The sequence below is a fragment of the Acinonyx jubatus genome, chromosome B2 (genome assembly GCF_027475565.1).
Source record: "Acinonyx jubatus isolate Ajub_Pintada_27869175 chromosome B2, VMU_Ajub_asm_v1.0, whole genome shotgun sequence".
Lineage (NCBI taxonomy): Eukaryota > Metazoa > Chordata > Mammalia > Carnivora > Felidae > Acinonyx > Acinonyx jubatus.
In genome coordinates this window covers 116,882,041-117,022,826 of record NC_069385.1, presented here as the reverse complement: position 1 = coordinate 117,022,826, position 140,786 = coordinate 116,882,041, and the positions used below count along the sequence as shown (strand labels likewise).

At 52.0% G+C, this 140,786-nt stretch overlaps 3 protein-coding genes and 1 non-coding gene across 6 annotated transcripts; 2 read left to right on the top strand and 2 right to left on the bottom strand.

Annotated features, from left to right (window-relative positions):
- Positions 1-17,120: 17,120 nt before the first annotated feature.
- Positions 17,121-24,048, bottom strand: RPS10 (ribosomal protein S10). Its single transcript, XM_015073490.3, has 6 exons — positions 23,899-24,048; positions 22,953-23,102; positions 22,558-22,729; positions 20,351-20,428; positions 17,972-18,027; positions 17,121-17,212 (listed from the first exon to the last, which is right to left on the bottom strand). The coding sequence occupies exons 2-6, from the start codon at positions 23,100-23,102 to the stop codon at positions 17,171-17,173; spliced, it is 498 nt and encodes a 165-aa protein (XP_014928976.1). The 5' UTR covers positions 23,899-24,048; the 3' UTR covers positions 17,121-17,170.
- Positions 24,049-43,205: 19,157 nt separating this feature from the next.
- TRNAE-CUC (transfer RNA glutamic acid (anticodon CUC)) lies at positions 43,206-43,278 on the top strand. The gene has a single exon. It is a non-coding gene; the product is annotated as a tRNA-Glu (tRNA).
- Positions 43,279-49,171: 5,893 nt separating this feature from the next.
- On the top strand, positions 49,172-101,892 carry PACSIN1 (protein kinase C and casein kinase substrate in neurons 1). 3 transcript variants are annotated; one of them, XM_027057953.2, is made up of 10 exons: positions 49,172-49,362; positions 93,543-93,671; positions 94,611-94,767; positions 95,945-96,180; positions 96,574-96,729; positions 96,822-96,997; positions 97,392-97,512; positions 97,611-97,738; positions 98,339-98,526; positions 99,065-101,892. In XM_027057953.2, the coding sequence occupies exons 2-10, from the start codon at positions 93,609-93,611 to the stop codon at positions 99,172-99,174; spliced, it is 1,335 nt and encodes a 444-aa protein (XP_026913754.1). In that variant the 5' UTR covers positions 49,172-49,362; positions 93,543-93,608; the 3' UTR covers positions 99,175-101,892. The 3 variants fall into 3 exon arrangements, with proteins under 3 accessions (XP_026913754.1, XP_026913755.1, XP_053078894.1); XM_027057954.2 differs by lacking the exon at positions 49,172-49,362 and adding an exon at positions 84,376-84,578; XM_053222919.1 differs by lacking the exon at positions 49,172-49,362 and adding an exon at positions 84,860-84,938.
- Positions 101,893-104,888: 2,996 nt separating this feature from the next.
- On the bottom strand, positions 104,889-123,368 carry SPDEF (SAM pointed domain containing ETS transcription factor). The gene is made up of 6 exons (XM_027057952.2): positions 122,938-123,368; positions 111,630-112,094; positions 109,346-109,543; positions 108,268-108,315; positions 108,029-108,175; positions 104,889-105,565 (listed from the first exon to the last, which is right to left on the bottom strand). The coding sequence occupies exons 1-6, from the start codon at positions 123,362-123,364 to the stop codon at positions 105,387-105,389; spliced, it is 1,464 nt and encodes a 487-aa protein (XP_026913753.2). The 5' UTR covers positions 123,365-123,368; the 3' UTR covers positions 104,889-105,386.
- Between the last annotated feature and the right edge of the window lie 17,418 nt (positions 123,369-140,786).

Below are 140,786 nucleotides of genomic sequence, written 5' to 3'. Positions count from 1 at the left end.
AGAGAGAATCTCACACAGGCTCTATGCTCAGCACAGAGCCCGACATGGGGCTTGAGGCTTGATCCCACCACCCTGGGATCATGACCTGATCCAAAATCAAGAGTCAGTCACTTAACTGACTGAGACACACGGACACCCTGCAAAACCATATCTTAAAAATAAAATATTGCAAAACACTATCACCACCAGGATATTGATATTGATACAGTTAAGATATAGAGTATTTCTATCACCATAAGGATTTCTCTCTTGCTCTTTATAGTCACACCTACTTCCCTCCAACCCAATATCCTTCTTAACCCCTGGCAACCATTGGTACATACTGCATTTCTACAATTTTGTTATTTCGTAAATGTTATATACAGGGAATTATACAATATGTAACCTTTTGGGATTGGCTTTTTTCACTCAACATAATTCTCTGGAGATCATCCATATTGTTTCCTATTTCAATAGTTTATTCCTCTTTATTGCTTAGTAACTAACATTCCATGGTATGGATACACCAGAATTTTTATCTAACCTGTCATTCATTGAAGGACATCTAGACTGTTACCAGTTTGGGGCTACTGGAAATGAACATTTCTAGTACATTTCTATAAACATTTATGTACAGGTTTTTTTTTTTAATGTTTATTTGTTTATTTTTGAGATAGAGAGAGGGAGGGACAGAGAGCGAAGGGAGAGAGAATACCAAGCAGGCTCTACACTGCCAGCACAGAGCCCTATGCAGGGCTCCATTCCATGAACTGTGAGATCGTGACCTGAGACGAAATCAAGAGTCGGACGCTGCAGTGACTGAGCCACCCAGGTGCCCCAAAAGATTAATTTCTTGAATGTTCAATTTTATTTTTTTCCAGCTTTGTGGGAAGTATCATTTTAAAAGCTTTTAAAGTTTAATTTTTTTTAATTGGGCAAAAGGTTTAACAGATACTTCATTTTAAAAAAGATGTAAGGAATGGCCAATAAGCACCTTAAAGTATTCAGGGGCACCTGAGTGGTTCAGTTAAGCGTCTGACCTCAGCTCAGGTCATGATCTCGGGTTTCATGAGTTTGAGCACAGCATCAGGCTTTGCTGAGAGCTCAGAGCCTGTAGCCTGCTTCAGATTCTGTGTCTCCCTCTCTTCTGCTCCTCCCCCAGCAAAAAATAAACATTTAAAAAAAAATTCTTTTAAGTGTTCAACATCATTAGTTGTCAGGGAAGTGCAAAGGAAAACCACATGAAATATACCAGCATGGCTAAATTTTGAAATAGTTAAATGAAAAAGACTGACAACATATGTTGTTGGGAGAATGTAGAGCAACTGCAACTCTTATCCATGGTTGGTGGAAACGTAAAATGGTACAACCACTTGTGAAAACTGCATGACAGTTTCTCAAAAAGTGAGAAATATACCTACCACATGACCCAACAATTCCATGTCTAGGTATTTACCCAAGGGAATTGAAAATATATAGTCACCGAAAATTTGTAAAAGAATGTCCATAAAGCCAGGGGCACCTGGGTGGCTCAGTCGGTTAAGCATCCACCTTCAGCTTGTGAGTTCAAGCACCGACTTCTTGCGGTTTGTGAGTTTGAGCCCTGCATCAGGCTCTGTGCTGACAGCTCAGAGCCTGGAGCCTGCTTCAGATTTCTGTGTCTCCTCCTCTCTCTGCCCCTCCCATGTTCATGCTCTGTCTCTCTCTCTCAATAATAATAAATAAACGTTAAAAAAAATCTATATAAAAAAAAAGTTAGCGACATCCCAGAAGGATGTTGGCAACCATCAATAGAAGGGTGGGTAAACAAATCAAGGTGTAACTATACGATAGAATATTATTCATCCACAAACAGGAATGCATTATTGATAGATACATCAACATTGACGAATCTCAGAAACAGTAAACATAAGCCTCCTACAAAAGAGTCCTACTGTATAATTCCATTATAGGAAGTCCTAGAACGGGGAGGACTAATCTAAGGTGAGGAAAAAAAACAAACAAAAGAGAACAATGGTTGCTTTGTGGGTATGGATGATGGGGATTAACTGGGAAGAAGAATGAGGGAACTTTCTAGAATGATGGTAAAATTCTATTTCTTAGAGGTTTGGGTTACACAAGTCCTGTTTTCACAACCCAGTGAACATATTCTTAGGATTTGTGTTTTTCACCTGTGGAAATAGTATTGAGCTATAACTAATAATATCCATGCTGAAACATTTAGGAGATATAGCACTTTTTTTTTTAATGTTTATTTATTTACTTTTGAGAGAGAGACAGAGCACAAGCGAGGGAAGGACAGAGAGAGAGAGAGGGAGACACAGAATCTGGAGCAAGCTCCAGGCTCTAAGCTGTCAGCACAGAGCCGGATGTGGGGCTCAAACCCATAAACCGCGAAATTATGACCTGAGCTGAAGTCAGATGCTTAACTGACTGAGCCACACAGGCGATATGGGGACAAAGTACTACTATCTGCAGTTTATTTGGAAATGAATTTTAAAAATAAGATGTAAACAGGGCACCTGGGTGGCTCAGTTGGCTAAGTTGACTCTTGATGTGAGTTAAGTGACTCTTGATCTCAGCTCAGGTCTTAATCTCAGGGTCATGAGTTCAGGCCCCACACTGAGATCCACACTGGGCATGGAGCCAACTTAAAAAAAAAGAAAAAGAAAGAATGAAAAAGAAGATGTATTAATGGATGGATATATGGATGAACAGATGGAAGGATAGCAATAAGTGAGAAAACATAGTAAAATGTTAATGGTAGAATGTAGGTAGTGGGAATATAAATATTCAATAATGGATTTTACAGTATGTGGCTAGATTTTCATAAAATGTTGGTTAAAAATGGACCTCGACCTCTATGCCACTCCATACACAAAAATTTATTTGAGGTCATAGATGTAAACATAAAACCAAGACTCTCAATACTTCTAGAAGAAAGTATAGGAGAATATTTTCATGACCTCAAAGCAGGCAAAAATTTCTTAGAGGCCACAAAAAGCACAATCCATAAAAGGAAAAACTTGATTAATTAGTTATAGCCTGCTCACCAAAAGACACCATTAAGAAAACGAACGGACCAGCCTGGAAAACACATTTGTAATACGTATATGTGTGACAGATGATTGGTATCCAAAATATGTTTTTAAATTTATGCAAATTGGGGCACCTGGATGTATCAGTTGGTTAAGTGTCTGACTTCAGCTCAGGTCATGATCTCATGGTTTGTGAGTTCGAGCCCCGAGTCAGGCTCTGCACAAACAGTGTGGACCCTGCCTGGGACTCTCTCCCTCTCTCTCTGCCCCTCCCCTGCTCGCTCGCTCACTCGCTCTCTCTCTCTCTCTCTAAGTAAATAAACTTAAATGGAAAATACAATTAAACAGATGCTTCCCAAAATAAGACATAAAAATGTCCAGCAAGCACATAAAAAAAGTGCTTAAGACCATTAGTTATCAGGTAACCATCAACAAAACTACAATGAGATACAAGTTCACACTCAAATAGGTAAAATAAAGATGACTCATAACAGCAAATATTGACTAGCTAGCATATGGAATGACTGAGACTCTCAAATAATTGTTGTATAGTGGTTGTACAATGAAACTGAGGAAGTATTTAGAACATTCTTGTTAAGTTAAAAACATGCCTAGTCCTAGATATTTTATCCAACAGAAGTGAAAACAAATTTACACACACACACACACACACACACACACACACAAATTTGTACAGGAATGTTTGTGCCAGTCCTATTCTTAATAGCCTCAAAATGGAAGTAGCCCAAACATACATCACTAGGAGAGTGAATAAATAGCGGCATATTCATTCAATGGAATACCACTCAATAATAAAATAAAATGAGCTAGGGAGGAGGAGGAACAGGATAATGGAGTACTGAGCTCATGTCCTCCCACAGACAGGACCAAAGCTGCAGCTACATGTAGAGCAACTCTTTCTGAGAATGACCTGTAGACTAGCAGAACAGCTCTTCCACAGCTAGGGATATAAAGAAAAAGCCACATCGAAAGGCAGGAGGGGCAGAGATGTGGTCTAGTCAGGACCCACAGCCTGGGCACAGGGACCCACAAACAGGAGGGATATCACCAATGCAGAGGTCCTCCCTGAGGAGCAAGGAGTTCAAGCCCCACGTGAGGCAGCACTGCCCTGGAGACCTGCACCAGAAAGAGCCCACATAATATCTGGCTCAGGAAATCAGCAGGGCTTAATTCTGGAAGAGCAGGGGGCCTTAGGAAACCAAGACTCTGCCCTTAAAGGGTACTTGCACAAACTTAATCATTGTGAACCTAGCAGTTTGAAAAGTGCCTGGGCCGTATGAGAAGGAAACTTATTGACTAATTTTAGGGCATGCGCCAGAGGGGCAAGGATCGGTAGGAACTTTCTCTGGGAATGGAAGCACTGGCAGGCACCATTTTTCTTACTCTCTTTCTACCTAGCTGGATTGGCACTGGTAGGCACAATTTCTCTATCTACCTTGCTAGTACCTCTCACCCTGCTAGGTATTCCACAGCCTCAGGTGGGACTGGCTTCCCTGGGAAGTAGGGGGCCAGTCCCACCCACCAGCTCACTCCAGCACCAGCATCCAGGCATCACAGCCAGCCGATGGGGGGCCAGCCTCATGAGCCAGAGCACCTGGTTCTGGTGACCAGGACGGACTGCACTTCTGAGCCCCACAGGATGCCTTCTACATAAGGCCACTCCTTCAAGACCAAGAGACATAGCTGATTGGCCTAATACATAGACACAAACACAGAGAGTCATGCAAAATGGAGAGACAGAGGACTATGCTCCAAACAAAAGAACAAGACAAAACTTCAGAAAAAGAACTAAATGAAAAGATGAACAATCTACCTGATAGAGTTCAAACTAATGGTCATAAATGCTCGCCAAACTCAGGAGAGAAGTAGATGAACAGTGAGAACTTCAACGAAGAGACAGAAAATATAAAAAAACTAGTCAGTCAGAGAAAGACAAACATCATATGACTCCACTCATGTGTGGAATTTAAGATACAAAACAAATGAACATAAGGGAAGGGAAGCAAAAAAAATATAGAAACAGGGAGGGGGACAAAGCACAAGAGACTCTTAAATACAGAGAACAAACTAAGGGTTACTGGAGGGTTGTGGGTGGTGGAATGGGCTAAATGGGTAAGGGGCATTAAGCGGGACACTTGGGATGAGCACTGAGTGTTATACATAGGGGATGAATCACTGGAATCTAGTCCTGAAATCATTATTGCATTATATGCTAACTTGGATGTAAACTAAAAAAATAATTTAAATAAATAAATAAGAAAAAAAAGAAAATATAAAAAAGAACCATTCAGAGCTGAAGCATACAATAACTGAACTGAAATATACACTGGGGCGGGGCACCTGGGTGGCTCAGTTGGTTGGGTGTTCGACTCTTGATTTTGGCTTGGGTCATGGTCTCGTGGTTCATGGGTTCGTGCCATGCATCAGACTCTGTGCTGACAGTGTAGAACCTCCTTGGGATTCTCTCTCTCCCTCTCTGCCCCTCCCTCAATCTCTCTCTCTCTTTCTGTCTCAAAATAAATAAACTTCAAAAAAAGTTATAAAAAGAAAAAGATACTGGAGGGAATCAACAGAAGATTAGAGGGTGCAGAAGAATGGATCTGGAGACAGGGTAGCAGTAATCACGCAAGCTGAAGAGCGAAAGGAAGCAAGAATTCTACTTTACTGTTTTAAATGTTTATTTTTGAGGGGCGCCTGGGTGGTGCAGTCGGTTAAGCGTCCGACTTCAGCCAGGTCATGATCTCACGGTCTGTGAGTTCGAGCCCCGCGTCAGGCTCTGGGCTGATGGCTCAGAGCCTGGAGCCTGTTTCCGATTCTGTGTCTCCCTCTCTCTCTGCCCCTCCTCCGTTCATGCTCTGTCTCTCTCTGTCCCAAAAATAAATAAACATTGAAAAAAAAATTAAAAAATTAAAAAAATAATAATAAATAAATAAAATAAATGTTTATTTTTGAGAGAGAGAGAATGCAAGCAAGGGGAGGAGCATAGAGAGAGGGAGATGGAGGATCCAAAGCAGGCTCTGCACTGACATCAGGTAACCTGATGTGGGGCTTGAAGTCATGAACCGTGAGATCATGACCTGAGCCGAAGTTGGACACTTAACCGACTGAACCACCCAGGTGCCCCAAGAAAAAAGAATTTTAAAACATGAGGATATTTATTGTAAGGGACCTCTGGGACAACAAACATCAAGTGCGCTGACATCGGCATTATGGGGATCCTAGAGAAGATAGAGGGAAATGGGCAGAAATAGGTAAAGGGAATTAAGAGGTACAGACTTCCAATTTTATTTTTTTAATTTAATTTTATAATCGTTATTTTTTTTAGGGTTTTATTTTTAAGTAATCTCTACATCCAACATGGGGCTTGAATTTACAACCCTGAGAACAAGAGTTGCACGCTCTACTGACTGAGCCAGCCAAGCACCCCCAGACTTCCAATTTTAAAATGAGTCATGGGGATGTAAGGTACAGCATAAGAAATACAGTCAATCATATTGTAACAATTTTGTATGGTGACATATGGTAACTAGACTAGGGGCGCCTGGGTGGCTCCATCAGTTAAGCATCCAACTGTTGATTTCGGCTCAGGTCATGATCTCATTTTCATGGGTTCGAGCCTTGTGTTGAGCTCTGCTCTGGCCACATGGAGACTTTTTGGGATCCTTTCTCTCCTTCTCTCTCTGCCCCTCCCCTGTTCATGCTCTCTCTCTCTCAAAATAAATAAACCTTAAAAAATAAAAAATATATATTACATAATTCCACTTATATAAAATCTATATAAAGAGGTGCTTGGGTGGCTCAGTTGGTTGAGCACCAGATTCTTGATTATGGCTCAGGTTATGATCCCAGGGTCATGGGATGAAGCCCCACGTCGAGTTCCAATTTCTCTCTCTCTCTCAAATTTAAAAAATATTAAAATATCACAAAAATGGGAATAAATTTAACAAAAGACCTTGCACTACAAATTACAAAATTTTGTAGAGAGTGAAGAAGATCTAAATAAATGGAGAGAGATGTCACGCGAGTGGATTGAGAGACTTGATTGACATGGTTAAGGAGTCACCTCTCCCCAACCTGATCTATGTATTCAAAGCAATCCCAATCAAAATCATGGAGAGCTAATCGGTTTGTTTTTTTTTTTTTAGAAATTGACAAACTGATTCTAAAATTTACATATAAATGTAAAACGTCAGTAGCCAATACAATCTTGAAAAAGAAAAATGCTGGGGGACTTATCTGACTAACAGTCTAAAGCCAATAGTAGTCAAGGCTGTGATTTTGGTCTTAGGAAAAACATGAAATTATACAGAATAGAGTCCAGAAATCGATCCACCCTTATACAATCAACTGACTTCAATGAAAAGGAAAAAATTTCAACTAACAGTGCTGGAACAACTGGATAGATGCATAAAAAAAATAAAGAGCCTTGATTCCTACCTGACACTATACACAATAACTCAAGATGGATAATAAACCTATAAACCTAAAGTAAAATTTAAAACCATAAAACTTTTAGAAGAAATCATTAGAGAATATTTTCAGGGCCTGAGGTTAAGCAAAGATTTCTGAGTAGGACCCAGAAAGTAATGACAATAAAAGAAAAATATGATAAATTAGACTTCATCAAAATTTTAAAATTCTGTTCATCAGAAAATGGATAGCCATGGGGCGCCTGGCTGGCTCAGTCGGTTGAGCATCTGACTTCAGCTCAGGTCATGATCTCGAGGTTTGTGGGTTCGGGCTCTACGTCGGGCTCTGTGCTGACAGCTCGGAGCCTGGAGCCTGCTTCGGATTCTATGTCTCCTTCTCTCTCTGTCCCTCCCCCACTTGTACTCTGTCTCTCTCTATCAAAAATAAATAAACGTAAAAAATAAAAATTAAAAAAAATAAAAATGGGCAAAATAGTGGAATAGATACAAAGAAAAATATATAAATGGCCAACAAGCCCCAGAAAAAGTGGTTGACATAATTGGTAATCAACAAAGTGCAAATTAAAACTACCAATGAGAAGCCACTACATCTATTTTGAATTTGCATAATCATGCAAATTCTTTATAATTTCTCACTTTATACACCTCTATTAGAGGGGCTAAAATTAAAAAGACTGGCAGTATCAAATGTTGAGTTAATGGGAACTCTCCTACATTGCTAGTGAGAATACAAAATAGTACAAACACTTTGGAGGGCTGTTTGGCAGTGTCTCATAAAGCTAAATATATATCTACCTAGTAACAAGGCAATCCCACTCCTGGGTGTATTTACCCAGTGTGGTAGGCAGAATCACGGCCCCCCGAAGAGGTCCACATCCTAATCCCCAGAACCTGTGAATACATTGCCTTACACGGGAATAGAGATTTTGCAGAGGTTAAGTTAAGGATGTCAAGTTGGGGATATTATCGTATATTATCTGGGTGGGCCCAATACAGGTCCTTACAGGGGAAAGAGGGAGACAGGAGATTCAGAGTCAGAGATGTGGTGATGAGAGTAGAGAGCATAGAGAGAGATTTAAAGAGGCTACTCAACTGGCTTTAAGATAGAGGAAGGGGCCACAGTATGCAGGTGGCTTTTAGAAGCTGATGAGGCAAGAGAACAGACTCTCCTTAAAGCTGCCAGAGAAAATGCAGTTCTGCTGACCCATTTTGGACTTCTGACCACTGGAACTGCAAGACAATTTTATATTGATTTGTGGCCACTAAGCTTGTGATCATTTGTTCAGCAGCAAATTAAGAAACTAATACACCTAGCAAGAATGAAAACATGTTCATAAAAAAACTTTACAAAATGTTCACAGCAGCTTTATGCGTAACAACCAAACAACACGTGTCCATGGGACAGTGAAATGTTCTGGATCTGACAGGGGTGTCAGTGCCACCCAGCCAAAGACCAAGAACACACTTGTAGTTGAACAAAGTTGGGTTTTTTGCTTGTTGCAATGAGGGAGAAATACATACCATTGAAAACCATGGGGTGTCTCTGGAAGAAGATATTAAGAATGATTTATTACAGGGGTGCCTGGGATGGCTCAGTCCATTAAGCATCTGACTTCGGCTCAGGTCATCATCTCACAGTTCATGAGTTCGAGCCCATGTCGGGCTCTGTGCTGACAGTTTGGAGCCTGGAGCCTGCTTCAGATTCTGTGTCTCCCTCTCTCCCTGCTCCTTCCCCGCTTGTGCGCACGCTCTCTCTCTCTCAAAAATAAATAATATATATATATATTTTTTAAAAAGGATGTTTTGTAGGATTTGGGTTTGTGCTGGGTGATTTGGGGGGAGGTTTTAAGGAAGTAGGGCTTTGCTCTGGATCAGATGCTTTCAGGAAGCAGGATGATTCTGTGATTGGGTATCTTCAAAAACCTTACCTAGAAGGAGGCTGGAATGAACACAGCTAATGTGATAACTGGTAGAGAAGCAGTAGTCACTCCTGTTAGCTGGGAGAGAGGATCTTTGGTATTTCAGTGGTTTTCACAGTGAACTTGTTTTTGTCTGTCTTTAGATAAGATCATAAAATAGTCTTGATTTTTTTGTCTACTTTATCAGAGTCACAAAGCGACCTTGTCTGATGTTGTTGTTTGATGATGCTATTGATATCCAAGAGAATGACATGACCTCACTATGAATGCCAGGCCAACTTTAAACATACCAAGACCCAGCTGTAAGGGTGAGGCCAGTTCCTGGATGTCAGGGGCTGGTTTTCTCTTTCTCAGGGGTGTGAGTTACATGGTTATAGCTATTCGTCAAAAGGATGGAGTTAAGATTGGTTTATTTCAATTTTTACCCACAAATGTCTGCATTAAAAAAAAAAAACAACTCACCATGACTGGGTGCTTGGCCTGGCTGGCCTAGTCGGTAGAGCACGCAACTCTTGATCTCAGGGTGATGAGTTCAAGGCCCAAGTTGGACGTAAAGCTTACTTAAAAAAAAAAAAATCAAGATGACTACACAAAGGGTAGAACATCCACTCAATGGAATAGTACTCAACAATAAAAAGGAATCAACTATGGATACATGCAACCTCATGGGTGAATCTCAAAACATTACACGGAGCAAAAGAAAGAAGACATTAGATAAATGGTTGCATTTGTTTATGTAATATTCCAGAAAACTCAAAATTATAGAGACCAAAACAGCAGTTGCCAAGGTGTTGACCACAACGGGTCAGCATGGGGGATCTTTTTAAGGTGATAGAAACGTTCCATTGCTTCTCTATAGCAGTGTGGTCACTGTGCAGAGCTAAATTCAGTCTACTATTTCCTGCAGGGGTTCGACTCCTTGCCACGTGGCCACCATTTCTGGTCACTCCTCTCTCTCTGCCCTCTACTTCCGTCATCGCATCTCTGTCTCTGACTCTCCTGCCTCCCTCTTTCCTTATAAGGATCCTTGTGATTGTACTGTGGCCACTCAGATGATACAGGATAATACAACTGTATAGGATACACAACTATCCCTGTTTATCAAAACTCAGAACTGTACCCGTATAAAGGATGGATTTTATTGCATGTAAATGATACCTCAATAAGCCTGACTGTAAAAAAACAACTGTGTTACGGCTGAGAAGGCCTGGGTGTGGGGATGGATATAACACAGGAGGCAGAATGTTGAAGCTCAGTGGTGGGTATATGGTGGTTTATTATACTCATATGTTTACGTAGGTTTGGAATATTCCATAATAAAAAGTTGTTGCTGTTAATTTTGATGGAAGGGGAAATTATGCGATGGAGGCAAAGATATCACAGAAGTCAGTTGACTATTCATCCCCCAAGACACTTTTTGCACATTAATGAACTGATGCCCCTAGATTCTCGAACTGACTTCCTGCTTTTCATGCACTTAAATAAGCTAGAGCTTATTTACTTGGACATTTTTTTTTGCTGGTACTCCTCAAAAATGTTTAATGCCATTTGATTCTGAGCTTTCACAATTTTTCGCCCTGTTTTAAGATCTCCTTATTCCCTCGGCTTGGGTATCCTCTGCCATTTAATATTTATTTATTTTTAAAGATGCCCTTTTCCTCACAATGGCCTCTTTGATATGTCAGTAAACCATTCAGGGCTTATTTTTCAAGTGGCTGTTCTTTTGGAGTTGTGCCATGCATTTATCACAGGCTTCCAATAAAGCACTTTTAAAAAGAAATAGGCTCCAGGCTTTCTATGGGCTGTAACTTTTTAAACAATTCCTTTCATTTCTCCCCCTTAATGCCCTCCTTCTGTCCTAGTTTCCCTTTCTAAAACTGAGCAATCAAATGATGGAGCTCCCCCCTCCCTCTCCCGTTAGCAGGCTGAATGTGTATTGTGGTCACTATTGACCGAGTGGTTTACCCATGACCACTCAGTGCCCCAGTGTGGTCACTGTGTAGACCCAGATTCAGTCTACTCTTTCCTGCAGCAGGTGGTTAAGTATTTGCCAACCAGCCAGCACTCCTGGAAGCATCAGTCCTCACCTTTCTATTGTTAATTGGCTCTCTATCATCTACAGGACAAAATCCAAACCCTTGATAGCTATAAGAATGGCTAAAATAAAGACTGAACAGACCAAGTACTACTGATGAAGATGAAAAGCCACTGAAACTCATACACTGTTGATGGGAAATCCACTTTGGAAAAGTCTCGCAGGCCCTCAAAATGTTAATCATAGAGTTACCATATGACCCAGCAACTCCATTCCTAATTAGATACCCAAGAGAACTGAAAATACATGTCCACACAAAACTTGTACATGAATGTTCGTAGCACTGTTAGTCATAATAGCCAAAAAGTGGAAACTGCTCAAATGCCCACCAACAGGTGAACGGATTAAAAATGTGTGTCTGGAGAGTTCGGGTGGCTCAGTTGGTTGAGTGTCTGACTTTGGCTCAGGTCATGATCTCAACGGTTCATGGGTTGGAGCCTCACATCAGGCTTTGCACTGACAGCGCAGAGCCTGCTTTGGCTTCTTTGTCTCCCTCTCTCTGCCTCTGCCCTGCTCGCATGTGTGCTCTCTCTCAAAAATAAACAAACATTTAAAGAACGTGTGGCATATCCACACAAGGGAATGCACACAGCAGTAAGTACTGATGCAAGCAACAACACTGATGAATGTCAAAACGATGATGCTAAGCAAAAGAACCCAGACTATACAAGAATGCATACTGTAAAATGCCATTTTTATAAACCTCTAGAAAATGCAAACTTCCCTATAGGACAGAAAGCAGATCACCGTTTACCTGGAGATGAGGGTGGGGTAGGGTGAGGGATTACAAACTAACAGAAGGAAACTCTTAAGAGTGATTATCTTGATTTCTTGGGCATATACGTATGTAAAAATTTATTGGATTGTATGTCCAAATATATGCCCTTTATCAAATGTCAATTATACCTCATTAGAGCTGAAAAAGAAAAGAATTGGAAATAAGGCAAGTCCTAGACCTGGCCAAGGAAGCCCCAGCCTTCTCCAATGCTCAATGGGACACCACTTGGGTCAGCCACCATTATTGCCTCATACTGTCTTAGTCCAAACTGTAAGATTCAGTTCAGATGGTCATGGGGACCCACTGGTCACAGAAGACCCACTAGCCTTCCCCTGAATAGTGTTTGCTTCCCTCCTCCCTGCAGGCTACCAATTAAACTCTTGCCATTGCCACCAGGCCATTTACTATTTAGTATTTATTTCTAGGTCTGCCTTCTCTAATTCCGGCAGAACCTCTGTAGTAAGGCTGTATTTCAGCTACTTTCATATTCCTAATTTAGGCTTGCAGAGATTTTTGTTTTTAACTTTACAAGTGTTCTTTGCACATAAGGAGACAGAGTCTCAGAGACAACTCTTTAGGGACATCATTCAGGCAGCTAACAACTACAAAGGAGCTACTGCGTGTGAGGCCCTGGGCTGGGCCCCTGGAGCAAGGCTCAGTGTCAGAGAGGAAATGAACAAATGTTCAAGCAGTTGCAACACAGCCTAAGTGAGAGATGATGCGGGCACTAACAAGAAGACACCAAACTGGATGTTGAAGTAGGGGTGGGTTCTGTCAGGAAAAGCTTCTTGGAGGTGGTATTTAATCTGACCAATGAAGAATGAATGAGAGTCCTGAGTGGGGTGGGGTGGGAGAGTTTCCCTGTAAATGGACCACTGCATGCTAAGAAAGAGAGCAAGCTAGTTTAGCTGGATGCTGAAATTTGGAGGCTTGATTTGGTAGGCAGGTGAAGTTGTGATGGATCCGTCAGGCCATGTGAGGAGTTTGGCATTTGTTTAGATTCTAGAAGACTCTGGAAGGCAACATAGAGCTTTTTAAAGATTTTAAGCTGGGGAATATCTCGTTCACATTTGTGTTTCCAAAAAATAACCTTGGTAGGGCAAAGCTAGGGGCAGGGGACCTCTTGGGAAGGGACTGCAGTGGCTCTGGGGAAGTTATTGGCAGCCTGAGGCACAGGCAAGGAGGGAAAGTTGAAGCAGGAGGACCTGTTACACTTCCACTCTCAGCCCAGTAACCTACTTGCCCGTAGACCACCGGCTTCCTTCCATAGCATCCTAAGACCAAGTTCTTGTCCTGAAAGCCTAGCCAAAAAAAGCCATCTCTCCCCAAAGTCGCTGATACTTCCTCTGGGAGCCAAGAGTGCTTCACACTCCTTGGAAATAGGCAAACCTTGTCCCAAGACTGATCAAACCAAGATCTCCCTCACCTGTGGGCTTTGATACAATTGTCCTAATTAGTGCTTTCAGCAAGACTTTCTCCCATCTTTCTCCAAGGTCTAAGAAGTAACAGGGCTGATAAATCCATTCTAAGGGTTCAGCATTAAAGCAGCAGCAGGAGCCCATGACCCCTCATTACTGTGGGGCTGCTACTGGCTGCTACCTTGGAGGAGTCTGGGCATTAAGCGGGCCTTGGCTTCTGGATGGCGGGCTTGGGATGGGGGAACTCCTAGCCATGATGGACTCATGCTGCCCTACTGGAGGCCCATCCATCCATGTAAGGAGTGTTCCAGCGGGTCCTCATGTCTTCAGGATACATCCTTCTCAACATCTTTGTCTCCCAGCACCTAACATAGGTATACGGTAGATCTAGTTAGGACTTTATTTTTTTTTTAATTTTTTTTTCAACGTTTTTTATTTATTTTTGGGACAGAGAGAGACAGAGCATGAACGGGGGAGGGGCAGAGAGAGAGGGAGACACAGAATCAGAAACAGGCTCCAGGCTCTGAGCCATCAGCCCAGAGCCCGACGCAGGGCTCGGACTCACGGACCACGAGATCGTGACCTGGCTGAAGTCGGACGCTTAACCGACCGCGCCACCCAGGCGCCCCTCTAGTTAGGACTTTAAAAGCATCACAGAGACTTAAAGCTGCTGTTGGCACTACCACAGGGGAACTATGCTTCAGGGAGAGATGGTTTGTGTATCAGGAAGTTTGTGTTAAATTGGAAAATGTCTCTTCAGCCGCATTTCCAAAATCCCTTACAAATCCTTTGGAACCTTTGTTGGTGGCAGTAGTGGCGGTGGGGCTTAGCTGGTGAGCTTTGGGGCTAGTGGGCAGATGTGAGGCCATGATGGAAACTGACCCCAAAACTGTTCTAAAGCTTTCACCCACTGATAGATATGGCCATGGAGGCCTCTCCCTGCATGCCCCCCCTTTTTAATGTTTTTATTTTTGGGAGAGAAAGAGAGAGCACCCTCGAGCGAGAGGGTGAGGGGCAGAGAGAGGGAGATACAGAATCCAAAGCAGGCTCCAGACTCTGAGCTGTCAGCAGAGCCCAAGGCAGGGCTTGAACCCATGAGCCCAAGTTGGATGCTTAACTGACTGAGCCACCCAGGCATCCCTCTCCCTGTCCCTTGTAACCAGCCACCCCAGATGACCTTCCTAGGCACCTGTAATAATCAACATCCATTTTTACCCCAAAACCCTCAAGTTTTTATAGGGCCTGTTTTTCATAACCTGACACCGACATCTTTATTTTCCAGTAAATCCTCAAGATGCCCCGACTGTTCTGACCCTTCCCCTGATCCACAAGCCCACCTGTGTGTCACTTCAGCTGACATTCATCCATCCTGCCCTGCACTTAGCTCTGGACATAAACATTTACCTCTTATGTAGTATTTGGCATAGGGACTTCTTTCAAAAAGTAAGCTCAATGCCCAACATGGGGCTTGAACCCAAGACCCTGAGAGCCAGCTGGGTGGCCTGCATATGGACTTTTAAGGCTTAGCTTTGGTTTTGTTTTCCTACTTAGACTGTGAAGTTCTCGAAGGCAAATCTTGAGGCTTCTGTTTCCCAGAGCACTTAACACCGATCCCTGAACAGCTAATCAATGATTATTGGCCGGCAGTAGCCAATCTACCAGGGGAGGGGGAGGGCGCTGGCCGGCAGCAAAAGAGCTGCCTCCAACAGCTTGTTTTTATCCACGGGCTGACTCTACTTTGTAGAATCTTTGGGTTTTCCCAGAGTCCATGGGTGATCTTGGAGAACACATCCTAGGACTAATTGAAATCATGAGGGAGAGGGTTGGCAAGGAGCCCCAGCTGAAAAAGTAACATTTAAGGGCCAGAAAATCACCAGGGCTATAATGGAAACCCATCTGCTTGCTTGCTGGCTTGGGTGGGAAACAGAAAGGCCGGGAGCTACTAACATTTCACAGTGGAATCCAGGTTAAACAATCACAAGGCGTGTGAACACGGGCAAACCACTTGACATCACTTGAGCCAGCAGAAAAATTGGATAAAAAGCAATCTTTGGCTAGGCAGCCAAGGCCGCACTGAAACAGCTTCCCCAAACACCACCTCTTTCTGCCAAGGCAAGCTTCTACTCATTGGTGCTTCAGAATACAAAGCTCATCTCCCAAAACTAAATGTTAAGTGCACATTGGGAGTTGCTGTCGGCTGCCACCTTGTGGTCCAAATTACAACTGCCTATCAAGACTGAAATAGATGGCTACCAGCACAAAACCACTCCAGGAATTTTAAATGTTTACATCTCTTTAAAAAGTTCCTTTCTCTGGAGAGAGAATCCCAAGCAGGCTCTGCACCATCAGCACCCACGGAGAGATCATGACCCGAGCCGAAATCAAGAGTTGGACACTTAATTGAGCCACCCAGGCACACCCTTTCAGGATTTCAAGGTTACAAATCTCACTTGGCTAATTACTGTCCAAATCCACACAATGCTTGGCCTGTAGTAGCTCATAAATACGACTCCCAAGTGTCCACACCCCCTCAAGGTCCACTATTAGTTACCAGTTCTGCTGACTGAAAAACCTTACCTCGGTGGGTGGGCACGTCCAGAGTTGCTAGTTGGCCCAGAGCTGCTGCCTCAAACACTTGGGACTCTGTGCCGTGTGCTCACTGCAACCGTCGTCAGTTGTGGTTCCACCTGCAAGCCAAGCCGGCATCTCACCCAGCAAACCTGTCTGCAGTATCGTCCCCTTTCACAGGTTGCACCTTCACGGCCCCTGCCCAACACCGAGCCGGCCGTATTGCAGTGCAGGGCCAGACATGGTCCCCAAAAAGCCCTCTTGGTACCAAGATGGCACTTGGCCCTGTTGGAGAACATTGCCGTTCTTATCCATTTACTCATGTCATATGCAGGGTCACCACTTTCAAAGGCTCTAAAAGACTGGACAAGTGTTTCCTCCTTGAAGGAGCCCTGCAAGAGCAAGAGCTCCAACTGCGGTTATTCTGATTACGTAAAGACCAAAAACTCCCAGGGGTCTTCATATTGCTGGCAGTCTCTTTCAGAGGATTTTGTGCAATCTTGACGCAGTTTTCTCCTGATTTGTGTAAGCCCTAAGCTTCGAGAAGGTTGAGATTCGTTAATTCCAGGGCTAACAAAACAGCTACCTTCCTGCCACACAGAGTAGCACCAGCATGGCCCCGTCTAATGAAGATGCTAACTTTCCAAATACCCCCCCAGTATGGTAACCACGCTGGATGGGACTCACCAGGGGAGCACGTGCTGCAACAGACGGCCCGTGTCTCAGCCAAGTACTGCAGCTCTAACATCACAAGTGATGCCACCCTGGATGAAGACAACTCTTTAGACCTATACTGTCTTGTCCCATTTACACTCTGATCCTTATATCATTCCTGTTCAGCCCACAGAATGCAAACCAAACAGGACACACAAGGTTAACTTTTTTCTGGCTACAGATTTATTCAACACAAAACAATCTCCAACTTTACTGAGGTGGCTGACCACGTCCACGACCAAATCCGCCTCTCTGCAAGAGAAAACATATGACATCAATATTAGCAAGATGCCAGACAGGCCTCATTATCCAATGTAAGGGCTCAAGACTTCAAGCTGTATCTCCCAGCCCTGCTCTTTACTAGCTACAAGACCACCTCCTAGGCCTGTTGCCACATTTGTAAAATGGGAATATGGGGACCCATTCAAGAGTGTGCTCCAATCAGACACACACAGAAGCACCCCCAGCACGGGACAGCTGTGGCCTCAACAGTGATATGCCAGCACCTGCCCCGAGCACTTTACCTAGATCAATTAATCTCACAAGTACTCGCGACAGCTAAGACCATCACCTCTATTTTAAGGATGAGGAAACAGGCATGGAGGGAATGTGCCCAATATCACACCACCAAAAGGAAGATGAAGGACCTGATTCCACACCATCTTGGTCCTAGAGCCCAATATCTCCAGTTTGTAGTTCTTAACTGTAAGTTTTAGTTCACAAAACTACTTACGGCAGTTAGAATTATGATCCTCATCAATGAAGAAATCACTATGCTCTATGTCGTATTGATTTGGGGTCTTAAGGTTTCAGTAACTTACATATTTATAGAAGTTTGTATGCTGTATCTTAATGTAAAAACCTGGTTCATATTTCTCTGGGAGGGGGGCTCACTGCAACAAGGGGTGGGACCCACGACACTACACCGTATCCCCAGAACTTGCAGACACCCAGGGCAGAGGCCAGAACAATGACTGCCTATCTACGGAGAGCAAACAGGGGGATACTCACAAACTGGAATTCAGTTGCTGACCCAGCCCCAGCCTCAGCTTTCTTGTCGGCACCAGCTGGAACAAGAAACATCACTTTAGAACCATCAGATGAGGTGATCTACTACAGACCAAGGGAAGCCATTTCAACAATTGTACACCATGAAGTGCAGGTAAATTATACCCAATGGTGAATCACTTCTGCCCCGTCCCTCTCCTGTGGCAGCTTTCCTTATGTCATCCTTCAGAACTCACAGTCCAAACTACCGCCTCCTCCAGGAAGGCTGCCCAGACCACCAAGTCTGAATTATGTGCCCTTCATATAGGCCCCCACTTCCCATCAAGTTACTTACATGCTTCAGATCAGCACCTAGCTTACAGACACAGCGCAATAAAGAAGGAAGAGATAAAGAACATAAAGGCTCACAGAAGGAAAAAGTAACTTCATTATGACCACGGTAAAGAACAAAGATGAAAAGATCCGGTGCTGCCCTGTCCTGTGTGGCAGCCACTGGTCCAAACTGAGGTGTGTGCAGGATACATCAGACTTAAAGACTTGAGAGAGTGCAAAACAATGTTTATACAGATTACATGTTAAAATAGCACCGTATTTTATTTTTCTTAAAATTTTAGTTTGAGAGAAAGAGAGAATCTCAAGGAGGTGCCATGCTGTTGGCACAGAGCCCAATGCAGGTCTCAATCTCATGAACCATGAGATCATTTACATGAGCCAAAACCAAGAGTCAGATGCTTAACTGACTGAGCCACCCAGGTGCCCCTAAAATAACATTTTTAAAAATACTGGATTTGGAGTACGTGGCTGGCTCAATCAGTAGGGCACACAACTCAATCTCAGGGTTGTAGGTCGGAGCCCCACGTCGGATATAGAGCTTAAAAAATAAACAAATAAAATCTTGCTTTTCTCCCCTCACTCCCCCCCCCCGCCTTTGACAAGCAAGCTATCATGTTCCCAGCGCTGTACTTTTGTTCATGTTGCTCTCACCCGAAATGCTCATTCCCACTCAAAATGGGGCTCAGGCCCAACCTCACATCCTCTGGAGAACTACTCCACTTCCCCATGTGATGTGACTTTTTAAAATATTTTTTTAATGCTTATTTATTTTTGAGACAAAGAGAGACACAGCATGAATGGGGGAGGGTCAGAGAGAGAGAGAGAGAGAGAGAGAGAGAGAGAGAGAGGGAGACACAGAACCTGAAGCAGGCTCCAGGCTCTGAGCCATCAGCACAGAGACCAACACGGGGCTCGAACTCCTGGACCACAAGATCACGACCTGAGCGGAAGTCAGAAGCTCAACCGACTGAGCCACCCAGGTGCCCGGTGATGTGACATCTAATAAGAGCAACCATTAACTTTCTCTGAACTAGGGGCTGGAGAAATTCTTTCTTACTATCCAGTAACAAATTCAGATCAGGTGCTCATGTCTATTTCTTTTATGAAGAATCAGGAACCAGGACACGAATCAGGAACCAGGACACGAAGCAAGTATGTGTGGAAGAAGCTGACAAAAATTCCTTTATAACCTGCTTTCGTATTACAATTAACTGCTTCTTAACAAAGATAAGGACCCTTTAAGTGGCCCACAAAGCTATGAGACCTACACCTTCATGACTCTCCTGTCTTCTGTGGTTTAGACAAGCCAGACCAGGTGCCTTAATGCTCACCCCACAGGGAGCTACTGGCTGACTCCCCATACCTCCTTTAGACGTTTGCTTAAATCTCGCTTCTGTGACTGAAAACCCTATTGAAAACTGCACCATCCCCCTGCTTTATTTTTTCCCTGAAGCATCCACACCAGAGGCAGACTATATACTCATTTTTGCTTACCAGTCTCCTACTACTAAAATGCAATTTCAGTGAGAAAGACCCTTTATCTGTTACGTACGCTACTGTCTCTCCAGCTCCTACAACAGTGCCCGGTACGTCACAGAAATATATATATATTGGTTGAATGAACAAACACTTGTTATTCCAAGACAATGCAAACACCTATTTAAAGACAAGGTTTTGAACCATTTTTGCAATAAGAAGAAAAAGACAATTTGAATGGGCCCTGCCCGCAAGCAGCTTACGACACAGGAACACAACCACCAACTAACAAAAGCACGTTGCTTTCTTGAAAGTTTTCAGTTTTGCTCTACTTAAGGTCTTCAATAAAGTCTTCTGTGTCCCCAGTGAAAAGGCCTTTTCTCCTAATCCCATCTATCCAATCCCCGCACAAGGCAAGAAACATAAAAGACTCCAGCTAAAGATGACCTGAAGATTGAAACCAAGAATCTTTCCCGGTCACCTTGGCATTTTCGAGGGCTGAGCCCCAGCCAAGGTGACGGAGAATCCAGAGATTCCACCCCAATACCCCGATACAGATGATGCATTACTCACGGGGCACAGCGCTTCGTCTGTAGGTGTCTCTGTCAGCTTCCCCTCGTGTGAGTCTTGCAGGCCGCTCTCCCTCCAGACCTAGACAAATGAAACCACACTGTGAACATAGAGCAATGTGGGAACTCTGTTGCCTCCAGGCCAAGAAAAGTGAAATTGCTCTCCTGTTCTCACTGGCAACTTAGTTACGATGAGTTCAAGGGGACAGAACTGACACAGAACTACTGGCCAGAAGTTTTGTCATCACTGACACTGGCTCCTCAAATGTGATGGAGAAAACTCACAATTAAAATGCCACCCATCTGCAAAAGTACTGCTTTCTTCTACTGCACTTCTCAACACAGATACACATCTTCAAATACTTGGCAAATTAAGCAATCCGACCATTTCTACAAATCTCTGAAGAGCCAAAATTTTGAACTTGACCCATCTCTGAAGTGGAAAATCTCCTGTGCAAATGGGAAAGGAGGTGCTGAAAGCCCCACCTCCAACAGTCAGCATATAAATATACAGGCCACCAAGAACCCTTTAGTCCCTGGGCTGTGGGATATATGTTAAGGCAGCTTAACTTATTTCAGAGTTTCTTTATTGTGAGAGAGTGAGAGAGACAGACAGAGAATAAATATGAGTGAATATTCCAAGCAGGCTCTGCACCAGCAGCACAGAGCCCAATGCAGGGTGTGAACTCACCAACTGGGAGATCATGACCTTAGTAGAAACCAAGAGTCAGATGCTTAACTGAGCCACCCAGATGCCCCTAGGCAGATTTAAAAGGTACTTTTAAAACATTCTCCAAAACACTAGAAGTTAATCTCATTCTCTCTACCCAGCACCCTAGAACTTTACCTAGAATCCATGATTAGAATATAGACTATAATTGATCTGAAACACATCTGAACTGCAGGGATCTACCCAAACACAATTTCCTTTCATAAACTAAGAGTACAGTACAGTAAATACAGAGGCACCTCTAACCTCCACATTGTTCCAAAGGTCAACTGTATTTTTTTTTTTTAAGTATAGGAAGTAAGACCGAACCTGTAGTGAGTGGCTAAAATGCATGCCAGGTCTCATTTATGCCAACTAAATCAGAATCTGTGGGGGCACAGACTGTTCTTCCCCCCGCCGGGGATTCCAAGATACAGCAGAGAACCTTTGCTCTACTGATACATAATCCCACGTAACCACCAGAATCCCCTAGGGAGCATTCACAAAAAATAGATTCCGAGTGCTAAGAAGTCTCTCGCCAGGGGAACCTGGACAGTGTGGTGATTATCTGGTTTTAGGACACTGCACCTCATTACCCAAACCCACAAACTGCTTCTCCCACAAAATTCCTATGACAAGTTCTTCCATAACCTAAGGAAAGAAAACCATAACCTTGACAAAACCCAACTGTGAGCCAGCAGTGATCCCCAGCCAGAAGGTAATTCACCACCCTTCTCACAAGCACATCCTTTCACACTATGATTAGGAGTTTGAGTTTTGATTATTTTAACATTTTTTTAAACATTTATTTATTTTTGAGACCGAGAGAGACAGAGCATGAACGGGGGAGGGGCAGAGAGAGAGGGAGACAGAATCGGAAGCTGGCTCCAGGATCCGAGTCATCAGCCCAGAGCCCGATGCGGGGCTCGAACTCACGGACAGCGAAATCGTGACCTGAGCCGAAGTCGGACGCTCAACCGACTGAGCCACCCAGGCGCCCCAGTTTTGATTATTTTAAATCAAATCAACCAGAGCCCAACGTGGGGCTCAAACTCTGAACAGTGAGATCGTGACCTAGGCCGAAGTCGGATGCTTAACCGACGGAGCCACCCAGGCACCCCTTGATTATTTTTGCTCCCTTTGCCAAGAGACTGTAAATAAACTCTCCGTTTCTTTCACATGTGGTAAACAGCTTTGTTCTGGACTTTTGGAGACCGGCACAATCTCTGTCCTGGAAAAGTTATTCCATGCTCTACCACATGTGCCTGGCCACAGACTATATTCTGTTTAATGGCATCACCTGGAATGGCCTGAAGACCTGGCATGATTGCAGTTCAATTACGAGTCCCACGCCAGGGGACAAAGGTTCCAGGACTTGGCCCACGGTCCAGCTGACACCAATGGTGTATTATAAGAGCCCTTTTGCTCCCCACCGTTTCACATATACCCTTCCTCTGAGAGAGAGAGCAACTTCAGAGCAGGCCTTCATGTGGGCAACATACCTTTGGGCCGCGGCCTGCCGGTCTCAGGACGGCTGCGACGCAGAGTGGCAGGCACGATCTCAGGGGGCAGGTGGAGGTAATCACGAAGATACTGGATACCCTCGTTGGTAAGGTACCAATAGAAATGTCTCCAGGCAAACTGTTCCTTTACGTAGCCTCGTGATTTGAGAGACTGTAAAACAGAAAACTGTCAAGATGCAACTAGAGACCCGAATCTAGAAACTTGGTGCAAAAGGAAGCTAAATTACGTAGACAAGCTTTCAGGATGTATCTACCTCAGCGCCCTTCAAGGCGGCAAGCAGCTCTGGCTGTCCTGACCTCTCCTTGGAATCTGCCTCCAACATTTAGTGGAAAATCCCTCCATCTGCACCCCACTCCAGCAGCCCCCAGGCTACCTGCATGGCTTTCATGACGTGAAGATTGGGCACATTCTTGTCTGCCAGCTCAGGGTGTTTAGGCATGTGGACATCCTTCTTGGCCACCATCACTCCCTCCTTGAAAAGGAGTTCATAAATGGCAATTCGGTTCTTCTTGGGCATCAACATCTGGAAGGAAGTGATCCATCAAGAGCATTTCTGGGCAAAATAGCCAGGGTCCGGCAACAAAGTTCATGACCCCAAACCGATCACACAAAATTATCGTCCAGTGGGTTGAAATCTCAAACCACGCACTTGAAAATATGCAGGAAAGAGAAGTTCAAACTCCTCAAAACTGACACCCGCCAGTTACCCTCCTCCACCTGCTAAAAACGCTCGAGGAAGAAGGTGCCGTGACGTTTGGGCAAAACAGATGTGGGGTGGCCCTTCGCGCCAGACTTCATTCTCACACTCACGGAAGCATAATGGGGGGCGCAAACCCTGTACTCTCGGCAGTATTTGGGGGGATTTGGGGAACTGTACCTAGCGCGGAACGGCGAGGCATGCTTTCAGGGACGCAGGACCCCAAACCGAAGGGCCAAGGCCTTCCCTTCCCTCCCTCATCTCTTACCACTCTTCCACTAGAGCTGCAAGGCCAGGCAAGGAGGGAGCCCGGAGGAAAGAATTCAGGATCGAAACAAAAACGGGCAAGAGGAGCACGGTGTCCTCAAACTCGCCATTAGGGTCGCCGCGACACAAGGGCTTCCATCCCCCCCTCCTCAGCCTCCGCAAACGGGACGCCAATCTTCTTTCAGCGCCCCACCACCCGCCAAAGAGCGCCCGCGGCCCCTCTCACGACTCAGAAATAGACGCGCGGGAAGCAGGAGAGTGGCCCCTCCGCCCCGACTGCGGGGCGGAGCGGCGACTACGACAACTGGATGGCCAGGATGGAGGCCGATGGAACCCGCACCACGGAGAAACTCACCTCTGCAGCTACTACGTCCGGGACCGGGGCCGAAAAGAAGGGGCATGCGCGGCGCGGCGTCTCTTCCGGGCTGACGTGCCCCGCCCCCTGCGAGGACCCGCGGGCTGCCTGGGGTGGCCTCGGCGGTGCCTGAGGGACTGGTCGGCTCTTTGCGGCTCGGAACCTCGACCGCCTGGGGGACTCCACGCACGTGAGAGCCGACGCCGGAGCTTGTGAGCCTGCGTGTTTTGTCGGAAAATGATCCCTTTTATGCTTGCGCAGTCCCTTCAGAAACACCCTAATTCTTTATTTCCCACCGATAATTTAACTTCTTATTGTGGAAGTAATACATGTTTTTTGAGCAGGTAGAGAACATATAGGCGAAACAATAACAATAATATAAGAATAAATACAGAATCCCATGAGCTAAAGGTAATGACTATTGACATTTTGGTATGTATGCTTCTACACTCAAACGCACCCAAGCAGGTATGTAGATAGATAGATAGATAGCAACAATGGGATGTCTTGTATGTACATTATGTAAGATATGGTGGTGACCTGTGTTTTTCTGCTTACCACACATCATGAATCTCTTTTCATGTAATTGAGGGGAGTCCACTGGTGGATAGTTGAGTCAACACTGTGGGTTTTTTATTGTTTTCTTTTTTCTTTTTTTTCTTTTTGAGAGAGAAGAGGGCCCAAGGGAACGAGGGGCAGAGAGAGAATCCCACGAGGGGCAGAGAGAGAAGTGGGGTTCGCCCGGAGCTCGTGTTTTACCCGAAGGGGGACTCGTGCTCATCTGAAGTGGGGCTGCAGCTCCCCTGATGCGGGCCTCAAACTCATGAACTGTGAGATCATGACCTCAGCGGGAAGTAAGATGCTTAACAACTGAGCCACCCAGGTGCCTAGGGATTTTCTTTTTCTTTTTTTTTTTAAGTTTATCTATTTATTTTGAGATAGAAAGAGCAACTTGGGGAGGGGCAGAGAGAGAGAGGGGACAGAGGATCCGAAGCAGGCCCTGTGCTGACAGCAGAGAGCCCAACGCGCGACCTGAACTCATGAGCTGTGAGATCATGACCTGAGCGGATGTCAACCCAGCGTTTAACCAACTGAGCCACCCAGATACCCCTGGATATGTATTTTTAAAATCCTTCACTGTTATAAGTAACAATACCACACACATATTTGCACCATTGTCCAGTATTTTCTTTAGGATAAATTCCTGGAAGTATAATTGTTGAGCAATAAAGCACACATTTTTTTAAAATTTTTATTTTTTGACATTTATTTTTGAGAGAGAGAGTGTGAGTGGGGGAGGAGCAGAGAGAGAGAGAGGGAGACACAGACTCCAAAACAGGCTCCTGGCTCTGAGCTGTCAGCACAGAACCTGAAGCAGGGCTGGAACTTGGGACCTGTGAGATCATGACCTAGGCCAAAGTCGGATGTTTAGCTGCCTGAGTCACCCAGGTGCCCCTAAGGCACACGTTTTTAAAAAACTGTTTATTTACTTTTTTATTTGACAGAGAGCGGGGGAGGGAAGAGAAAGAGGGAGAGAGAGAATCCCAAGCTAATAGCACAGAGCCTAGAGGGTGTCCATCTCACAAACCATGAGATCATGACCTGAGCTGAAATCAAGAGTGCAATGGTTAACTGACTGAACCACCCACACACACCAACAAAGCACATTCTACATTTTTGACACATTCTACACTGACTTTCAGGAAGGCATTATCAATTTCATTCTAGCCAGCAGTTATTAGCAAGACTCACTTCCCCATTAACCCTGCTGGGATTGGGTAATATTGTTACTCATTTTTGTCAGTTTGATAGATGCTCTTTTAATTTATTTTTATTGATTACTTCTGTGGTTAAACAGTTTTCTTTTTAGGCGTTTGTGTTCCTTCTTTTATGAATTGTTCGTTTCCATGATCAGTTTTCCTATTGAAAACTTTTTTTTTCTATTGGTTTGAAATCACTCTTTACGTATGAAAGCTATTAATCATTTATCACATACTTTTTCAAGAATTTCCCCATTTTTTCATTTGTCTTGATTTTCATGGTATTTGGAAGTAGAAGTTTCACGTTTCTTTATATCCAAATCTTTATGGTTTTCAGACTTTGGTACAATGCTTAAAACATCACTCAACATCTCACGATTATATAAATATTCATCTAGTTTCTTCAAGTATTTCTGTGGTCTTATTACCTAAAAAATATTTGTCACTTTTTCAAGATGGAAAAAATTTTGGAGATTGGTCGCACAACAATGTGAATTACTTAATGTTACTGAACTGTATACCTAAAAATGGGTAAGATAGTGAATATTCTGTTATGTATATTTTACCACAATTTGAAAAATAAGTATTCATAACATGTTTACAGAAATTTTTTATTTTGGGGTCACCTGGGTAGCTCAGTTGAGTAAGCATCAGACTTTGGTTCAGGTCATGATCTCACGGCTTGTGAGTTCGAGCCCTATGTTGGGCTCTGTGCTGACAGCTCAAGAGCCTCGAGCCTGCTTCAGACTCTGTGTCTCCTTCTCTCTTGGCCCCTCCCCTGCTCCTGCTCTGTATCTTTCTCTTTCTCAAACAGAAATAAACATTTGAAAAAATAAAAAAGAATTTTTTAAAATTTTTGTTTATTTTTTCAAATGTTTATTTTTGAGAGCACGAGCGGGGGAGGGGTAGAAAGAGAGGAGGACAGAGGATGCAAAGCAGGGCTCTGTACTGACAGCAGAGAGCCTGATGTGGGGCTCAAACTCACCAGCCATGAGATCATGACCTGAGCCAAAGTTGGACGCTTTACCGACTGAGCCACCCAGGTGCCTCTGAAATTTAAAATTTCATTAAAAAAAGAATAAACAATAGATTTGACACACTTGAAGAACAGACAATAGATTTCACACATTTCCATGAAATGGAAGATGGAAGTGAAAAAAATTGACAATGTAGTTCAGAGAATAAAAGAGATGGAATATTTGAAAGAAAGGATAAGAAGTATGACGGATAGAGTGAGAAAATCTATCAAGTGAAGTCTCATAATAGAGTATGTAAGAAGGAAACACTGTCAGAATATTTTCCAGAATTATTGGAAAACAACACACTTCAGATTCCCTGAGCTCATCGAATCCCAAGGTGGATTACCTAAGAACATATCCATGCCCACAAACAAACAAACAAAAAACCCCAAAACATAAAAAATTTATACATCCATGCCTAAACATATAATGAAATTGCAGCGCATCAAAAACAAAGAGAAGATCTTAAAAGCTGGAAAAGACGAGGAGGACTGCTCTCTTCCCAGAGCAGCAATAGAATGCCCTCTGCTGAAATGGAGTCTCCCAGGTCACCTCCCTTGTAATGGCTAGAGTGATCCCTCTATTATATCAGACCATATCATTCCCCTGCGTAAAACCCTCCAATAACTCCCTAGTTCACTTGCAAAAATACTCAGTCTTTTTTGTGACTTAACTGTTTGTGTTTAGATCTGTTATTCTGCAATGTTTTCTGATGTAAAATTTTTAACTTCAAAGGGTCAGCTGCTATCTCAACATCATTTCCTCCGTAAGCTACGCTTCTATTTCTCTGAAATCCCGCTGAATTGTTTATGGGAGATGAATTCAGTTTCAGGTTTTGTTGCATTTGTGCCTATGAGACGCACTGGTGAAATACCAGTCTCATTTTCTTTTAAAAATTGTTTAAAGTTTTTATTTTAATTCCCGTTAGTTAACATGCAATATTATATTAGTTTCAGTTGTGGTTTCAGTAGAGTGGTTCGACACCAGTATAATTTTAGATAAAAAGCTCAGAATTTGTTCTGTGGGTTAGAGTTGGGTTAGATTAGGTAAGGGAGTCATCTAAGACCTTGTAAGTATCTGAGATCATCTAGAGAGGGTGTGGGTGAGGAAGGACCTCACAGAACTTCTCAGCTCACCTGGGAATACCTGTGGATGGTATTCCTGTAGGTGTCTCCTTCCCTGGGTAGATCCCTTCTGATGGGCAAGGACCATGCTTTTCTCTCTGTGTCCTCTCCAGCAGTGAACACAAAGTCTCACACATTAGGTATACTTAATAAATGTTTCCAGGGGCGCCTGGGTGGCTCAGTCCGTTAGGTGTCTGACTTCAGCTCAGGTCGTGATCTCACGGTTTGTGGGTTCTAGCCCGTGTGGGCTCTGTGCTGTCAGCCCAGAGTCTGGAACCTGCTCTTGATTCCGTGTCTCCCTCTCTTTCTGCCCCTCCCCTGCTCATGCTCTGTCTCTCTCTCTCTCTCTCAAAAATAAATAAACATTAAAAATTTTTTTTAAATAAATGTTTCCAGAATAAACAGCAACCTCATGGGGAAGGAGGACGGATAATAATACCCTCTGACTTTATAGAAGACTTCTCTGATGACAGTATATCCTTGAATTCACTGAATTCCATGCATCAGTTAGGCACTGAGCGCCTGGTGCTGGGCCAGGTGGTGGTGGGGCAAGAGTCGGGGCAAGAACACACATGGATCCCATGCCAAGCAACAAACACGTCCATTATGTGCTGGAAGCTATGAAGAAAATGATCAGGGTGTGGTGACAGAAAGCAATGGGGAGTAAGGAGGTTAACACCTATGGAGGAGTCGAGCTTGGGTTGAGAACAGGCTAGGGGAGCAGTTCCTACGACAGGTTCTACTGCAGAAGAGCACTTGAGTTGAAAGGCAGCCAGCCTGGCTGGGACGGACAAGGCACAAGTGGCCTCAGGAAGGAAGTAGGATTTTATTCAAAGGGCAGTGAAAAGCAACAGCTTTCAAGAAGAGCGACAGGGGGCTCTTGGTGGGCTCAGTCGGGAGGGCATGTGACTCTCAGGGTTATAAGTTCAAGCTCCACGTTGGGTCTAGAGATTACTTAGAAATAAAACGTAAAAAAAAAAAAAAAAGGAAAGAAAAAAAGTAGTGACAGGATCAGATGTATGTTTTAAGAAGATTAACTTTTATAAAGATCAACACCACTTTTACCACTGCCATGCTATACTGTGCATAAGGTGTAATTATGTCACCTACCACATGTTAAAGGTTCAGAAACCACAAAGAACCAAAAGCCCAAAACTGAGGCTTAGAGAAACAGATGCTTCTTTCTAGGTTACAAGACGTAAGAAGTGATGGAAGTGGAGTCTGACTGCAGAGCCCCAAGCCTTCCCTGTTGCCTTAGGCTGTCCCTCTGCAATGGGGTCTTTCTACTGGGGTCAAGGTCAGGGCCAGGGAGCCAGAGCCCAGGACTTAGCACAGTGAGAGGAGGGACTCTGGCTCTCCTGGGGTTTGGTCTCACCCCTGCTGCCCATCAGAATAGCTTGGGAGGCTTTTAAAAATCCATTCACCCAGTCCATACCCCAGACCAATTTAGTCAACTGCTCTGGGGGTGGAGCCGAGGCATCAGTATTTTATTTTGTCATTTTTCTTGATGTGTAATATACATGCGGTAAAGTGCACACATCTTAAGACTACAACTCAATGTGTCGTTATGTGCGTGTACGTGACTCCATGTTAACTACCATCCAGATCAAGAGATGGAGTATGTGGGGCACCAGGGTGGTTCCGTTGGTTAAACGTCCAACTCTTGGTTTCAGCTCAGGTCATGAATTCGTTCGTGAGTTTGAGCCCTGAGTCGGGCTCCGCACTGACAGTGTGGAGCCTGCTTGGGATTTTCTCTCTTACCCTCTCTCTCTGCCCCTCCCCTGCTTGTGCTCTCTCTCTTTCTCTCTCAAAAATAAATAAATAAACTTAAAAAAAATAAAGAGAGAGAATGGGGTATGACCAAAACCCTAGTCTTGGTCTCCATCGATGCCCCACCCCAATTCCCACATACACACCATTCTGACTGATGGCACCACAGATGTGTCTGTTTGGGTCTGGCTACACGCCCCCCCCCCCCCCCCCCCGCCCCGCCACCGCCCAACTCCCAGTCACTAGGTCTGTGAGGATCCGTGTCACAGGTATGGGCAGTCTGTTGCTTTTTGTTGCTGAGTGACATTCCATTGTATAGATAGATCACAATTTGTTTATCTATTTACCAGTTGATGGACATCTAAGTTGTAGCCAGTGTTTGGCCACTATACATAAAGCTGCTGAGGGGCGCCCGGGTGGCTTAGTAGGTTGAGTGCCCAATTCTTGATTTCGGCTCAGGTCGTGATCCCAGGGTCGTGGGATTGAGCCCTGCGTCGGGTTCTGTGCTGGACGTGGAGCCTACTTGGGATTCTTTCTCTCTCCCTCTCCCTGCCCCTCCCCCGGTCTCTCTCTCTCTCTCTCTCTCAAAGAAAAAAAGTAACAAAGCTGCTGAGAATGAATGGTCTTACACACGTCTTCTGGTGGACCTGGGTGCTGAGTAGCAGCGGTTTCTAAAGCAGCAAACCTTGAGAACCACTGACTTTGAGGAATCTATAAACTCCTTTTGCTATTGCACAAGATGAAAGTCAGGGTCGGGGTCCCTGGAGCCCCTGGGAGCTCCAGGTTTGAAATGAGGTAACTGTGGCTTGGAAAGATTTTTTTGGTTGCAGTTCCTTTCCTTTTGAGGTTCCGGAGCCGTTAGTAGAATCTGTGTCACGGCAGGAATGGAGGGAGACCTGGGGAGCAGTGCCCCCTATGGCCCGCAGGGTGGCCTCTATTTCTGAGCCTCTGGGAACCCGGTGCACACGCTCTTTCATGGTCCAAGTAAGGTGATGCACTGGCTGTAACAGTAGTGAATCACGTGTCACCAACAGACACCTTGGGCCTCACCGGTTCCCTGCATCTCCCTTCGCCACATCTAGAATAGCTTTCTAATCCTGTAGCCTGTTACCTCCTCCCACTTCTGAAGAAACCTCCTCAAAAGAGCCATCTGTGCTGCGAATTTTCATTTATAGCTCCCACAGCATATGTGAGTTTGTGATATGTAGGTAGATGGCTGCAGATACATTCCCGGACACACACACACACACACACACGCACACACGCACACACGCACACGCATGCATACATGAGTTACCCACATCTGGCGCCATGGGGCTGATGGTAGGATTTCTCCTCTAAATGGAGCCTGAACATGCCTTCCACATGTGCCTTATGGACAACCTCTCCCTCAGGGACTGTCATCTCTTTGTATGTCACTGGGGCAGTTCCTCTGACCTCACCTGCATAGAGCAGCCATGATTAGTTCCCCAAATTATTTGATAATGATCAGTGTTGAGACAAAAACGGTAGACAGAGTTCAGGAATGCCACATTTTTTCTTTAGATTTTTTTTAAACATTTATTCATTTATGAGACACAGAGAGCACGAGCAGGGAAGGGGCAGAGAGAGAGGGAGACACAGAATCTGAAGCAGGCTCCAGGCTCTGAGCTGTCAGCACAGAGCCCAACGTGGGGCTCGAACCCAAGAGCTGCAAGATCATGACCTGAGCCAAAGTTGGATGCTTAACCGACTGAGCCACCCAGGCGCCCCAGGAATGCCACATTTTTATAGTCTGTTGGGTCCGTTGCCTTGAGTCCCTGCTCTTGTTGCTGCTGCAGAGATGATCCACATTGCTGTCAAGGTCTGGTTCATCCACTGTCACCTGTAAACCTCTGAGCATTTCTCATATTCCCGTGTTTTCCTTTAAACTGCCTAATTATAGCTTTGAGTACCCGTTTATGGCAGGAAAAACTGATGCTTCGGAAGCTTTGGAATGTCAGCTCCACAAGGGCACGGATTTCTGCCAGCAGTGCTCACAGCTGGTGAGCTGCTGCCCCAGCAGCCTGGACAGTGCCTGGCACACAGGAGGGGCTCAGTAAAGATTTCTTAATAAACGAAGCTTGTGGTGCATTTTGGTTTTGGAATTCCTAACTCAATATCCTCTTCCTACTGAACTTCCTTCCTCGGCTCAGTCCAGTAGGACGAGCAAGGTAGCCACGCTCCTCTCTGGAGTTTCCTCTCCCCGCCCCCACTGGAGCCTGTCTTTCCCTCTACCCGGTCTGCTGCAAATCTCGGCTCTGCCACTGTCACTGTGGGGCCTTGGGCAGATCGCTTCGCCTCTCTGTGCCTCAGTTACCTCATCTCCTTTGTGGAAATAACAGTCGTACCAACCTTGTGGGGTTGTGGGAAGGATTATAAGAGTTCACACAAGTGATGCATTTGGAGCAGTGCCTCGCACACGGCGTGCACTCAAGACGTTAATTATTTAGTATTTTAAATTTTTCATATTTATTTTTTACTATTCCATTATAAAATAAAACCATACAGGAAACCACAGAAAATAAAGGTACAGTTTCACGAATTTTTAAAAAAAGATGATTTATTTATTTTGAGAGAGAGAGAGAATCTCAAGCAGGCCTGCTGCTGTCAGTGTGGAGCCTGGTGTGGGGCTCAAACTCACAAACCCTAAGATCGTGACTTGAGCTCAAACCAAGTGTCAGACGCTTAACCGACTAAGCCATCCAGGCTCCCCTAGTTTCATGAATTTTTGTAAGGCAAATGCTCCTGTAACCACCATCCATGTCAAGAACTAGAACTTTGCTGTGCACCCCCCCATCCAGAAGCCCCTCCTTACCTCATCCCGAGTACGGCCCCTGGCTCCCTCCAACAGTGTCCACCAGCCTGGCTCATAGTATTCACTTCCAGGGAGCATTATCACCTATGTGTCCATCTCTAGATGCTGTAGTTCAGTGCCCAGTTTAAAAATGAACTTAATGGAGGTATAATTTATACCCAAGAATGTTCACCAATTTTAAGTGTGCAGTTGGATGAGTTTTGACAAATATATAGTCATATAACCATCAATCATGATAGAAGAACATTTCCATCACCCGAAAAATTCCCTTGTGCCCCTTTACACTCCTCCCTCCTTCCCACTCCCCGGTCCAGGCAACTACTGATCTGCTTTGTCACAATAGATTAAATTTCCCTTTTCTAAAATTTTGAAACAAAAATAAACTTTTATATACATGAAATCATATATGGTATATTCTTTTTTGCAAATGGCTTCTTTCACTCAACATAATGGTTTTAAATTTTATTCACGTGGCGGGGGGCGTCTGGGTGGCTCAGTCGGTTGAGCATCTGACTTTGGCTTAGATCATGATCTCACAGCTCATAGGTTCGAGCCCCACGTCGGGCTCTGTGCTGGCAGCTCGGGGCCTGGAGCCTGCTTCAGAGTCTGTGTCTCCCTCACTCTCTGCCCCTCCCCCACTTGCACTCTATCTGTCTCTCAAAAATAAATAAAACAGTAAAAAAATTATTCACCTTGTAGACTGTATCAATATTTTCTTCCTTATTGTTGCTGTGTAATATTCCACTGAACAAATATATTGAATGTGTTTATGCACTCCATTTTGATGGGCACCATCAAAACACCATCAAAAACATCAATTTTTCTCTGACTAAAGCTTCTGTGAACATGAGTGTGCAGGTTTTGGTACAGACATATGCTTTTCATTCCCTTGGGTAAATACCCAGGAGTGGGATTGCTAGGTTGCATAAGAAGTGTGTGTTAAAATCTGCATGAAATTGTCAGATTATTCTCCAAAGTGGAGAACATTCTCATCAGCAACGTATGAGAATTCTAGTTACTTTGCATCGCTGCTAGCATTTAGAATCATCAGAGTTCTTTTTAAATCCGTTGGTTTGTTTCTTTCTGTGTTTTTTTAACCCGTTCTATGGTATGTAGGGTATATAGTGGTATCTCACGATAGTTCTAATTTGCATTTCCCTAATGACCAATCATGTTAAGTATCTTTTCATTGGCGTATTGACCATTCATCCGTCTTTTTCTTTTCCCTCCCAGCTTTACTGAGGTATGATTGACAAACAATCATTGCCTATGTTTAAGGTGGACACCTGGTGTTTTGATAGCTTCTTTTCTGAAAGGGCTTTTTATCTTTTGCCCATGAACATTTCCTTAAATTGTGGTAAAACGCACATAACTCACCATCATAACCATTTTCAAGCGTGTGATCAGTCTTTTGCCTGTTTCTAAGCCTGGATTGTTTTTTCCTCCTATTATTGAATTGTAGGAGTTATTTATATAATTTGGATACCAGTCCTTTTTGCAGATATATGTGCTGTGAATGTTTTCTCCTATTCTGTGGCTTGTCTTTTCATTTTCTTAACAGTGTCTTTTGAAGACCAGAAGTTTTAAATTAATTAATTAATTATTAATAGACTACGTTATTAATTTTTTAACAACCGTGCTTTTTGTGTCCTAGCTAAGAAATCTTCGTCTACCTGAAGTGCACAAGGATTGCCTCCTATGTTTTCTTTTAGAAGTTTTGTCGTTTTTACCTTTTACACTCACATCTGTGATCGATTTCAAATTCAATTTTGCGTGTGTGTGAGGATTGAGATTCTTTTTGTTTCCAACGGCCATCTAGTTCTCCCAGTGTATTTGTTGAACAGACCATTCTTTCCACGTTGAATAGCTTTGGCATCTTTGTCAAAAATCAACAGACCATAAATTTCTGGATCTGCTTCTGGATTCTCTTTTCTCTTCTACTGCTCCCTAGGGCTGTCCTGACACCGGCATGACACTTCCTGGATGCCATTGCTTTGCAGAAGTCTTGAAATCAGGTAGTGTAAGTTTTCTAACTTCTTTCCTTCTTTCTTTCTTTCTTTCCTTTTCTTTATTATTATTAAAATTTTTTTATTTATTATTTTTGAGAGAAAGAGAGAAAGCACATGATTAGGGAAGGGGCAGAATGAGAGAGAGAGGATCTGAAGTGGGCTCTGTGCTGACAGCTTTTTGCTGACAGCAAAAAGCCTGACATGGGGCTCTAACGCATGAACCGTGAGATCGTGACCTGAGCCGAAGCCGAATGCTTAACCGGCTGAGCCACCCAGGCGCCCCACTTTGTTCTTTTTTTTAAAAAAAAAAATTTGTTTTGGTTTTCTCATTAAAAAAATGTTTTTGATAAGCATCATAAGGACAAGGAAAGACTTATAGATTCAAGGAGATTAAGGAAAAATAACAACTAAATGCAGTGTGGGGTCCCGGATCAGATCATGGAAACAAAAAGGGACATTAGTAAAAAAATTCATGAAATTAAAGTCAGGTCTGTAGTTTAACTAGTGTTGTACCTGTGTTACCTCCCTACTCTTGGCGACACAGAATAACACTAAGAGAAGCCAGGTGGAGGGTATAAGACAACTCTGGGTACCATGTTTTCAACTTTTGTCTAGGTCTACAATTAGTCCAGAATAAAAAGGTTTTTTGGGGTGCCTGGATGCTCAGTTGGTTGGGTGTCTGACTCCAACTCAGGTCATGATCTCCAGGTTCATGGGTTCGAGCCCTGCGTTGGGCTCTGTGCTGAAGCTCGGAGCCTGGAGCGTGCTTCGGATTCTGTACTTCTGTCTCTCTCTCTCTGCCCCTCCCCTGCTCATGCTCTGTCTCTTTGTCAAAAATAAATTTTAAAAAACCTTAAAAAAAAGATGGAGTCTTATATAACAAAACATAGTCATGGTAGTGACATCCTATCACTTTGCCATATTCTCTTGGGTAGGAGCAAGCCATAGGTCATGCTTGTACTCAAGAGGAAGGGATTATACAGGGACATGACTCACTTGGGGTCACTGAGGCTATGTTGGCCACACTCTTCACCCATTTTTTTTTTTTTCTTAGCGGTGAATTTGTTGAAGTCCTGGGTTGTTACTGTAGAGTTTCCCAGTCTAGATTTTCTGATCGATGCACAGTGCAATTCAACATGTCCCTCTGTCTCCTGTGTTTATGGCAAATCGGCAGCTGGACCCAGAGGATTGATCAGACTCAGGTCAGACTCCTTTGCCAACATTTAGGTGGTGGTGGGATACTCCCTCAGGAGGCGCATGATGTCTGGCTCTCTCTCTTTTTGTGATGTTAGCAGCCATTAGTGCTCAATGCCTATATCAGTTAATTCACAGGCTGTAGCAAAATGATGATGTTCAATTTCTATGATTTCATTTATTGGTTCAATACTTTTATAAAGAGATGCTTCCCCTTATCTGTTACCTGGCTACCCAGTGACATAGTTCATCTTGGGAAGGCAGGATAAATGCTTGGGTCATTTCTTTTATTTACCAATTCCGAAGACAATGAATTGGTTCCCTATCAAGGAGGCCAATTATTGTGGGGGTGGGGGGCACTCCACTTGTATTCCCAGAGCCATGGCCACTCAGTGATTTTGTGTGCCAACCCTGTAAAGGAAAAAAACCCAACCCCTCTTTGGCGTAAACTTTCAAGAGAAGTGGAGACGCACGTTTTTGGGGTTTCGCAAACTGGCTGGCGATGTGCAAGGAAGGTCAGGTCATTCTGAGAATCAGGGCATGGTCCATTATTTTATTTTATTTTACTTTATTTAAAAAAATTTTTTTTACATTTTATTTATTTTTGAGAGAGAGAGAAACAGAGAGAGAAAGAGAGAGAGAGCGCGCGCGTGCGCGGGCGCGCGCGCGCGCGCGCGCACAAGTGGGGGAGGGGCAGAGAGAAAGGGAGACACAGAATCTGAAGCAGGCTCTAGGCTCCAAGCTGTCAGCACAGAGCCTGGTGCAGGGCTCGAACCCACGAATCGTGAGATCATGACCTGAGCCGAAGTCAGTTGCTTAACTGACTGAGCCACCCAGGCTCCCCCCAATTATTTTTTAATAGCATTGTGAACCCATGGATTTAAGCATATTTGATTGATTTGAATCCATGGCATTTCTTATCCTCATTAGAGCTCACAGGATCCAGTGGGAACCTCTTCAGACTGGCTCTGAGTCCTTTTGACGACACGATCCTCTTAGTCTTTGGAGCCTCTGGCTAGTTGGTGCATCAAGGCTCATCACGTACCTTGCACTTCCTACCTTTCTGCTCCAGCCTTGAAGCCAGGCAGTTCTACCATTTTCTTGGGAAATGATATTTCAAGACCACAATCTGGGCTTCCGGGAAGCTCATTGCTGTTGGGTTGATCACTGCATCTAGCCTTTTTGGTGGACAGACTAGGTGATCTATGTGCTTCCTTGTGAGCTCAGCTGGTATGGAGAAGAAACGAGGTGCTGGAGCCAAGCGGCAAGTAAACTCGTAACTGGCACATCCACTTTGTGTCTGGCCCTTCTCCCTCCATTTCTGTCATCCCTGTCCCGCAACTCAGTTTTACTCCATGACCAGCAGTTTCTCCTCAGTGTGAGATAAATCCCGCCCAGATTCAAGGAGAGGGACACAGACTCCACCTCCGGAAGGGAGCAGCAGGTGCACGCAGAGGGTGATGGATGGGGCCATCTTTGGAATCCCAGTCTGACCCAGAGCCCAAGCAAGCACCATCCCCAGCCCTTGGGAAACTTGCCTGGGGCTAACAGAAGCCTGAACCTGTCACTGTCACTAAGGGGTAACCCAAGGAGGGAGGAATGGATGGCTTCCGGCCTCCAGTTCCAGAAGGGAATCCTGCTGTTCCAACTCCACCGTCCTCCACCCTTTCCACCCAGTTGGGAGTTTCTACCTGGGGCTCTGGGGAGCACCAGGATGGGTGGACCCTCCTCCTGGGGGCCAGCATGGTGAAAAGGGAAGGAAAATTAGCCCTCATCTTCCTCCCCGCCCCTGGCACTCACAGGCCCCCTGAAGGCTGGCAGGACATATGGCCCTGCCGGTGGAAGTCAAGGCGGGAGCCCTGCCAGGGAGGGCCAGATGGAGCAGGAGGAAGGCACAAACCAGCTGGCCTGGCCGGTGCCATAAATAACACTGCGGGCGTGGTGGTCGCCCTGCAGGCCCATTTCACCGGCCTTGGAGTATCCTGGAGGCACCCCCTCCCTCGCCTCTGGCCTGAAATGACAAACTGAGCAGCCTGACCCCAAAGCTCCTTGCAGCCTGCAGGGCGAGGCCAGATGAAGGGGAAGGCAGATAATTTGACGTATCAGGGCCACTCCAAAAGTCATCATTTTGTTCCTGCCTTGCTGCCCCTCCCTGTGTGGGACGGAGCCACCTGGCTGAGTGTGGAGACGAGTTACCTCCCGGAGCCCCGGCATTCTGATGGATGAAATGGCCGGTCATGTTCCCCTCTGATGCCTCAGCTTTTGTTCTGGGGCTGGGTGGGAGGGCTGGCAAGGCTGATGCCATATGGTGGGTCCACTTCCTCAACAATAGAAGTGGGTTTTTGCAAATTGGGAGCAGGCGCTGAGCCGTGTTCCAGCTGCCTTCTGCGCCTGGCTTTTCCCCTCAAGGTGACGATTTGACTTTCTGCCTCCAGTCAAATTCCACAGACTGAACCTTTCATCCTTAAGAGTCAGAAACAGGGAGTGGTACCTTCCAGAATTCCCCAAATCCCTTTGCTGTCGGGCTCCCGGTGAGCTACGGTGTCAGGAGGACCCGAGGGGACAAAGATGAGCCAGGCTGGGTGTGGAGCCCCTACCAGCTGTGGAGGCTCTGAGCGTCCCTGCTACTGTCATCTCCTGGTGCCTGTTGTCCCCCTGTGCTTGATGTCCTTGGGTTTTTTTGAACTGGGAAACATCTTAGCGCTCAGATTCTCAGAGTGTAGCCCTGGTCCCATGTGGGAGTCACCTGGGGAGCTTTAGAAAATGTCAGGTTCCGGGGCACCTGGGTGGCTCAGTCGGTTGGGCGTCCAACTTCAGCTCAGGTCACGATCTCGCGGTCCGTGAGTTCGAGCCCCGCGTCGGGCTCTGGGCTGATGGCTCAGAGCCTGGAGCCTGCTTCCGATTCTGTGTCTCCCTCTCTCTCTGCCCCTCCCCCGTTCATGCTCTGTCTCTCTCTGTCTCAAAAATAAATAAACGTTAAAAAAAATAAAAAAAAAAAGAAAATGTCAGGTTCCAAGTAAAAATGCAGCTAAATATCACTTCATAGACATTAGCATGGCAACGATCAAAAACCCAGAAGACACCAAGTGCTGGTGGGGATGTGGAGAGGTTGAAATCCTGCATGCTATTGGTGGGGATGGAAGATGGTGTGACCACTGTGGAAAATAATATGGAGGTTCCTCAAAAAATTAAAAGTAGAATTGCTATATGGTTTGGCAATCCCATTTCCTGGTATGTAACCAGAAGAACTGAAAGCAGTCTCCAAGAGATATTTGCACATGTCATGTTCATCGCAGCCATCGTTCCCAGTAGCCAAGAGGCAGAAGTAACCCAAATGTCCACGGCTCAATGAACAGGTGGAGAAAATGTGGCGTCTACACGCGAGGCAATATTACGTGGCCTTAAAAAAGAAACAAATCCTGTCCTATGCTACAACGTGGATGAAACTCAAGGACATTATGCCCAACAAAATAAGCCAGTCACAGAAGGACAAATTCTTTATGATCGCACTGATATGAAGTTCCTCAAGTAGTCAAAATTATAGAAACAGAAAATAGGTGGTTGCCAAGGGCTAGGGGAGGGAGAAGGGGAAATTAGTGTTTAATGGCTATAGAGTTTTGTAAGATGAAAAAGTTCCAGATATCTATGGTGCAGTAATTTAAATACTCTTAACACTGGTGAACCATGCACTTAAAAAGTTCAGATGGAGGGGCTCCTGGGTAGCTCATTCGGTTGAGTGTCCGGCTCTTGATTTTGGCTCAGGTCATGATTTCATAGTTCGTGGGTTCAAGCCCCGAATCGGGCTCCACGCAGACAGAAAGGAGCCTTCCTGGAATTCTCTTTGTCTTCCCCTCCCCTGCTCATGCACTCTCTTTCTCAAAATAAATAAATAAACTGTAAAAAAAAAAAAAAAAGGTTTAACAAAATAGTTAAGTTGGAAAAATATTTTTTTGGAAAACAAATTTTTAAGTTTTATTTTTTAATTTTTAAAATTCATTTATTTATTTTGAGAGAGAGAGAAAGCTCACGTCAGGGAAGGGCAGAGTGAGAGGGAGAGAGACAGAATCCCAAGCAGGCTCCACACTGTCAGCACAGATCCTGATGTGGGGCTTGATCTCATGAACCGTGAAATCATGACCTGAGCTGAAGTTGGATGCTTAACCAATTGAGCCACTCAGGAGTCCCTTGGAAAAAATTTTTCAAGATTTTGGTTTTTTTTTGTTTTATTTTATTTTATTTTATTTCATTTTATTTTATTTTATGCCTTTATAAAAAATGTTTATTTATTTATTTTGAGAGAGAGAGAGTGCATGAGAATAAATGGGGGAGGGGCAGAGAGAGATGGAGAGAGAGAATCCGGAGCAGGTTCCATGCTCAGTGCAGAGCCCAATGCAAGGCTCGATCTCAAAACCATAAGATCATGACCTGAGCCGAGGTCAAGAGTTGGATGCTTAACCGACTGAGCCACCCAGGTGCCCCAGGACCAATTATTTTTGAGTAATTAAAAAAAAAATCCCATGTGATTTATTTTTTTAATATTTATGTATTTATTTTTGAGAGAGAGAGAGAGAGAGAGAGCTCGTGCATGTACAAGCAGGGGAGGGGCAGGGAGAGAGAAAGAGAGGGAGAGAGAGAGAGAGAGGGAGAGAATCCTGAGCAGGCTCCGCGCTGTCAGCACAGAGCCTGAAGCGGGGCTCCATGTCACGAACCATGTGATCATGACCTGAGTCAAAATCAAGAATTGGACACTTAACAGACTGAGTCACCCAGACGCCCCTTCCATGTGATTTATTGACTTTTTTTAATGGAAGGAAAGTACACACCAGGTGTTACTATCTAAAGCTCCTATGTTTGTGAATTTTCTTTGTGCTCCTATTTTTACCAAGTATAATTTCCCTGATCAGATTTTGCAGATGTGAATTTTGTGAAGAAGTTTTGATTCTGGGGTAGCTGGGTGGCTCAGTCAGGTAAGCATCTGCCTCTTGATTTCAGCTCAGGTCATGATCTCACGGTTGTTGAGTTTGAGCCCCAAGTCAGGCTCTGCGCTCACAGTGCAGAGCCTGCTTGGGATTCTCTCTCTTACGAAAATAAGTAAGTAAATTAAAAAAAAAAAAGAAGTTTCGATTCTTTGAGTCATTTTCATGTTGTTTTGATGACTTTTCGGGAACTTTCATTGATCTTCCTTATTAAAGATTATCCTTGTTAAAGATTATCTAACTCTCAGGTCCTATTATTCTCCATAGTACCATCACTCACCTGACGTGACTGTGTATTTGTTTATCTGCTTATTGTCTCTCTTCCCACTGGGCTGGGAGCCCCAGGAGGGCAAGGATTTTGCCTCACTTGTTCATGGCTGTATTCCCAGCGCCCAGAATAGTGCCTGGGACACAGTAGGCCCTCCATACTTGGAATGAATGAAGAAACGAAGTATGGTTTGGATAGAATGCTGCCGGTCTGTATTTGTTTCTCAGTGAGTCCGTGAGTGAAACCACGCGGAACCTTATCAGACGGAGAGGCAGAGAGTAAGAGAGAAACAATGCGGGACTGAGAAGGGTCCGGGGCCCAGATGATGGGGCCAAGCCATCCCACTCCACACTGAGGGTGAGCCAAGTTCCAAGGAGCTCCCAATTTTGCCAGGGAGACAGATACCCGACAGAGTAGCCTGTGCCCCACTGTGTGATTGAGCGGTGCTATGAAGTGGTGACACGTGGCTTAGGGGCAGCAGGGCACATTGTCAGCACAACCGGAAATGGTGCTGCTGGCGCCTCCCAGGCCATCAGGGCAAAAGGAGAGATCCAGACAGACAAGGAGGTGGAGCTGTGACAGCACTCAAGCTGAGCTTCGAGCTTCGAGCTTCTGATGGCTGTCGTCGCTGGAGGCTGTCACCGAGGAGCCGTCCAGGGTCTCTGCCTCTCTCCCTCCACTCTGCCAATCGAACACTACGGTGCAACAGTGTCGCAGCCAAGAACTGGGCGGCAAGAAGAGCAGGCTCACCGTAGGGCTTCCATTCTGGTTATCCACTGCTGGATGACAAACCAGGCCAAAGCTCAGTGGCTTCAAACAAAAATGTGTTACGTGGTCTCCTGACTCTGTGGGTTGACTCAGCTCAGCTGGGTGGTTTTCTCACTCCCGATCTCTGGTGTGTCTGCAGTCAGACTGCTGCCCGGGGCTGGAGTCTTCTGAAGGCCTGACTGGTCTGGAAGCCCAGGACTGCTTTCTCTCTCAAGGCTGCTTGTTGGTGCTGGTTGGTGCCGGCTGTCAGCCAGAGCAGTGACGGGTAGCAGGGAGCCGAAGATGCAGGTTGGTTCAGGGCTACACTGGGAGCTAACAGAGCCTCGCTCCTGCCACGTTGCGTTGGTCCACATAGTCCCTGGGCACCTGGATTGAAGGCTGGTGGAGAAATAGACCCCACCTCTTCCCGGGGAAACATGCAGGAGGGCATATGGGTGGGAGTCATTGTGGGGCCATCTTTGGGAAGTGCGCTCTGTCACAGCTTCAGAATGCATTGGGGTGCGGTTCTGCCCAGATCGGCAGGGCACTCTCGACTCTTAAAGGGCTTGCATCCCACGTCCATCACGATCCCTGCGGGGGACGGGGACTGGCAGTGCGCAGGAGGCGGTATCACAGTGGGCGGCCAGGCCGCCTGGGTCCACATCCAAGTGCCACTGCTTCCTTCCTTCCTTCGCCTCTCTAAGCCTCAGTTTCCTCATCCGCAAAATGGGATAATAAGGATGCCTCCCTGGTAGCTTCATTCTGACAAGAGAGGTATTGGCTGTGGGGCTCTTGTGAGCGGTGGGCAAGCCCATGTGAGCGGTGATTATGATTATTGCCCCCTCCCCCGACTGTATTTGTTTCTATCTCAGGGCGCCTGGGTGGCTCACTCCATTAAGTGTCTGACTCTTGGTTTCAGCTCAGGTCATGATCGCATGGTTTCGTGGGTTCAAGCCCCGTGTCGGGCTCAGCATTGCTGGTGCAGAGCCTGCTTGGGACTCCCCCTCTCTCCCTCTCTCGCTGCCCTTTCCCTGCTCATGCTCTCTCTCTCTCTCTCTCTGTCTCTCTCTCCCTCTGTCAAAATGAATAAACTTTAAAATATGTGATTTAATTTTTTGAATTAAGTTAAATGCTTAAATAGTTCACACATCGAGAGGAATATGAGGGTCCACAAAGCAGAGTCTTCCTGCCTGGTATCCAGCCACCTTCTTTTCTTCCCAGGAAGAAGACTGGGAAGACTCATTCCAGGTCTTGTGTCCTGCCAGAAATACCCTCTGCATTTACAAGCAAACGTGGGTATATATTCTTCCACCACCACTTAAAAATACACGCACACACACACACACACACACACACACAGTGGTAGTGACTATACTCACAGCCTTGTACCTTTTTTCCCTTAAAGTAGATATTTGGTGATTGTTTTGTATCAGAACATCAAGAGCTGCCTTGTTCAATTTTTTTAAGTGGTTTCCTCACCCAACGTGGGGCTCAAACCCACAACCCTGAGATCAAGAGTCACATGTTACACCAACTGACCCGGCCAGGTGCCCCAGCCCCACTTTTTTTTTATCAGTTGCATCATATTCCATTGCTCGAGGGGTGCCTGGCTGGCTCAGTTGGTAGAGCATGCGACTCTCCATCTCGGGGTCGTGGGTTCAAGCCTCACGTTGGACTCTGTGCTGGCCTGAAGCCTACGTAAGATAAAATAAAATCGTTTTCCTTTATTTAAATGCTTATTTATTTTTGAGAGAGCGTGAGAGAGAGACAGAGCATGAGCAGGGGAGGGTCAGAGAGAGAGACACACACACACAGAATCTGAAGCAGGCTCCAGGCTCCAAGCTGTCAGCACAGAGCCCGACGCAGGGCTCGAACTCACAGACCACGAGATCATGACCTGAGCCGAAGTCGGACGCTCAACCGACTGAGCCACTCAAGCGCCCCAAATAGCTTTCCTTTAAAAAGGAACAATACTCCATTGCTTGGCTATGCCATGGCGTTTCCAATACATCCCATGTGGAGGGGCACTTGGGTGGTTTGCAGTCTGCCGCTCTAACACACTATGCTGGGATCCATACCCATTGTGTTGGTGAGGAAACTGAGGTTTGAGAGGCCACCTGGAGAGTTGGTGGCAGAACCGGGATCAGATTCCAGTCCCCTGGCTCTACATCCCATGAAGGTATTTTCATCTTGGCTTGGGCTTCCTGGCTCTGGAATGGGGCGGGGGGGCGACCAGCATGAAAGGGGACAAGTGGCAGGAGGGTGGGGGTGGCGAGCAGACAAATATACCAGTGTCATTTTTTTTTTTCTCTTCCTCGGCCTAACACTGGCTGCATGATGAAGGAGAACCAGTTGGAAGGAAGACCCCAGACCCTCAGCCTGGAAAGCAGCAAAGCAGAGACCATGGGCTGAAGGGGGTGTTTTGCAGCAGCGAGCCTCATGGCAAAGCCTTTGCATAAACCTTGGTTTTCCTTCTGGCAGGGTTTGCTTTGGAAGCCAAAACACAGTCCAGGGTTGGGAAGGAACGCAGCCCTATCATTCAGGAGACCTGCGATCAAGACTCAGGCCTGCCACTGACCCATGAAATCCTTGGGCAAGTCTCTGGGCCTGGAAGGTGGGAGTTAGACCCAATGGGGCTTCTCCAATCATAAGATACAGGTTCTGGAGCCACCAGGATTAGGTTCCAATGCCAACTCAATCAAGGCTCCCTTGACAAATCTCATTTCCTCATTAAAAATAGTAAGAGTCAAGGGGCGCCTGGGTGGCTCAGTTGGTTAAGTGTCTGACTTTGCTCAGGTCACAGTCTCACAGTTCGTGAGTTCAAGCCCTGCATTGGGCTCTGCTGTCAGCACAGAGTTGGATCCAAAACCTCTGTCCCCCTCTCTCTCTGCCTCTCCCCCTCCCCCTCAAAAATAAATAAACACTTAAAAAATAGTAGGAGTCAAAGTAGTACCAGATGTGGTAAGAGTCAAAGGAGATAATGTATACAAAAGCCCTTAGAAAACGAAAAAATCAACACACCATATACATTCCTCTTCCCTAGGTATTAATTTTGAGGCTGATATTACAAATGGTGAACTCTGCCCATTACCGCATCTTCAATATCAGAGTATTAGTGAACCACGTCTCTCTGTTGTTCAGGACACGAATTAAACACCAAAGCCACAACGCAAAATCTTTATTGGGTGTTGTTGAACTTGATACCCAGCATCCAATTAGGTAACCTGCCAGCATTTAAGGTACAATGCCACTAGGTGGCGATGGTGTCCAGGCCACTGTCGTGCGTTCCAGAGCAGAAACCCTATGGACCATATCAAAGATCTCCTTTTTTATGCTTTGAGGCCTCATGGAAAGACCTGGCGAAACCTCAGTTTCCTTATCTGTAAAATGGGGATAATAGTACTAAATGAGATGTAAAATCCTCCTGTGCACAATAAGACCCTCAGAAAGTGTTTGCTCCTTTCCTAGCTAAATGATTAAAAGCCTGGCTTTTGGAACCGGATTGCCTGGGTTTGAATTTCAGCTTTGTTGCTTACCAACTGTGTGACCTTGGGCAAGTTACCTAACCTCTCTGGGCCTTCGTTTCCACGTCTGTAGTAATCGAACCTATCCTCATAGTTAATGTGTGTAAAGTGCTTGGAAAGTGCCTGGTCTAAGAAAAGCGCTCTGACTTTGCCATTGTCTGTGTATGTCCTAGGGTGAGCCCTCTCTCATGCATAGTCTGGGTCCCAACTCTGGGCACCTCCCAAGATTGAGTGTCTTGTCAAGACAATAGGTCTTCGGGACATTTTTAACCCCCCTGGCATGAGTCAGGAGCAGAGAAAGCTACAATTCCAAGACTCCTGACACTTTGGTCTCCAGATTCAGGGCACAGCTGGCAACAGCCTCTGTCCACCCAGCAGGTGATGGAAACCAATTTGCAAGTGCGAAGCCAGCTGGTGGGAAGATAAGGAGAGGGCAGAAGGGGCTGTGAGGCTGTGTTTACAGTACTTTTGTCCCTTGGGGGTGTCTTGCTCACCTCTGTGCGTGCTGTTGGGAGGCAGCTCAAAAAATAAAACACCATGGGCTCCTGGGCCAATGGCTTTCCGGCTCTGTCCTGCCCCACCTCCGTGCAGGTTTGCGGGGGAGGTAGAGGAATCTGGTGACGACAGCACCTGACCAAAAGTCAGGAGATCTGTTTTTAGCCCAGCTCTGTCACCGATGTGCTGTGTGACCTTGACGAGTCACTTTTCCTCTCTGGGCTTCAGAGTCCTGCTCTGTCAAAATTGGGACACACTTCCTGCCCTTCCCTTCCAACCAGAGATGTGGGGAGTATAGAGAAACTCTTCAAAACTTCACCTCCTCCTTGAAGCCTTCCATATTGGATGGAACAAAAAGGGAATCCAAATCTTTCCCATCTCCCCTCCACCGTTCCCAGGCTAACCATGTGATGTTGATCACTAATATATTGTTCGCTCATTGGTGGATTCCACAGGCTTGTTCAGTGCCGGTCTGAACATGTCCTTTTTGTCTTGTCTGCATTGGAAACTCATCCGGGGAGGGCTGTGCCTGCCTCCTTGCTCTGTGTGGCATGCAGAGTCTAGCACAGGAGGCTAGCATGACCGAGGCATGGCTTGGGGCTCTCAGTGGGGGAAGGGTCCCATTGAATCCCTGTATCTGGAACTTAATGGGACTGAGAACAGTGAATTGTTGGGGAAACAAGAGATGTGAAAAGTGCCTTGAAGAGTGAAACAGATAAATATTATTCTCTGGATGGGGCACAGAACAATAAGGGGGGAGAGAGATGGGAGTGGTCAGCTCTGATAAGCATAAGTTTTACAATCAGAAAATCGAGAAGGAAGCTAGTTCAATTTTAAGAAGCATGGAAATTCTGTGTCAATTTCCAAAATAAAATGTTATTTTGTTTACACATGGACCAGTGTGTGTGTGTTTTCCACTCCAATTTTTTTTTTCCCCCAGGGCTTGGGCTGCTAGGGTCTCAATTCTAGGCTGGGCATATCTCAACTTCAAGGGGAGTAAGCCCAGCCTGTCAGCCTCTTCACTTCCCTACTGTTCTCTCCATCATCTGCCCCCTCAGGTCTAACCCTCTATTCTCCTTCCCACAGCTGCCCTAACTGGTTTCAGCTTCTGTCAACCTCCAGCCCCCTAGCCCTTCTTCCCCTCTGCATTATGACCCCATCCCCTGGGAATACCCATACCCTTCCCACTCTTACCATCCTCCACCAAATGCCTGGCTGCCAAGGGACACCGAGCGCCTTTTATCCGTCAGTGTCCCATGCTCTGGATTTTACTACCTTTTTAAAACATACCAGTCCTGGGCTCCATTCCATCTACATCAAAGCAGGCTAATGTAGGGAGGGGCTAGTATTGTAGTCTATCCATCCCAGACTGTATTTTAAGAGCTCTTGGGGAATTAGCCTCCTCACATTAAGAAAATTCTAACAGGAACGTCACAGCACCATGGTAGACCAAAAGGGGAGAGATTTGGGGGTACATGTAGTTAATGGTAATAATAGTCACGATTTATTTCACACCTGTTATGTTCCAGGCACTAAACTAGGTGCCTGACATCCTTTGTCTAATTCCAACAACCCTGTGAAGCAAGTGTAATTATCGTGATAATAAAAACAAGAAAAGTCTCTGAGTACTTATGTGCTAAGCAATTCATCTTTATTGTCTTGTGTAACATTCACAGGACCTGTGAGGCAGGTGTTGCCGTGTCCATTTTCCAAACAAGGGAACCAAGGCATAGATCGATTAAGTAAGTCGTCACACAGCTTATTAAGATAAGGAAGTTAAACCTCAGAGGGGTTAAGTAATATGTCCTTTTTTAGCCAGCAAACGAGCAATTGAGTGGAGTCCATGATTTCTCCTCTACATGCTCAACACATCTCCTCCTGGCAATGGGAAATTCCAGGTTGATGGGAGGGCAACTGGAACCAGGAACTGCTAGGGTGTGGAAGATGGTGGGATTTCATCAGCTCCAGACATGAACGTATTCCTTACATGGAGGGTGTCCATTATGCTCTGGGACCCCAGCCCAGCCATCTGCCAAATGTCTCCTGGCTTTGCTGGCCTGTCTCAATAATCCTTTGCTGCCTCTTGCCCCATCTGGCTCATCAGAATCCCAGCACACTCATCGGGATACTGCCTCCTTCAGGAAGCCTTCCTGGATGACCCTAAACCAGAGCCCTTTGACCTTCTCTGGGACGTTGTGCACTCATGTGGCTATCCTCTTCATCCTTGGGGTAGGTACTGTCATCTGGCCCCCCTAACTAGGTGTTGACTTCCTCCAGGCTCTAACACCTAACAGGAAATCAGTACTCAGAGAATTCTCATTGAACAAATGCTGCACGTGGGCATTCCCCCTGGTCACTAGGGTCATGAATTTCATTCGGTGCCTCTGGTGACGGAGGATGGGAGAGGGATGGCAGGAAGCATGTGTGATCAGCCCAGGTACACACAATAGGGAGTGGTGAGGTCTGTGGCTAAGGAGAGTTTGCAGGACCACCTGAGGGGCTTACAATCAAATTCAGCCACCCCAGTTCCCCATAAATGCCTAGTACCTAATCACCCTGTGAACACTCCCATTATCTTCCCCTTTCCCTAGCTTTATTTTCCTACTTTGTGCATACAATCTTAAAACATATTCTTTATACTATTTATTATACTCAGCATTTTCCCCTCACACATGCTCTGCCTGAGGGTAGAGATTTGGTCTGTTTTGCACTCTACCGGAGGGAGCCCAGCCCCGGTGGTGCCTTGCACAAGATAGGCTCTCAACAGATCGGTGTTGAATAAATCATCAGCCCCTTGCATCTATCCACAGTGAAGAGAGCTGCCCCAGTCTCCCTGCAGTGTCCACGCTCCCCGAAACATTCCCGGTTCAGGGCAAGAAGAGCGAGGGGTCAAGGCAAAGCCGGTGGGGGTTACAACAACCCTCCCCCCCCCACCCCAGCCCCAAGGAGATGGCCTAGGGTCTATCTTGGGGACAGCAGGTCCAACAGGAACTAGGGCACGAGGTTTAATGCCTGCCCCATGGGGTCAACGGGGGCACTTCTGGGCGAAGGTGATGTGGGGGCGGGGGAGGATGGGATGGGGGAGGAGGGGCCGTCCCTCCAGAGCGCGCTCGCGCACACACACACACACACACACACTCACTCTCACCATACACGCACCCGCTCGTACCAGAACACGTAGGATTAGGAAAGGCCAGAAACCGACAGACGGACGGTCAGGGCCGGAAGAATGTCCCAGAAGGTGTGGAAAGGGCAATGAGAGGAGGGGAGCGACGCCCCCGGCTCCGGAGAGCCGTTGCAGGGGGGCTGGGGAGGGGGGACGAGGGGCGGGCGGGCGCCCGCCGGGAGCAGCCCCTGGAGGCGGGCGCCGGCCGGGGACCTGGGGGAGCGGATCCCCCCTGCGCGGGCGCCTGCTAAGCCGGGAGCTGCCTCCTCGGCACCTGCGCAGGCACCGCGCCGCCCTGCGCCGAGCTGCCATTGGCTCGCTAAAAATGCCTCTCTAATCTGCGCCCATCTGTGCACGCCTCCTCCTTCCTCCCCCCCGCCTCCTCGGCTCTGACCTTCCTCCTTCCCGCAGCCCCGGCGCGGTCCGGAGAGACGCGGTGGCGGCGGCGGTGGCGGCGGCGGCGGCGGCGGCGCAGCCTCCTCTTCCCCCGGGAAGTCGTCCGGGCTTGAGGCCGGCCCCAGACGCCCCGCTCTGCCCCGTGGCGCCGCCGATGGTGCCGGGCCCTCCTGCGCCCAGGTAGGGGGTCTGGCCCTGGGAGAGAGGGTGCGGAGGGAGGGGGCCAGTTAGGGATGCGGGTCTGCGGTGGGCGCAGAGGCTGATACCTCGGGGATTGGGCACTGGAGAGAGGTGGGAGCGCGCCGGGGCTGCCTTGCAGGCACCGGGGCTCGCGGGCATCACCCAGGCAATGCCAGGATGCCCCTGCGCCCGGCCCCTTGGGAAAGGCAGCTAGCAGCGGAGGCCTTTACCCTGGGGAAAACGCAGGAAATAGGTTCCTGGGGAAGCTGGGACCCAGGCCCGGGGGTTCCGAGTCTCTGGCCTGGGGCGGTGTGGTCCCAGCAGGGCGGGTGGGCTTATGCCAGCTTGGTGCGTAAGCTATTTATGGATCAGAGTGGGCTGGGAGAAACACAGCAGTTGATGCGCCCTATGCCGTGTCTGGTTTACAATTAAAGACATTTTCTTCTGTCTCTCTACCCCTTCCCTCATAGCTGGGATGGGAGTGGGGAGGAGAGAAGGAGGTGATGCTAAGTAGTCTGCAAATACAGCAGAAGCCATGGTCTTTCTGACACTGCTCTCCTCCCTATCCCCCAGGCCACTTGCTGCCGGTTGGAACCCTCTCCCTCTTATTTTTGCCTTAGGAGGGCAGGAAAAGATTAAAGAGTCATCAGGGTGTGAGGGGCACAGTGGCAAACCCTAGAGCTTGGCCAGACCCAGCTTCAAGCCCCGGCTGCCCCCTACCCCCACAGCCCAGCTCTGCACCCCACGTGCAGTGACACATGTGGCCGCTTTTCTCTGGGCACAACCATAAATAACCTACATTGCCCTGGCTCTGGCACAGCCGGGGTGCAAACAGAACCGTCAATGATTTTGGAAGTTCTATGCCTTCCAAAGGCCCACCTGACCTTCCCATCACATGCAAATCACCACTCACAAACCACCCCCTCCAGGAAGCTTCGTGATACCCCAGGTGAGATCCTTGCCTCCTGCCCTGCATTCTTCAACCTAGTCTGCCTTGTGGTTTAGTTCTTTATGTCTTGTCTGTCACCCTCTGGACCAGAGGTGACTTCAGGGTAGGAATCTGTTCCATTCACTTCTGCCATTGACCCTGAACCTGACCAGGGCCTGGCACCGAGTAAATGTTTGTAGAATGAGTGAATGAATGAATTTGGACTATGGGAAGTAGCTGGCAACCTGAAGCTGGGGAGTGAGCCTCCTCTGGGGCTTTCCTTCCATCCCCCAGGACTAAGAGCCACCAAAATCAGACAGTCCCATTTAGGCCCTTTCTGGTCCTGCGGCTGATGGATAGTGATGACATTTGGAGATAAACGTCACAGTCCCGATGGCTTCAGAGGGTCTTTTTGGGCCCCTGGTTTGAGTGCCCTGGTCTAATCTAGGCTTGGTGGAAGGCCTGGTAGAAGTCTGGCTTCCCTCAGGCCCCTGGGTTGGCATTTTCTTCCTGGGGTGCTCAGCTCAGACCAGAGGTCTCTGTCTCTGTCTCTGTCTCAGCCTTTGGGAAAGTTCTGGTCAGCTTCAGGGAGTTTGGGAAGTCCCAAGCCAGGCCATCTTCAGCTTCTGGGGTCCTCGTGGCGAGCTCAGAGAAAATCTCCTGATTCCATCGTGTGGAGGAAGAAACCCAGGCCAGAAGAAGAGGCCAGGGGTTCTGAGGTCTATGACGGGTATGGACATGTGCAGAGTTTCTTTCTGGCCCTTGTTGCTCCTTTGACAGCCAAGACATCTGCAAGATGTTCTTGTCCTGGACTTGCAGAGGGGGAGACTGAGGCCCAGAGAAGGTCAGCAGCAGAGCCAGGGATGGCACTTAGTTCCTGGCTCCAAGTCCAGTGCTCTCTCCACTGGGCTCCAGGGAGCTGGGGTGAGGCCCCAGGCGCAGGTCAGAGTGTGATTGTTCTAGAACCCCAAGGATCCCCCTCCCTGGCTGTCTTGGCTCCTAGTAATGGAGAGGGTAAGGAAGCATGGAGGGGTGCTTCAGGGGTAGGGAGAGGCAAGGGGGGGATGTGTTAGTGCCTGGAAGGGGTTGGCCCTGGGGGGGGGGGGGTCTCGAGAAGAGGGTGCAGTAATAACAGTAGAAACTACCAGCACACAGCATTCGTCTTGTGCCAGGTCCTATTCCAACTATTAACTCATTCAATCCTCACAAAAGCCCAATGAAGTAGGGACGCTATTATCCCCATTTTACAAAAGGGGAGACTGAGGCACAGAGAAGTGATCTGTCCAAGGTCACACAGTCTGAAAGTGGAGGAGCTCGGATTTGAACTTTGGCTCCAGAGTCCATGCTCTTAACCTGTATTCTCTATTGCAAGAGCAAGAGGGCTGTGAAGCTGGCTGCTGGGGGCTTGCTGTCTCCACGGAGATGCAGGTTTCAGGTCCTCAGTGACTAAAGTTCAGGCGCTGTGGGTGGGAGGTGCAAGATTAAGTGTGACTGGGGGTTGCGGCTGCTGAGAATACTAACCAATCTCAAGGAGCAGGAGGGTCACCTTTGTAGGATGCAGAGCTGACCCTGCTCTGCATCCTGCAAATGGACAAAGGGCAATCTCCTAAAACTGGCACCGTTGCCCTCCCCAAGCCTGTGTTTCCTCTTTCTTTTCACCCTCCCTCTGCCCTCCAGCTGCTCTGAACTGCTCTCAGTTCCTCAAATAAGTCATGCTTCTCTCACCTGCAGGCCTGTGCACAGGCTGTCCCCCCCCCCCCCCCACTAGAACACTCTCCCTCCTCCTCCCTACACATTTCTTCTCACCCTGGGGTGGCTGAGACTTCTGTTCCTCCCAGAAGTTTCTCTACCTGGGCCTGCTGCTCAGCGCCCCCCTCCCCCATAGCACCCTCCGGGGCATTTGTTTGTTGCCCCGCCTTCTCCCACCCCAAAGGCCTTGAAGTCCAAGGGCAGGGTCTGTGTCCTGTTCCCAGTGTCCCCAGTGCCTGGCACCGGATAGCCCTAGCTCCCTTAGGGAATGAGTGAATGTGGCCCCTCATGTCACCAACCTCGGGACACATACAGCATTTTTCTTCTCCCCCACAGGAGTTGTTGGAAACCAGTCATAAATTTGCATATAGCCCCACAGGAGGGATAAGCTGCTGGTAGAAAGCCTTCACTGGAGAGGTGAAAGGGCCTGTGGACCTGGTGGGACAGGGGAGAGCACTTGGGGTGGGGGCGTTCACCCATTTGGGGGAAGCCTCCCCCGGGGAAACAGGATGAGGGGGCAGGTTGGGGGGGTGGGGAAGGAGTGGGTGTGCCAGGTGGAGGAGGGGTGCTTGATTTGGTTTTACATTTTTCTTAAATTAAAAAAAAAAAAAAGCTTTTATTTTCTTATTCCCAAAATAATATGTGTTTATTGTGGAAAATGTAGAATGTACTGGAAAGCCAAGCAAACTCCATCAGCCAGCATCAGACCCACTTGATGTAGGCACTTTGTGGCTGGTTTCCAGCCAGGGGGGGCAGCAGACTGGGGCAGGGGTGGGGGGAGATGGGGACTGAGGACAGGCCGGGTAGAAAGTGAGGGGGATCAGTGTGTAGGTGGGGGGGGGGGGGGAGGGGTGTCCCTGAGCCTTGCCCGTGGACACCAGGGAAGGAAGCAGGCAGGATGGGGTGGAGGGAGAAGCAGAGCTCCGATGCAGGCGGCCACGGACAACCTCAGGGACCCACCATGAGCTCTGGAGCTAGAGCGGCCCTTTCGAGCAGAACTTGATGGTCAGGCAGCTAGACCTCAACACCCATCAGGCTCTGGGTGGGGCCCTGGGCTTGCCCTTAGGCGGGTGGTTCTGCAGCAGCGGCAATGAGGGGCTGCTAGCCAAGGGTCATGTGCTGGCATCACCTACCCCCCCCCCCCTCCGGCAGCTGGGACCAGAGACAGAGCTTACCACCAGAAAGGACGGGTGGGAAGGAATCCACAAGGGGAGAAGACCAGCAGGAACCTGGCTCTGAGGGGGTGGAACTCTAACGGCCAGGGAGGTTGGTGGGGCCATCTGGGAGGGGGGAGGGAGAGGCGGGGAGTGTGCCCGTGGGCGTGGCGGAGGGGTGCCTCCCTAGACCTCTTGGGTGGCAGGGCCAGTGGGCTGCCTGATGGCTGGGAGGGCAGAGGAGGCCTCGGGTACTCTTTAAAAATCACTTGATATTGGGGCGCTTGGGTGGCTCAGTCAGTTTGCCGCAACTCTTGATTTCAGCTCAGGTCATGATCTCACAGTTCACGAGCCCCCTGCCGGGCTCTGTGCTGACAGGGTCCTGCTTGGGATTCCGTCTCTCTCTGCCTCTCCCCTGCTCTCCCCAAGTAAATAAACATTAAAAAAATAAAATAAATAAAGTTTAAAAATCACTTCATGTTAAAATGCTGGGGGCAGGGGGTGCTGCGGTAGGCTTACTGGATAAAGTAAATCCAGGATGCCCAGTTACATTTGACCTTCAGAGAAACCACAAATTTGTTTAGTACAAGCGTGCCCTAAATATTGCGTGGAATGCACTCGCACTAGGAATTTTATTTGTTGTTTATCTGGAAGTAAATTTAAGTAGGTGTCTTGCATTTTTAGTTGCTACATCTGGCTACCCTATAGAGGGAATGGAGAGGGGTAAAGAGAAAGAGAGGTGAAGTGTGGGGGGGGTCCTAATTTTCTCTTCTTTTGTACTGTGGACGGGCTCAATCGCTACTGGTTTGAAGCTGACGGTTAAAAAGAAATTAAAGTATCCCTCTTTTCGAAATCAACGAGACGGTTTCGAATTTTGTGTCCGCAAACTGTTTGTTTACTGCCGAGAGAATAACTCCTCATTTGTGGAGTTTGGTTCTCTGGTGCCGCTCAGAAATACCGGCCGTGCTCTCATTTATTCAGGAGGCACAAAAGGAGATTCGATGATCAAGGGTGGCGTCACTATAATAATGTTAATGCATTCGAGAAATCAAAGTCCTCATCATAATAAAGCTCTTAGGTGGCAGAGAGTGTGGGAAACCGGAAGTCTCACCTCAGCGGGGGAGGATAGGTGGGCCATAGTAATCAAAGCTTTGATCTGGCAGTTTCTCCCCCAGGTGCCCTCGTAGTGGGGTGCAAAGACAGCTGGGTGGAGACGGTCAGTGTGGCAGAGCCACATCAGGAGGGCCGGTGGTGTAGTTAGGACCTCTCCGGCCCGTGTGATTTTAGGCAGCTGTTCAGTTCTTCCATTTGGTCAGTGAGTCTCCACTGAGTGCCTCCCGGGTGCCAGCCACTGTTTTAGAGGCTTGGAGATCTGACCAGAAAGAACAGATGGTCAGCAGGTATGGCAGGTTGAGGCAAGTGACTTTGTAGAATAGCATATTTAGTATGAGTCCGTTAAAAAATATATATACATGTGTACCTCTGTGTCCACACTGCATAGAAATGTCTGGAAGGCTGTGTACCCCGTCGTTATCAGAGCTTACCTCTGGGGGCAGGTATTAGGAGGCTCAGTGCCAAGCAAGATGGGGAATGTTTCCTTTTCGTTTCAGCCATGCCGTGCTGTTTGCCTTTTCTGACAGCAAATGTCATTACTCATAAAAACATAATTAAAATTATACTTGATGATATCTGGGGTTTTTCTTAGAAATCGTAAAAAATGAGCGTTTGAATTGCTTTCCCCTTAGTTTGACGGCGTTTGTGTCGGATGCTGCCACTTGGGTTTAAATTTTTGTTTGTGGCTGGTTTTGAACTGGGCCCCTCATGGGACCAGTTTCTCCTGGCCTCCTGGGACCCCTCTTTCTCCTTTCCTTCCTTGCCTTCCTGGGGTGGATGCAACCTGGTGGGATGGGCAAGGGGCTAAGGGAAGTCTGGGTGTCAGGAAGGCAGAAGCATTGCAGAAGCCAAGTCTCCATGAAAGTGGTGTTGGGCACCCACCGTGTGCGTGGTACTGAGGTCTCCTGCGGGGGAGACGAAGGAGGGAGGCACTGGACAGCAGTGCCAGGGGGCCCAAGGGGGCCTGAGGTCCACTGACATGTGCCAGGCACTATTTTCTTCATCGTATTTTTTAACTCATTTAGTTTCCTTAGTAACCTTACAAGGTTATACCCATTTTACAGATGTGGAAACTGAAGTTAAGTGACTCGCCTGAGGTCACACTGCGAGTAAGTGGCTGAGGCAGGATTCACACCCATGCGGTCTGGATCTAGAGGCTCCGCTCTTGACCTCTACGCCATGGCACCTGTCGTTAGGGAGTGAAGAGGAGGCATGCTCCCGAAGACCATGGAAGGTCTTCTGCGGGAGGTAGATCCGGAAGGAAAAAGCTGGTAGATTCGTAGAGGTGGAAGGTGCCTTCCAGGCAAAGTGACAGTAGGGACAAAGGTGCATAGGCTGGAGAGGTGGGCTGTAGGGGGCTCTGGGGAGGAAGTCAGTGTAAGAACCTGAGGGAGGAAGTGGGAAATGAGGCTGGTGGGGAATATGCCAAATATTTGAAGCCATTGGCCTCATTGGACTTTCTGGGACAGGTGGCCCAGAGCCCCTCAGCTCCCTTCTGTCCCACCTGGGCCCTCCCAGGGCCACCCACCCTGCCCTTGGCCTGCCTCAGTCCAACCTTGACCAACCACTGGAGAAGAGAGACAGCTGAGGGAGGGCAGGAGCATGGGCTGGGGGCAGGGGCGAGGGGGGGAGCGACAGGGTGAGGTCCTGGCCCTTATACTGACTCATGCAGGGGCCTTGGGCCATTCAACACCTTGCCTTGGGACTCAGTTTCCTCTTCTGTTCTTTACATTTTGAACTTTTTATTATGGGAAAATATAAACATTTACAAAAGTAGAAAGAATAGTATCCCGAACCACCATGTACCCGTTGCTCAGCTACAACTCCTATCAATTGATGGCCAGTCTTGTTTCGTTTCTGCCCCCTATTCTCCTTTTCCCCTAGTAATTCAAACTGGGTGGGATCACTCCAAGGCATCAGTTCATTACAAATATACCAAGATGTATCTCTAAGTGATAAAGACTTTTCCCAACATAAGCACAGTACCATTATTATACCTAAGAAGAAACTTTCCTTTCCTTTATGTTGTCACATATCCATTGAGTATTCATGTTCCCAGTTATTGCAGACCTTTCTTTCTTTCTTTCTTCCTTCCTTCCTTCCTTTCTTTCTTTCTTTCTTTCTTTCTTTTTTCTTTTTATGGCTTACTTGACTCAAGATCCAAATAAGATTTACATATTGTTATTGGTTGATGTGTTAGTCTCTTTTTTTCCCTTTAAAAAAATGTTTATTTATTGTTTAGAGAGACAGTTGGGGAGGGGCAGAGAGAGAACGAGAGAGAGAGAATCTCAAGCAGGTTCTGCACTGTGAACACAGAGCCCAATGCAGGGCTCAAACTCACGAACCGTGAGATCATGACCTGAGCCGAAATCAAGAGTCAGACGCTTGGCCGGCTGGGCCATCCAGGCACCCCTGTCTCAGTCTCTTTTAGTCCATAGGTTCCCTCTCCATCTTTTCCTTCATCCTTGGCAATTTATCTGTAGGAGAAACCAGGTTATTTGTCCCCTGGAATTTCCCGCAGCCGGATTTTGTTGGTTGTATCTCCGTGGTGTGGATTAACATGTTCTTCTGTCCCCTCTGTAAATTGGGTAGTTGGATTCATCTGTCTTCTGACTCCCCTTCACGCTCTGTTCAGTAAGCCCTCCTGACTCTACCTTCATGACGCCCAGAGTCTGACCACTTCTCACCATGTTGTCCATTGCCACCCTCCCTTCTGAACCGCCACTGTGGCTTTCCTGGATTATTGCAGCAGCCTCTGCCTGGTCTCCCTTGCCTCTCTCCTTGCCCTAGCAGCCAAAGAGACCCTTTCAAAACCTCAGTCAGATCATGTCCCTCCTCTGCTCAAAACTTCAATGACTCCCTCGTATTTGGAATAAAACCCAAAGTCCTATAAAAAGTCCTATAACAGTCTACAAGGCCCTGCATGGCTTGCTGCTCACTACTGCTGACCTCATCTCATGCCACTCACTCCTACCTCACTGGGCTCCCCGCCGGTTTTGGATGTATCAGATATCCTCCTGCCTCAGGGCCTTTGCACTGCTGTTCCCTGTGCCTGGCTGCAGAGGTCAGCATGGCTTCTGATGTTTCACATCTCTGCCCTCGTCACCTCCTCAGAGAGGCCTTCCCAGAGCATCTCACCTAAAGTAGCTGCCATTATTCTCCACCCTCTGCCCCCTGCTTTCGTTTCCTTCATAGCACTTACCCGTCCCTGATGTTACGATGTTGTTGGTTTCCTGTCTGTCTCCCCTGCCTCCCTGGGAGCTCGTGAGGGCAGGGCAGCATGACTGCCCGCAGAGCAGACCTCCTCTTCCCCTTACATGATTCTTGGTCAGCTCCTCTCTTTTCAGCATTTCCTGGAAAATAAAACAATGCTTCAGGGTTTACAAAATACTTCCTGTCCTAGGTCAGATGCGGGAAGCATAGGGAAGCATAATCGGAGACAGGGATTCCCGGGCAAGTGATTTATTGCAGGCAGCTCACAGAAGGGTGGGAGGGAGCCTGCAGAGTGCTCGAGAGGGGTGCAGCAAGTGCCAGGGGTGGGGTCGTCCTGCCTTGAGGCAAGCAAGGAGCCAGGCCACTGTGTACCCCCTTACCGGGCAGTCATTGGCTGCTCCCCGGGGAGGGCATGACCTCTTGGGCATCTCGGGTGAGGAGGCGGCTCACCCAGAAGCCTCGGCCAACTCTCCGAAGGGGGACAGCGGTCTAGGGCATCGTGCACACCTCCTCCGTTTTCATACCCATTTGCTGCTCCCCGTCCGGCCATCAGCTGTGAGGGAGGGATCTATTAGTGGCCATTATTCCTGTTTGATAGATGAGGAAGTCGAGGTCCTGGGGGTGAGATCGTGGAATGACTTGCCTGGGATGGCACAGCCAAGAAGGGACAGACCTGGGATTGGAGCTCAGATTCTTCCAGGGGACCCTCTGACTGGCTGGTTAACGTCTTAGTGGCTGCTGGTTCCTAGTTGTCCTCTCACACTTCCGTTCAGCCAGCAGGTATCCAGTACCGTGTGCCCTACTGAACCGGCTGCTGGCCATTCAGTGACGAGAACCCCCTCTCCTGTTGTCCGCACCCTGCTGACCCCCGAGGAGCCCTGAGCCCCAGCCTCTGCAATGACAACATGGACAACACGCGGTGCCCGTTGAGCACTTCCTGTGTGCTGGGCACTGTGCTAGGCTCTTTGTGTGCATTCACACACCGCAGGGTCACAGCACCCATTTCAGATGGGCAAGCTGAGGCTGCAGAGGGGCCTCAGGCTTCGGGCCAGGGTCCCTAGCGAATGCGTGATAGAGCTGGGACTCCAACAGGGTCTGAACGCAACTCTCACTCCCACCTCCCCTCCCCCAGCTCCACCCACAGCGGGATATCTGGTGTCACCTCTATCAGGAGCTCCATCGGACACCAGGCTGTTCCCCTTGCCTGCTCCCCAAGTGTTGGGTGACCAGCTGCCATCTCACCTGCCCCACTTGGCTGGGCCCCAGACGGGCACTTCTGAGGGGAGGTCTCCCCGACCCTACAGGGCCTAGGGTTCCTCCATCTGCCCTGCATTGCCTCCCAGCCCCTTTGTCACCGTCCTGACTGGCCGGGTGGGCCCTTGGGCCAGTCCCAGCTGGCCTGGGCATTGAGGGCCCCTCCCCCTCATACCAGCTGGCCTGGTAAGCTGCAAAGCTGGCTTGGCCTGGGTGCCCCTGGACAGGACTGGGAGTGGGGCGACAAATCACAGCAGGCTTCTTTACGCCTTACCACCCCCCCACACAGGGTCAAGGCGAGCCCAATAGGGAGAAACTGAGGCAATGCCTGAGGGATGTTAAGGGTGGAGAGCCCCCCACGCTGCCTTGGTGATGTGGGTCTGTGAGGCAGTAGGATGGCGTGGGTGCCCCAACCTGCATCAGCTCCAGATCCTTGAGACCCCTGCTCCCCCTAGGACCCTTTTTCTACCCCATCCCCAAGCCGCTCTGAAACATTGTTCAGCTGAGCTGGGCACTGGAGGCCAGGCTCTGTCCCAAGCCTCAGGCCTAGAGGCTCCCTCCCGGGGCTGCGCCAAGGAGAGGCCTGTGGCCCCCTTGGCAGAGCTCCAGGCATATTTGTGCAAATTCTGGACATGAAATAGCATGCAAAGCACATGCAAATTAGCCTGTCACCCAGTTGGTGTAGCCAGTGGAGCCGTTTCTCTGCTCCTAGTGTGGCCTGCATGGCTGGAGAGCTATGGTCTGCAGGCAGGTGAGGTGCCCCCCACAGCAGCTGGAGGGGTGCAGGGGAGGTGAGAGCCCCCAGAGCCATGGCCACCCCACCTTTACTGCAAGTTAACGTCTGATTTCTGTCACATTTTCCTCCTCACCAGATGGTGATTTTCTAATTTGATCATTTTGTTTGCATAAGCTAGACTTCTGTAAAGAACTTTGCCTCTTCGTTTATTTCGTTCTTCTGAAATATAGTGTGTTTAGCAGGATAAAGGCTTGATTCTTTCCCTTTGTTGATCAGTTATAAAGTCAACGAGTTCGTGTTCTGGCAACCTCCAAAGGAGACCAGTGAGTATTTTTCCCATTTTAAAATATAAAAGTGTATAAAACAGGTTATACATTTTAACAGATCAGTACAAAGCCGGGGCGCCTGGGTGGCTCAGTTGGTTGACTGTTTGACTTTGGCTCAGGTCATGATCTCATGGTTCGTGAGTTCGAGCCCCGCGTTGGGCTCTGGGCTGACAGCTCAGAACCTGGAGCCTGCTTTAGATTCTGTGTCTCCCTCTCTCTCTGCTCCTCCCCTGCTCACACGCTGTCTCTCTCTCTCTCAAAAATAAATAAAGATTAAAAAAAAATTAATACAAACCCAACATCCTTGTCACTACCATGTAGGTCAAAAAAATTGCTACAGTTCTAAGAGACCCCCCCCCCCTCGCACCCTTGTCCCCCACTGGGCCCCTCTCCCAGAGGGACCACCGTTCTAAATAGTTAGTGTTACTAGCTGCTTGGTTTTTGTTTTTACCATGTAAGTATGCATCCAAAACCAAATAGTTAGGTCTCTCTTTGAATTTTAATTAACGGAGGGGCATCTGGATGGCTCAGTTGGTTAAGTGTTCAACTCTTGATTTTGGCTCAGGTCATGATCTCACGGTTCGTGAGTTCAAGCCCTGCATCGGGTTATCTGCTGTCAGCGGGAAGTGCACTTTGGATCTTCTGTCTCCCTCTCTCTCTGCCCCTCCCCCACTTGTATTCTGTCCCCAAAATAAATAAACGCTAAAAAATTAAAAATAACAAAAGTGAATTTTAATTAACGGAATTATTATTCTTTCATGGCTGTTTTTTTTCAATTAGCATTTTCTTTTTACCATGCATCTAGAGTGTTCTTTGTAGTAGTAATTATTTCATTTTTCTTTGTTGTATAGTGTTCCAATATGTGAACAGACCGTGATTTAATTCTCCAGGCTAGTGCTTACACGCATCCGGGTTGTTTCTGATATGTGGCTATGGTGAAAAATGCCACTCGGAGCATTCTTCTTTTTTTTTTTTTTCTTTTTTTAATGTTTGTTCACTCTTGAAAAAGAGAGAGAGAGAGTGCAAGCAGGGAAGGGGCAGAAAGAGAGGAAGACACAGAAAGAGAGGAAGACACAGTCTCAGCATAATGCCTAAGTTATCCCATCTTCGGCCAGTGGGATGCCTCTGGCATCCTTTTCACACAAAACACACTGTGTTTAGAAGTTTCCTTGCTTTCTGGAATGAAGATGTTCTAGTCTCTGCAGAGCTGCAATCAGCCATTTCTTTGAAGAGCTGTGGGGTATAGATACATATTTTTTAAATTGAGATATAATTCCATATCTATACAATTTTATCCCTTTTAAAATGTATAATCCGGTGGCTTTTAGCACATTCACAAAGTTGTGCCACGTCACCACTATCTAATTCCAGAACATTTCCATCACTCCAGAAAGGAACCCCATACCCTCGAGCCAATTACTCCTCAGTTCCCCTCCCTCAAGCTCCTGGCAGCCACCAGTCTCCTCCCTGTCCCTATAAACTTAATTTTCCTGGATATCCAGTAAGTGGACTCCTTTTTTTAAAAATATTTTTATTTATTTTTTGAGAAAGCAGAGTATTAGTGGGGGAGGGGCAGAGAGAGAGGGACAGAGGATCCAAAGCAGGCTCTGCGTTGACAGGCTGACAGAGCCCCCAGAACTCACAAACTGTGAGATCATGACCTGTGCCAAAGTCAGACGCTCAGCCAACTGAGCCACCCGGGCGCCCCTGGTAAGTAGACTGCTACAAGACTTTTCTGATTGGCTGCTTTCATGTAGCGTAATGTGGTTCAGGGTCACCGGCGTCATAGTACAGAGCTGCTTCATTCCTTCTTATGACTGAATAATATTCCATCGCGTGGATACACACGTTTTATTGATAAATTAACGGGCTTTAATCCATCAATCCATTGATGCATTAATGGACATTTGAGTTGTAATGGCTTTTGGTTGTAATGGACTTTTGGTTGTAATGAGTAATGCTTCTGTGAGCATTTACGTATAAGTTTTTGTGTGGACATATACTTTCGTTTTTCTTGGATATGTACCCGGGGTCACACGATAAATCGACCTTTAAGTTTTTGAGGAAACTACCAAGCTGTTTCTCAGACTGTGCTGATTTACGTTTCCACCAGCAGTGTGTGAAAGTTCCAGTTCCTCCTCATCCTCACCAGTGCTTTTTATCATCCGTCTTTTTGGTCATGGCCACCCTAGCGGGTGTGAAGTGACATCTTATTGAGGTCTCGATGGGCATTTTCCTAATGATTATTGATGTTGAGCATCTTTTCATGTGCTCATTGGCCTTTTGTATATCTTCTTTGGGGAGATGTCTTCCCATATCCTTTCCCATTTTGCCATTGGGTACTTTGTTTTTTCATTGATGAGTTTTAGAGTTCTTGATACATTCTAGATACTAGACGCGTAGCAGATATATGATTTGCCAACATGTTTTTCCCATTTCTGTGAGTTGTCTTTCCTCTGCGGGTCCATTTAATGAGGAATGGCCATTAGAGTCTCAGTCTGGGTGTTAGAGGCTTTATGCTTTATGAATTCTAGAAACCCACCAAAGAACCCACCCATAGCCTCAGAAGCTTTGGGCAGTAGGGCCTTGGGCTATAAGGACCAGCCTTACCCGATCCCTTCATTTCTCAGGGATACTGAGAGGCAGAGAGGGGAGGTGGCTGCCTGGGGGCCCCCAGCTGCTGTGCAGCTGTGGGGCACCAGAGTCAGGTCCCCAGTTCAGTTCCCATTACTGCTCTTGGAGTCCCTGCCCGGCCACATCCCCCAAACCTCCCAGCCTCAAGCATTCCCTTTACTTCAGTGCCCCCCAGCTCTGCTTTATTGCTCTCAACCTCTCTTCCTTCCAGGAGAAGCTTGTCCTCCTGGGATGAGCTCCTGTGGCCCCAGGGGGTGGGAGGTTGCATTGTACAATGCATTGGATGCATTGTCAGTGGTCAAATTTGGGAAAAACCAGGTACACCCGAGGTAAAGAGTCTCCTTTACGCAGGACTCATCCGTGCCTTTAACCTACTATTTTTTTTTTTAATGTTTGTTTATTTTTGAAGGAGAGAGAGACAGAGTGTGGATGGGGGAAGGGCAGAGACAGAGGGAGACACAGAATCTGAAACAAGCTCCAGGCTCTGAGCTGTCAGCACAGAGCCTAACACAGGGCTGGAACCCACGAACCATGAAATCATGACCTGAGCCGAAGTCAGACGCTTAACTGGCTGAGCCACCCAGCCGCCCCAACCTATTGTTGTTTATTTTGAATGTCACTTGTCAAAACTTAGAAGTAACCAAGATGTCCTATAAGAGGTGAATGTGGAAATAAGCTGGTATGCCCAGACAATGGAATATTAATCAGGACTCAAAAGAAATGAGCTATCAAGCCCATGAAAGACATGGAGGAACCTGAGAGACATTAATAAGTGAGAGAAGCCAGTCAGAAAAGGCTACATACTTTAGGACTCCAATTATATGACATTCTGGAAAAGAATGTCACAGAGACCACAGAGCTCACAGAGACCATAAAAAGACAATGATTGGTTGCCAAGGCTTTGGGGAAAGGGAGGGAGGGTGAGAGGGGTGGATGGGTGAATGAATAGGTGACTTTCAGGGCAATGACACGATTCTGTCGTGGTGGGCACACGTCATTATACGTTTGTCAACATCTCTAGAATGTACAATGCCAAGCGTGAATGCTCGTGTAATCTATGGACCATGCTTGGTATTGATGTGTCAGTGTTGGTCCATTGATTTAGCAAATGTGGCACATTGATGGGATGTTGATGGCACGGGAAACTGGAGGCAGGGGTAAGTGGGGTATGTGGGAATCCTCTGTATTTTCTACTCAGTTTTGCTGTGAACCTAAAACTGTTCTAAAAAGAAAGTCTGTTAATTAAGAAAGTAACATCGGGGAGTGATGAGTGTTACAAAGGAAAAATAAAACGGAAGTAAGGGGCCAGGGAGTGACAGGGCTGGGCTGGCGTTTTAGATGGGTTGGAGGTTGGAGACATGAATTAGAGGCCTGACAAGGCAGGGAAGTGGGCCTGTGGACACACTAGGGGAAGAGCATCCCAGCACGGGGGAGTGGCACATTCAAAGGCCCTGGGGCAGGAAAGAGCCTGATGTGTGTGAGGGACACAGAAAAGACAAAGTGCCTGGAGGGGAGAAGGGGCCGGGGGAGTGGCCGGGGGGTGAGGGTCAGCAAACAGGTTGGGGTCCTGCACGTTCCACCTGCAGGCGGGGCAAGCCCTGGGATCTTTCTCAGGGAGACGGCGGGTCACTGGAGGGCTTCAGCAGGGGTGTGACATGTCAAAGTTAGATTTGTGATGTAAAAGGAGAAGCATCTGGCAAACAGATGGTAGGGAGCAGAGGTGGAAGGGGGACCTGTGAGGGGGCCACACGGTCCTGCAGGCAAGAGGTGATGGTGCTGACACACCGTCTGTGGCAGAGGGGGCGCTGAGTGGCTGGGTTCTGAATATGTTTTGAAGGGAGAGGCAGTGGGATGTGGGGGTGAGACGAGGAGAGGAATCTACATCGTTGGTTTGAGCATTTGGGTGAACAGTGGTGTCATTTTCTGGGATGGAGATGGCCAGGCTTGGAGCTGGTCCCAGAGCAATCAATAGTTCCATTGGGGTGGTGCCTGTGGCTCAGGCCGCTGAGCGTCTGACTCTTGATTTTGGCTCAGGTCATGGTCGTAGGGTCCCTGGGATCAAGCCCTGAGCCCTCCTGCTCAGCATGGAGCCTGATTGGGATTCTCCCTCTCTCTCTCTCTCTCTCTGTCTCTGTCTCTCCCCCTCTGCTGCCTTCCCTGCTTGTGCATGCTCTCTCTCTAAAAAAAAAAAATTAAAAAAAAAAAAGTTTCGTTGGGGACAGGTCAACCTGTTAGATATCCAAATAGCATGTTGAGGAGGTGGCTGAATATATGAGACGAGTTCAGTGGCAGAGTTGGGGCTAGAAATATAAGAGGGGGACATTTAAAGCCACGGGCCTGGAAGAGATCACTTGGAGAATGGGTGCACCCAAGGAAGAGAAGAGGCCGCAGGGCTGAGTCCTGGGTGTGAGGGCACATAGAAGTCGGAGAGCCAAGGAAAGATCGAAGTAGGGGTGTGATGTCAGAAGCAGGAAGGCCACAGATGTGAGGGCTCATGGGGTGGCAGTCACGTGGCTGTGGGAGGGGGTTTGGGAGGGGCTGGGGCTCTGGCACTGTGGGAGCCATTGATGGCCAGTGAGGGCCAGAGCCTGACTGGAGGGTTGGGGAAGGAGTGGCAAAGGGGCGTCCAGACGGCCTTCCCAGGAGCGCCCTCTGTGACCCAAAGGAGCAGGCTCACAGGGCAGACACTGAGGATGGTGTGCAGCTCTGGGGGGACCTTTTTTTGTTTTATTGTTTTATCTTTTTGTAACTTTTTTTAATGTTGCATTTATTTTTGAGAGAGAGAGACAGAGCACAGGCGGGGGAGGGATAAAGAGAGAGGGTGGCACAGAATCCGAAGCAGGCTCCAGGCTCTGAGCTGTCAGCATAGAGCCTGACGCGGGGCTCGAACCCATGAACCATTGAGATCATGACCTGAGCCGAAGTCAGACGCTCAACTGACTGAGCCACCCAGGTGCCCCCCCCTTTTTTTTAAATGAGAGAAACAGCACTTGTTCCCCCCTTTATGGGAGAGATTCTGTATGGAGGGAAACCCCGAGCCCACAGTAGAGGGGGATCATTGCAGCTGGAGAGCCAGGAGGGCAGGGGCTGGTGCCCGGTGCGAGGGAGGCAGAGCCTGGGCTGGGTGGGGGCCGAGCGAGTGCGGGGGTGCTGCCTGCAGACTGCTCGCTCCCATTTCCTCCCAACGACAGCACAGGCGTCAGCTGGGAGTGAGGAAGCGGCAGGTGTTATGAAACATTGGTCTCCGTGGCGGTTCTCACAGCCGCTGTGTGAAGTAGGTGCCACCATCCCCGCTTTTGCAGAAAATGAGAAATGAGAACGCGGGCCCAAGGGTGACTTGAGATTTGAGTGGGGCTGGTGGATTCCAAGGGCCTTCCTCCAGGGGTGGACACCGGGATGTGAGTCTACACCCTGCTCTTCCAGCCTTGTGGCCTGTACGGCCCTTCACCTGCAGTGTGGACAGCAGGGCCCAGACGGGGGAGGTGACCGCCCCAAGGTCATACGGAGTGACACTGGGTGGGAATGCATTTGTCATCTGGCCTCCATATGTTCCCCCTGAACAGGGGGCCATGGTGACTGTTTGGGTCCCTGGGACCTATATCTATCTGGACCCTGTATCTAACAGCCCTTGGAAGGCCTGGGTGTTCCTCCTTCTCCACAGCTGCTTAGCTGAATAAATGACTCTGTAAGTCCCTCTGGGGAGGGATTGGTAAAATTCGCACCACATACATTTGGTCTGGGGTTACCGGGCCCGTCCTCCTGGGGACCTGGTCTCTGCTTCCGTCACTTGGATCCGAAACCTTGCTCGGGTCTGGAAATTGGGCAGAGGATCACGACTTCTGTTGATCGTCGGGCCTTGGTTTCTTTTGATTGTATAGAAGGGGCAGCGTCCTTGTTGGCTGCCCGGGCGGCCTGGCCCTGGGGCCACCATGAGCCACTTCCAAAGCTCTCCGGGCCAGACTGTCCCGGCTGCCGCTCTGACCTTGCTGGCGGTTGTGGTGACCTCACCCGCCTCACTGTTGACGACCCCGCACTGCCCCCTGGCCTTTTATCTGGGGATCCTATCATCTCATCGCTGTCGGGGCGCCTAGTCCCGTAACAACAGCTGTAGTCGGGTCTCCAGAGGACACTCAGCCCTGAGCTTGTCAGGCTGCCGGGACCCCTCCCAGCACTGCTTTTCCTTATGGCCTTGGCAAAGCGAGGGTCCGTCTGTCCTGCAGGAGGTAGACATCTGGTGGTTTTCTGGCCTGACTGGCATGTCCACCGAACGTGCCCACTCGCCTCAGGCTTTGGGCCCCTCTTCCGCCCTCTGACACGGCTGCCCGGCCTTTCTGATTCTCAACACCGTGGCCGTTGCCTTCTCCCCGTAACCCTTATATGTGGGATTCGCTCTCCCTTATCCAGCCCCGTGGCCCACCTCACCCCTTGATCCAGCCCTCAGATGGCACCCCGCGTGCTCTCCTGGCTTCCTCCCAGGCATGGTGGCTCCGTCCCGCAGCCGGGCTGAGGTGTGCCTTCTCCAGTCACTGGTCTGGTGGCCAGGGGGTTTGGGGGCAGATCTGAGGGGGGATCCGCAGCGTGGTCCTCAACGTGAAGGCCCTGAGGGCTCACGTCCAAGTCCTGCTGTTTCCCAAGCCAGGCCTGACCTTGGTGCCACAGACTCATCGGGGGCTGAGAATTCAACCTTCTCTGACATTCTGCTCCCCTTATAATTAAGCTGTATCTCTATTCCTCAGCTAGTCCCTCCCCTCCAGCTGCGGGAGAGAATTTATATGCAGCTAAGGAGGCCCTCGGCTTTCACCCTGGGCCTTGAATTAGTGATTACTCGCTCTCAGCTCTTCGCTTTCTCCAGGGCACGAGAGCCCCCAGGAACAGCTGCCCCGTTCCGTGGGCTTTATAATGAATTACTGCTCCCCCAGCCTCTCACACTCCAGAGGTATTGCCCTGGCAGCGTGCTCCCTTCCACTGCCAGCCCGGGCAACTGTGAGCAGCTTCATTGCTGCCAGCTCTCTGCCTGCCCAGCCCTGGTCCTCACTGCCAGCCACCGGTGGGGACACAGCTCCCCACCCCCGCGTTCAGGGGCTGCTTCCTAGAACCACGTTGGCACCCACTGGCCAGGTTGGGGTTCTGGGGAAACAGACTAAAATGATCTGTGGACGGTCATTGGGAGGTGTTCTCAGGAACACCCCTGGTAAGAGGGACATGGGACTGGGCAGAGAGGGAGAGGCTGAACTCAGGCCTCCCTTGATCCCCGGGGGGGTGGGGGCGGGATGGGGGGGCTCTGAGGCTGTGGTGGCACATCACAGGTGTCCTGCATTCAGGCGAGGGATCCAGGCCTGGTGGCAACCAGTTCGTCATTGGGTGTGAGTGCCCGCCGGGAAGGGTCTGTAGGTGGAGGGCAGTTCTTGGGGAGGGACTGAGAGTTCAGCAATAAATACTCCCCCCAGCGGGGGAGGAGACCTTTGTCCTGAAGCAGGGCTCTGGGCAGGGTAGCACCATTTATTTAGTCTTTCCACTGTTGATGGATATGGGGTGGTTTGGGGCTAATGCGAGTACCACCCCCATGGGTATTCACGCACATGTCTTTGGTGGCCGCCTGCGCTCATCACTGTTGCCTGGGTACCCAAAAGCGGAAGCGTTGGTCTGAGGCACGTGATGTGGTGAACTGTGGAGGGCACTGGCAAACAGTTTCCCAAAGTGGCCGTTTTCGACCCCCACCAGCTGCATTTGCCAGTTCTGGTTGCTCTGCGTCCTTGTCAACACTTGATATTGTCTGTCCTTTAATTTTAGCCATTGTGGTGGTCCAGACAGCACGGATTCTTTTTTCTTTTCTTTTAAAAATTTTTTTAACATTTTTATTTATTTTTGAGACAGAGAGAGACAGAACATGAATGGGGGAGGGGCAGAGAGAGAAGGAGACACAGAATCCGAAGCAGGCTCCAGGCTCTGAGCCGTCAGCCCAGAGCCCGACGTGGGGCTCGAACTCACGGACCGTGAGATCGTGACCTGAGCTGAAGTTGGATGCTTAACCGACTGAGCCACCCAGGCGCCCCTGTTTTTTCTTTTCTAAAGATTGTTTTTTTAAACTTCTATTTATTTATGTATGTATGTATGTATGTATGTATGTATGTATGTTATTTTTTAAATAGAGACTAATAGTTTTTTTTTTTCATATTTATTTATTTTTGAGACAGAGCACAAGCAGGGGAGGGGGCAGAGAGAGGGAGACACAGAATCCGAAGCAGGCTCCAGGCTCTGAGCTGTCAGTACAGAGCCCGATGTGGGGCTCGAACTCATGAAACATGAGATCGTGACCTGAGCCAAAGTCAGACGCTCAACCGACTGAGCCACCCAGGTGCCCCTTTATTTATTTTTTTAATTTACATGCAAGTTAGTTAGCATATAGTGCAACAATGATTTCAGGAGTAGATTCCTTAGTGCCCCTTACCCATTTAGCCCATCCCCCCTCCCACAACCCCTCTAATAACCCTGTTTGTTCTCCGTATTTAAGAGTCTCTTATGTTTTTGTCCCCCTCCCTGTTTTTATATTATTTTTTCTTCCTTTCCCTTATGTTCACCTGTTTTGTACCTTAAATTCCTCATATCAGTGAAGTCATGATATTTGTCTTTCCCTGACTAATTTCACTTAGCATAATACCCTCCAGTTCCATCCACGTAGTTGCAAATGGCAAGATTTCATTCTTCATTGCCGAGTAATACTCCATTGTATATATATACCACATCTTCTTTATCCATTCGTCCATTGATGGACATTTGGGCTCTTTCCATACTTTGGCTATTATTGATAGTGCTGCTATAAACATTGGGGTGCATGTGTCCCTTCGAAACAGCACACCTGTATCCCGTGGATAAATGCCTAGTGGTGCAATTGCTGGGTCGTAGGGTAGTTCTATTTTTAGTTTTTTGAGGAACCTCCATACTGTTTTCCAGAGTGGCTGCATCAGTTTGCATTCCCATCTAAAGATTATTTTTAAATGTTTGTTTATTTTTGAGAGAGAGAGACAGAGCACAAGCAAGGGAGGGGCAGAGAGAGAGAGATACAGAATCTGAAGCAGGCTCCAGGCTCTGCACTGTCAACACTGAGCCCGTCGCGGGGCTTGAACTCACAAACGGTGAGATCATGACCTGAGCCGAAGTCAGACACGTAACTGACTGAGCCACCAGGTGCCCCCGGACAGCACTGATTCTTATGTGCAGTCAGGGTGGGAGGCCGCTGCTCCCTGGCAGGTAGGTGGATGTGAGATTTGGGGAGCCTTGGACCACCCCCACCTGACTGTACCTGGTATCCATTCCCTTCTTCAAATCCTGGCAGACGCATTAAAACATTATCAGAAAATAAATGACATCCTCATGAGACTTTGGTTGGTCCAATTTCTTGTAGCCTGAGATCAGCTTTCACCATTTTGGGTGATGGAAAGGAAACAGGTAAGCCGGGCTTATGTGGGGTCTCCTGAGGACACCAGGACGCAGCAACGGTGACTCACTCTGTTTAGCGTTTCACAGTTTCCCAAATGCCTTTTCATCCGAGCTCCTTTGGGCCTCACCACAGCCCTCCAGTTAGTGGCAAAGTGAGCCATGAACCCAGCGATGGATCCCAAGTCAAGGACCCCAACTTAACTTCTGCATCTTATTGGCCTATTCCCACCCCCCTTCCTTTAGACAGCAGCTCAGAGCCAGCTCATTAGTGGGGTTTAACCCCTTCTGCCCAGTTCTGCATTCCCCCTGCTTGTTTTATGAGGTCCTCCTGCCTGTTGCCCATTAATGTTCTCTTAGAAGCAGGTAATTCCCAAGGGTCTCCGGGGCTAAGTGCTAATTGGACCAGAGCTTCTCCAACCTTGATGTGCTCTGGAGTCTCCTGGGAAATTTGTTAAAAGATTCAGGGTCAGGAGGTCTGATGGGCCCAAGATTCTGCATTTCTCACAAACTCTCAGGTGATGCCAGTGCTTCTGGCCCGTGGACCACACTTTGAGCTGTGAGAAGTTAGACCCCGCCCCAGCTGTGGGCTGTGTAGAACGGTCTTTATGACGTGCCTGGCATCCCCCATGGAGCTCAGGCAGACACTGGTTAGTTACTGCCTGGAACCTGGCCTGAGCATCAGTTACTACAAGTTCAAGCCTCTCTCTGGTTTTCCCGTTGTGAGACACACTCATCAAGCCATTTGGCTCATTTCAAAGCCTGTTACTCTTCATACGTCTCTGGGGAACATCTCTGTCTCCTCCCTCTTCCTGCTCTCTTCTCTTTCCTCAACACTCCTAATTCCCATCCTCCTCTTGCCCCAAATGGGCAGAATCTCAGCTAGACATTCGGCAGAAAGCTGGCTGAGTAAACTTATTTATACTAAAGTGTGAATGACTCACATCTCTTCCCTTAACTCTTCCAGGGGTTAGTTAGACGTGAAAGAGAAGGAGCTGTTGGTTGTTAGAAAAGTTGACAGTGAGGGAAAGAACAGAAGATACTCAGGAATTCTTTCCTGCACCCCCTAACATTTCCCAAGCTTGGGATTATTATTGAAATCATATGAGGGAACTTTAAAAACTAAAACAAGCCAGGAACACTTGGGTTTTACCCCAGATTAATAGACTCCAGAATCTCCAGAGTGGAAACCAGTAATGTGCATTTTCTTTGAAAGAGATCTCATTACCCATCCAGGTTTAGAAACGACTTCCCTAAATTATACCATGGGTGCAACTCGTGATTCCATTTCTCCTCTGTTTCTAGAGGAGAACTACTCAGAGGGTCTTTCTGTCTCACCCAGGAAACTGTTGAGTGGGGGAAGAAAATGGGGCCCAGATGGTGTGTTCAGGGCTAGCTCCCGCCAGAACTCAGCTGCTTACGGGCCACTCGTCCTCAGTGAGGATGAGCCTCTGTCTCCTCATCTCTGCAATGGGGATGGAGCCAGCCATCTGCAGCCCACCCCTGTGGTTGCAGCTGGGGAGTGGAGATGCGGCAGATTATGCCACAGGGACAAAAGGCAGCCTGGGAGAGGGGGAGGCAGGAGCCAGGGCATGTTGGGGGGCCCAGCACCTGCGCTGAAGCCTGGTCACAATGGCTCAGTGGGAATAATTGCTGTGGTAATTATGAAGATTGCACAGGCAAATGGAGCCCACGTTACGTTCTGCTCCTTTGCAAAGGTCATCTATAATTGCCTGACTTCCTCCCCAGGGTGGGTGGGTAGGTGGCTGCGTGGGGAGCCTGTTAGGGGGTCTCTGGGATGCAGGCCCAAGCTGAGGGGGAGGGGGCCTGGGAGCCTCCGGGGTGACCTCTGCCAGCCTGGGATGGGAGGCAGGCCGGTGAGCTCCCAGTGCAGAGCTGTTCTGGCCCCACCTTCAGGAAGACGCCCTGGCTCCCTAACTGCTCTGCCCCCTCTTCCAGGAAGATGCCCTGGCTCCCTAACTGCTCTGCCCCCTCCTCCAGGAAGACGCCCTGGCTCCCTAACTGCTCTGCCCCCTCCTCCAGGAAGACGCCCTGGCTCCCTACTGCACTCTTAGTTGAGCTGGCTGCAGTTTGGGGCACTCGGTGCTTACTGATTCACAGGGAGACTGAGGCCAACGTGGTGATCTGTCCTGTCCGTCTGGAAGGCTCAGCCCCAGATGCCCCTCAGCCTGACGTGCTATGGGGCTTACGTGCTGTCACCAACCTTCTCTGGCTGTCTTTCTCTACAAAGCGAAGGAGACACAATGGTTTTGGAAGGCCCTTTCCAGGTCTGGGTTGTAGGGATCCAGCATTTGCCCCCAGGTTCGGTGGAAGATTTGTGCACGGCTTTGGAGTCGGACAGAATAGAGTTTCAGTCCTGGCTCCTTCCTGCTGTGTGCTGTTGGGCCGCTGACTTTACCTCTCTGAGCCCCAGTTTCCTCTTTGAAAAAATAGAGGTAATAGTGTACATCTCTTAGGGTTGCTGTTGAGATCAAAGGAGATAGTATTGATGAAATATCTAGTTGGCGTTATTGACCACTGCTGCTGTGTCAAGCATGGTTCCAGGGGCTTTGTCTGTCCCAAGTCGCGTGATCCTCCCAGCTGCCCAGTGAGTCAAGTGCTGCTGCTATTCCCAGGTTAAAGATGAGGAAACGTAGCAATGGAAAGCACAGGCAGACAGGGCCCCCAGCAGATGTCAGCTGCTCGTACAATTACTTCTGTCCTTCTTGGGAAGCTTCTCCAGCAAGGCTTCCCCATTTGGTCCAGGTGTGCTCACCTATATGCCTCTGCTGGAGCTCCTCCTCCTATGAACTCCTCTTCTTCTCTGGCCCTCCAGACTGTACCCCAGCCCTGCCCCCAGGCAGCCCTCCCCAGCAGCCAGACTTCTGATTCTGTGGTGTGGACATCCTGGCCCACACTGTCTGGTGCCCTGTTACCATCTAGCTCTGTGGTCTCTCCTGAGCCTACCCACATTTCCCTGGAGCTGACCCATGGCCAGTTCTCACTTATCTCCTTAGATGCTCCCGGCATAGTGTGGAAGATGCCGGAGAACCATCTGTTTGAAAAGTTCCAGGGCCAGAATCTCCCGCAGTCCCCCGAGGCCCGGCGTGAACCCCGTTGAATACCTCCGTGGGCCACACCTGTGCTAGAAACTGGGCCGAGAGCAATACAAGATGGCCTGGGACTGAGACTTCAGGGCAGTAAGTCAGCGGTTCTCAGCCCAGGATGTGTTTGGGAACCACCTGAGAGGCTTTGTTCTCACTGATGCTTGCCCCCCCACCCGTGGAGAGTGGTGCATAGAGAGGGGTGCAGCCTGGCCTTGAGGAATTTTTTAAGTGTCCTAGGTAAGAAAAGTGGATATCCACATGCAAAAGAATGAAGTTCAACCCTTGCCTCATATCATGTACAAAAACTCACTCAAACAGATCAATGACCTAAGTGTTAAGAACTAAAACTCTTAGAAGCAAGCATGAGGCAGGGGGAGTCTTCATGTCAGCGAATTTGGCAATGATTTCTTGGAAATGTACCAAAAGCACAGGCAACAACAACAAAAAGTTTAAGTAAATTGTACTTCATCAGAATTTAAGACTTTTGTGCATCAAAGGATACTATCAAGAAAGTGAAAAGAAAACATACAGAATGGGAGAAAATATTTGCAAATTATATATCTGATATGGGATTAATATTCGAAATATATAAAGAACTCCTACAACTAGGGGTGCCTGGGTGGTTCCGTCAGTTAAGTGTCCGACTCTTGATTTCAGCTCCGGTCATGATCTCATGGTTCATGAGATTGACCCCAGAATTGGGTTCTATGCTGACAGTGTGGAGCCTGCTTGGGATTCTCAGTCTCCCTCTCTGCCCCTCCTCCACCTGTGCTCTCTCTCTTTCTCTGAAAATAAATATTGTTTTAAAAGTTAAAAAAACCCAACAACCTCCAACTCAAAGAACCAAGAACCTGGTCAAAAAATAAGCAAAGTGGGGGTGCTTGGGTGGCTCAGTTAAGCTTCAGACTCTGGATCTCAGCTCAGGTTTTGATCTCAGGGTTGTGAGTTCAAGCCCAGAGTTGGGCTCCACTCTGAGCGTGGAGCCTACGGAATAAAATTAAAAATAAAAATAAAAAAAACAAGCAAAGGGCTTGATATTTCTTCAAAGATGAAATGCAGGTGGCTAATAGGTACTTGAAAAGATGTTCAACCTCATTAATCATTAGGGAAATGCAAATGAAAACTACAATGAGATACCATTAGGGTGGCTATTATTTAAAAAAAACAAAAACAAAAACCCAGAAAGTAGCAAGTGAGGATGTGGAGAAATTGCAACCCTTCTGCATTGCTGATGGGAATGTAAAATGGTACAGCTGCTGTAGAAAACTGTTTGGCATTTCTTCAAGAAAGTTAAACATAGAATATGATAATTCTACTTCTAAGTATCTACCCAAAAGAAGTGAAAGCAGGAACTCGAACGAATACTGAAACACAACGTTCATAGCTGCGTTGCTCTCAATGGCCCGAAGGTGAAAACAACCCAATGTCCCTTGGTGGGTGACTGCATTAGGAAAATGTGGCATACGCATGACAGTCGAATATTATTCGGCTTTAAAAAAGGAAGGAAATTCTGACACATGCTTCAACATGGATGAGCCTTGAAAACATGCTGAGTGAAAGAAACCAGACACAAAAGAACGTATATTGGGGCGCCCGGGTGGCTCAGTTGGTTAAGCGTCTGAGTTCGGTTCAGGTCATGATCTCGTGGTTCGTGGGCTTGAGCCCCTCATCGGGCTCTGTGCTGTCAGTGCCGAGCCCGCTTCAGATTCTCTGTCTTCCCCCTCTCTGTCCCTCCCCTGCTCTCTCTCTCTCTTTCTCTCTCCCAAACATAAACATAAAAAAATATATATTGTGTGACTCCACTTAAAATGAGGTTCCTAGATTAGGCAAATTCAGAGGTACAGAAAGTAGAATGGTAATTACCAGGGGCTGGTCAAAGAGGGGGCACGGAGAGTTTATTGATGGGGACAGAGTTTCAGTTTGGGATGATGAAAAAGTTCTAGAGGTAGATTGTATGTAGTGATGGTTGCCCAGCAATGCGAATATACTTAATTGCATACTTACAAATGGGTGCAATGGTAAACTTTATGTTATGTGTATTTCATCACGATTAAAAAAAAAAAAAAGTGTTCCAGGCAATTCTTCTGTGCATCTGGATTGAAAAACACTCTAATGGGGCCAGCAAATTGGCATGAAAGTGATAGTTACAGTTAAATCTTGCAGGTGCTTTGATAGACATGAGTGTGTATGTGGAAAGAATGGGGACGTCTGTGTAGAAAGGTCAGGGGGTCAGGGAAGATTTGTTTCCCATGAGGCAGGCTGCTGTAAGGATTAGGAGGTCAGTTCTAGCGCCGGACTATTTGGTTTCAAATCCCCCCTAGCTCGGTGAGTTTTGTGCAGTAACTTGGGCAAGTTACTGCTGTGTAGCTCAGTTTCCTCATCTGTAAAATGGGGATAATAATAATGCCTGCCTTAGAGGAAAGCTCTGAGTTTAAACAAGGGAATTCATGTAAAGCACTTAAGGCAATATCTGTCCAATAAATGTTAGCTAATGTCATGGTAATATGATTATACCATAATTTATCAATTTCCCGGACTATGGACATTTAGGTTTTCTTCCTTTTCTGATGTAACAATTCCCAAGGACATTTTTGTGTTTGTGTTCTTGAGCATATGTAAGTTTTTCTCAAGAGCCTATGCCACTAAGTGGAATTTCTAAGTTGTAGGTACGGGCGTGGTCAACTTACGAGACATGGCCAGTGTTCCGCAGTGTTGGGAAGACTGTTAGGGTCTCTCTTGAAAGAATGATTTCAATGTGATTTAAATATGTGGATCCTGTCTTCAGGCGTGTTAGCCCTGTAGATGGTAATGGTTGGGATGCCAATAACAGAAAAACCAACTTGGGGCGCCTGGGCGGCTCAGCTGGTTAAGCGTCCGACTCTTGCTTTGGGCTCAGGTCATGATCTTGTGGTTCATGGGTTTGAGCCCCACGTCGGGTTCTGCACAGACAGTGCAGAGCCTGCTTGGGATTCTCTCTCTGGCCCTCTCTCTGCCCCTCCCCCACCCACGCTTGCCCTCTCTCTCTCTCAAAATAAAGAAGTAAACTTTAAAAAAAAAAAGAAAGACTAAAAGCCAGGGTCCCACGCTTTTTGGAGAAGCTGATGTCTGAACAGGGTTCTTGTGACCCAGTGTGTGTGTGTGTGTGTGTGTGTGTGTGTGTGTGTGTGTGTGTGTCTGCCCTGGGCTGTCTGCACCCCTGAGACAGTAATTGTGTCTGTGACATTCCCTTTGATCAGTGATGGGAAGACATGGAGGTTTAAAAACCTCTTTGATCTTGGAGTTCTAGAATAGGGGTAGGAATAGGATTGGACCAGTTCTTGCAAAGCAGTCACTGGAATGCCTGTGCCCCCATCACAGCGGGGAGCTACCTGGAAAGAAGGTCATGAAAAATGCAAATTTGGGGGCCCCACTGCTGACCTTGCGGTGGCGGTCTGGCACACTGGTGCTCCCTGCCGTCACCGTGAACCCCACCTCCTGCTGTGCACATCCTGGTGTAGCACTCTCCCCCGCCATTGACCATTGACTCTGCACTTGCTATGTGACCTGCTCTGGGCAATGAGACGTTGGCCAGCATAAGGGAAGCGGAGGCTTGATAGATAAGATAACTTGAAAGACAAGTTACACGTTGGAATTTGTCCTTTTGGAATGTTTGCTCTTGGAGCCCTGAGCCCTGAGTCCATGTAAGTAGGTCTAAGGTACCCTGCCGGAGAGACCACAGCCTGGGGGGAAAGAGAGGGAGAGGGACCGGGAGCTAGCCCAGCCGACTCAGCCAAGGGCCAGTCATGTGAATGGAGAAGCTGTCTCGGGCACTGTAGCCCCAGCGGAGGCCATTGTAGAAGAGATGAATCACCCAGGTGAACCCAGCCAACCCCCAGAATGACCAAATATAATAAATCATTGTTGCTTTACGTCACTAAATTCTGGGGAGCTTTGTTGTGCAGCCACAGACAACTGAAACCCCCTGCTAGATCAGAATCTCTGCGGGCCATGGCCAGAGTCTCCATTTTATCCAAAACTCCAGATGGTTCTTGGGCTTCCTAAAGCCCAAGAACCCCTGGAAAGGGAAAGGGCCTGATTCAAATCACCATGAGCTGTGTGACTTCATACAAATCCCTTCGCTCCTCTCCTTCTCCTTTTCCTTGTGGTGCCCCTTGTGGTACAGACTCCATAGATTCTTGGGGAGGAGGGGTGTTTCTTTAGCCATTTCTCTGAACACTTTTCAGCCCCACATCCTTTCTCCTCTCCTCTTGGGACTCGAACAACATGAATGTTGGCTCTTCTGTTGGGGACCCAGAGGGCCCTGAGGCTCTGTTCTTTTTTTTTTTTTTTTTTTAGTTTATTTATTTATTTTGGGGGGGGTTGGGGAGAGCAAGTGTGAGTGGAGCAGGTGCAGAGAGAGAGGGAGAGAGAGAATCCCACGTGGGCTCCATGCTTAATGTGGAGCCCAATGCAGGGCTTGAACTCACGAACTGTGAGATCATGACCTGAGCTGAAACCAAGAGTCGGATGCTTAACCAACTGAGCCACCCAGATGTCCTCATTTATTTTTTTTATTTTTATTTTTTTTAAGTTTATGTATTTATTTTGAGAAAGAGAGAGAGAGCATGAGTGGGGTAGGGGCAGAGAGAGAAGGAGGAAGAATTCCAAGCAGGCTCTGCACTGATGTGGGGCTTGAACCCACAAATTGTGAGATCATGACCTAAGCCAAAATCAAGAGTCTGATGCTCAACCGACTGAGCCACCCAGGTGCCCTGCCCATTTTTTAAAAAATACATCCTTTCTCTGTTATGCAGATTGGGTAATTTCTATTGTTTTATCTTCAAGTTCACAGATTCTTTCCTCTCTGTCTCCACTCTGCTGTTGAGCCCATCCAATGACCTTTTGGTCCTAAATTTTCAGTTTGACTCTTCTTTGTATGTTCTATTTCTTTGCCAAGGCTTTCTATTCCTCATTTGTTTCCAGGGTGTTCCTAATTGCTTGTTGAAGCACTTTTGAGACTGCAGCTTTAATTTCCTTGTCAGATAATTCCAGTGTCTGTGCCATCTTGCTGTTGGCCTATGTTGGTTGCCTCTTCTCCTGCTGATTGAGATTTTTCTGGCTCTTGGTACAACAAATGATTTTTCTATTGTATTCTGGACATTGGAGTATTGTTATGAGACACTGGCTCTTATTCAAATCTTCTGCCTTAGCAGGTCTCCTCTGGGACTGCTCCTGCGGATGCCAGGTCAGGGTAGAAGCTCACCTTCCCCGGAGTGCCTGGCCAGCTCAGTGGGTTACGCGTCCGACTTTGGCTCAGGTCATGAGCTCACTGTTCGTGAGTTCGAGCCCTGCGTCAGGCTCTGCGCTGACAGCTCATTGGAGAAGGCTGCTTCCTCACTGCTGAGCAGGGATGGGAGTTCTGGCTTCCCACCAGACAGACCTCCACTGATACCTCCCTGCCTGGGAAGGCAAAGGTAGCTCATTACTGCTCCCCATGTTGTCCCTATTGACCTGTTACTGCTAGGGATGGTGACAGTCCTCCTAGGCCTCCTAGGTCCCCACCCAGTGTGGAGAGGGTGGGGTACCTTGATACCACTGGGTGGGGATGGAAATTCCAGCTCCCCACCTGTTCTCTGTAACCACCTGGTGGAGGGGGAATGGGCCCTGGTTACACCCAGGCACAGCTCCCCACTTGGTCTCTGCCCATGCAGAGGGGATGGGGCTGCAGTTTTTTGCCATGGTGTTTGGCCAGAGCAGGGCATTTATTGTTTTAAAGGTTTTGATTTGCCAGACTGTACCTTTCCTAGTCCTTCCAATAGGGAGGAGAGGCTTCTCTTGGGGCTGTTTTTGTCCACAGTCATTGGTATTTCTGAGTTGCTGATTTCTCCAGCTCCAAATCTGAGATATTTTGGGCAAAAAGAAAACCCAGAGAACTCACTGCTGTGTTGTTCCTTGAGCCCTGAGATCCCTAGTCAGTCCGCCTTCTTCTCTCCCTTTTTAGAGTCTTTGTAGGTTTGTTTTATATATAATGTCCAGGACATTAGCTGTTCTTTCCAAGAGGAACAGGGAGAAGTATATCTACTCCATCTTGCCCAGGAATCAGAAGTCAAGATTTACCTGTTCTTTTTTTCTTTCTTTTCTTTTCTTTTCTTTTCTTTTCTTTTCTTTTCTTTTCTTTTCTTTTCTTTCTCTCTCTCTCTTTCTCTTTCTTTCTTTCTTTCTTTCTTTCTTTCTTTCTTTCTTTGAGAGAGAGCAAGCACGAGCACGGGAGGGGCAGGGAGAGAGAGGTGGTGGGAATATGGAGCAGGCTCCACGCTCAGCATGGAGCCTGATCCAGGGCTTGATCTCATGACCGTAGGATCATGACCCGAGCCAAAATCAAGAGCCGAACACTTAACTGACTGAGCCACCCAGGTGCCCCAACATTTACCTGTTCTTGAACTTCATATAAACAGAATCCACTCCCTAAATCTTTTTAAGGTTGGCTTCTCTTGCTCAACATGGTGTCTTGAGGTTATCCATGTGGTTGTGGGTCGTCAGCTAGTTTTCATTGTTGTATAGGGTTTGGCTGTGTGAACAAGCCCCAGTGTGGAATTTGCTGTGTGGAATCCTGTATAGCCACGAAAAAGCAGACCTACCTCTCCTGTATGCAGTAAACCACACAGTTTGCTTACCAATCCTTCTGTAGATGGTATTCGCATTGCTTCCAGTTTGGAGCTATTATGAACAAAGGTGCTTTGAAGACAATTTGCTGTGATGAACAGATATTCTTGGACATGTGTTTTAGCGACCACAGCACTCACTTCTGTTGGGAATAAATATTTCAAAAGCCTCTTAACTGGTCTGCTTCTTCAGCCCTTGCCTCCTTCTACTTTTCCATATACAAGTCACAGTGATCTTTTGAAAACGTAAATTGGATCCCTTCTCCCCCTTGCTCGAAAATACCAATGGCTGGCTCAGTTGGTGGAGCGTGTGACTTGACCTTGGGGTTGTGGGTTTGAGCCTCATGTTGGGTGTAGAGATTACTTAAAAATAAAATCTTAAAACCAATGGCTTCTCTTCATCTTTAGAATAAGATAGTAGAATCCTTCCCATGTCCTACAAGGCCCTGTAGGATCTAGCCCCTGCCTGCTTCTTCTTTGTTCCGACCTTATTTACTGCCTCTCTCTACCTGCCATTCCTCTGTCTACCCACCCGTTCATCCATCAAAACATCCATTCAGTTTGGGGGTGCCTTCAGCGTGCCTAGGTGACTCCCGCTTTTGCCCTTGCTCTTCCCTCTGCCCAAAAGCACTGTTCCTGCAAATCATCACCTCCCCTTCCCCCTTTATTTAAGTGTCTGTTCAAATGTCATCTCTTCAAAGAGGGATTCTAAAATGTCCCCCCATTCATCCTCTGTCTTTACCCCACATTATTTTTCTTCTCTTTAAAAATTTTTTTTTTTTTTTTTTACCATTTATTTATTTTTGCGAGAGACAGAGTGTGAACAGGGGAGGGGCAGAGAGAGAGGGAGACACAGAATCCGAAGCAGGCTCCAGGCTCTGAGCTGTCAGCACAGAGCCCAACGCGGGGCTCAAACCCATGAACCATGAGATCACGACCTGAGCCGAAGTTGGACGCTTGACCGACTGAGCCACCCAGGCGCCCCCACATTATTTTTCTTGACAGCACTGATCACCACTTGAACTGCTATTGTTTCTTTGTTGCGTGTCTCCCGCTTTGGCGTGAAATGTCTAGGAGGTTAGGGATGTTGTCTGGTTATCTCCTGGGTCCCGCTCCCTAGAGCAGTGCTGGGCATAGTAGGTACTCGGGAACTATTTTGGGATTTGTTCAGACATGCCTCAACTCAGATGGGAGGGCAAGTCCCTTAACTCGAACTTCCCCCACTCTAGTCTCCTGGGATCTCGTGACAATGCAGGTTCTGATTCAGGAGGTCTGGGGTGGGACCTGAGATTCTGCATTTTCCTCCCAGCTCCCAGGTGATGCCCAAGCTGCTGGTCCTGGGATTCAGGTGTCGAATAGCCAGGGCTTCATAGCTCTGAGCCTCCGTTTCCACATCTGTAAAATGGCTCATTGTGAAAAACAAGTGAAGCACTGTGCGTGGTGCCTGGACTTAGGAGGTGCTCGGTACATATCTCCTGCTTTTCCTCTCGATGCCTTTCTGCGTCTGAGACTTGAAGTTGCCTCCTTTTGCTCTTTCCCCATCCCTACAGTTTAGCCCCCTACACAGACCCTCGGTGGAATTTTCTGAGCTGGCCAGCCCTGCCTGTCACGGGCAGGGGTTTGGGGAGGATTCTGGCATTTGGACAGTCGTGAGAACATTATGCAAATGAGATGCAAAGCAGCAGCTAATGAACCCTGATTGCATTGGCCCTGGCACTGGGGAACTGTAGGATAACTGTGCTGGGCTGGGAAGGGGGGGTAGTGAATGTTTTCTGGGTTGGACGAGGAGGTAGTGACAGAAGGGGTCAGCGTCTCCTGGGTCGCCCGAGGCCCCCTCCTCCTATATTGACTGGTCCGCCTGTGGGACTGGAACCTGGTTAAGGTCCAGGAATAGGGCTGAGGACAGGCATGGCGTGTCTGTGTGTTGTGTGGTGCGGGGGTGTCCCTGAGCCCGCCTGAGACCTGCAGGTGGGAGACTACAGGGCTGCACACTGGTGGCTTGGGGGCCCTCTCAGTAGCAGAGGAGACTGGATCAGACTGACAGTGGGAGTGGGTGCTCTGCAGGCTGGGCACAGAGGGGGTGACAGGGGTCAGCTCCTCCCACAGAGCCTGTATGAACATGGGAGGGCAGAACTCGGGGTCTGCCAGGCAGTAGGTGGGCTGGATCAGGCTCAGGAGGGGTGGAGGTGGGGGGCAGCTATCTTTGGAAACCTGGGATGGAGCTGGCTCTTTAGGAGAAAGATGATCCGGGGCTGGGGGACTGGCAGGTGGGCAGGGGGCTCTGCTTACAATGCCTGGGAACTCAATCCCTCCTCGCCCTCAGCTGAGGTCTCCCCACTGTCTCCAGGGAGCCCCAGCTCTCAGGTGCCAGGCATCCCCACCCTCTGGCCCAGGCCTTGACCTGACCCTCTGCTGAGGACCTCCAGGCCTGTGGACAAGTGTCAGGCTTCTCGCTCAAGGATGGTCAGGCTGGAAGTCCCCTCTGAGGTGATTTGGGGGAGGGGGGGCGGTCTTCACTCGTGCTTCTTGACTGGCCCTTCAAATGCATATAGTGACCCTGTCCTGCCTTTGATCTAAGGACGAGAAGCAAACTTGGTTATGAAACTTCCAGAAAATGGGTCGCTGTTGCCATGTGTCCTAATCAGATCTTAATGGAACCAATGCCAAGCGTTGGAAAAAGCTTGGCAAAGCAGTGGGTTCGAATCCCAGCCCGGGGATTTACTGGCTCTGTTAATTTGGGCAGACTGCTCAGCCTCTAAAGCCTCTGTTTCCTCGTCAGTTCTGCGCCCTCACCTGCAGGGCTGCTGTGACAGCCAGAGGCGCTGCAGGAGAGCAGGAGTTAGCACATCCACGAGCTCCGTACCCTCGAGGGCAGGGACTCTGTTTTGCCCACGGCTGTGTCCCGGCACCTAGAACGATCCCTGGTACACGGTGGGTGCCCAGTAAGATCTGCTGAATGAAGGAGATTCCCTATTTCATCTGTTCCCAGGATGATTTCCCCCTTCGCAGTTGACAGCTCTGAAATCTGGATGTGCCATATAGCTCATAGCCTTGGTTTAACTGGCGTCAGTCTCATCACTGAAGGGATCTTGCGTGGGATGAAATGTGGAAGAGGCTATTACTATTATTGTTATTGTTAACAGTTTTTTGCTTGATTTTTGGTTGGCTTCTGGGTCTTTCTGACTGCATCTGCCTTCTCTGGGCTGCGTGGGGTCCCTGAGAAGCACCCTGGGGCACCGGGGCTGCACTGATCCTTGCCAGGGTCCTTCTGAGGTGGTGCTGGGCTGGAGACAGTGCATCCCGTGGGGGCACGCTGTGCGTCCTGGGCCCCAGTCCCCACTTGACGTCCTCACCTCGCCTCCACAAGATGCCATCCCTCCTGGGGGGCTGACAGGGTTCTCTGAGCCTGGAATCCCCTCTGAGGAGGAAGGGCCCATTTTACTGGATCTGTCATAATTCCCAAGTCCCAGGACCTGGCTGGGGGATGGGTGGGGATATCTGTGAGCCTCCTAGGCAGAGGGGCCTCTAGGTGGGATTTAGTGTGGATCAGGCAGGGGACTTTATGAGGGAGGAGGGTTCCCGGAGGGTGGGTCCTATGTCTACCCCCACCCCAGACCCTTCCTGCAGCAGGGCTGAGACAAGGTGGGCAGATTAGTGTCTGATCTCTAGAGGGCAAGTGCAGAGCAGAAAGGTCCTCTCCTAGAAGTTGATTCTGGTTCAGTCTCCTGGTTGGGACACATGCTTGTGTCACCGATCCCCTCCCATGGGGCTAGGGGCTCGTGTATGCATCTGTTGCTTTTGTGTAGAAAGGGCTTATGTGTTGCACATTCTGGATCCACGTAGATGTGCATACATGTGTCCTAAAGATGTGTAAATGCTGGCATTACTCTTACCGTGTCTGTTCCCTCTGCACATACAGGTAGATGCACAGACTTGTGGAGATGCATGTAGGCAAATACATGTAACGGGAGTTTGTATTTATAAGTGTGTTGTTGGGGTGCTCATTTGCGTAGACACACATCGGCGCATGGAGGTCACATGCGTGTAGCGCGAGCCTCGCTGTTTTCTCTGAGGGGTGAGTGATAGCTGTGGCCCGTGGGAGTTGGAATCACAAGGCCTCACTGCCAATAACCAGCCCAGGAGCCTTAGATGCTCAGACAGGTTGTTTTACTACTGTGGGCCTCAGTTTCCCATCTGTAAAATGGGTATGGATTCTCAGAGGATGAGACTGTAGACAAGCATCTCATCCTCGGCCTGACCCAGAAAAGGCTCAAAATAAAATTGCGAGGGCTGACTGGGTGAGAATAAATGATCAAGTAAACAAATGTTTACAGAGCAGCAGGCAGTGAAGTTTAAGGACCTGAGGCAAGGGCAAGGGCAGGTGCCGCTTGCAGTGTCTCGAAGGGATGTTGGGAGGGAGGGTCTTGGGGAGAAAGAGAGGAGAGGGGCTGGAGCAGGGTCCCCCACACAGTCAAGGGTGGCCTGGCGAGCCCCTGTGCTCACTGGCATCTCCAAGGTGAAGTGTGTGCGCCCCGCCCGGGTTGATGTCCTCTCGAAGAAGCAAGCGTGGAAGGCGGGCGTCCCCTGGTGTCTGGGAGGGAGGGAGGCTGTGCGGCATTGCCTGGTTGCCATAGAAACGAGCAGAAGGAGGTGGGTGGCTGAAGAAGGAGGCGGGTCGGGAGGAGGGAGGGGAGGAGGCAGCGATGGGGGGCGGGGAGCTGGCTTCTGCAGTTCTGGCTCTGCTGCCTTCCTGAGCCAGCGGTGGAGGGAACCCGGGAGGACAGAGCCCCCAGCCCGGGCACCAGGCCCCCTCCCTGCCCGCCACCACGGAGAAGGAGGAGGACAGCCAGCCCCTCCGGCCCTGGCCTGGCCCAGCGGGGGCAGTGAGCTCCTACCTGCCCCTGGCTTGGTGCCCAGACAGGCCCAGGTAGGCATCCCCGATGGGGACAGCTGGAAGAGGCTGCATGGAGAGTGCCCCCCCACCCCCACCCCCAGCTGCCCCTGCCTTCCTACCAGCCGCACCTGGCAGAAGGCATACAGGCAGAGCCAGTGGACCTGGGTGGGAGCAGCCTGGATCCTGGGAGGCCCTCTTCAGAATCAGGATCCTCCTCAACAGGAGGACCGTCCCCACTGCCGCCTTCCTCCTCTGCCCCTCTGTCCCTCTCTCCACCACCGCCACAGGTCCAGACTGTAGAAATGTTCCCCTCTCTGGGGGAAGTGGGCTGAGGGGGGCTGGAGCTTCCGGGGACCCACGGTGCTCCCCCCTCCCCAGGCTGAGGCTAGAGAGGTAAGAATGCCCCCTGCCCCCACTCAGGGCACTGCTAGGCCCTGGCCATTTGGGAACAGCGTACCCACATCCCACCCTCCACACCAGCTGCCTCTGTGCCGGCCCCAGATGATCTCAGGCGTTGGGCTCAGAGCCCCCTGCTCAGACCAGAGGCATGTTTCTCCTTCTCCCCCAAGCTCGGGCCTTTTCCTTCCTTGTTCTCCCTGCAGACCTAGATCCCTAGATCTCCCAAGGGACCCTTGTGCCATCCTCAGCAAGCCCAGGGTCTCCATGTTGGGGGATCGGGTGGGGGTGCCTATGGCTCTCCCTCCCCCCCACTCTGTCCCTCTGCTGCATTGCTCCTGGGGACAGACTCAGCTGCTGCTGGGGAGCTCGGGCACTGCGGAGGAACCTCTGCCCGGTGCTCAGGAGGGGGCGGGGCTGGGGCCCAGGGAGGACCTGGGCCGCACTCTAACATCTGGGCACTGAAAGGACAGGGCAGGGCCTGCGCCAGTGCAGTGGGTGAGTGGCACCCGGTCCAGGTTTGCCCTGGGATAGAGCTGAAGGGCCTTGGATGCCATGGGGAAGAGATCCTAGCCTGAGAAGGGCAGGAGACTGGTGTGTGTGACCCTGGGTCCGCCTCCTTCCCCAGCACACCCTGAGAGCTTGGCCGGGTCCTTTGCTGGGACCACATTATGGGGCTCCCCATTTCCCTGGGCCCCTGGGGGTCAGAGTAGCTCGTGCAGGGGCTGAGAAGGGATCCTTGGGCCTGTGATGGGGTGGGGAATACTCACCAAGAAGCTGACATGGCTCGTTCATTTCTGCAAACGTTAGTTGCACCTGCTGAATGCTAGGCACAGGGGGCTTCTGCTTTGGGGTGAAGGGCCTGGGAATGAGAAGGCCAGACAAGGTGGGGAATGTACATCTCCCCTGGAGCCAGCAGCCAAGTAACCCGGATATACTGTCTCAATCTGCTCCCAGCTCCTCTGAACCCCACCACCCCTTCTGCTCATCCCTCTCCTTTGGGGGGAGCTAGAGACCCTCCCTCCCCACCAGGGCCTGGGACAGGCATCTGTCCTGCCTTACCTTCTACAGCTGGGCCGGCCTCCATCCCAGCCAGAACAGGGGGACCGGTGAGGCCTGGAAGGAGCTGTCCCTTCCCCCAGGGCCGTGCACACCTGGCCCTGCCCTCTGGGAGGCCACGGATGCAGAAGGCTCAGGACAGGACCGACCCTCTCAGAGGAGCCGAGTGTGGGATGACCGGTCTCAAGGAGAGAGAGGTACCAAGAACAGCGAGGGCAGGGGCCTGCTCATCAGCAGCCCTAGCTCCTGCCTCCTCACCTGTGGGGTTTCCGTTTGGGCTCCCCAGGAAGCTGACCCTGAGATAAGGATACCATGAGAGAGGCTCATTTGAGAGGTGGTCTTTGGAAAGACTGCGAATGTGTAGGCGAGACAGGGAGCCAGTTCTCACTGTGGATAACTAGGGCTCAATCCCACTGGGGACCTCTGGAGCCACTGGAGGACCCACCCCAGGCTTAGCCCACGGGGAGGGTGGAGGGCTGGTGCGTGTATACACCATCTCCCCTCCCCCACACCACCCCACCATCGCTTGAGGGCTGCTCCTGCCCCCTCATACCCTGCCTAACTTTTCTCTTAACTGTTGTCACCACCTAGCGAGCAAGGAGACACCTCCCTGTGGAGCCTGCTGCGCGACACCAGCACTGGAACAGTCTTAGAGGCTCCCTGGAGATGAACAGGCCGAATGAGATGCTTCCTCCTCTTTGCCTGGAGCGGGGCAGGGGGTGTGGTGCAGGGTGGCGACTGCCTTTAGGGATGAGTTTCTGGAGGAGAGAGAGGGGGTCTGGGGCTGGAGGAAGAAGGAGAGGGTAGAGAGGGTAAAGGCCAAAGGTTGGAGTCGAGGGAGGAGGGGAGGAGAGGCCAGCCACCGTGGCTTGTTGGCTTTAACCATTTTCTGGCTAGGACGAGCCTACCTGGTCCCCTCTGCCCTGGGTCTCTCTGGGGCCCTCCAGCCTCAATTGAGACCCAAGCTCTGTCTCCTCTGGTTTCCTACTTTGTGTTTCCAGCCTCTTCTTTCCTCCCTACCACCTTACCATAGAGGAGATGGAACTTGGGAGGGGGGGGGCTGGATTTTATCCCCAAAGAGAAAGCAAGAGGAAGCCAGGCCTGGGGTCTCCTTTTCACAGGTCACCTGGAGACCTGGGGGTCCCAGGTGAGTCACAGAAGGCTATTGGAAGGGTGTCTTAGCTCAGGTTGCCCTAACAAAATACCATAGACTGGTTGGGGGGTGGCGGGGCTTAAACAATGGGTATCTATTTCTCATAGTTCCAGAGGCCAGAAGTCCAAGGTCAGGGTACTGGCCTGTTGGGTTCCTGGTGAGCCTTTCTTCCTGGTTTGCAGTTGGCTGCCTTCTCGCTGTGTCCCCCCATGGACTCTCCTCAGTGCGGGCATGTAGGGAGAAAGCGGATCTCTCTTTTCTTCTTATAAGGACACCAATCTTATTAGATCAGGATCCCACCGTTATGACATTATTTAACCTTAATCACCTCCTCAAAACCCTATCTCTAAACACAGTCACGTTGGGGAGGAGGGTAAAATATTAACATTTGGGTTTGGTGGGGACACAAGTCAGTCTTCAGGAAAGGTCTACGGGGGTGTTAGCCCACAGAGAAGAGAAGGGGGTGTGAAGTCATCCAGGGAGCTGAGGGTCTCCTGCTTTGGAAGAAGCATAGGCAGTAATACCTGTGACAATAATGCTTCTGGCACCATAACCCCATGGGGTAGCTGGTATCATCACCTTCATTTTGCCGATGGGGAAACTGAGGCACAGAGCGTGTAAGCAACTTACCGAGGTCGCACAGCCAGCAAGTGGCAAAGCCGGGTTTTGAACTCGGTTGTTCTGTCTGGCCCCACAGGCAGCGCTCTCAAACCACCGTGCTAATATAGCAGGATTTCCTCTGCGCGTCGGGAGGGAACCAGCAAGGTGCGCTTCCTGGCAGGGTGTGACCAAGAACTGCACCAGGGTGTGGGGGTGAGATAGGTGAGGGCTGGGGTATTCAGGGAAGGCTTCTTGGAGGGGGTGGGGCTGAGTTGGCCCTTGGGGGAAGCAGGGTTATTTTGGTTTGGGGAGTGATGAGCGATAGGACAGCTGCACCCCAGGGCAGGAGGGAAGGTGTGAGCCAAGCGGCAGAAACTGGAGTGAGGAAGGGGGTATGCATCACAGGGAGGAGGAGGAGAAGGACAGCACGATACAGCTGACCCTGAGCCCTCCTGCTGCAGCTGAAGCCCCAGGAGAGGCTGGCAAGAGTCCCGGTGTGGCCCCAGGTCAGGCACGGTGAGCCCGTCTGTCTCGGGCTAACGTGAGGAGCAGGGCTACAGCCAGGAATGTTCACTCGTTGGCCTGAGACCCACCCTGGGTGAGGGGGAGGCGGCTCTGGCTTCCCATGGCCCTGCCCAGGTTTGAGCTGAGCCGCTCCCTTAGGAGAATGTCTTAGGCCCAGGGGCCCGGGTGACACCCACGGAGTGCTGCTCTGCCCCGGGACAGCTGGTGGTGGGGGCGGGGAGGGCAGGGGAAGGACTCATCCCCGGGTCTGGATCTGACTCTGTGTTCTTCCTGCTGTGAGACCTTAGACAGGTCATTTCACCCCTCTGAGTCTCAGAGAAGGCAGGGGAGTCACTGCCCATCTCCGTGGGCTGTGGTGAGGATGGGGGCTGGGGGGATACAGTGCACGAAGAGGCTGGCACATAGCAGGTACTCAATAATGGCATCATTATGGATATACAGGGAGAGTGAAGAGAGGGATAATGGAACAGCCTCTTCTTTTTAAAAAAAATTTTTTTTAATGTTTATTTTTGAGAGACAGAGACAGAGTATGAGTGGGGGAGGGGCAGAGAGCGAGAGAAAGACACAGAATCTGAAGAAGCTCCAGGCTCTGAGCTGTCAGCACAGAGCCTGATGCGGGGTTCGAACTCACAAGCCGTGAGATCATGACCTGAGCCGAAGTCGGACGCTTAACTGACTGAGCGCCCCTGGAACAGCCTCTTCTGTCTGTGGACTGTGGCTCCCTGAGGAGGGAGTGCGCCACCCTGAGGGCAGAATCGTCATAGGGGATCAGGGAGGAAGAGACTCTGGAACTGGACCCTGAGGGTTGGCCTAGAGGACAGGAAGGGGATACCAGGAGAAGCACAGGGCCTGGGAACAGAGGACAGGTGGGATCTGGGAGCCCTCCTGTTGTGAGAGTCTGGCTTTTGGTTGTGTCACCATCATTATCAACATATATTGAGCACCTACTGTATGCAGGGGACTATGTTTGGCTCTGAGGTACAGAATTCAGTGTTTCTGCCATTTAATGAATGAATAGAATGTGCTTTCATTCATTCGACAGAAACATACTGTGCACTTAACTATGTGTCAGGCACTGCTCTGGATGCTGGAAATACAGCAGAGAACCAGACAGACAAAAACCACTGATCTTAGCAAGCCGACATTACAGTGAGAGAAGAAGACACAAATATGATGAATGCTATAATGTTGGGAACCTGGCATATGGTAACATGTGCTGTGGAGAAAGAACAATAAAGAGAGGAAAGAGAGGAGAATGCTGGAGGGTGGGAAAGAGTGTCAAGTTAGATAAGGGAAGGTCATGACATTTGAGCAGACCTGGAAATCTGTGTGTGGGGGGGTGGCATTCCTAGCAAGTGCAAAGGCCCTGGGGTTAGAACAGCAAGGAGGTTGATGGAGCAGGAGGAGTTGCAGGGCCTCCTGGGAAGGAATTAGACTTTTACTTGGAGGAAGTGGGGAGTCACAAGAGGATTCTGAGAAGGGCAGTAGTGGGATCTGACCTAGGTATTAGCAGCGTCCCCCTGGCTGCTATAGCAGGGAACAGACTGGAGTGGGAGCGGAGGTGAGGGACACAAAGTCAGAGGCAGGAAGGCCAGTGAAGAGGCCACTGGGGACAGTGATGAGGGTGGGACCAGGGTGGTTGAGAGCAGAGGATCTGCTGATGGGTTGGCTGGTGGTCGGAAGTGAAAAGGGCTAGGGTGACTTCAAGGCCTGTGACTGTTAGTAACTCGCAATGTAGGAATCCACATGCCGCCTTTGGCCACAGCAGGCCTGCCCTCTCTGGGCTTATGCTCTTAATTCCTCTGTCCCTTATTCAAGCCAGGGGCAGACAGAACATGACTGAGGCCCCCACCCTCCAGGGCAGCTGGGGCCTGAGGAGGGACCCCTTTCACCCTGGGGCTCCTCTCTCCCTAGAGGAAAGGTCAAGGCCAACATGAAAACTTCACACTTCCATAACGGTCTATATGTTTCAATAAGAGCTTACTACCCTTTTATCACTTGAGTGTCACATGAGACTCGAGGATTGTTTTCCCATCATGTGAGTTAGAAAAACAGGCCTCGTGACAGGACTCGACTGAGATCCCCCTGGTAAGTGGTAGGGCTGGAGCAGAGGCCGTGCCCCCTGTTCAGCATGCTGAGGGCTACACCATCTTTGTGGGCGAGAAAGACCCGGCCCCTTCCCTGGCTCTACAACAGCAGCCTCCCTCCCTCCCCGTGGGACTACCGCCCCCTCTCCAGCAATGGTGACAAATCAGTAATGAGAGTCGACAAGCTCTTTCAGCTCCGTCCCAGCCTCTGGGCTCTCTCTGAAACGTGGGGGCCATAGTAGCACCTGCCGTCTAGGGTTGCTGGCAGGATTTGATGAGTTAAGACACATGAATGGTCCTTGGCACCAAGTATGTGCTCCATAAATGCCAGTTATTATTATCAATGATAAAGGGCTTGCGGGGCCACGATAGCTTTACAGCCACTGGGGAGAAAAGTCAGACGGGCATCGTGCCCATTTGGTGGGTACTTCTAAGAGCGTATTGCGCTTGCCCACGGGCACAACAGATGCCGGCCACACCGGCTTCCTGACTCTAGGAGATGCACCGTTTTCAGTGATGGCAGCTACTGATATCATCCTCATTTCCCAGCAGGCCCAACAAAGTCACGTGAATTGCCTAGGGTCACACAGCAGTTTGGTGACAGAGCAGGGACCCCCAAGGCTAGAGCTATTTCTGTTATATGTGCCACCTCAGCTGGGACCCCGGAGACCCGTGACTTGCCTGCACTGAGGGAGGGACCCCAGCAAGTCCTCCCCGCTCCCCCCAGGTCTGGACAAAGTGGAGATTGGTCTCCACCATTGTGTATTCCCGTCTAGCCTGACACACCAGGTCTTAGCTGTACTGTCACTTTGCTCTGTATTTCCAGCGCCCTCTGGGTCCTGGCTCTCAGATCCCTCAGCTCTCCTCCTCGACAGGGGCCAGAAGGTTTAAAAAAAAAAAAAAAGTGCAATTTATGCACACAAGGCAAAATTTAAAAGGCATAAAGGACCGACTTAAAAATCTCCTTCCCATCATGTCCCCCAGCCACCCAGTTCCCCGAAGGCAGCCACCACTACCAGCTTTCCAGAAGTGTTCCTTGCATATGTATTTCCTCCTATACAAATGGAAGCATCTGCAGGCTCACTGTTCTGCACCCTTCTTGGTTTGTTGCAGTGCCACAGCTTGGGGAGTGTTCCCTGGCACGCCTGCACCATCATTTACTTACGCAGTCCCCTGGACGAGCATCTGGGATATGTCCAGCCTTTGGCTTTTACAAGTAGGGCTGCAGCACATGAAATTAGGCATCATCGTTTTGCCCCGCTGGCTGGAAGGTGACTTCCTGGGAGCAGCATTGCAGGGTGAGGGAGGTGTGCCTCTGGAGTGGGGAGAGGAGATGCCGTCACACCCCCCATCCCCTAGTCAAGGCTAATCAAGTCACTTCCCCACTTCCTGAGGTGGACTCTCATGCAGACACGCCTGCACCCTCACCCCCTGCTCCCACCGCTGCCCTGCTGATGGCCGTGCTTTATCTGGATCCCGAAGAGCATAGTTCTGTATGACTTTACGGGTTCTAGGTGGGGCTCTGGCTCCAGGGATACTTACCTAACCTGGCTGAGAGCCCTTCATTAAATATCCCTGCCTTTTGCTTTCCCATGTCTACATGCAGTGCTCTTCGTGAAGGGAGTACTGCCTTGTAAGTGAACAGTGCCCAGTTCAGAAGGAAAAAAAATTCAGACACGTTTCTTTGCCCCTTGATGAATTCTAAGCAACTTTCCTCCTACCCGCCCCCACCATGCACGAGTTTGTGGGGAAGTCTGAGGTTTTGCTAAGGGGAAAGGAACAAAATCTCCTTAGTGCGTAGGGGGAGCAAGGAGGAGGCAGCACTGGGGAACAGGGCCCTGGACAGATAGGGAGACTGAGGCCAGAGAGGGGAGGGATATCCTTGACCAAGGATCCTCGCGTGTTGGTGCCATCTGCCCCGGGCCTGAAGGTCAGCTGCTATAAGGGCTGGGCATCCCCTGAGCCCCCAGGTTGGACTGAATTTTCCAGAGGCCGGCCCTCCCCAGTATCCTCATTGGGCAGGGTCCCTGAGACTGCAGTGCAGAGACAGGGAAGCATCCCCCCGGGCGTCCCCTGTCTGAGGCTGGCAGGCCTCACTGCCCCTTTGAAGACCAGGTGCCTGGCCCTCTGGGCTCTGTGTCCTGACTACTGAGCTATTCTTGCGTGGGGTGGCAGTGAGGCCTGGATGGGGGATGGGAATCGGGCAGCGTCCCCAGCCCTGGGGCAGCACACGGCCTAGATTGGACAGCCGTGATGCCTGCCGACAGATCCAGGCCACACGTAGCCGCTCCGATACTCACACAGATCACAGTGGTCTGACCTGTAGGGCGGGAAGCCACATGTCTGGGACTCGTAAGGAGACATGTAAGTGGCTAATGGAGGCTTTTGAAGCTGGGCATCAGGGCAGCCAAAAGAGCGATTTACAGGGGCCCAGCCTGGACCAGAGATGGGAGGAAGCTGTGTTGCCAGCTTCCCAGGGCACTTAGGCCCGGGCTCCGGGTAAGGGATTTGGGGAGGTTCTCGGGGCTGAGACCAGGGACTCTGCTGGGTGGGAGAGCTTGGGGGTTGCTATTTGGCCTGGTGCAAGGGTTTGGGTGGATCAGGGTGGGGTCAATGCCAACGTGGGCAGATTGAGAAGCCAGCTGGGGTTCATTAAGCCTCAAGTGGGCCCTACAGGGTGCCAGGCCCTGGGGAGGGGGTGCAGACATGCCTAAAGACTAGCCTCATTGCTGGCTTTGAGGAGCCATGTGTGTCTATGAGGCAAACTGCAGGTTTATATAAAGCAAATATGTAATCGGGGGGCTCTAACTTTTAGCACCGACTCCAGGAGCACGAAAACAGTTGTGCGTGCCTTGGTTCCGGTGGTGGGGACAGGCTTTTGAGAAGAGGTGCCACACTGGAGCTGGAGGATGGATTTGGGGGAGAGGGAGGGCGAGGATATGGAGTGGAGGGCTCGTGGAGGAGAGGTTGGGGGGGTGCGCACGAGGGGTGCCACAAGGTGACTCTTGGGGTTACCCTAGGGACGGTGAGCCAGTCCCCGGACAGGAAGTCCCCATCCCAGTGCAAGGCTCAAGCCTGTGGAGCCCTCATCCTCACAGCAAGTTGGGGGCCCAGGCCTAGAACGGGGCCCGTGGGGCGCTTCGCCCTTCTGCAGGGATCTCTCTCCTGCCCTCCCAGCGCATGAACAGCCCAGCCTGCTGACCACCGCTGCACTCCCACCTGTCCCCCCCCCTCGGCTGCACCATGTCCGGCTCCTACGACGAGGCCTCGCTAGCTCCGGAGGAGACCACTGACAGCTTCTGGGAGGTGAGGCTTTGATGCTCCCCAGGTCCTGGGGACCAGACAGCCTGGCCTTGTGGCGGCCCAGGCTCCCACCCACCCACAACCTCAGGGCTTGCTCCCCAGCCCCTCGGGTCTCTCCAAAGCCCTTGGTGTTCAGTGGGCCGGCTGTAGCCATGAAGTGGGGTAAGGCTACTGCCCACCAAGCCCAGAGCCCCTCGGCCCCACACCTGCACCCGGAGAGATCCTATAGTGTTTCATGATGTGGAACAGGCCCCCTCCTGACTGTCTGCTCTGGGGGCTTCGCTCAGCGGCCTGACGCTTCACGAAGGCAGGTACAGAGCTCTACAGCTTACACAGGCTTTTACAGCTGCCCCCTGCCCTTACCCTGTGGCATGCGTTCCCGAAGCCTGCCCTCCCCCCCCCCCCCCCCCCCCCAGCAACAAAGACGTGGAGGCAAGACTAGAGCCAGCGTTTCAGGAGCCTCCCAAACTATTTGAGACCAAGAAATAAAATGTTTCGATTGGCTTCCAAAACCCAAAGTGAGAACTGCCAAACCTAAATTAATAAGTGTTTAATGAGATGTCTACAAAACATAATATTATGTCAAGAAGCTGCAGCTCAACTCAACACTTACATGACTCTATAAATATGATACATTGAGCTCACAAGAACAAGATGAATAATTCATTCTAGTCTGGGTCCAAATGATCAAAATCCCGCACGTTGTGGCAGCGAGGAAATTATGTTTAGAGTGGGGTGAGGGAGTGTCGGGTATGATGCAGGGTGCTGGGGCCCCCGAAAATGAGAGGGTGGGGAGCCCCCAGTGCGCTCCCGCGGGGCGGCCAGGCGGCCAAGGTGGGAAGGTGGCCGTGGCGGGCGCCCCCTGCAGGACGCGGTGTCCTGGGCGGGCGGGGCGGGGAGGCGGGGAGCCCGCGGAAGTCGTGCTCGCTCCTTGGCCGCCAGGTGGGGAACTACAAGCGGACGGTGAAGCGCATCGATGACGGACACCGCCTGTGCAACGACCTGATGAACTGCGTGCAGGAGCGCGCCAAGATCGAGAAGGCGTACGCGCAGCAGCTCACCGACTGGGCCAAGCGCTGGCGCCAGCTCATCGAGAAAGGTGCCCCCATGCCCACCCCGTGCGCCTCGCCCCGGCCCTAACGGGCTCCCCACAGGCCCGGGTTCTGGGAGCGCCCAGCCACCTAGATGTACTTGCACCCCCCGGGCCACGGGCCCTTTGGAGGCACCGTCCCCACACTGCACTCTGACCCTCCCAAACCAAGCCAGGTCTTCCCTGTCCCTGTTCAACACGACTTTGTACAATTTTAGGTTGGATTAAACAGAACAAAACAAAACAACCTTTTTATTTCAAAATAGTTTTAACTTAGGGAAAAGTTGCAAGAATAGTAGAGAGAACTCTAGTCTTCAACCAGATTCGCCAGTTAAAATTTTACTACATTTGTTTTCCCAGTTCCTCTTTCCATTGTGCATATGTGTTCTTGAATCATGTAAGTGGGACGCATGCCACTTTACTCTAAATCCTTCACGTATCTCCCAAGAGTAAGAACATTTGCTTACATAGCCATAGTTCAACTATCAAATTCGGGACATTTAATATCACCCATATGCAAATTTGTTTGTGCTGGTCTGGGAGCCAATCCAGAATCACATTACCGCATTTAGTTGTCCTGGCTCTCAATTCCTTCAATCTAGAACAATTTCAGCTTGGGGTTTACATGTATTTGTTAACATTTTTTTTCTCTTCCACGAGTCTCTGAACCCCATGAGGGCAGGGGCTGAGCCCACACTGCCCAGCACAGTGCCTGGCACAGAGTTGATCCCCAATACACAGAGGAACAAATGACTGGCATGACTGGTCCCGGTGGCCTCTTGGCATCTGTCACCAGCTGGTTCTTCAGTTGTAACAGTCAACATTCCTGAAGCACCTCCTGTGTGCCTGGTGCTGTGCTGGGCTTGTGAGAACTCACGGGGTGCAGGCTGCCCCCATGGGACTCACGGTTTGACAGGAGAAGATAGGGAGTAGGCACAGAGGTAGATGCTATAAGAAGAATTCTGCGAGGGCTGCAGGCCGAAGTCTGAGAGAATAGAGCAGTCAGAGAAGGCTTCCCGGGGGAGGTAGTTGGGCCCTGAAGGACAGGAAAAACTATAAAGAGGGCAGAGGAGGGCATTTCTGCGCCCATGGCGTGTATGGGGAAAGCGTCAGAGAAAAGAGGCATGAAGGAGGCCTCTGGGCAGGGGGCGATGAGGGCCTCGTGACCCCATGACCATTTCCTCAGGCCCACAGTATGGCAGCCTGGAGCGGGCCTGGGGTGCCATCATGACGGAGGCGGACAAGGTGAGCGAACTGCACCAGGAAGTGAAGAACAACCTGCTGAACGAGGACCTGGAGAAGGTCAAGAACTGGCAGAAGGATGCCTATCACAAGCAGATCATGGGCGGCTTCAAGGAGACCAAGGAGGCTGAGGACGGCTTCCGCAAGGCCCAGAAGCCCTGGGCCAAGAAGATGAAGGAGGTGCCCAGTGGGTGGCTGCTGCAGAAGGGTCAAGGGTGGGCAGCTGAGCTCAGAGGGACGGTCTGATCAGAGGGAGAGACTCTACAGATGGGGCGGGCAGTGCACCGCCCGCTGGGAGCCCCACAGCCTCGTAGGAAGAAATATCCACAGGTGGGGCGGGCACCTCAGTGCCCAAAGGGAGGGCGTCCGTAGGGGCAGCAGGCAGTGCCAGATGGGGATACATCCACGCATGGGTGGGCCCTGCTCCCCATACCTGGAGCTAGGGCCTGCACCCCTCCTGCCTCTTAGGAACGTGTGTCCACTGCTCCCGCCAGGTGGGAGGGCTTGATGGGCGACCACATTGGTTCCTGCTTACAAGCAGGAGCTGTACCTCCCCTCCCCCTGTCCCCACAGCTGGAGGCAGCAAAGAAGGCTTACCATCTGGCCTGCAAAGAGGAGAAGCTGGCCATGACCCGGGAGATGAATAGCAAGACGGAGCAGTCGGTCACGCCCGAGCAGCAGAAGAAGCTGCAGGACAAAGTGGACAAGTGCAAGCAGGATGTACAGAAGGTGCCGACAGGCTGGGGTCCGAGGGGTGGAGTCGGGGGTGGCTGGGAGCTGCAGGCCTGGCTCTAACCCTTCCTTTGCCCTGGGGCCTGTAGATGCAGGAGAAGTATGAGAAGGTGCTGGACGACGTGGGCAAGACCACACCCCAGTACATGGAGAGCATGGAGCAGGTGTTTGAACAGTGCCAGCAGTTTGAGGAAAAGCGGCTGGTCTTCCTCAAGGAGGTGCTGCTGGACATCAAACGTCACCTCAACCTTGCCGAGAATAGCAGGTAGCTGGGCGTGGCAGCGTGGTGGGCACAGGCACCCACAGCAGAGGGGAGAAATGGTGTGCCGGGCATGCTGGGCCCCATGTTATTGGAACAGGAAGGGTGGGCAGAGCCGCAGGGGCCAAGAAGGAAGAGGCGCCAAATACAGTGGCCGCCTGGGTGCAAGTCAACACAGATTAGGCACTAGAGAAATGCGCTTGGATGGATGGATTTGTGGCTAAGGTGACGATAGGGGAGGGTGCCTGCTGGAGCTGACCACAAGGAGATTGCTCCCAGCTGATTCCTAGCTGGGGGCATGCCAGCACCCTGGTCCCCTGAATGGGCTCATCCTCTGGCCAGGATGAGAAGGGGCCATGGCGCACCTTGGCCCCCAACTCCTGATCTCCCCTGTGCACAGCTATGTCCACGTGTACCGGGAGCTGGAGCAGGCTATTCGGGGGGCTGACGCCCAGGATGACCTCAGATGGTTCCGCAGCACCAGCGGCCCTGGCATGCCCATGAACTGGCCCCAGTTTGAGGTGAGGAGGTGTGGGGATGGGGAAGGGAAGACAGAGAAGGCTGGAAGGGACCTCAGGGGGCAGCCCCCCTGCCTCACTGCTCCCCTGGTGCCCACCAGGAGTGGAACCCAGACCTCCCTCACACCGCCACCAAGAAAGAAAAGCAGCCCAAGAAGGCAGAGGGGGTGACGCTGACCAATGCCACTGGAGTGGTGGAGTCCACATCCCAGGCTGGGGACCGTGGCAGGTGAGTGCCTCCTGGGGAGCTTCCTGGGGGCCAGAGGGGCCCACAAACTGGGGCACATGAGTTTTACCTCAGAAGACGAGGAATGATCTAAATCACGGCAACCCCATGGTCCTCTCAAAGGTAGTGGTGGGTCATCCTTTGAGAGCACCTACTGTGTGCCAGGCACTGTTGTAAGCATGTGCCATATATTAACCCACTGAAGCCTCCCAACACTCAGAAGTGTTTAGAGTCCCATTTTGCCGATGGAGAAACTGAAACCCAAAGAGATTAAGTGCCTTGCCCAAGGTCACATAGCTAGTTAGTAAGCCTCAGAGCCAGGATATGATGTCCAAGAGGTCAAGCTCATTAACCACTAGTGCCCCTCTAAGATGATGGGTCAGATGTTTTCAGGAGTCCCCTTCAGCACCCCCTCACTCAAGGTCTGAGTAATAATGCTAATAGTCCTGACTCACATTTGTCCAAAGAGCTGTCAGTGAGGGTCGCTGGCCCGGGAGCCCCTCTTACCAGGCCCATCCTTGTTCCAGTCTTCGTGAAATTTGGGGCCAGGGCTTTGATTGGAGGAGGGGGCAGTTCATGCTGGGTCCCCTCGCTGTGTTTCAGCGTTAGCAGCTACGACAGGGGCCAGCCTTATGCAACCGAATGGTCGGACGACGAGAGCGGGAACCCATTTGGGGGCAATGAGGCCAATGGGGGCTCCAACCCCTTCGAGGACGACGCCAAGGGAGTGCGTGTGCGGGCACTCTATGACTACGACGGCCAGGAGCAGGACGAGCTCAGCTTCAAGGCTGGTATGGTGGGCTGGGCTGGGCTGGGGGGGTGGGGCGTGAAGGCAGGAGACGCCCGGATTTGCTGGGAACGCGGCTGGGGGCGGGGCCTTGTGCGTGGGCGGGGCCAAACCTGGAGGGTGGTCCTGGCCCCTGGGCTAAGACTCGAATTAGGGTGCAAGGGCAGGGCCTGAGAGCGGCAACCGGGTGCCAGGGGTGGAGTCGGCACTTGAGAATAGGGTGGGGGCGGGGCCTGAGGGCTGGGGCTGCCTGGAGAAGGGACAGGATTAGAAAAAGGGAGCCAGAGGCGGGGCCTGGGCTTGGGAGGCAGGACCGAGACCCAGATTAGCTGTTTGGCTGGGGGCAGCACTAGGTTAGGTGTTTGGGTGTGGGGGTGTGGCTGGGGCTGATCTTCAGAGTGAGCTTGGGGCAGTCATGGGAGGGCATTGGGGTGGGCCTAGAATAATAGTATTGGAGGGCTTACCTAAACTCTCTCTAAGCGTCCCCATTACCCCCCCCCACCCCACCCCCGTCAATGAGCTCCTCTGTGTCCCCTTCCTAGGAGATGAGCTCACCAAGCTGGGCGAGGAGGACGAGCAGGGATGGTGCCGCGGGCGGCTGGACAGTGGGCAGCTGGGCCTCTATCCCGCCAACTACGTGGAGGCCATCTAGCTGCCCTGCTCCCCTTCACACCACCCCTCACTCCTCACCCGCCACCTCCCCTCCCTTCTCTCTCTTGTCCCTCTTCCCTCGCCATAGAGTTCCAGACATATTTTCCGATCAAGCTTTTATTTTTTTAAAAGTCAAAACAGAACAAAACAAAAAATACAGAGACAGAAGCATTTGCAGGGCTGCCTGGAGGCCAGGGCGGTGGTGGGACTTGGGGTGATGGCCCCAGGGTAGGCGAGGGTCCTAGTACTTAGCCCAACAGAGATGTTCCAACATTGCTCTTCAGATCCCACCAAAGAGTCTCCTGAGCCCTGAGGGATGTCTCCTGGACCCTTCTCTCCTGCCTCACTCCCCCAGACTACACCCCTCACCCCCACCCCAGGCTGCCAGCACCCGTCCCCCTCCTCTTCTCTGGGCTCGGTTTTCTGATCTCTTCCTTCTGCCTCACGATGGTCCCCTCTCTCCACCACCCTACTCTCAAAGGCCTCCCCTCCAGACCCCAGGAAAGGGGGGCCTCCCAGTCTTTAGTCTTCCACTTTGCCTCGGGGAGTGCCCTTCTCCTGGCCTCGCCCCTAATGCCTGGTGGGGCTGGAGGAGGAACCGTCATTCTCTTCTCCCCTAGATGCTTCCCGGGATCCCTGGACTCCCCCAGACATGACCAGGGGTGAGCTGGAGTTGAGGACAGTGTCACTGGGGTGAGGCTCAGCTGAGGGACCAAGACCCTGCTGGGGTCCTTCTTTCCAGCTGTTGGCCTTTTGGGCGCAGGCTCTTCCTCAGGGCCATACCTCTTGGTCACCTGCGGAGACCCTGCCTCCATCTCATGAGTCCTCAGGCAGGGGGAGGGGCCTCAAAGCCTGGGGCAAAGCCGGCAACTGTAGCAGCCTCCTCCCATTTCCTGGGGGGGGAGGGGGAGGGCACCTTGCCCGCCCGCCTTCCTCCCTCCATGTCCATCTGAAGCCCTAGTTGCACTAGGCTCGGCCAGCCTGCAGGAGACTAAGCCTTGTGGCCTCCCATCTGCCCTTCCCCTCTCTCGCCTGTCTGGGAAGACACTGGGGGAGGGGGGGCGGTGTCTGAGGGAGCTTCCAGCCTGGCACCATCAGGGACACTGCAGCCAACGGGAAAGACAGGGGTTTGGCAGGAGGGAGGGGCCCGGGCCCTCAGGGGCAGGACAGTCACCCTTTCTTCCTTGTCCCCTCCTCCTCAATCAGCCCCTGCCCTTGGAGCGGCATCCCCCCTGCTGGCAGCCCCTCCTTATGTCTAAGCCTGGGTAGCAGTTAAAGGACATTTGGGGGTGGGGGGAGGCAAAAGGCTTGCCCAGAGCTGGAGTGTTTCCTGTGTTTAGTGAAGGAAAGCTACTAAATACTAGTACCAGGTACCAGCCTCTCCCATATGTGGGGGCCCCTGGGAGGCTCCGGGAAACAGACCAGGGCAGGACAAAAACCTCGAGGTGGGAGGACATGGCTGGAAGAAGGATCTCTTGGGAGCCTCAAGGGTGAGGCCTTGGGACTTCCGGTAGCGCCGGCAGAGCCCTGCTTCTGGGCCTCAGCGCTGCAGACACCCACCCCCTTCCACAGCACCTGCCCCCCGCCCCCCGCCGTCCTCCCTCCCGGCCTCCAGGTAAAGACAGTGGGATACCCAGCCCTCTGGCACCCCCTCAGTCCTCTTTTGCTCCCTGCTCCTTCCCCCGACAGTCTACTATTAGGCCATGGACCCCATCCTCCAGGCCCTGACCCTTGTTCACAGTGCAGAGATCCTGGGAGACTCTGGCAGGGGCCTGAACTGGGCCAGGGGAGTTGGAGGGGGGGATGATGGCACCCCCAGGGACAGGCAGACTCCCCACCCCCAGCACCCCATTTCCTGTCACTGTCTGCTCTCTGGGCATCCGCTGCAGCCTGAGATGTGCCCTAGGCCCCCTCGGAGCCTGAAGCAAGATTTTGGAAGCCCTCCGCCCTCCCAGTTCCAGAACAAAACCCTCTTGGGTCTCTCCTCCAGGTGGGGGAGTTGGGGTTGAGGCCTCTGCCCCTCACCACCCTTGGAAGGCAGCAAACTGGCACATCTGCGCCTTGGGGCCTGGGCTCCCCCTCTCTGTGCCAGTGGCTTTCTAGCACCTGGGGAGGGTCTGTGGTCCTGGCTGGACCCCAGACCTGTCCCCTTCAGCACTCCAGCTGCCCACCCCCGGGGCAGGGACTTGAAATCCCATCCTTTCTGAGCAACCACCTCCACGGCCCAGTTTGGGACCAGTCTCCCTCGGTCCCCAGGCTCCTCAGGACCCCGGAGACGGAGGGTCTCCTACCTGGCGGTCCCCCCCTCCTCCCCCGAGCTCTAGGGGCCTGGCCCCGCCTGTCAGTGCTGGTGTCAGGGCACTCACCACCGAGCCCCCGCTGCGCCCACCACCTCCTGTAGCCCCCTACCCACACCCTCAATGCTGCACGGGCCCGCCCTGTGGGGCTCGGCGACTAATGTGTTTTGTCCCCAGTTAACCACCGTTCTGCAGCCCGGCTCTGCAAGGGACCAGGGCTGCCCTGCCGCCCGCCATCTGCTGCCCTAGGCTTCCTGACTCCATTAGTCCGACACTTGTGAAACTCCGAGAAGTGCTGTGGTCTCAGCAATGCACCTGTTTTGTACATGATTGTGTAATTTAAAGGTATATAAATACAAATATATATATATATCAGTTGTGATTGTACGACTGTGGATAAAATCCGGAACTGTGTCAACCTGGCTGGATGTGGTCCTCTTGAGTCTTGTGTGTCTCTCGAGCTGAGAGTTCTCTGTGGCAGGGGTGTCTGTCAGGGGGGATGGTGCCCAGCATGCTGCGTGCTGTCCTGGCTGACCACCAGTGGGCTGGCGGCTGGTCTCTTAACCTTCCGGGGCCCCGGGTGCTGCTGCACAGGGAGGGTGACAGATGGTGTGACCCTACTGTTCTGGGTGCCTGGTGATGAGCACTGACCAAGAGCATTGGGATACTTGGGGGTCCCAAACTCAAGTTCAAGGTTTGACCTCTAAATAGGTTTGGATTTTTTTTTTACGTTTTTTATTTTGAGAGAGCACGCATGAATAGGGGAGGGAGACAGACGGGGAGAGAATTCCAAGCAGACTCTGTGCTATCAGAGTCATGGGGCCCAGTGCCACGAACCATGAGATTGTGACCTGAGCAGAAATCAAGAGCCGGATGCTTAACTGACTGAGCCACCCAGGTGCCCCCAGGTTTTAAATTTTTATTTTTTTGAGAGACAGAGACAGAGCATGAGCAGGGGAGGGGCAGAGAGAGAAGGAGACACAGAATCTGAAGCAGGCTCCAGGCTCCGAGCTGTCAGTACGGAGCCCGACGCGGGGCTCGAACTCACGAACTGTGAGATCATGACCTGAGCCGAAGTCAGACACTCAACCGGCTGAGCCACCCAGGCGCCCTGTTTTTTAAAATCAGAATTGTAAAAGTGACTGCCGAGGCCTGTGGTTCCTGGTTGTTCAGAGTCCCAGGCTCTCTGCGGTGTGATACCAGGTCATGCCATGTTTTTCTGTGTCCTGCCTGTCCTCTGACGGCATTTATGTGTGGGACCCCTGGGAGGGCTCCTCCTGGAGGATTGCTCGAGGGAGTGGGCAGGACCGAGGCTCTGGACCCTTGGCTGTGCCCTGCCGGGGCCACACCCTGCCCAAGCCCTGCTCCAGCCTCCCCACCCCCAGCTAGGTCCCCTCTGGGCCAGGGCTGGAGTTCTGCAGCCAGTTCGCCACGTCCTCACCCGCACCCCGGCCTTGGCTTCACCCAGTCAGGTCGGATGTCTCTCTGAGGCCCCTCTGGGCCCGGCAGCCTGGCAGGGCCCGGACACAAACCCATTATTCAAGGCAAATATACTGCAGCCCCCCCGCCTCCCCTGCCCCTGCTGCTGTCCCCTTGGCCTCTGGACAGGGAGAAAAGGTCAAGGTGGCGGGTGATCTGTTCTCCACCTTGTGTCCTTTCTCCCCCAGATCCACCTCCAGTGACAAGCCCCTGGTTTTAGCCAAACAGAAGAGCCTTCAAGTAAAGACGAGGTTGCCTTTTGTGCAGGTTCTTCCATGCAGCTGCGGGGAGCACTGCAGGCAGAGTCCCGGGAGCAGGGTCAGGGAATAGCAGGCTGGAGGGAGTTCTGCCGGACAGGTGTGCGGAGGGGGAAGAAGAGGACTCTGAAGTTTGCTGTCAGCACACAAAGTGTCACCGGATGGGTGTGTGTCTGCCAAGGGGATGTGTGCACTGTGGCAGACCCACGCAGCGGGGACCTGCCTCAGCCCCCCACAGCTCTCCTTTCTGGAAGTAGCTCCTGTGCCCCACTCCTGGCCCCTAATTCCCCTTCCTTTCCTCCCTCCCAGCCCCAGCCCAAGACCCCAAGCCGCTCCAGGTTCGGGTCGAGCTGGGAACCTGCAAGCAGGTGGCTCCAGGGACTCGGCTGGGGGCAGGTCAAGAAGGCTGGAGAAAAAACCAGTTCAGCAGAGCTGAGCTGACTTCTGGCCAGGGTCCCAGGCGGCCCCCTCCCTGGGAGGAGGCAGACGGCCGAGGCACAGGCCTGGGGCAGGGCCCCCTCCTCCTGCCAGTCCAGTCCCAACTGACAGATGCCAAGGTGGTGTTTGCTCACTGGCAGAAGTAAACTTTCTTCTGGAGACAATAAAATTGCTGAGGGCAGAAGGCAGCAGAATAGGGCAGCATTTAACCCCCAGTGGCCTGGGCAGCACTGACAGGCTCCCAGTCCTGTCTCCTGGAAGCCTGTCATCAGAACCTACGGGTTATGGAGGCCAAAGGTGCCGACCAGCCACAAAGCAGGAGACGTGGAGGGGCAGAGAGCGCGCTGTCCTTGTGGGTCCAGCTCCTGGTTCTGCCGCTGGCTGGCTGTGTGGCTCCGAGTAAGTTGCTTAACTGCTCTGAGCCTTAGTTTCATGGTCCGCAGAATAGGGGAGTCACGCCTACCTCACAGTTTTGTCGGGAGGGTTCATGACAAAAAAGCGGTAGAAATACCTAGCACGCAGTCGGCCCTCAGGTCACTGTTGAGCAAATGTGAGGAAGCTGAGACAGTTGATGCCCCCAGGAGAGTGGGTGGTAGGTCCCCCTCTCCCCACCCAGCACACATACAGACCTTCTGAGCCCTACCTATCCCCATCCCTGGGGTGTTCGGCAGAGGGCATGGCAGAGGTCCGGGACCCTCCAAGAGAGACACCACAAACAAGTCAACCTCTCTTCCACCCGTTTGCTGTCGAGCCAGGGTCTCATAGTGGGGGCTGAAGTGCCCACTCTCTCCTCACCCCTGCTGCCCCATCCCAGAGCCATTCTGGTTGGCCAAGCAGAGACCAGGGCTCAGGGGCCCCTCGCAAGAGGGTTAAGCAGCCTGGCCACTTAAGGCAGAAAGCCCCCGATCTACAGCACAGCAAGAGGCCGTGGAGGACGCCACCATCTCCCCCTGCCTAAGTAGGTAGACCCTCTTCAGCCCCAGCCCTGCTCCTTCCTATGGGCCCCCATGTGGGTGGGAGGAGATGAGGGTGTTTCTAGCCCCTCCCAGGCCTTCAAGGCTCACTGCCTCTCTCCCATGGCCTCTACCAATTAATTACCCTTTTCTGTTTAGACTCCGCTCAATGCCACCTCCCCCAGGAAGCCCCCTGTGACCACCCCAAGGCCACTGTGACAACCACTTTGAGCAGTGGTGGCCTCGGGGCTGTGCCACTCACTCGCTGCACAGACACTGGGGCCACGGTAGTTCTCTAGTATCTTTATTATCGGTTCCCAGGGGCACCCCAGGCTTCCCGACTCGGGGGCACAGACGTCTCCTAGCACCATGCCAAGCATGGTGCAGGATGGGGCAGCAGGGAGCACTGGACTGCTAGTGGCCTTGGCTAAGTCACTGTCATTCTGTCGGCTCTGCTCTGGAAATTCTGGGGTCAGAGGCTGGGGTGGAGGGATGGCCTTCCCCGGGGAGCCATGAACACTGAGGACAGCCCTGTCTCCTTCCATCTTCCAGGGAACTGGGCATGTGAGCAGTCAGGCCCGAGGAGGAAGCGCTCCCACCCTGGGGTTCCCCGGACCCCGGAGAGCTCATTTACGCCCCTGGAAGCAGAGGGCCGTCCCCTCCAGGACCTTAGACTCCGACGCCAGGAGATTGCGGTCTCCCTCAGCTCAGGGTCCGGCAGAGGCAGGGGTGGGCAGGAGGGAGGTCTGGCGAGGGCGAGTTTCAGGCCTAGGGCCTGGCCTGCAGCCCTCAGATGGGGTGCACGAACTGGTAGACGAGGCGTTGGGAGATGTCTGGCTTCCGGATGATGCCCTTCTTGTAATACTGGCGGATAGAACGGCTCAGCTTGTCGTAGTTCATGGCCGGCCGGTTCTTGCGGATGCCCCACAGCCGGGCCACCTGAGCGGAGTCCTCAATTTTGAAGATGCCTGGGGGAGCAGGTGGGCCCAGAGAGAGCCAGCGGTGCAAGGCGGGGGTGTGCCAGGAGGGAGAAAGACCAAAACCAGCAGGTCAGTGTCGGCGGTGGGGGGTGAGGGCCAGGCTGGGGGCGTGGGGGGGCATACTATCTACTCCCAAGGTGGCAGCAAGGGTTAAGGAAATTTGTGCCCCAGTAAGTGATAAATGATACTATGGGGTCACAAACCTGCTGAGTGCAGGGTGAGCCTGCGTACTTTAGCGGGTTATTTGGGGCCCCGAGGGCCTGGCCCCTGCCAGCCTCTGCTCCTACTGTGGGGTTTGCACACCCTGCGCAGAAGCCCTATGGGGCTCTGAGCTGTGCCTACAGCTCATTTGTCAAGGTCATCCCCACTTCCGCCCCCGCCCCCACCACCTTGACCAGCAGCTCCCAAGCCTGAAAGACCTCTTTGCCATCCTCAGCCGAAGCCAACACGGCCCTTTCTGGTAGGATTAATTCAGAGCAGGTAGGGAAAAGAGTGGATTTGGAGACAGGCTGCCTTAGGTTTGAAGCCCGTCTCTGCCATATTCTACCTCGAGAAGCTGTTTGAGGCCCCTTTATTGTGAGGGTGGAGGGGGTTGTAATGACTACTGTTTGTTGAGTGGCGACAGAAAGTGCTTCCAGCGGAGTCTGACAGAAGTTTCCCTTGGGAGGAACTATTACATTGTTAACAATCCCAGTTCTCATTCTAAACCCTCCTGGCAAAACCCAAGCCAGCCCACTCCTTCCAGGGAGCCTTCCCAGACCACTTTGCCCTCCCTGATCTCCTCTCCCTAGAAGTCTATCATGGAACTGTCTTCCTGAGGACGGGGCTCGCATTGAGTCTCAAATAGACATGAGGGTTACCGTGCCTTGTGCAGGAACTTCTCTCCACCCCCTCTAGCCCCTATTTGTCCTTCACACTCAGCCCAAGTCACCACTCCCGGGAAGTCCACCTGAACAAGGCACAGCTGCCCCCACCGCCCTGTCGCAGCCCCGGCACGCTCTGTACCCCAGCTCATTTCACTGCTGGTTCTCCTATAACCTGCAGGTCCCTCGAGGACGGGGTGCAGCTGAATCCGCCCTGCACCAAAGGGACACTTATTCTCCGTAAATGTTGGCTGGGCTGGTGTGGAACCAGAGGATGTACTCAGTGAAGGTTTGTTGGAGGAATGAATCCTGTCCATATTACATATAAGAAGACTGAGGTCCCAATACCCATAGCTACTAATGACAGGATAGGGCCTAGAACGCAGGTTTCTTGGCTCTGAGTCTTTTCCAACACACACACACACACACACACACACACACACACACACACACACACACACCATCTAGTCCTGCACTGTCCAGTGAGGTAGCCACTAGCCGTATGTGGCCCTTGAATACTTGAAATGTGGCTAGTCCGAATTGAGATGTACTATAAGTGTAAAATACTCACCAGTGTTTGAAGACTTAGTAAAAATGTCTCATTAGTAATTTTTATATTGATTATGTGTTGAAATTTTAATAATCTGTAATATTAGATTAAATAAAAGCTTATTAAAATTAAATTCACCTGTTAAGGGGCACCTGAGTGACTCAGTTGGTTAAGCATCTGACTCTTGATTTGGGCTCAGGTCACCATCTCACGGTTTCATGAGTTCGAGCCCCATGTGGGTTCTGTGCTGACAGCATGGAGCCTGCTTGAGATTCTCTCTCTCTCTCTCTCTCTCTCTCTCTCTCTCTGCCCCTCCCCTACTTGCACTCTGTCTCTCTCACAGTAAATAAACTTTAAAAGAAAAGTTCACCTGTTACCTTTTTTTTTTTTATCTGGCCTCTTGGAAATCTAATACTGCCTATGAGGCCCACGTGGTATTTCTCACCGGGCACATCAGTCTCCCTGAGGCAGCTATGATTTTTTTTTTAATTTTTTTTAATGTTTATTTATTTTTGAGACAGAGAGAGACAGAGCATGAACGGGGGAGGGTCAGAGAGAGAGGGAGACACAGAATCAGAAGCAGGCTCCAGGCTCTGAGCTGTCGGCACAGAGCCCGACGCGGGGCTCGAACTCGCAGACCATGAGATCATGACCTGAGCCGCAGTCGGACGCTTAACTGACTGAGCCACCCAGGCCCCCCAAAAATGGGGGGAAGCTATGATGTTTTGAAGGGGAAGACTGTGTCCAGTTCTCGGCAGAGTATTAAGTCCCTAGCATGTCCCCGGCCCCGTGTGGAGCTGGGGGTCCTGTATAGGACAGAGCTTGGTCAGGAGACACAAGCTGCACGCAGATCCTGACGCTCCAGTGACGCAGCGTGTCCGGCATTCGGGGCAAAAGTGGGGGACGGCTCCTCCCCCCCCCCCCCCCACCCAGCCCCCAGCCGTCCCTGTGCCTGGCACCTGGCAGGAGGCCAGCAGGCTCCCGCCAGCGTCAGTGAGGCCCGATCCCCTCGCGGCTCGCGTGGGGAGCCCGGCTCACCCTTCTCCTTGTTGAGCCACCGGATGAAGCGGCCGTAGCTGTGGGGCTTGAGCAGCAGCTCCTTGAGGAACTGCCACAGGTGGATGGGCTGCCCGGAGCAGGAGGAGTCCACCTCGCTGTCGGTCCAGCTGTCCTCGCTGGTGGAAGCTGGGCAGCCAGGGAGGGGGGCGGTGAGTGGGGCCCCACCCCTCGACCCTGCACCCCAGAGCCCTGGCCCCTCCCTGCTGGCCCTGGCTCACCGCAGTAGTGGATCGCCCCAGGAGAAGTCCTCTCTTTCATCCAGGCCGCTGCGGGGCAAGGAGAGAAGGTTGAGACCCAGGGCAGACCCAGAGGGCAGAAGAGGGTGTTCGGGTGGGACTGAGGCCAAGCGGCGTGGATGGGGGCAGCCAGCTTCTGCCCCCATCACCACCTGGCTCCCTAGCCAGGCACTTGCCAGCTACTGGGCGGGGGCAGGACACCGGTCTCTACTGGTCATACATATGAGTGGGTCCCATGCCTTTATTGATCCCAGACCCCTAAGGGCAGGGGCCTCGACTCGTGAGGCAAGCACTGCCTCCCCCAAAGCATGCAGCTCCGTGCAGGGCACGCAGTGGGATGCGAGGTGATTTAAGCATTAAGGGGTTGGCACGCAGCCATTAGAAATAGGGCAGCTGTAGAGATGCTGCTGGGGAGCCAGGTCCAAGATAAACCAAGAGTGGAACAGTGTGATACTCTGGCACGATCCATGTTACAAAAGGGTGAAAACCACACGTGTATGTTTGCTCGTTGTGTGCATAGACTCTCTCCAGCACGTACCCAAGAAACCAGTAACGGTGGTTGCCTCTAGGCAGGGGGACTGGAAGGCAGGGGGTCAGGAGCGAGGGGGGAAATTCCTTTTCACGGTACTATTTCCATTATGGTCTTTTGAGAACTCATGCACACTGATTACCTCATTACTCCTTTAATGGAAGACAACACAGAACAGACAAACACAATTTCAAAAGGACAAAGGAGGACTTCGTGGTCCCCACGGTCCCCATCAGCTATGCCGTCCGCGTTCTCACAGTCCGACTCCTACCTTTTAACTTCCCACACGCTCTGGCCCTAAGCGCTGTGGGTTTGCCCAGGGCTGGGAGTGGGTCAGGGCTGGTGAGTCGGCCCAGGATCTGGGGAGGCAGCAGCAAGTGGGGCTGAGATTTAGAACAGAGTCCGGACTGGGACCGACCAGCTGCTTCCCCAGCAGAGAGCGACCCTGGCAGGAGTCCCAGCCTAGCGCCCCCCTCAGGGTCCCTGGCTCGGAGCTCGGGAGGCGCCTCTCTCACCCATGCCGCGTCCCACCTGATTTCCAGATGTCCAGGTGGGCGTGCAGCACGTCCCCACCCAGAGGTGAGCGCTGGCGGAACTGCTCCTCCGACATGGCGCACAGCTCCTTGCCCCCCAGCTCCTGGAAGGCCTTGCCCACGGGGGGCAGCCGGTACTGGTGCTCTGTCCACAGGAGCCACTTCTGCACGTTGCCAGGGCTCCAGTCCACGGGGTCTGGACAAGAGACACTCCCTCAGTTCCACGGGCTACTTGAGGCCACCGCCCCGAATGCGGCCGGCTCTGCTCTGGCGGGGCGCCCGTGGGAACTGGAAGCTTGTGGCCCGGATTGTGTGCTCCTGGGGTGAGAACAGGCCAGGCCAGAGAGGGCCTTGAGGGGCCCTGTGGAGGGGGCACCCAAGAAGAGAGGGGAGTGAGGCAGAGGAGCCGGGGTCCTAAAAACAAACTTGGCTCAGGGCAGGGTAGCCTGGGGCCTCTGCACCCCCCACCTCACCCAGACCTCGGGTCCCCCCGACCCCTCCAGTCCCTTCAGAAGGCCTCTCAGGAAGCCCCCTCCCCGGAGGGGGCGGTGACATTAAACCAGAGACACCTGAGCTTCTCTCTCAGCTGCCTCTTGCCTTCCCCAAACCCTTCAAGGAACCAGGGAAAATAACCCAACCAGGAATTAGTCCTGCAACCCGAATCCTAATCTCCACCGTATTTTACAGATGGGGAAACTGAGGCACAGAGCGTTGTAGCCTCTTGTCCAACAGCTAACAAAGGGCCGGGTACGTACTAGCTGCTCAGTGCACGAGCACTGAGTGAATAAATGGCAGGGCACCGGGCAGTCATGATGCGGCTCTCCAGGCCGCAGAGGCTAGGAAGAGAGTCACTGGCTAGGTTCCCCGGGGAGCTGCTCTGGGGTGAGCCTGGCAGGGCCTGTGGGTGGAGGCTGGGCTGGTGGCACAGTCACAATGGGGCCTCCAAGTGAACACTGTGGCCTAAGCTGGTGCCCTAGCTGGATGACCTGCAGGCTGGGCTGCCCCCACTTCATAAACCCATTTTCCTTCCCAGGGTCAAAGCAATTTGTTTCTGTCTCCATTGTTCAGAGGGTAGGCCCCTCCCCAGCCCGGTGTGGGAGAGGAGGCAGAACGGGGAAACCTCCAGGGGCAGGACGGGCATGGGGCACCTGCAGGGATGGTTGGGGGCGGGGGCCGGGCCTGGATGACTCTGAGGAGGAGGGGCTGGGCCTGAGGGACGCCTGAAGACTTTTTGTGTGACAGCAGCACGAGAGTGGGATGCTCAAATGCCGGGATCCGGGGACCCAGGAGATGGGTCAGGCCTGCCCAAAGCTGGAGAGACGATGTGGGAACAGGAGGCTGGAGACCCCGCAGCCCCTCAACTCACAGCATCAGCCCCACAACCGCACCTTCCAGGCACACACGTGTGCCTGGACTCCTAATGCCCCCTCCTCATCAGAGCCCTCATCACCACCGGACCAGTGACACACATTTATCTAGTTATCTACGATCCGTTTCCCTCACTGTAATGTCCGCTCAATGGATAAAGGGGCTTTTGTGTTGTGTTCCCCACTCTATTCCCCAGTGCTAGAACACAGCCTGCCATATTCAGAAGTTACTGTTTATTGAACATCTATTATGTGCGAGGTGCCATCCTAGAAACTGGGGATGTAGCAGGGAACCAGACAAATGAAAATCCCTGCCCTTGGGGTGTGTACATTCCAGTGGGGGAGACAGAGAGCAAATAAAATGGATAAATAAAATATGTAGGGCATCGGACCGTCCATGCGATGAGAGAAATAAAGCAGGTAGGAGGAGTAAGAGTTGGCGGTGTGGGCAGGGAAAGCCTCATCAAGACAGTGCCATTTGAGTCAAGATCTGAAGGAGGCACGGGGTGAACCGAGGAACTCTTTGGGGGAAGAACGTTTTGGATTGAGAGACCGGGAGATGCAAAGGTCCTGAGGCGTGAGGGTCGTGGGCACAGCAAAAAACAGGTGTGGCTGGAGCAGAGTAAATGAGGCGAGCGTGGAGACGCCTCTGCGGGGGTGGGTAGAGGGTCAGATGGTGTAGAGCTTGATTGCATTGCCTCCAGCAGTTGGGGCAGAGAGGGTAGGAACCTTCCCAGGCTCCCAGCTGCTGTGTGCCGTGGGCTGACTGTATGTGCGGAATCCCCAGCATGCCTGGTGTTGCTGAGGCCGGGCCAGGGGTGGCCAGAGTGCACCTTGCGCGGCCCCCCACACCCCCAGCGACCTCAGCCCTGCTTGCGGCCCGCCTTACGGAGGGGGACGTGCGGAAAGGCTCACCTGCAGTGATGTTGAGCAGCTTACAGGCTGTCTCAATGTCCTTAAGCACCTCGCCCACCACCATGGACTGCACCTGCTCCAGCGAGTGCTCCTCCAGGGTCAGACTCCCCGGTGCCAAGTCCAGGCTGCCCCCGGGGGCTTGGCTGTCGATGACAGGGCACTGCTCGGGCTCCTCAGGTGGCTCCTCCCGAGAGCTGGCCCCGGGGCCCTTGGTGGCCCAGTTGCCATCCTCAGGGTACAGCATGTCAAAGTAGGAGAGGTAGAAGGCAGACAGGCCCTGGTCAGGCGTGGCAGGCGGGCTGGGGCTCCAGTCCCGTGTCTCGGGCCCCACCGCCCCCGCGGCCGCCTTTTCCACGCCTGTGCGCAACACAGCGTCGGGGGGCAGCAGGAGGCGGCCGGGGGCCACGCTGCTCAGGCCCGGGCTGGCGCTGCCCATGCCGCCGTTGCTTGGGCTGCTGGCTGTGTCTGCAGAAATAAGAGAGGAAGGCCAGTCAGGGTCTGGCTGCTTCCCCATCCCCGTGGGGGCCACTAAGCTGGTTATGGGGATGAGGGGCCCACTGGGCCAGGGAGAGAGCTGGGGCTTCCGGGTCATTGGGCAGTTAGGACAGGGCTGGGTAGATAGGCTCCTGGCTGGGAAAGAAAGTGAGGTGTAAACAGCTTTCCCCAAGAAAGCCAGGTTGGCTGAAAGCAGCAAATCTTTACCCACGTGGTGTGCTTACCACACCCTTCTGAGGTCCTCGGCCTCATTCAAGCCTCACAACGGAAGGCATGAGTAGCCCCATTTGGTAGATGAGCACACTGAGGCCTGCACAAGTAAACTTTAGTGTCCGGGCCTCTGGCCCCAGGCCAGCCCATGCCCAGATCCCCCGTCCACTGTCCTGTGGAGGAAGTTCCTTTTGAGAGCTAACCCAAATCTCTCTTTCTGGAGCAAAGCTTGTTTTCTTTTATTCTTCTCCTAAAGACGGTGGGGAAGGGAGAAGGTCACCATCACCTTCACCTGGCGGTTGAAGGAGCGAGGAGCAGGTGAGGGGAGTGGCAAGGTAGACGCCACTCACAAGTCAGGGGGGCGGGCCCTCTTCCCCTCCACCACCATTTGGGGGATGTGAACAAATTGACAGTGCTGAGGCAGTCACTGAGTGGCGCCACACTGGCTCAGGACTGGGTTCCTTGTACCTACCCACCTCTTCCTCCCCAAAGGTACTGCCCCCTGCCCCTCCCAGCCCCCAGGGCCCTCTCCTTTCCCCTCGCCCTGGAGGAGTGTGCCCTGAGGAGGCCGTGCCCACCTGCAGGGGAAGGGTGTGGGGAGGGCGAGAGAGGGGAGGAGGAGCATGCTCTGGGGAACGACGGAGGCCCCCAGAAACTCAGACACCCACTCTTCCTGCCGCCCCGAGGCCCCCCAGGGGGCTACCACTTGGCCTCAAAACAGGAGCTGGAGGCCTCTTTCCACAGCGGTCATGCAGGCCCTGCTTTGCCGAGGGCCCTTTTTCTCTGCACCCCCTATTGGAGTAGGCGGATCGGGTGAGGCAGGGGCCTCAGGAGATGTACAGGTACCAAAACCCCAGGGTTTCTGGGCTATTTCTGTGATTTGTGGGCCCGGGACTCCAGCACGACTCAGGACAGAGGTGGAAGATTATCAACAAGTACACGCTCCTAATGAAAGTCAGCAGGAAGGAAAGGAGCAGACGAACCCGTTAAGGGCAAGTTCACGTGGGCCCACGTGTTCCTCACGACGTGGTGCCTGGGCCAGCAGCATCGGCGCCACCTGGGAACGTGGCAAAAAATGCAGATTCTCAGGCCGACCGCGGAGCGACCGAGTCAGAAGCCCCGGGAAAGCCCGGCAGTGTGTTTCAGCTTTTGGGTGATTTTTTTTTCTTTTTTTTTTAATTTTTTTTAACGTTTATTTTTGAGACAGAGACAGAGCATGAACGGGGGAGGGTCAGAGAGAGGGAGACACAGAATCTGAAACAGGCTCCAGGCTCCGAGCTGTCAGCACAGAGCCCGATGCAGGACTCGAACCCACGGACCGCAAGATCATGACCTGAGCCGAAGTCGGCCGCCCGACCGACTGAGCCACGCAGGCGCCCTGCTTTTGGGTGATTCTGACACAAGCTCACGTTTGAGAATTGCCACTTGAAAGGCATCGGGCCAGTGAGAGGGAGAGGCATTAATCAAAGGACCGGTAGACTCTGCTGGTGACATGTACTGTGCCACACCGGGACAGTGGGGGGCTCCCCGGCCCATCGTGGCTCCCCCCGTGGGACTGACCTGGCTGCCCGGTTAGCCTCGGTGTGCAGCGGCATTTACCCCTCCCTGGAGGGGGCGCAGGGAAAGAACCCAGCTGGGAAGACCCTTCTGGCTTCTCTAGGCCTGCAGCTAGCCCATTCCACACCTTCACATATCTCAGAAAACAGCGATCTTTCTCTCTGGAGAGCAGAGTTTGGTGAAGGGGGCCCGAGTGGAATTCCAGCTCTGTCTCGTCCCCTCTCTTGTGCAGTGCCCGACAGTCCCAACTTTAACATGGCAGCTGTGCCACTTCCTGTGGCGGAGACAACGCCAGCAAGAGAGAAGGGTGTTCCCTTTGATTTCGACTCTCCCTTTCAAGAGCTCCTTTAAGTGACAAGGAAGGAAAGGTCAGGGTGGGGTGGGGCTGCAGGGGGCAGAGGGCAGGCCTGGAATCATTTCAAGGCCTTCTGTGCAAACACACATGTGTGCTGTGGGCCCAACATTATTTACCCAGGCCGTGCCAACAGCCCCCTCTGCTCCCGGGTCCCCACCCTGGCCTATGCCCACGCCCTACCCCCTAGGAGGCCCCACCCCTGGACAGCCCCTCTCAGCCCCGCACCTCGTCGCCCCTTCCTGCCTCCCGCCCCATCCACGTCTCCAGGGCTCCCGTGCCTGCCACGTTAGGATAGTCTCTGCCAGCACCCTGGGCCATGTGCCAGGGAGACAGAAAGCTTTTCCGAGAAGCAGAAGAACTTGCTTCCCTCGTGGCGCTCCTGCTTGCGTGGCTGCAGCCACAGGTGGGGTGGGAGGCAGCTGCTGTTTCGGGGCACGGTGGCATGAGGGGTCAGTGAGGATGAACGGGTGGGGCAGGTGGCAGCATTTGCTGGGCCGGGATGTGATGACACATCCCTGACTCACTGAGCGAGCACCCCTTGCATCTGTCCTTCCTCAGAGAGCAGCAACCGGGCCTTATGCTCATTCCCATTTTGTGGATGGGCAAGTGAAGGCGCAGAGATAAGTGACTTGGATCCAGGTCTTCTGACTCCTGGTCCAGGCGAGTTCCCGCCTCCGCCCCACCCTGCATTTCAGCTCCCCCTCACCTTGCTCCTAAATGCCAGGGAACCTGCTCTCAACCAAGGCTCGGTCCCAGCTCCCAACACCTCCCTGGTGAAAAATAATAATTGTGCGGTGGGAGGAAAGATCTGACTGTCCACAGGTAGGGAGGTGGTGGGGAATGCTCTGACCCACCCCCGCAGCCCAGATCCGGGGGGACCTTGGTTTACTGGTCAGGGAGCCGGGGGTTTTAGTGTCCAGCCTGCAACTCTGGCGTCTGGCTCTGGGGCCAGACTCTGGCCGGAAGAGATAACTGCTCAGTGAGCACTTCCCCAGGCCCAGAGCATTCACGCCTGTCACTCCTTTACTACCCACAGCCCCAGGGGACGTGGGCTCGGGAGCCCTATTCTATAGATGTGGACAGGGGGGCACAGAGGTCTTAATACAGCTTGCCAGAAGTCCCCAGCTGGACACGCAAAGGCTGTGCTCGTTGTGCCACATTCCCTCTGAGGCTGGCCAGTCCGTTTTCCCAGGGTCCTGCCCACCTCCTGATTGGGCAACTTGATCCTCCAAAGTCCATTCCCACCTCCTGACTGCTCACTCCACGCCACTGTCAAGCTCATCTCCCTTCGATGCTCCTTCATCAGGCACCCCTGTGCTCAAGAACCTCCCATGGCTCCCCATTGCCACCCTCATGCAATCCCAATGGCTGGTGCCCATGTCTCAGCTCACCTCCTACCCAGCCCAGATTATCAGAGTTGGAAGGGACTATATGTTATACGAAAGTTTTGTAGATCACATATGGGGAAGGGATTCATTTGCTGGTCAGTGGCAGGGTCTGGACCAAAACCAAGGATCGATCGACATGGTGACTGTATCCGGGCTCTAATGACAATGGCATTTCTCCCCTGGCCCCAGTGCTGTGGGCACAACATGGCTATTTTGTGTTGCCATCCCCCTGCCCAAGATGCCACTTCCCTCTCATCACAGTTCAGCCCAAAGCCCCCTCCTCTCCCAGGAAGCCCTCCTCAACAGCTGACTTCCCAGCTCTTCCCACCTGTGCCGTGCAGTTCAACCATGATTACATCCACAGGTGATTGTTCGCCCATGAAGACACATGTGCACTGGGGAAAATGAGGCTCACAGAGTGGCAGGGACATGCCCATAGTCATGGCAGAGCGAGGACCAAACCTGGAGCCCGCTGACCCTCAGGCTCCTGCTCCATAGGCACAGGGTCCTGGGACAAGCCCCATGTTTGCCAAGCCCGGGCCCCTGTGAAGGCTGGCCCAGCCCTCCCACTGGCCTATGCAGGCTGGGTCTGAGATGCTGCCCGTCTCCTGAGCGATGCCTCCAGCTCCCAAACCTCGAGTTGATCTTTTCTGGATTAAACCACATGTCTGGATTAAGGCTCAGCATGTCCTGGCTCCCTCCTGCCCCAGAGGCTCTGGCTCAGACTCCAAACAAAGAAAATTTGGTAACAGCTGGTGGAGGCCAAGGCCCAGATCTAGGGCCAGACCAGCAGGACCGTGGGGCTGCGACCAGAGGGATTAGCCTCCTCAGGGGCCCTTCTCTCAGCACCTCCCACTCCCTCAGGAAGGCAGATCAAGGAGAGAGGGCAGAGGGACCCAGAGTTGGAGATTTATAGCAGCCGTTTCATGCCACTGCCCGGCCTCCCGGGTTCTCACTGCCACCCCGACCTGGCACCGGCAGAAGATCGCCTGATATCTCCAGAGGCCACAGCCTCAGGGAAATGGAGTTACCAGGGAGGTCTTTAGGCAGCTCTGGGCGCTTATGGGCTTGGAGCCTGTCTCCCACATCCTGCTCAGTTCAGGCTCCCAGATCGCACCCCCGGGGGGATTGCGGGTGGGATAAATGTTCTCGGGCCCCTACCTCCATCGCGAGACCCAGCCTCAGGCTGCCCAGAGCCCAGGACCCTGGCTGCAGACCCCAGCACCAAGACAAGAGCACCAGGGGAGAGTGGGGGTGGGGGGCGGGGGTGACAGAACCTGCCACTGAGCTCTGTGTCGGCCTTTCTCCACCAGCTGGGGCAGACCTTCTGGGGCTTCCTCACTGTGGCCCACCGTCCTGGCTGTCAGCCTCTCTCTCCCTCCATGCAAGGGCCTCCTTCAATCTGTCAGGGTCAGGGGACTGTGGGGGTGTGACTAGGGCCTGGCCAGGGGCCATGCAGAGTGGGTAGGGGCCACACGGGCCTGCCCCCCAGTTAGCTGGTCAGCACCTTGGAGAGAAGCTTGGCCTGCCCAGGATGCAGGGAGACTGAGGCCAGTGCCCAACCCTGCCCGCCTCTGGACCCAGCCTCTCCCCACTACTTTCTCATTCTTCCACCCCTCCCCCTGCCCCCTTACTTCTCAGTCACTCCCGCCCTCCATGGAACCTCAGCTCCCTTTGCCCTTTAAAACTGTTCTTCGAACGAGCTGGACCCAATAAAAGGACGCAGCCTCCTCCTTACTGACCACCCTTCCCTGTCCAGAGCGCCACCTCTCTCCACCGGACAGATTTGCCTTCTTACCCAGGAAGGTGTCCCAGGCTGGCTACCTCCAGGCAGCTCTGGCCTTCCTCAAGCGCCCCATTGTGGTCATCCCCAGGCACCTGCTGCCCCTGGCGACTCCAAGGACAGAGAGTAGGGAGGTGGGTCCCTCAGGGGTGACTGGGGGAGGACTTGTCTATCTTGGGCTCAGCATGAGAACGGGGGAGGTAGGTTTCTTCTAGGTCTCCTGGCTTTCTCCCACCTCGTCAGATCCCAGACCCGGGCAGGCCCCTGGCCTAACTTTTCAGGAGCCCTGTTCTCTGGGAGGTTCAGCTTGAGCCTGGAGGTGTGTGTGGAGAATGGTGGGGGGTGGGGTGCAGCGAGGCTATAGGAATCAGAAGCTGGGTAGGGAGTTGGGACACAGGGCCAGGTGGCAGGAGCAAATAGGTTCAAGGGAACATCAAGGAGTCTGGTCTAGTCTGCTTTCCCCACAGTTGCCTCGGGCAGCCAGGAGCCCAAAGGCACATTTGTACCAGCTCCGTCTCCCATTTGCTCCCGCTGCACGGGTACCACTGACATCCACGCATTCAGCCTTCCAGACACTGCTTGTGACCCTGTCCGGGACAAGGTGAAGGCCAGCTAAATAACCTGCTTCCTTGGGTTCGCGCAGCCAACCCAGGGGGCAGCCGCTATTACTCCCACCTGACAGACACGGGTGCCGTGACCGCGACCAGGGAAGTGTCTGTGGTGACTGAGCAGGGACCGGAACTCAAGACGGAGCACTTCCCTCTTTTCACACAGTGCTGTGACTCAGCACCTCCCAGCCTCTAGGGTCCCCCTGCTGCCCACCCCTTTCACCTTTGCTTAGGCCTCCCGCTGACCCAGCCCCTGCAAATGCCCCACAGCGGAGCTCTGGGTGGCGTGGACGCCTGCAGCCTGGAGGTGCAGAAACCCACCTCAGCCTCAAGCTCTCCCCTGTATTTGAGTTTGCTCCAAAGGCAGGGGGTGGGGAGGCGTGGCCTGGGAAGAACTGGAGCCCTCAGCCCCTGGAGATGTGAGACCCTGTCCTGCTCTGTTCGCGCTGGATGTGGGGCCCTGGGCAGCCCCTGGTCCCCTCCGGGCCCCAGTGTCCTTTTCTGTCCTCTGAAGGGATAAGTCACCTCTCAGGGCTTTTCTAGCCCAGACGCTGTCTGGATTCTATGATCCCATGGCCCCCATCTTGCCCCTGAGCCTGACTTGGAAGCAGGATGGTGGAGAAACAGGCGGACTCTAGGGGCTCCCCCGGCAAGTAGAAACGTGATTCAGGGTGGACATTTGGGCAGAATAAGGGGTGTGGCTGTGTCTCCTCCCTGCCTCCCTCCCCTGGAGTTGGTTGGTGTCCAGAGCCTCTGAAAAACCCAGCCCAGCCTTCTGCCCAAGCAGGGGCTCTGGCAGGCTGCCTCTGGCCTCACATATGGCGCATCAGACGGACTCCCAACCCCAGTAGCGTCGCCTCCCCACTTCATGCAGGCAGCCAAGACCCCAGCCGGGACAAATCCAGGGCTTAGAGCCAGTGATGCTGGGGTGGTCAGGCCACAGCCCTGATTTCCAGCCATATCAAGTTCAAGTCTTGCCTGACTTTCAGAAACTGCGGCTCACGTCTTCATTCAGCCCTTGTTGAGACAGGTCTGGTCTCAGTACCCCATCAAGCTCCTTTGCTCTCCCTTGGCCATGCATATTTCACCTTCGCTCAAGCAGTGCCGACTGGGCTGCCCCGCCTCCCTCTGGCACAGTCTCCCCAGGACCCCACAAATCGCCCCTCTTCCCTGCGCTCCTCCAGCACCTCGGCCCCATACCACCCCTCCCAGCACCTGCTCCAGGATGCAGGCTTCAATGTTTCATGGGCATCTTGTTCCCCGAGCTACTGGCCCCGCTGGGCAGCCGGGTCCCTGAGGGTGTGAGAACACGTGGCTTTGCCCGGCTCCTGCCTGTGGCACTTTGGCCCGTCCTCTCGGCCTCTGCCTCCTCATCGGTGACACAGGGACTCAAAGGCACCTGCGTCTCTGGGGTTTGGCCAGGCTTTGCGATCTCCCAGAGGCGGGTGAGCACATTTGTTACCCGCCCCCCCCCCCCCACCAGTCTCTAGCCTCACGTGTCTCGGCGGCCTCCCCCAGGCCAGGCACAGCACTCCATAAACCAGGGTTGGTGAATCTATAAAGTCTTGACAGGGCTGAGGGAGAAAATGCGCCCTGAGCCCCAATCATAGGGCTGGGGAGCACACCCTGGGGTTTCAGGACAAAGTGAAAGCACTCCAACATTGCACAAAATGACAGAAGTCCAGAATGAACTGTCCTGAGAGGCTAAGAACAGAAATTGCTTCAAAAGAGGTTTAGATAGGCGGGGATGGGTTCCTAGGGAGTTACTGGGGCCCACATCTCCATCTGTGAAATGTTAGCAGAGACACATCGCCCTTCTGTCCTAGAGCCCTGTGGAGGGGGGTGTGGGAGTCAGAGGCGGGAAGAACTTGCTCCCAAGAGCAGAGACACTTAGGTCCCCACCAATGTCACTAGTCCTGGGTGCTGAGACCCTGGCTGGGCAGCCACCCCCAGGCCCCTCTCCTGAATCCCAGAGCTGGAGGGAAAAGGGAGGGCTTCTCAACTCTGGTGGTGCCCAGAGAGGCCTCATTGTCCCTTTCTAAGGTCCTGAATGGGGGCTTGTCTATCTGGTCCCCAGCAGAGTCACACAGGTCCCTGGCAGGGGAGGAGCGGTCAGTCTGGAGGGATGAGGAGGCTCACCTTCCCTGGGTCTGGAGGCCCCGCCCCAGCTGCTGAAAGGTAGGAGAGGAGAATCTGGCAGGGGGCACCTCCTGAGCCAGGAGCATTCAAACGAGGCAGGGGAAGGAGCCCAGCATTAAATGTCAGGAAGAGCCCAGGGCAACTCGCCTTGTGCAAAGTTTGCTTTGGGAAGAGTTGTTCTACCTGACAGGCTGCTCCCTTGGCTAGGGGAGCAGGGCGGGGTGAAGAATGGGATGGGGGCGGGGAGGGGGCAAGGGGAGGGTCCCAGACCAGGATGGAGCCTCACCTCCCTGCTCTCTAGCTCTGGGACTGGGATAAGTGACTTGGCTTCCTCGGAGATTCAGTGATCCTGTCTGTTAAATGGGCTGTCAAGAGCATGCCTTAAGGCTTATGAAGATTGAGGGAAGGTGGATGGAAATTTCTTGCGAATTGAGATGGGTGGAACATTCAGGAAGGTGGCACCAAATTGAGATGGGTGGAACATTCAGGAAGGTGGCACCAAATTGAGATGGGTGGAACATTCAGAAAGGTGGCACCGGGGAGCAGGTGAGGGGACGGGGCTGGAGAAGGGGGAGGGAAAGGTGATGGGGTGAGGAATGAGGGGAACAGAGGAAGAAGCAGGTGGTGATGGTGGGTGGAGGCTGGGGAAGAGTTGAGGTTGGTGGCGAGGGAGGCCTGGGCCTTACCTGAGGTCAGCCTGCTCTCTAGTCCAGCCCGGGGCAGCTGCTGGCCTCACTCACCCCTCCCTGGCCTCTAGGAGGAGCCAGAGGTAGAGCCACCCACCTCTGCTGACCCGAGCCTGGGGCACAAGCCTGGGAAAGCACACATCTTAGAAAGCTGGCACATCCAGCCAGTCTGCCTCCACCAACTCCTACACAGCCTGCAAAATCCAGCTCCAGATTGTCCCTTCCACGAAGCCTCCTTTAACAGAGGAGGCCACCTTGTCTAACCTTCTCATTACACAGACAAGGAGCTACAAGGGCAGGGAGGAAAAGTGACTTGCCCGAGGTCACACAGGGGGCCTGAACCCACCCTTTCCTGCCCTCCACCCAAAGCGTCTTTGTCCCCAGGTCAGTCTGAACTGACTTCCCCAGGTTACACTCAAGCCGCACCAAGCTGTTTAAGCACAAAATGGGGCCCTGATTGTTTCAAGGGTATTAACTTTGTATCTGCAATGACCTCAGTGGAAGAAAGTGGGTTCTCCTCTTTTTTCTACTTATTTCTGATCAACGGAACACCTGCTGAGTGTCCGCCCTCTTCCCTCAGGCTTGGTGGACAGAGAAGCTCCATGCAATTCAGAGGGTCCTTGGGAAAATCAAATGGCATCGCATTTTACCGTGGGTGTTTTATAATTGCTAACTCACAAGAATCGAGTCCAGTAGAGACAGAGTTTTCGGCTCCAGGTGTCCTCATAGTGCCTTTTTCACTTCTCAAAGGGGAGGGTGGCTCCCCACCCTCAGAGAGCATCTCCTCCGCACCTCAACCTCCCCAAGAGCCCTGAGGATGCTCCCTCTCCCCAAAGTTCTGTGAGTTTGGGGGGCGGGGTGAAACTTCAAGCTGGGAGTCTTTGGCTCTAGCCCCACCCCCAGCTGGGCTGGGTCGTGTCGGTGGGGGCCGGGGTGGGGGGGTGCCCTGTGTGCTGGGGAGTCTCCTGCCCATCCCAACCGCCACCTCGCCACCTCGGGCCTGGGGAAGCCCGATGCCTGTTTGTTTTGTTACTCAGCCGAGCAGCTGGTGCTGGGGAGATGCGGCCTTACTGGGGATTGCCGTGAAGCAGGAAATGAGGCCGAGTCCTAGACTTGACTAAGGAGAAGGAGAAAGGCCGTTACTGTCATATAGGGAAGGGGCCACTGGAGGCCTGTGGCCTGGGTATGGGCTGCTGGGTGGGTGAGGGGATCCGGGGCCGGCTCCATGGGACTGCCCACTCCCAACATGCACACACACGCACACGCACACGCACACACGCGCACACCTGGTCCAGCCTCCAGGGGAGTCCCCAGACATCCAGACCCTCTGGCTTTCTACCTTGTCCTCTCCACCATCACTTCCCTCTCTCCCCACAGCAGACATCTGGCAAATCTTAGACATGAGCGTCCCCAAGGACGTCCCTTTTTTCTCCTAGCGTGCCCAGACCGGGGCCCGCAGGCCCAGAACGCCCAGACCGGCGTTCTGCCTCCCTGGGTACTCGAGCCCTGTTAGTTCGCTCCGCAGCTCCCCAGCCCACCTGGGTCCTGGCCCACCACCGCCCAAACCCCGGGCTCTGGGCCTGTCCCTCCTGCTCCGACCCAGAGCCCGGCCCTGAGCCTCCAGGCTTCGGCCAGCCCCTGCCCACTGCGGCCTGTCCCCAGGCAGACCCTTCTCTTGGCAGAGCAGCTGTGGCTGGCAGCGGCAGAAAGGTCGTCTGTGTTTCGCCAGCCAAGCAGAACTGGCCGTGTCTCGGGGACCGAGGCTCTGCACCTGCAAGGCTGCTTCCCTTCAGGCTGTACGGGCTGGGCTCCAGGTGGGCTCCAGACGGGGGCCATCCTGGGCCTCACCAGGCCAAGGGCTCACCCGGGCTCTGGGGTCAGCCCGGGGCAGGGGGCGCAGATGGGCAACATAAGGAGGATCAGGGGATTCTGAGGGTGAAGGGCCCAGATCACAGGCCAGCAATGCCTGGGAGATCAGTTCTGGACCCGGGACCATGCCTCCAACTCCTGCCCTCTGTCACCCGCTCCGCACGGCTGGGAGGGGGAAGCCCCCATGGCAAAGCACTCTGCCCTCCCACCAGACTTACCCGTTGTCTGCCTGGTGCCCAGGGAGCCGTCCACCGTGGAGCCAACCTTGAGGGCCAGGAGAAGGCGTGGGCAGCACGGGCCACCGCTGGGTCTCAGCCAGGCATCTGGGGGGGCAGTGGGACCAGGGGCCAGAAGGGCTGGGGGCAGAGGTGATACTCGGGTGGGCCGCTGGGGGCCTGGCCACCCTCGAGGGGTGGCCCTCTGAGATCTCAGGGCTGTGTGCCCTGTAAGGGAGCCCTTCGCTCCCAGCCCGGGGCCACCTGCCCGCACGGTGGCAAGACCTAGCCTGAGGGGCTTACATGGAGGCCGTGGTGGGCTGGGGTTCCAGATCTGCAGGGCAGTGTGGACACGGGCAGAGTGCAGGAATGTGCTGGGAGGAAGGCAAGCAGCCGTGAGATGAAGAGTTGGCCAGGCCTGATTTCCCATTATAAGTAATCCTTCCTTATTTACCTGAACAAATATGCTCCCTGCTTACCTCAGACCACAGGCGGACTCCTGGTTAACCCTTGCAGGCCTCCCTCTCCTTGATGGGGGATCCATATTCTGGCAGCTAGAAAACCTGCTCATTCATTCATTCGTTCACTCACTTATGCATTCACTTACTCACTCGTGTTCATTAGTTGATGCGTAGCCACTGAGCTTATAGTATGTGTAAGATACAAGGAATACATCTAGAGCAATGTGGGACAGGACACTAAGAGGGAGCAGCCAAGATTGGGGAACAGACAAGCAAGCTCAGTGGAAATTCAGAGCCACCCATGCCCCCAGTGGAGGGCCGTGGAAGCACCCAGCAAGGCAAGTCAGAGAGGGCTTCCTGGAGGAGGTGCTGTCTGGCTCTCCAGGCCGGGGATGGAAGGAACTTCAGAGAACCCCGTGGAAAAGGACCTGAGGCTTGTGGGCCCTCTCACCATATGTGGGACCCATGCTCTCTGTGCCCCACGGGGCCTGTGCAGGCCCATCATGCAGTGGTGTTCAGGGATGATCAGGAGCTCACTTTCCCAGCCCAGAGTGGGGGCCGGCCAGCAGCAGCTTGCTCTCTGACAGTCCCTGTAGGATGGCGACGATGAGGTGCCCATGCCTGGCTCTTCCACCTGCATGAGTCCCAGGAGGACCGCAAGGTTGAGCTCAAAGGTCTTGCCCCATTATGCCAGATGGCTTGAAGGATGTCGCCGGAGGGCAGGGGGCTGGCGCTTCCTTTCTCTGGATCACCTTGGAAGGGCACCAAGCACAGCTACCCCCATTCTGTCAGATGAGGGCATTTTAGACAACGTTCATCGTTGTTTTCTAATCCCAAGAGGGCCTGTGTGACTGCCCACAGTGAGAGTATTCTAGGGCTTCTAGGAAACCCCAGGGCCTGAACTCACCTTAACCGATGCCCAAATTCTCCAACATAACATGGTTGGACTTTTCACCCCGGAGAGCCCTGCACCTGGCTGTTATCACCCCTGGCACCTTGGTAAGGATGAGTTTCTACAGTGATTCGCCAGCAAAGTGGAAATTGGATGGGATGGAGGTCGGGGGAGAGAATACGAGGTCCTAAAATGGCCACAGTCGACCATCCCAGCCCCCAGGGGCAATACGTCCCGGCAGGTCCTCCTCTAGAAAGCCTTTCTGTAGCCCACGCCCCTGCCTGGCAGGCAGCCTTCCCCTCCAGTCTCACAGAATCCATGCTTATGTCAGCGCTCTGACACACCCAGAACAGCGGCCGCTGCTCAGTGAGCACCTGCTATGTGACAGGCACTGTCCCACACTCGCAAGATAAGCTATTCCCCATATTATAAGCACTATAACAGGGTAAGTACAAGGAGCGCCCAACAAATGCTTATTCGGTGGATGGGGTGTCAGAGATCGTCGCTACCCCCCCCCCCCAACCCCCGCCCCCGAGTCTGCTCTCCCTATTTCCTTAGTAAACAAGCCTCTAATTTTTGGCTGGGAACTTGGCTACCTGGAATTAAGACTATCCAGACTCTGTGACCAAGTGGAAGTGTTATGTGTCAGTTTCTAAGAATATTTCTTTCTTTTTTTAAAAAATGGCAATTTCTTTTTTTTGAAGGTTTATTTATTTATTTTGAGAGAGTGCATGAGCAGGGGAGGGGCAGAGAGAGGGGGAGACAGAGAATCCCAAGCAGGCTCCGTGTTGTCAGCACAGAGCCTGATGCAGGGCATGATCCCACCAACTGTGAGATGACAATCTGGGCTACAATCAAGAGTCAGATGCTTAACTGACTGAGCCACCCAGGCGGCCCTAAAGATATTTCTTAAAGGTAAACTGGCATGTACCAATGGCCCCCTTCTTCTTTATGCTTCCTTCATCCTGCTTCCTGGAATGCAACTGTGATGGCTGGAATTCTGATGGCCATCTTGGACCATGAGGTCAAGATGCTGGATCAGTGAGCTGGAAGGAGCCAGGTCTCCGAGGACTGCACAAAACCTCCATACTGGCTCTGGACTGCCTGTCTCAGGAATTTGATGAGAGAAACAGACCTTCCGCTTTTGCTAAGTATTGTCTTTAATGCTCAAAGTCTGATCCTAGCTGAGGCAGACCAGAAGATAGACAGGCAGATGGAGACAGAGCACTCTTGCAGCCAGAGTTTTTTATGTACACAAAAAACCTTGGCCTTGGGAATGTTGCCCTTTGAATGCTGGGAATCGCCTTGTCCTTGGTGCCGGGGAGCACTCCATAGATCTCTCCAGGGATGGGTGGGCGTGAATGGACGGACCGGGCTAAGCCGTGCTGAGTGTGGACAGCGGTTCTATCTGCCCAAGCCTAGAGTGGGTGCTTCTGGAAGCTGGGAAGCTCCAAGAGGGAGCAAGGCGAGGACTTGCCATCCGCTCAGCTGGGGCTCACATGGGCTGAGAGCTGTTTGGAGTGACATCAGTGGTGGACTCAAGGCAGGTGTGGTACCCACCCAGGACACTCTGTTGCGTTCCAGGGGAAGGGAGGGCCGATTAGAAACTGTCCTTAACCCATGAAGGGACTCTGGGGGACACACCCCACTTCAGCACCTCGATCCACCCAGTGTAATGTTATGGCATTAGCTCAGGGTTTGACCCAAATACACAACCCAGTTCTGTCACCTTCCAGTTCCATGACTTCGGCCGAGTGTCTGAAGCCTGCTGAAAGTCCCCTCTCTCCATCCCCAGGGAACTCTCAGAGCTGCTGGGAGGAGGGAGGCAATGTTGGTGAAAGTGTTCGCAGAGCCCAGACACCCTGTCCCGATGCCTTGCTGGCCACCAACCACGTGCCACCTGTTTGACACGTGCCCTCTAACTCCCCACCGCAACCTCTCCAGGTAGATATTACTGTACCCATTTTGCAGGTGAAGAAATTGAGGCTGGAATGTTTAAAATGGTCTTGCCCAAGGTCATGGCTGGGAAGCAGATTCAAACACCAATCTGGAGTTTCCTTGATTCCCCTGTGCCTGATAGGACCTTGTTACTACCCTTGTCCCCTCAGGGGAGGGGCAAGTCCCAGGTCTCCAGCATGGGTCACTGGGTCCGCTAGACCTCCTGCCCACAGTCCCCTCCCCGCCCCCGCCCAGGCTGGTCTCCTCAACCCTCCCCTGGCCAGCTCCCATCAGGTGAAATGTGCCCCCTCTTTCTCTTCCTCCATCTACACACTACCCATCTGTTGTGGGCATCCTCCAGACCTGGGGCTGGGCACGTCACCTGCGTTGGCCTGATGTCACTTCACCCTGGGACTCTTCCCTGGCCCACTGAGGTAGCATGTTTTTTCTCGCCTGGGGTTTCTGAGCCCCAGCCCCAGGGAGAGTGGGCTGCACCAGCCCAGGAGAAGAGCCCAGTAACGTCCTTTGTCTGTTGTTCAAACGGATTCGAGTTGACTCTCTTCTACTTGGGATTACCCCCCATCCTTCAAGCTGCATCTCAAGAGCTGTGTCCTCCAGAAAGCTTTTTCGTGTCCCCTCCGGCCCTTACAGACCCCCCCGCCATTTCCCAGTTCTTCGTGCTCTAATGTCTCCCAGTGGTCCTTTTCTCCCCAAGATGCAAATTCGTCTAGGGCAGGGGACCCTGGGGCTGGGGCAGCACGGGAGCCAGCACACAGGTTATGAGTTCTGGTGCTGCTGGCCTGACCCCCTCCCCAGGGTGCTCCTGCCCGCCGCTCACCCATCCAAGAGTGAGAGCGCCAGATGGGCATGGGGCCCATGTACTAGTGGAGTGACAGTGAGGCAGCTCAGGCCCCCTCTGGGCCTCCTTCAGCTCCTCTGTGGAGTGGACAAAATGCTTGCCCTGCTGACCTTGGGGGTAGGGCACTCTGATGAGTGAATGTCAACTGACAATGGCAGTTGGAGGTACTTTGGAAAGGGCAGGCGGTCTTGGTGTGTCAGTGGGTCAGATTGCAGCCTCCCTAGCTTTCTTTCTGTCCCCCGTTGCTCTGTTTCTCCATGCTCCCACCTGGGTCTTCCTAGGAGCTACAGCCCTAGGGTGATGGAAGGGACAGGGCTGGGCTTCGTGCCAGCCACAGAGAGATGGGGCTGCCCCGCCCAGTGGACACAGGGCCCTGCTCTCTGTCCCAGGCTCCAGCTCTGAAAAGGTGGGAACGGCTCGGGGGACGCCCCGGCTGAGGTGTGAGGAGCCAGGGGCTGGTCACCCAGATGGGACCATAGGGGCAGGATGGGCGGGAAGCCTGGTCTGTGGGACCCCAGACACCATGCAGCCTTCATGGCACAGGAGACCCCGAGACCAGAGAGTCTCGGAGAGTGGGAACAGGCCCAAGGGCACACAACAGGGCTGGGATACGGATCCAGCCCCCAACGGGTGTTCCTGTGAGGCATGTGCTATCTCCTCTAATCTTTTTTTTTTTAATTTTAGACAAAGGATTTATAAATCAGTTTAGGAAGGTTTTTTTTTTTTTAATGTTTACTTAATTTTGAGAGAGAGAGAGAGAGAGAGAGAGAGAGAGAGAGAAGGAGCAGGGGAGGGGCAGAGAGAGATGGAGACACAGAAACAGAAGCAGGCTCCAGGCTCCGAGCCATCAGCCCAGAGCCTGACGCGGGGCTCGAACTCACGGACTGCGAGATCGTGACCTGGCTGAAGTCGGACGCTCAACCGACTGAGCCACCCAGGTGCCCCAATGTTTACTTATTTTTGAGAGAGAGAGAGAGAGAAAAGGAACAGAGAAAGGGCAGAGAGAGAGAGAGAGAGAGAGAGAGAATCCCAAGCAGGCTCCACACTGTCAGTGCAGAGCCCGATGTGGGACTCGAACTCACGAATCGTGAGATCATGACCTGAGCTGAAATCAGGAGTCAGACGCTTCGCCGGCTGAGCCACCCAGGCACCCCGTCCTCTAATCGTCATGAGTCCAGCACCTGTGGGGTTCACAGATGAAGAACAGAACCTTCTTGAACTTCCCCAAAGTCGAGGCTAGGAAGTGGCTGAGGCAGGATTCAGGCGGGGTCTGTTGGTGTCTTTCCAGGACACGATGCTGCAGCCAAATGGTGGACAAGGAGACCAGGACTAGCCTACGGATGGCGCTGTGTCTTCAGGGGCCACACACATGCCAGCTGGCATTTCTACCGACCGGAGCACCTAGGGTGCCACTTGGGTCCAGGGGTGGCCCTTGGGCGCCCCTGAGCCATGACATGTTGCTCTGTTCAGACCAGCATGCACTTCTCAAGCACCTACTCTATGCCAGGCCCGGGGGCAGGATGGCCAGAAATAGTCACCACAGCCACTTGGTGTGTGTCTGCCTTCAGATGACCCCCAGCACCCCTGCCTCCACAGCCTAGCCATCTGTGGGATTACGGCTTTCACAAACCCCTATTAAACTCAGTCAGCTACAGCGTGTTACCCTCTCCGTTGGAGGAGCCGAAGGCCTTCCCAGCTTGGGACTTGTTCCCCAGACCCTGGCCTTCCTCACTAACGCCATCTCCTGCTTGTTTTTAGACTGACCCCTCAGAAGGAGACCCCAAGCCCCTAAGCGGGGAGCTGAGTAGACAGGCAAGTCTTCTCTGTGTCGAATGTCTAGTTGTATACCACCCCCTTCCCTGCGGCTTTACCCCCACCCCCCCATCACCGATTTACACCTAGGACGCCATCTGAGGAGGCCTCACCGCCGCCCAGGGCCCTAGCATGGCCTCAGGGTCCCCAGGCTTTCCCTGTGAACTAAGCCAGAATGAGCTCTTGCCAGAGGTGGCCTCCAAGCCTGAGGAACAAGCTTGCAAGCCTGTCTGCGGGCACACAGGACACACACACACACACACACACATCCTCTCTACTGGTTCCAGGCACCTGTGATGGCAGAGCAGGGTGGTATCCCAAGGCACACCCTCAATCTCGGCCTGGTCTCTGCCACACTGATCCATTTATTCCACAAATATGTGGCCTACTGTAGGCCCGCAGGGGGCTAGGCATGGTTCACTGGGCTACGGCAGTGGGTTTCACTGGGTTCACACTCCAAAGGGGAAAGACAGAGCCAACAGTAAAAGTAATAAATGAGTAAATGATATAGTGTGCCAGGAGGTGACGAGTGCCATGAAAAATAGGACCAAGGATGTGAGGAGCGCCAGGTGAGGCGAGGGAAGCAGCATTAAATTCAGTGGTCAGGGCAGATCCCCTTGAGAAGGCGGGATTCGAGCAAAAACATGAAGGAGACGAAGGCATGAGCGCCGTGGTTATCTGTAAGCATTCCAGGCACCAAAGCTTGAGCAAAGGCCCTGAGGTGGGCTTGTGCCCTGTGGGCTTGTGGAACAGGGAGGGGGCAGTGTGGCTGCGGTGGAAAGAGAAGGCAGCGGAGGGAGACGAGGCCAGGAAAGCAGTGTGGATGGAGCCAGACTTCAGCGCCTCGAAGCCCCGGCCCCTTCATCTCCTGGGTCCTTTCTGCCAAGCGCCTCACTTCCTGGGGCTCACTTACTGTGAGCCAGGTGCCATGTCAATTGCTTTACAGCATTAATTTATTTCATCGCCCTAACAGCCCTTTGAGGTAGCACCCCTATCATTAGCATGCCCATTTTAACCTGAGTGAGGAAACTGAGGCACAGAGAGGGAAGCAGCCTACGTGGTGAGGCCTGGGGCCTGGCTCTGAAGCAAAGCCTGGCTCTTGGCCCCTGCGGGGGGGCCCCCTTGCTGCTCGGGTGCCTTGCGTCAGCCGCCAGCCGGTCCCTCCGGCCAGAGTGCCAGGTGCACCCCCGGCCCGCCGCTGCGGGGGGTGGGGATGGAGGGGCCGCGTCACCGCCCACACCTGGAGCGCCTTTCCCCCCATTAGCGCAGAGCCAGCGGGGCCTTACAAAACCGCAGGCCCAGATAAGAGCACAATCGGAAACTGTTCTGCTCTCGGGCCGGCTGTGGGGCTGGGCCGCCGGCCGTGAGGTGCAGGGGGAGGCCGCTGGCAGCACCCCGGCCCTGCTATCAGCAGCCCTGCCCACCCCCTTCCCCATTAGCCCCTTTGAAATTTACCCACCTTATCGGGGCACGAGCTTGCCCAGGGCCGGCTGTTATGCCTTTGTGTCCGGCTGCGGAAGGCTGCCTTCCTCCTGGCCTGGCCTCTGCCCGGAGACCGTGCGGGGGGACACGGGCTGGAAGGAGGACCCGGTCCTCAGACATCGTGGGGCCCTCCCTGTGCACACACAAGATTGCCGGAGGCGCTGCACGGCCCTCCCGACGCACGCCCCTGCACCGAGCCTGCAGGACCCCGTGCCTTCCTCCCTTCCTGCAGACGAATCAGCCAGCGGTTCCTACTCGATGCCTGGGGGGCATGTACGGCCTCCTCCTCCTTCTCCTCCTGTCCCTGACCGGTTTCCTCGGCAACCCATGCCTCCAGTCACACCCTCAGCAAATGTTTATTGAGCACCTACTACAGCCAGGCACTGGGGCGCAGCCGTGCAGACTGACCAATGTCACTCTCCTACGGGGCTGACGTTGGCGTGCTGGGGAGAGATGATAAATAAACACAAATAAGTAGGACATAGAGTGTGTTAGAGGTGATAACTGCTGCTATGGGGCAAAAATAAGCAAAAACACAGGGTGTGTTGGGCAGTTTTAGGTGTGTGTGTGTGAGGAGACTGACGGGTCTAGGGAAGGCCCGCCTGAAAGGGCAATGTTTGAATCAAGATCCAAAGGATTCTCCTTTGCTCCCTGTCTATGGGGTTAGAATCACAAACACAGACGGCAGAGCCAGGAGAATAGAGATCAACCAGTCCTACAGACTCCTTTTTTTACTGTGGTTCAGAGAGGGCAGTGAAGTGCCCAAGGTCACACAGCACAACAGCAGCAGAGCCCAATAGGAGTTAGAGCCCAGTCAGGACACTTCCCACCATTCCAGCTGCCCCTCACCGGGGGCACCGCCAGGGCCCTGGGCAGGACAGTATGGCCATTGCTGGGCAGCTCTGGGGAGTGGGCTAAGCCAGGAGGGCAGATGCTTGTGGCCATTTGACTCTGCCTTTTGCAGCCAAGGGACCTTCCAGGTCTTCTCTGAGGGTGAGAGTCTTGCCCCCTTGCCCAGTGTCATGGTCCTCCTGCTCCCTCACCCACCCACGTATTCTCTGTCCTTCTCTGGATGTCCACGTCTACCAGTTGCCGGACCTTAAGGGTCCTCTAGGAGAGGCTCCTTTCTGCCCTCTACCCCCTCACTCCCAACACACACTTGCTCTCCAGCAAAGGGGCGAGTGGCCTGGAAGGGGGGAGGGAGCAGCGGCCGCCTCTGCGGGCACGTAGCACGTGGGGCCACAGGGCCGGGATGGGCAGACTTGTGCCCATGGGCTTTGAGGAGACAGGTGACAGAATGGAGGCTGCAGGCGGCTCAGGCTAGCAGGCTGTTGGGTGGGCCTTCTCCTTGGGTCGTGGGGTTGTGGGGCATCACAGACCCTCAGGGTGCCGTTTCCATCGAGCCGAAGAAGCCAGGCTGCTGGGAAAGAGCGCCGAGTCTCAAGACCAAGTTCAAATTTCAGCTCTGCTGCATTCTCGCTGCGTGACCTTGGGCAAAGCACTTGCCCTCTCGGCCTGCATCTCCGCTCAGTAAAAGGGGAACAAGGGTTCCTTCTTCAAAGGGGTGTCATAGAGAGCAAAGAAAAGGAGCCAAGGAGAGGCCAGTGGGCTCTCCCTTGTGGGGACTTCTGGGTCACTCAACGAGACCATGGCCAGAGTTTAGGGAACACCTTGCATGTGCCAAGTACTTCAGAAGCTTTTCTTAAGGACCCATGTTAGTTGGACTTACCACGATCCTGGGTTTATGACTCCCACTCACTGTGCATGCTTAGTTGGACTTACCACGATCCTGGGTTTATGACTCCCACTCACTGTGCATGCATGGTCCTCTCTTAATTTTTAATAATATATTGAACACGGTGAACGCACTGCCCATCCAGGATCAAGGTTATCACCAGCAATGCTACATGTATTAACTTACTCATTTCTCACATTGGTCCTATAGTTTAGCTCTGAATTGTCCCCGTTTTACAGATGAGGAAACTGAGGCATAATTGAGGGTTTAGGGCACCCTCTCCACTGGGTGATGCTGGAGATGCACTGGGTATGTTCTTCAGGTTGACTTCCCCTTCTGGGCTCCGGGAAGACCTGCCCCTACCAGGTTGGGTAGCTCAGTTGAAGGGATTCCAGCCACCGGTCAGCTCTGCCCCCCTGCAGGGTGCCCTCTTCCACCTGGGGGAGCTGTGAGGAGCAGCCTGCCTAGTCCAGGGCTCCCTGCCTTATGGGCCTCCTCTGGCCCTGTTGGGGCCCCAGTGCTCCCCTTAGCCGAGCTCAGTGACCCAAGAGCTTGTCACTCCTACGCTTTCTCCTATCCTCTTTCTTGGTGGAGCCCAAGAACAGATGAAAGAAATTAAGCACATGAACGAAGAGGGAAAGGGGTATTAAAAAGAAACAGGGAGCATTTCTGAGAGGAGGGAGTGGGAGGGGTGGAGGTGGGCAAGGCGGGACTCAGCCCCTCTGCCGGCTGCCTCACTCAGGGAGCCCCTGGCCCCTTTGCTTGTGTGGATCTGACCTTCAGATCTTACTGCCTGAGTCCCGCTCCCTCTCCCGTGGTGACTTCCCAGATACAGTGACAGTCACGGTGTTCCCAGAAACCTCCTAAAAATAGTACGGCTGAGGTTGCTCCAGGGGCCTGGGTGGTGGGCGGGACAGCCCAGCTGGGCAGCGGCACCACCAGCCAGGAAGGGCTTGGTGGCCCTTGCCTGCTGCCAGGAATGGCCAGCCCCTGACCTAGGGTTGGGGAGGGTTTGGCAGAGCCGAGGCTAGGCTAAGATTGGGAAGTTCTGGGGCCTGAGCTTTTTTACAAGTGTCTAGATGCAATGTCAGGGGCAGGAACTTTCTGCCTCACACGTGTGGGTCTTGACCTATATGGGGAAGTGGTCACTCTTGAGAACCTACTAAAAGCTGTGGACTCCCCACCTCTGAACTCTCTCTCCCTTCTTCCCACCTCTCTCTCTCTCTCTCTCTCTCTCTCTCTCTCTCTCTCTCACACACACACACACACACACACACATACACATCAATTCCAAGGGCTCACAGACCCCCTGAAACCTCTCCATGAACTCCGGATTAAGAGTCCTCACCCTAGATCAAGGGTAATTGCTGGCAGGATGGCCTGATTCACCTCCAGCTCACGGCAAAACATCTGGCTCATGGTAAGTGCTTGATATGTGCTTACTTCCACAAATCCGCAGACATCAACTTGTTGGATGAAGGAAAGGGGAGCTGCAGGAACACACGCTGGATCAGAGTCAGGGGAAGGGAAGGGAAGGAAAGGGAAGGGAAGGGAGACTACGGTGAGGGCTCACTCCGCCACTTACCATCCTCCCGTGGCTCTCCAGGGCCCTCGGAGGAATTGGAAGAGCCAACTCCTGGGGCTATTTTGTGGGGCCTGAGAGGCTCGGTTGGACCTGTCCCCGTTGTCCGATTTGCAACCGCACGTGCAGGTCCTGCTCTAGGAGCTGCCGGAAGCCCTCCCTAAACATTTGCCCTTTGTTACATTTGCTGAGCATCAGTTGCGCGTCACACTGTTCTAGACGCTGGGGACACAGCGGCGAACAAAACAGAGGCCTTGCCCTTGTGGGGCTGACAGTGGCTCTTGCTTCCCAACTTGCTATATGCACTCGTACTTGGTCTTCAGAATCCGTGAGCATCAACTCCTCTGAGAAGCATTCCCCGATCCTGCCATTCTTGGGACCCTGAGATGACAATATCCCACCTTAGCAAATTGTCCTTCTCTTGGTCTGTCTCCTGCACTGGACTAGGGTTCCATAGAGACAGGGCTTTGTCCTATATGCACTTGGACTCCAGTGCAGTGCCTGGAAAACAGCTGTGCATGGAGTAAAGGGATGGATGGTTGGATGGATGGATGGATGGAATGAATTTATTAGGGCTGGGGCTATCAACCAGGAAGTAGAGGGGAATGAGGGCTTGGCTGAGGTAGACCTGGGAATGTCCCTGGGGAGGCCAGAGGGTGTCGGGAGGGTGCAGGGCTGGGTTCCCTCCTCTTGGTTCCCATGTGAGACCTAATTGGTCTGGACAACAATGGCCACAGGCGTGTGGGAAGGAAGGTCAGGGAAGGGGTGACAGAGAATAGGATCTGTTTCCTCGTCTGGGGTTTCCAGCTACTCTCACCCCACCCTTGTCTGGGGTTTCTAGCTGCTCTCACCCTTCCCCTGCAGTGACTTAAGCTCTGCCAAGCAGGGAGGGCTGTAGGAGAGGTGGGCAACACAAGACCACCTGTGTGGGGCTTCTGAGGGCGGGGGACATTGAGCTCTTACCTCCTTGGGTTGTGACCTCTGTGTCACCAGCTCCAGGAGGGGCTGAGACATTGTCTACCCTGTGCTCAGAACTCAAGACAGCCTCAGAGAGAATACGAGGGCTGCCCACGGTCACACGGTAGGCCAGGGATTGACTCATTCTTGACTCATTGGCCTCTGCTGTCTTCATTCTCAGGCGGGTCCTACCCAGCTCTGTCAAGCCAAGGAGGGGCTTCTTCTTTGAGGATCCCCTCTCCTCACCGAGGGGCAAGCCAGGCCTGCCTCTGAGGTCCCCAACCCAGCTGGAGATGAGCAGGGGCTGGGCCCATCCCTGGGATACCAGTGAGCAGAAACAGGACAGAGGGTTGGAGGGAAGGAATCTATCCCTCTCCTTCCCACCATCCCAATGCTGTGACTGCCTCCCCGCTTCCTTCACCACTAAGGCCACCTCTCTCCTTTGGCTGCCATCCTGGAGGAGGGGAAAGGAGACAGGGAGAGAGAACAGAAGCCGGGGAGGGGTCTTGTCCTCAGGTGTGCAAGGACGGTAAGAAGGGAGAGGGCATGGGGTGCCTGGGTGGCTCAGTCTGTTAAGTGTCTGACTTCAGCTCAGGTTGTGGTCTCATGGTCGGTGAGTTCGGGCCCCACGTCGGGCTCTGTGCTGACAGTTCAGACCCTGCAGCCTGCTTTATATTCTGTGTCTCCTTCTCTCTGTGCCCCTTCTCCACTCATGCTTTATCTCTCTCTGTCTCTGAAAAATGAATAGACCTTAAAAAATTAAAAAAAAAAAAAAAAGAAGAAGAAGGGAGAGGGCATTATGTGAACAAAGCATGCCTCCACTCCCCAGAACTATGGATCTCAGAGTTAGAAGGAGCCTCCAGCTGAACTAGTCTAATGATTCATTTTACAGGGATGCAGCAGAGGCCCAGAGAGGAAAGGGACTTGCTCAAGATCACACAGCACTCTAACTGCTCAGCTTATAGAGTGTTTGCTCTGGTATCAGACATTCTTCCATGCCCTTTACACATATTTAAAAGAATTTTTTTAAACGTTTATTTTTGAGGGAGAGAGAGCAACAGAGTGTGAGCAGGGGAGGAGCAAAGAGAGAGGGGGACACAGAATCAGAAGCAGGCTCCAGGCTCTGAGCTGTCAGCACAGAGCCCGACGCGGGGCTCGAACTCACGAGCTGTGAGATCATGACCTGAGCTGAACTCGGATGCTCAACCGACTGAGCCACCCAGGCGCCCCATGCCCTTTGCACATATTAACTCCTGAATCCTTCCAACACCCTTATGAGACAGGTGCACTATCATATCCCCATTTTACAGATGGCGAAACTGAGGTAGAGAGAGGTTAAGAAGGTTGCCTGGAGTCAACAGCTTGAGTGGCAGAGCAGATCTTTGAGCCCAGGCAGCCCGGCTCTAGTGCCTCATGCATAATCCCACGCTTTGCTGTCTCTTGCTACAGATACTAAGTAGGAGTCTCCAGTCTCTCCTTGGCTTCTGCCTGCCGTGGGGCTTCAACTCAGTCTCATGGTCTCTGTGCATTTATACTGATAAATATAATAGTAACACTGCTATTTTCACTTCCTGAATGCTTTCAGTGATCTAGGCACTGTGAACAAATGCCTTTTCTACAAAATGCCATCCATTCTCACAATAATCCTATGGGGTAGGTATCATAGCCTCCATTTGCAGATGAGGAAACGAAGCCCAGAGGAGTTAACTGACTTGCCAGGACACACAGCAGGTAAGAAACAGTAGGATGCAAACGCAGCCAAGCGCAAGCTGATCACCACCCGGTCCCGCCTATACAGGGGCCAGGCTGGACCAGGGGTGACCGTCAGTCCCAGGAAGGTCGTTCTGACCAGACCCTCCCTCCACCTTTGGACACCTCTCGCCGCGCGCGCCCTTCACTGGACCCAGCGGCCCGGTGGCCCGCGATCTGCCCTACCCCTTGCTGGTGACCCTTGCCCCCTTCTGCTGCCTGACGCCACTCCTGCGTCACGTCGGGGAAGCCAGCATCCCCGCGCCCAGTCTGGGACGTGGTTGGCAGCAGCTGCAGGAAGCAGGGATCAACGGGCATCTCAGGTGTCACTCAGAAGCCGTCACCCTGCTGTCCTCGCTCACACAGTCTGTCACTCCTTCTGCATTCAGCCCCAGCGGCGTGCCGGGCCTGGAGCCTCGCCCCCGGGGAGCTGAGAGCAGCCCTGTGCGAACAGGAAGGACTCCAGGAGCAGGAAGGGGCACCTGGGAGGCTGGCCTGGCATTGTGGAGGGGGCGGCAGGGGCTAGGACTTAGGGTGCAAGGAAGGGGAGGGAACACACACGTGCTCTACTCCCCGAGGGGGTGCTGTGCTCGGAGCTCCTCATGTGTGAGCGGAGTGGGGGGGGGGGGGGACAGATGACTTACGCGCCCTTCCCCGCGGTCTCAGTGTGGCCCTCGCTAACTCAGAGAACGCATAGTCAGTGCTGTAAAGGGGGCCCTGGGTCACCGCTGGGTCCTCCTAACAACCCTGTGTGGGCTTCTCTTCTGAATCCCATTTCAGAGGTGAACAAGCTGAGGCAGGGTAGGGGCGAGGTGAGCTGCCCGTAGCTGAGCAGTAGCATAGCTGATTAGAGCCAGGGCCTGCCTAACCATGAATCTCAGAGCCTGAGGCAGGGGTGGGTGGGAAGTCTGGGGGCTGGAGGGAGGCTGAGGCTGGAGACTCTCTTCACAGCCCCAAGGTGGGTGGGCCAAGGGCTGGGACCCAGCCCTCAGACCCAGTCCTCAGACCCAGCTGTGCCTCTGACTTGCTGTGCAACCTCCACAAGTTCCTTTCTCTCTCTGGTCTTCTGAAAGCCAAGAGGCTGGATTAGACAGTCTGTCACAAGGTCCTTTGTGGGCCCACAAAGCCGTACCTTTGTGGGGAGGGACTCCCCATTTTCCCCTCACTGAATTTATTCTCCATCGCCATCCCCAGCGCTGTCACATTGATTGGGCAGGCTCTTTACATATGCTGTTTCATTTCATCTCCACACACCCTTGGGAGGAAACCTTCATCTCCAGCTTACAGATGAAGAAACTGAGACCCAGGGAAGGTAAGTGGGTAGAATGAGGAGCCTAAATCCCCATGCCCCTGCCTCTCCTCCCAGCTTAGGTGGTCACCTGGCCTAGTGGAGACCGGGACTGACTTGTCCTCCAGCCACAGACCTGGGGGAGGCAGGTTTCAGGACAGGGGTGCCTCTCACTCCTCCTGAGGCTGCTCAGGCCTCAGCCAGGATGGCGGGGGCTGCTCCAGCACCATCGCCCCATGGGTCAGCCTTTCCACATTTGAGGGCTGGCTGCATGCCTCATGGGGAGTTGCAATTACTGTCCCTCTGCATTGCTGCATCTGGGAGCTTCCCTGGGGGCCTCCATGGAGGGTGAGCGCTGCCCTCGGGGAGGCCCCATTCTCACTAACTGGACAAGACTAACAACAAGACCATGCACAGACCCTCGAAATTCTCAGCACGTTAACACAGTTTAACAGTTGAAGCCACACATCGGCCCTAGGAGGTGGGCACCATTATCAACTCCCTTTTGCAGAGGAGGGAACCGAGGCAGAGGAGAGGTTACATTACCTCCCAGGGAGCAGAGCTGGCAGACGCAGAGTGAGGACTTAAACCTGGCAGTTTGGCCCGAAAACCACCATGCCCGACTCCCTCCCAACACGCGAAACAAAGGAAAGCGATAGTGGACACACAATCTGTAATGACCAATTTAACTGTACAGGACAGACTCTCCGTGCCCGAGAGAAGCTGAGGCGGGAGGCAGATCAAAGTTTCCGAGAAGGAAGCCCGAGTCCTGGTGATCGAGGTGTTGGAAGGGGTGGGTCCGGGTGGAGGCACAGGTCTTCTGGCAAGGGTGTTTGATCCTCTCGAGATACTGGGTCTCCGTCTCATAGGTGCCAGGCCCTTTACCCAGTCCACCTCCCTATCCCCACACCCACCTCAACACTTCCATTGCACAGATGGAAAACTGAGGCCTGAGCTCTTTCCAGCAGGGCCCTCTGAGTCACAGAGGATGGGGGATATCAGCTAAAGGGATGAGTTTCTGGGGGTCCAGGAGGAGGGGCTGTGGGCCCTGAACCTCAGGGCTCCAGGCTTCCTTTCCCAGCCCACGTGGGGAAGGATCACCCCTCCTCCTCTCCCCTTCTCCCTGCCCTCCGCCACATCAGTAGGCCACAGGAGGGGCTAGGCAGCTGGGAGGCCAGCATCTTTCAGCTTCCACAGCCAGCCCAGGAAGGGGGCCATTTCACAGAGGGAAACATTTAGAGCTCATCAACTTTTGGCCTTGCCCAAGGTCACAACAGCTGATGGGAAGTGGGTCAATTTGCCTCTCTTGACAAGGGGGAGGAAGGGCAGAGAACAGAGAGGAGAGGAGAGAGGAAGGGAAAGAGGAGGGGCAGTCTCAGGTGTCCTGAGCCCAGTTTTCACAGGTCCCTGCCCTGGCCTCAGTCTCCCCAGTTGGCTTCCCTCCCCCTTCCCATAAAGGACAGACCATAGCCTCAGCCCCAGGCATAAGGCATCCTGGGAGGGAACGTGCTGATGACGGTTCCAGTGGGGTGTGGGTCCTGGGAGGGGCCAGGGAGGGAATGTTTGTTCCTCGGGTGGCCCAGGTTTGGGGACTGCTTTATGGTGCCATCTGGAAGATGTGGCCTGGGCGGGCCTAGCTGGCGCAGGGCCATGGGGGGGAAGGGGGCACTGGGCACAGTGGGGAGCTGCCCCCCAGCTGTTGCCTGGCCCGGAGAGGAGGGTGGAGTCCCCTGGTGAGCATGAACCCAGCGTAGTCTGACAAAGATTCTGTGAAGCGGGAACTAGTCCCATTTCATGGGTCGGGACACTGAGGCCCAGCAGATCAGTGAACTGCCCAAGGTGACACCTGGCCAGGTATGAATGACATCTGAGCTCATGTCCTATCTTCATACCCGCCTCCCAGCACTGCCACACAGGTGTTGGGCACCAATGGCAAGCCTGGAACCAGAGGACCTGGCCCAGATGCCCTGAAACCTTGGGCAAGGGTCCCTACCTCCTTAGGGGTCAGTTTCCTATACTGTAAAATGGGGAGAATATATGCCTTCTGGGTCGATCAATGGGAGAAACAGCCGAGATGGTATTTGGGAACACTGTCAGAAGGATAAAAGGACAGTGGTCCCAGGGATGGATGTGGGGGTGCTTTTTAATCGTGGAGCTTTATAGCTGACAGACCCACGGTGCTCACACTGCTGCCACGGGGTGAAGTCCTCACCTGGCATCCGAGACCCTTGACTGCAGGTTTCAGCTGTGCCCTCTCGTCAGCCATTGCTGCTTTCCCTCTGGGGGAATCTGAGCAACTTTATCCCTTCTCTCTGAGCCTGTCTTCTCCTGTGTGAGGTGGTGGGCAGATGACATTGTCTACAGAGGGTCCATGGGAGGCCCCGGGAAGCCCCTGCATGAGAAAAAGCATCATGTAGACACATAAGGTATTATGACTCGGTAACACTGACACCGTAAGCTGTATCAGTCCTTAGCTCCTAGGGGAAGAGTTTTGATCTTCCTAAGGCCTCAGAGACATTAGGGTGAGAGACAAGGTCTCTGGCAGCAGGACCTGCAGAAAGAGATGATTTGGAGCACCAGCCCATTCTTACTCCTTGACTAGCACCCCGAGGCAGCTTTCTCCACGGAGACGTGTGCTCAGGGCTTAGGGTCCCTGCCCTTGGTGGTGAAAGTGACTTCTCTCATATGGCTGGTTTGGGCGTAGGGCTGGCTCCCTTCCAGGTCCAGTGAGAGGCCAGGAGGGTCTGCCTGGAGATGTAGGATCTGAGGGGAGGGAGGCCCTGTCTCCTTCATCACGTGTCCACCATTCAACCACACACATGGGACCCAACCCACCAGAGAGGACCGCTTAGGGGATCCCACTCAGACCAGTCTTGGACCCTCAGCATTTGCTGGGCAGCTCCTCTGAACAGCTTTGGTATTGATGCAGGAGCCCCTCCCCACACCTCCTTGTGAGTTTTCTTTCTGTCGCTTCTCCGGGCTTGGGCCAGCCCCTGGGCTGAGGACCCTCGCACTTGACATCTGCCCTGGGGCCTTCCCTCTGGAGCTGTGTTCTATCACCTGCCTCTCAAGGGTCTACAGCCTTTGGATTCTGGGC

Coding starts and splice junctions, on each gene's coding strand:
- SPDEF (XM_027057952.2), bottom strand. CDS start 123,364: ATGGGAAATCAGGCCTGGCCAACTCTTCATCTCACGGCTGCTTGCCTT. Junction 108,316..109,345: donor CCTGGACATCTGGAAATCAG/GTGGGACGCGGC, acceptor CTTGCCCCGCAG/CGGCCTGGATGAAAGAGAGG. Junction 108,176..108,267: donor TGGGGCGATCCACTACTGCG/GTGAGCCAGGGC, acceptor CTGGCTGCCCAG/CTTCCACCAGCGAGGACAGC.
- RPS10 (XM_015073490.3), bottom strand. CDS start 23,102: ATGTTGATGCCCAAGAAGAACCGAATTGCCATTTATGAACTCCTTTTC. Junction 20,429..22,557: donor CGGCAGGCCGCGGCCCAAAG/GTATGTTGCCCA, acceptor TCATTTGTCTAG/GTCTGGAGGGAGAGCGGCCT. Junction 18,028..20,350: donor CAGACGAAGCGCTGTGCCCC/GTGAGTAATGCA, acceptor TTCTTGTTCCAG/CTGGTGCCGACAAGAAAGCT.
- PACSIN1 (XM_027057953.2), top strand. CDS start 93,609: ATGTCCGGCTCCTACGACGAGGCCTCGCTAGCTCCGGAGGAGACCACT. Junction 96,730..96,821: donor GCAAGCAGGATGTACAGAAG/GTGCCGACAGGC, acceptor TGGGGCCTGTAG/ATGCAGGAGAAGTATGAGAA. Junction 97,739..98,338: donor CAGGCTGGGGACCGTGGCAG/GTGAGTGCCTCC, acceptor GCTGTGTTTCAG/CGTTAGCAGCTACGACAGGG.